Source organism: Alosa alosa, chromosome 11 (genome assembly GCF_017589495.1).
Source record: "Alosa alosa isolate M-15738 ecotype Scorff River chromosome 11, AALO_Geno_1.1, whole genome shotgun sequence".
Lineage (NCBI taxonomy): Eukaryota > Metazoa > Chordata > Actinopteri > Clupeiformes > Clupeidae > Alosa > Alosa alosa.
In genome coordinates, this window is record NC_063199.1 from 1,738,323 (window position 1) to 1,882,501 (window position 144,179).

Consider the following 144,179-nt stretch of genomic DNA (forward strand, 5'->3'; position numbering starts at 1 on the left):
CATAGGAATACATAGACACTGGACCTCCCGCTAGACTCCTAAATGGGCGTGACAGCTTCGAACCCCACGTCACAACGTGCCAGAATTTACCCTCTTATGAATAGTCTCGCTTTATCAACCGTCTCTGGTTCTATGGAATTGAAGCCGCCGAGGCGATGCCATCTTGGAAAATTTGGAGCCAATTTGAAGTGCGGCTGCGCAGCAAAAGTTGAAGCATGCGCAGTGAAGAGGAGTCGCGGTCAGGCACGCCCACTCAGTTGCCCCCTTCTCCTTTCCACAACGCAGGTCGACTCGGCGCCGAAGGCTAGCTGGCTGGATGAATTTTGCAGCTGTGAGTTAGCTAAACAGTACAAACAACAATCGGTTTGTTTTTGTCTGGTAAGTGTTGCGTATCAACTGAAAAGTTTTTTTTTGTCTGTTGGTGTTCTTAAATATGTCTAAGAGAGCTTATTATGTTGATTTATAGACTGTGACAATTTAGTATGGTGAATACTAATGAGCTAACAACAGAAATACGGACAGCGAATTACATGCTAACGTTAGCAGCTACATTAACGTTACCGTTAACGGGAGGCTAAGTTAGTCGTTGACGTAAAGATTAGCACACAGCTCCCTTAACAGTCGATGCATGATATACTTGGTTTTATTAGTTGTTGCCGTTTTCAAATATCTCAATGTATGCCATCTCAACATGGAGTAACCATTGACTGTACATGGGGATTAATAACACTAGACAGTCAGTACAGTATATGATGTGATAAAGCAACGGTATGATGTGATAAAGCAACGCAAGTTAACGTAATATGAAGCATGGACCTCATCAACCTCATGTTAATGTAACTAATAGCCAGTTTGCCAGCGTTGCATTTTTTCTAACGTTAACGACAGACACCTCTGTTAGAGCTACTTCTGTGATGGTAGGTCGGTAGCATAGACTGTAAAAAATAGATCGGTAGGTCGGTAGTTGTAGACCGCATAAGTGAAGGATCGATAAATGAAACGCCTGCATTAAACACTATGCAAAGAACCAGTCACTTCCCAGGGATATCGGTGAACATTTGAGAAAGACCTCAGTTTGTCATCTAACGTCCATGATCAGTCATACTGATAACGTTATTTTTCAAGCTGACGCAAGTTAATAACATTCACACCGCATTTTTAAATGTGTAGTTAACATTAGGTAGGCTGTGAAGTTTATTGCACACATATTTAATTACTTGGTATTACTAGTGGTGTTGAGTGCCTGATTAGATGCTTTGTAATGTTGTAAAATTGTTGACTAACTTTATTGTAACTTTCCTTTTTGCAAGTAAGATATGGGTGATGGCTGAATGTACTGGAGGTGGCGGCAAGGTGGTCTCCATAGTCTACATCAGTCTGCAAGCAAGGGAATGCCTACGTGAAGTGGTTTGGCTGGGGTGGTCTGAGGTGGCATGTCCCCTGACATCCATCTCCCTGACATCCATCACCCACCGTCACTGGATCAACCTGAAGCCCCTTATACATGGGACATGGCACAGCACCACTACGTTCTGAAAACACAAGACTTTCGATAACTTGCGTGGCACCAAGAAAGGTCTGCCGCTGCTGTGAACTTTCTGTTAATGTGACATCATTCATACTTGAGGCTGTACACATCCCTTTGTTTCTATTTTCTTTATTGATGTCACCCAAACTTCAACTTTCTGTATGCCCCTGAACTCACACAAATTGTAAATTGCAATGCGCCATTTAACCAGTGGTGTAGTCTAGTTAGTTAGTTGTAGTAGTGGGTATACTGTGAGCAACCCCAAATGTTATTAAATACGTATCCTTGCCTATTTTAAATGGGTATACGGAGATGATGATGCTTTTTAAATGGGTTTACTGTGTAGTCCTGTGTAGACTATACCATACCAAGGTCATTTAACTGCCTTGGTATTTAAGTCAGAGGCCATTGCTTAGTATTTTAACTGTAGCCTACACAAAGATGTAGACGTTACAAGAATATTAATATCAGAATAATTATTGGTTGATACTAAATCAATATTGAATGTTTTTTTTTATTTCTTTTGTGTGTGATATCATTCAGAATGCTGCAACATGACTGGTCTTCAATCAGCCAAAGAGGACACATTGTAACTCCTCTCCTAGTTACTCTCCATTGGACTGCCCACTGCGGTCTTCTGATGAGCGTCTGTTGTGTCGACCAGTCTTAAACGCTAGGTCAAATTAAAGACTCTTTTCATCAGTGGTTCCATGTTGGAATGAGTTGCCCAGTGCTCTTCGTTCTTGTGATAGTTTTTGGTCTTTTAAGCACTTCTTATACATTATGGTTTGTATGCAGTAGTACTGTTTTATTTTCATTATAGGCTGTTGATTAATTTGACATTGTTTATTATTGATATTCTCCTTAATGTAGTCTTACCATGTTTTTGTTATTATATTATTGATTGAATGGGCATTATTATTTAGTATTGCTTTCCCCCCTCATTTTCATTGTTTATTTCATTAGGCTATTGATTGACCCCCTTTTTTAAGTATTATATTGTTTTGTATTTGTTAAGGGTAACCTAACCATCATCATCATAATGTGGTATTTTCTTATGCACTTGAAACAAAGAATAAAAATGTTTCTTTAAACGTAGTACCACTTTAAACACATCACACACTGAACAGCAAATTAGCTTCCTGATTATGTGTAAAATGTGCTGACATGAAGGCTGCAGTATTACATTTTTGATTTATAATGGAGCACCCTCTCTGGTGAAAGACTAGCAAGCCTGTGATAGAGGCATACGATTACAGACATATTGAGAGAGCCTATCAATCAGTTGTCACAGTTTTCAATTTAGACGTATTATTTTGAAATGATGTACGTCTACGGGAGGATTTACACATCACTGGCAAGACCTGATCAAATCATACCAATGCAAAATGCTTCTCCAGCAGTGCAATCGCAGGTAACAACGATGCCTTAACACATTTTCAGATACCGCTGTTCTAAGCATGCTAAGCAAATTGGCCATTTGTAACTTTGAATCCCTCCTCACGTTAAGCTATGGTCCAATAATGTGTTCACTAAAACACAAGTAACGTTATTTGTCGGGCTGATTCATAAATAGGCATACCAAGGTTGTCGACCTAGCAGGCTAGGTGGCGTTTATTGCCATTTGCAAAACTAAGCAAGAGTTAACGTTAATGAAACTTAACATTGCCTTCTCCAGTGACAAAGTGTATTCAAATGAAGTTGCAACGATGATGGCGGCAATCACTGGTTACGTTAAACAATTTGAAACAAGTAGGTCTGTAAATGATGGTGACTATGGCTAACGTCACTTGGGATCAATATAGCAGAGCCCTTTTACTTTACCTATCAACTGGCTAATGCTAGCATGATGTAGCATGCTATGAGCTAATATACTTAGCATCAACTTAGTTCTTTCTATGAAAGAACAGCACATATCTTTTTTCACAAAGAATCTGTCACAACTAACAACTTACAAACAACTACACAATGTATGACTATCAATTTTGTATTTAGTCAGACTGTGATAAGATATAGCCTAATGATAATAACCGCAACACTTATTTAGGTTAGATTATGTGTCGAAATCAGGTGTCGTTAAAATAAGTGAGCGATGACGTGGTAGTGTCTGCAGCCTAGACGGTAAAACATAATGGACAAAGCGTTGTGTCTGCAGCCAGCCAGCTGTCAATCATAGGTGTAAACACACCCTTTTTAGATTTGTTAATATAACATTAAAAAAAATAATTTCAGCGAGAAAAGAAAAATTGTGTGTATTGAAGCATCTTGAAAACAATTTTTTCGAATAAAAAGTTGTTGATACAAAAATAGTTTTAGGTGAGAAAAGTGACACGGAAAGTTGGCTACTTGGCCATTGAAATACATGGGGATGGGCGGAGTTTCACATTGTACTGCAGCCAGCCACCAGGGGGCTCTGGACTAACGCTCGCATCACTCTTAACAGACGGCACACTGTCCAGTTCTATATATACAGTCTATGTTGCCTACCATTCTTGCCTACCACTCTAGTTGTAAACAAACGGTCACATGACATTATGACGTAGGTGCAAAACCTTAATAGACCGGTTTCACCCTCCCTGACAACCGTCGTCACGGCGAACTCGGAGGACAAGCAACCGCTCTGAACCCATTGCCTGTTCTGAACTTCCGACTGAATGTAACATTGTTACTGTACGGCAAAATGGTTAATTTTTGTGCTGTATATGGTTGTTCGAACCGTTCAACCCGTGATAAACGGAACTATTACCGTTTGCCTTAAATCCCGGCTGAACGTTATCATCAGGCAAGACGGGAGATGTATAGAAAACGTCGGGAAACATGGTTGAGAAAAATAAGGAGAGAAGATCTCTTAAGAGAGGACTCCACTAAAAGCCTTGACCACTTACGAGTCTTTAGTGACCATTCAGGTAATAGGCTATGTTAGGCTAAGAAACACGATGCATTGTATGCTTATTAACGGTAAATAAATATAAACAAAAGACGTCTATGAAATGTTGGATTATTGAATGGGGGTAAAACTCATAGATATCATGTTTTGGTTAGCAAGCACCTCGTATGACGACTTGCCAGCACTAACTGATAGGCTACTCAGAGCAAAAGAGTTAAGCAATGTTTAGCCTCACTTCTCACTTATTCTCTATTATCTGTTACCAGCCCAAGTTTGACATAATATGAGTAGCATGACTTAAACTATATCACTTTTATGTATGGGTATTAAGTAGCACTAGCTAGAAGGCTAACGTTAGCGGATAGCTACTAGCTATTGAGAGATCACATACAAACTAACCCTAGCATTAGACTTCTAGAAAAAGAAACATATTAATGTATCACAAAACATAGTATCATTGTGTTACATTGAGACATACCTGAGATTCAGAGGAGCGACATACACTAGCAATTATAGGGAGATCGAGCATCACTTGTCAACTGGGGAGTAGTCAACTTTCACACAGCTATAATTTCTTTTACCACAAGGGGGTGGCATTATACTGCACATACTAGGCCTAACAATTAGCTTTTTAATCATGTTTTGAATATCTTGTATGATTGCCTCAAACCCTTAATTATCTGGCCTGAAAGAGAAGAACTGAAAAAAACAATGCCTATGGACTTTAGGAAGCATTCCCCAAATTGTATCGTAATCATTGACTGTTTTAAAATTTTCTTGGAGCCACCCACCAATCCACTGGCTAGAGTCCAAACATACTCGTCATATAAACACCACAGTAAAGTATTTGATTGGAATAACTCCACAGGGCACAGTAAGCTTCATCTCAGATGGATGGGGTGGCCGGGTTTCAGACAAGCATCTGACTGAGCAGAGTGGGTTGCTAGAAAACCTTTTGCCAGGTGATCTGATTCTGGCAGTCTGAGGTTTTGACATCCGCGAGTCAGTAGGGTTATACTGTGCCACAGTTAAAATGCCAGCATTCACAAAAGGCAAGGCACAGTTGACTGGGATTGAGGTGGAGCAAACCAGAAGGATAGCCAACTTAAGAATTCATGTGGAGAGAGTCATCGGAAACATCAGGAAGAAGTTCTCCATAATGAGTTCAACCATTCCAATTGATTTCACCAGGGTGCGCAGTTCAAATTTGCCAACACTCGATAAAATTGTGACTGTGTGCTGCGCTTTAACAAATATGTGCAACTCTGTTGTCCCATTTGAATGACTCACAACTTTGTTACAGTGCAAGAATGAATTTAATTTAATTCTATGAAAATGTATTGTTTTTATTGTTTCATATTTCAATTTCACAATCCACTCTCCGTTTTTTTGTTTCTGTTGAAGGTCGGGGATTAACAGTTGGCTTTGGTGCTCTTGAATAAAATTTAGCTGCCAACTCTGGAAGTAGTGCTTCTTCAAAAAATTATATGGCCTTTGGTAGCTTATCCGTCATGAAAGGTTCATCTGGATAAATTCTCTCAACGAACATGAAGTTGGCGGCCCAAACCACAAAGTCACAATATTTATGCTCTGTGACTAGGAGTTGAGCTTGGACCTGTAAATAATTTCCAGTATTCAATTGAATAACATACACTGTTTGTATACATTTAGGGGCCAGATTCAACAACGGTAAAGGTTCTCCTCATGTAGATCTCTAAACATTTGTTGGATTCTGATTGGCTGTCAACTTTTTTTTTTTTTTAGCATTCTTAACCTTTTTGAGGAGTGAATTATTTTCCTGGTTCCTTCTAGAATTCTACGCAAACGATCTATAGTTCCAGTGTTCTTTATACAGTCTATGGGGAAAATCTCTGAGGGTAATTGTCGCATCATAATGCGGAATTCTCGGTTCGCAAAACATTCTAATCACATAATTTGTGACCGTCCTCAACAGGTTAAAATCGTTCTGAAAGTTGTTATCGTTATAGTAGCCTATGCGGTGTGGCGGCTATGCGTTGAACTAGAACAATATTAAAGAAACTGAAGAAATAGGGCTGTTGTTTTGGCCATTAATGTTATGCTATATCGTTCCAGGTGTGTTCTAGGCCACGGCCCTTTAAAGGTGTATGTCCAGGTGTTGCCAGGCTTTGTTAACGATCATGATTTACAAACCTGAATTGGGCGTAACGTTAACTGTAACTTAATAGAATTCTAGAAATAATGATAGACACAGTAGCCTAGGCAAGACATCGGTGGGGTTTCCCGATACTGCATTTTCAAGACTTACTTTTCTTTCTTTTCCGGACATGTCCATTTCTCTCTTCAAAGACGGAATAGACACCTCTACCATCGGATAAAAGTATTCCCATTCCCACATGGCAAAAAATCGAACTCAAACTAGATTCTAACTTTCGTTACGCGTAGCCTAGCGTTAGTTTATGTCTGACGGCCAACTTTATGTTGCGTCGGTCTGTGAGGACCTTTCCAAATCAAATCTCAGCATTTCCTCGTAAAGTCTAACCCTTCCCATCACGCCGACACCACAAGGTTCGTGTCAGGCTCCTCCCCGACAGTACGAATGGGATTCATTCATTTTGATCCAAAAAATAGGGTTTAGGCTATCGAAGGGTCGATTTCAAGCATGTGATAAAACATATGGATACGGTCAAATATAGCCAATATTTTTTTAGCCTTTGCACTTGGTGTATTTATTTTGGATGACATAACATGGATATCTTGGGATTTCTTTGGACATTTTGAGTTATCTACATTGAGTTTTTATATATAGTTATCTACATTAAGTTTATATATATATATATGTGAGTTGTGACTATTTCTCTTTTATATTGCTGATTTCTGTGTCTTCAGATTAAAACAATCAAAAACACCTTCAGGGAAAAAAAACGACTTAAGGAAAGATGTCAAAAAAACAAGACAATAAATCTAATAATCGCACTTAGTGTTAGGTGCCACCTAATATGGCCTAATAGTCCTAGGAAAGCATCTGTCATTTTACATTGCAGTCATTTAAATGTAAGTAGTATTTATTATAGCTGTGTGTCATAATACAGTAGTGAAATATGGTACTGTTGTGTATAGGGGAAAAGGTAGAGGAATTACTATGATCAAAATACATTTTCGACCCTTTAGCAAGCTAAACATTTTATGACCATATATTTTGTCATACATTTTACATTACATGTTATAAATGTAAATATATTTCACACTTAACATCATATATTTTTGTTATATTTCAGAATATATTTCAAAATGATAAATATAAGTGAACAATGCAAATATATTTCAATGTATTTGGAATATATGCCACATATATTTTTGACACTTTAAAATATATTTCAATATTTTTTTTTCGTATGGGGCTTCATCTCTGACTGCAGACAGAGGGGTCAGAGTGGGCCACCACACATCCACGGCCCAAGCCTCAGTAGGCTACCGGTATTCGGGGGCAGCCGTGGCCTACTGGTTAGCACTTCGGACCTGTAACCGGTTCGAACACCGACCAGTAGGCACGGCTGAAGTGCCCTTGAGCAAGGCACCTAACCCCTCACTGCTCCACCAAATTTCCCTCACAGGATCAAAAGAGTATATGTACTTATACTACTTATTCCCCAGGGATGGGAGTACACAGGCACACCTACAAACACATGCACGCACACACACAAACACGTACACGCACACATTTCAAGAATGTCTCACAATTATGAACAAGCAAGATGGGGGTGGGGTTGTATAAAATGTATTTTACATGTGAAATCTATGAACTAATCATGTTTTGATACTTGTTGTCTAGCAGATACCAGTGAGAATTGAGTGTGCATAATGCAATTCAGTGAGACAGTTAGAATCATATATGCCTTTCACCTTTTGTTTTTAGCCAGCAGCCAGACCAGCAGATACCCTGACTTTGTTGAATTACTGAAGCTAAGCAGGCTTAGTTAATACTTGGATAAGAAACCTCCTTGGAAGAGTATAGGTTCCTGCTGGAAGTGGTGTTGGTGGTTGGCCAGTAGGTGGCACTCTTTCCTGTGGCCAAAAGCCACCAAACAAATATCAATCCCAATGTCCTATTGCAGTGACAGGGACACTGTACTGCAGGAGATGTTTTCCTTTGCATGAATGTTAAATTGAGGTCCTGACTCACCATTGTTGTTAAAGATCCCATGGCACTTATCGCAAAGAGTTGGTGGTTCCCTGATTTGCTTTATTTATGTACACATACATAAAGACACACACACACATGCACACACACACACATAAAAACACACACACACAAAGACACGTAATCACACACACACTACACATGCACACACACGACACGCACAAACACGCACATGCACACAAACACCCTCACACACATGCACCCACACACACAAAGACACGTAATCACACACACACTACACATGCACACACACACACACGACACGCACAAACACGCACATGCACACAAACACACATACACCCTCACACACATGCACCCACACATACAAACACACCTACATACAAAAAACACACACACACAAAACACATATACACAAAAACAACCACACACTCTGCACACACTCAATTACAAACACACAAAAAAGGAACAAAGTAGGAAATTAACACAATTTGACAAGCGTGACTTATTTTTGTGGAAAAAAATTGCTGGACTGGGCGGCGGTCGTATTTTGTACCGCTCTGCGGTACATCTAGTTCTTATATTCTATAGTTTATATTTATTCTTATAAGTAACACTAGCACTTTCGTTGTACCTGTGATAATGACAATAAAGACCTTTTCTATTCTATTCAACTCATGCTGCTGATTCTAACTTGTTCCTTACATAGACAGAAGGCTAAATAGTGATATGTAGGCCTTGTCCCATTTACAGGCATTGGTACCTAATCCAAATTTCATAATCCTGATTTTAAAAAAATCTAGATCAGGTTGATCCAATCCCACATTCCTTCCAAAAAATCATCATAAAAGTCAGATGAATTACCTGATCCTGGATAGTAAAACATGAGATTTTTGAACAACTGGGCCCTGGTACTCCCAGCTAATCCAGCTCTTCCCCAACATATCAACATCCATCTTGATTCATCTTCATTGACCCCCAGCCACTGCACATAATTTGGACGCCATGATTGATGATCGACTATGGGTGCATCCCAAGCTCTATTTGCATGCGGCTTGTCTCCTCGGTCCTCGAGCTTGTGCCCCGGAAATCATTCACAGCTCGACGTCATCAGGGATGTCTCATTTGTCTAATAGCAACCAAAGGAGGGGAGAACGGGGAGAGGTCCAAGCTGCCAAGGTGAACAATTCCCTCCCACGTCAGTCGACTTTCAGTTTCAAACAAGTTTGTAGCGATTATTTGCAACAATTTGCTTTATTCACCCGGCGGCCAGAACGAGGCTACATTGTACACTTGCCTTCACACAGTCCAGCAAATGGTGGTAAAGCACTCCATTTGCAAACTGCAAAAAAAAAAAAACTCACTGAAAAAGAAGGTGGTTACTCTGCCCATAGATATTAGAAAGCTAGATACCGCATTGGGCTCCAGAACGTTCATAAATAGCGCCGCCATATTTGTGGGGGCAACGATCACTGGAGGCCAATGGAGAAACAGGTGTCCCTGATTGGAAATCAGACAGGTGTCTCTGATTGCCGGCAAGTTTTGCCCATAGAACTACTGAATTAGTATATTTTATTTGTTTTGAAAAGTGCTATATAAATAAAGATTATTATATATTATTATTATAGACAGTAAGGTGTTTGCCCCCAGCAATATGACGGCTGTGTTCATGTATGCCACCTAATAGAACTCGACGGACAATGCACTATCTAGCTTTCTAATATCTATGACTCTGGCAGGCCAGCGAACCCTTCTTCTTTTTCTGTGAGCTTTTGTTTTGGCAGGTTGCAAACAGAGTGCATTACTACCATCTGGTGGACTGAGGTATGATGGCAAGTGTGGCCTCGTTCTGGCTTACAATGGTCGCCAGGTAAATAAGGCAAATTAATGAGTAGATAGACCCAGTAAAGACCTTTATATAAGCTCGAATTATCATGAACTACCATGCAAAAAAAGTTGTTGCCTGTTTTGTTCACGTATTGTATTTAAGTATGAATTCAAACATTACCTCATTATCAGGGTCAACAAGTGGGAATGCTCCATGTTCATATGATATTTTTAGGCTGTGGTTTAAGTACAATTTGTGTGTAAAATGGTCTGTTTATTCTAGCCGAAGAGGTGATGCGCTGCATCATCAGTATTTGACGTCTCTAAAAAGTGATGCGTGAGTGAGCATGACATCTCATTTCTCATATCTGCCTCTCCATTCCTCCATCCTCCTATTGTTCCTTCATCATTTCCTTCACAAAATTAATTAGGAGAGGCTAGAACAGAAGGAAGGAAGGAAGGAGGGAGGGAGGATGGACAATTAGAGAAATGATCTGCACACTATTTCTCTGAGCATGTGGAATCAGTCATGTCATGTAAATTTACACTGTTTGATATTCGGAAAATCAGACCTTACCCTCATGCAGTACAATTCCGGTTCTTACCTACTTGTCTTTAATCAGCCGAAATGACACATGTGACAATTACTCTTCATTAGCTTCTTATACTTATTTTTCTTTAGTTTCATGGTTTATACATGTTTATGTTTCCTGATATTATGAAGATTTGATATTATTATTATTATTATTAGTAGTAGTAGTATCATCATCGTTATTACAGTGCATGAAAATGCACTATTCTGTTATCCGAATTCGTCGCCTTCTTCTTTTTATTATTATTCTTCTAACCAAAATTTTTGCGTCCAATTCAGCTTCAACCGTTTAACGTAGAAACTTCGTTCAAAATTAACGTAACGTAGGTCTTGAAAAAAGGACACTTAGGCAATGTATTTTTCATTTTTGTAAACATAATACTTTTTGAGAAATTACCAAAACCAAGCTTTTTTTCCCTATCAACATCCATTAAACAATCTGCCTATCAACATCCATTACACTATATACATTACACTTTTAAACTATCTAATCTGTCTCAGGCTTTATGCATACAATCTGGCTCTCTTAAGACTACAGATCCTTTTCAACTGTTTCCTCTGCCCACAACTGTTTCAAAATAAAAGTCTTCACTACTATAATTCACTATTAAATAATTTAACTATTTAAACTATCCAACTATTTAACTGTTCAGCCATTCCAACTGTCAGTTATCATCAACTATGCCTCTAGCCAACTATATTAAACTAGCCTGGCTAGCGCCACCACTTCTCAATGAGACGTGGTCTGGGAACCAAACGTTCATTTTCTCGTATTTGAAAAAAAATGCCCAGATCCGTTTATTGGGTGCCACGGATGTCTATCAAATGTGTCTGTGCATAGCTCATCATCGTCTTGCTTTCCCCCCTGTTATGTGATTGGTTCCCTCTCAGGCGAAAATTTGCTCCATGGTCTCCAGGCTGCCTTAGCAGCGTGAATCAAATCGCACGCAAGGCAGCATGGGAACACCCAGGCTAATATTAAACCACCACCTACCTAGCAACCAACATAGCAACCATTGAAATAAAGCATCTATGTCAGTTTCCATAGCAGCCAACATGATTACCCTAGCAACCATCATATAAACAGCTTTATTTAGCATTGCAACAACCATGTCAATCTAAGCAAAACCATTGTAACTATCTCTACGTTATCTGTTTTAACCATAGACTGTATACATGGATTTCTATGGAACGTCATGAAAACATGCGTGCGCAACCAAGGGGCAGAAAGCACCATAAAACAGCATAGAGCAATGCAAAAGAATAAAATTAGTGTTTGTGCTGAAAACTGCACCAATTCGAAATCACGATGGTTAGAGAATGTTAAATATGTTCAATATCCCTAACGGAATGCATGTCTTCGCCAAAAATGACAAAATACGATGTTATATTAATCATTCAAATGAACGTCAAACTTTGAAATATAGTCTGAAATGAGATGTTATTATCATTGAGACAACAGGGGTATACAAAAAAATCCGATTGTAGCTTACAGCAGCCGACTATTTAGGTTAAGTTTATAACGTTGTAGACGGCCAACAAGCGTATTCTGCCTCATGGCTGCGCGCGCATCTAGTTTTGTTGGTAAACGGGAAACCCGTGTATAGAACTGGACAGTGTGCCGTCTGTTAAGAGTGATGCGAGCGCTAGTCCAGAGCCCCCTGGTGGCTGGTTGCAGTACAAAGCGTAACTCCGCCCATCTCCATGTATTTCAATGGGCAAGTAGCCAACTTTCCGTGTCACTTTTCTCACCTAAAACTATTTTTGCATCTACAACTTTTTATTCGAAAAAATTGTTTTCAAGATGCTTCAATACACACTATTTTTCTTTTCTCGCTGAAATAATTTTTTTAAATGTTATTTTAACAAATCTAAAAAGGGCGTGTTTACACCTATGATTGACAGCTGGCTGGCAGCAGACTCAACGCTTTGTCGCTACCTTATTTTAACGACACCTGATATCGACACGTAATCTAACCTAAATAAGTGTTGCTGTTATTATCATTAGGCTATATCTTATCACAGTCTGATTAAATACATATTGATAGTCATACATTGTGTGATTGTTTGTAAGAGACATCGTTGTTAGTTGTGACAGATTCTTAGTGAAAACATGTGCTGTTCTTTCGTAGATGCTAAGTATATTAGCTTATAGCATGCTAAATCATGCTAGCATTAGCCAGTTGATAGGTAAAGTAAAAGGGCTCTGCTATATTGATCCGAAGTAACGTTAGCCATAGTCACAATCATTTACAGTCCTACTTGTTTCAAATGGTTTAATGTAACCAGTGATTGCCGCCACCACCGTTGCAACTTCATTTGAATACACTTAAGTCACTGGGAGAAGGCGATGTTAAGTTTCATTAACGTTAACTCTTGCTTAGTTTTGCACAAATGGCAATAAACGTCACCTAGCCTGCTAGGTCGACAACCTCGGTATGACCATTTATTAATAAGCCAGACAAATAACGTTACTTGTTTTTTAGTGAACACATATTGGACCATAGCTTAACGTGAGGAGGGATTCAAAGTTACAAATGGACAATTTGCTTAGTATGCTCATAACAGCGGCATCTGAAAATGCTGAGTTAAGGTATCGTTGTTACCTGCGATTGCACTGCTGGAGAAACATTTTGCATTGGTATGATTTGATCAGGTCTTGCCAGTGATGTGTAAATCCTCCCGTAGACGTACCCCATTTCAATACGTCTAAATGGAAAACTGTGACAACTCATCATAGGCTCTCTCAATATGTCTGTAATCGTATGACTCTACCACAGGGTTGCTAGTACTAGTCTTTCACCAGAGAGGGTGCTCCATTATAAATCAAAAATGTAATATTGCAGCCTTCATGTCAGCTGTAAAAATATGAGAACATAGACCTACTACATCAGGATACTCTGTAGACATTGTACACATAATCAGGAAGCTACTTTGCTGTTCAGTGAGTCATGTGTTTAAAGTGGTACTACATTTAAAGAAACATATTTTTATTTTTTGCTTCAAGTGCATAAGAAAATACCACATTATGATGGCTAGGTTACACTTTTGTCCAAAGCCACATACAAATACAAAACAATATAATACTTACATTTAACAGGGATCAATCAATAGCCTAATGAAATAAACAATGAAAATGAGGGGGGAATAATAAATAACAATGCCAACAATAACATGGTAACACTACATTAAGGAGAATATCAATAAAAAAACTAATGTCAAATTAATCAACAGCCTAATGAAAATAACACAGTACTATACAAACCATAACACTTAAGAAGCGCTTAATGAACTAAGTGCATGTTGAACAGATATGCCTTTAGACCACTCTTAAAAGACCAAAAACTATTACAGGAATGAAGAGCGCTGGGCAACTCATTCCACCAACATGGAACCACTGAGGGAAAGAGTCTTGAATTTGACCTAGCGTTTAAGACTGGTCGACATAACAGACGCTCAACAGAAGACTGCAGTGGGCGGTTGGGGATGTACATCTTGATCGTTGAATCAAAATAACAAGAAGCAGATCCAGTCGGTGTCCTATAGACCAAAGTGAGAGATTTAAATTTAATTCTGGCTACTATAGGGAGCCAACGGAGAGTAACTAGGAGAGGAGTTACATGTGTCCTCTTAGGCTGATTGAAGACCAGGCGGCATTCTGAATGATACTTCAAACAAAATAAATAAAAACATTCAAAATTGATTTAGTATCAACCAATAATTATTCTGATATTAATGTTCTTCTAACTTCTACATCTGTGTGTAGGCTACTGTTAAATACCAAGGCAGTTAAATGCAGTGGTATAGTCTATGTGATACACAGGACTACACAGTAAACCCACTTAAAAAGCATCACCATCTCAGTATACCCATTTAAAATAGGCAAGGATTGCTCACAGTATATCCACCACTACAGCTAACTAGACTACACCACTGGTTAAATGGCGCATTGCAATTTACAATTTGTGTGAGTTCAGGGGCATACAGAAAGTTGAAGTTTGGGTGGCATCAATAAAGAAAATAGAAACAAAGTGATGTGTACAGCCTCAAGTATGAATGATGTCAAGTTAACAGAAGGTTCAGAGCAGCGGCAGACCTATCTTGGTGCCACGCAAATTATTGAAAGTCATGTGTTTCGTAGTGGTGCTGTGCCCTGTCCCATGTATAAGGGGCTTCAGGTTGATCCAGTGACAGTGGGTGGTGTCAGGGAGATGAATGTCTGGGAACTTGGAGAAAGGGGGAGGACATGCCACCTCAGACCACCCCAGCCAAACCACTTCACGTAGGCATTCCCTTGCAGACTAATGGAGACCTCCTTGCCGCCACCTCCAGTACATTCAGCCATCACCCATACCTTATCTGCAAAAAGGAAAGTTACAATAAAGTTAGTCAGACAATTTTACAATATTACAAAGCATATAATGAGGCACTCAACACCACTAGTAATACCAATTAATTAAATATATGTGTGCAATAAATGTCACTGCCTACCTAATGTTAACTACACGTTTAAACATGCGATTTTAATATTAAATTCTATATTTAAATATGTGAATGTTATCAACTTGCGTCAGCTTGAAAAATAACGTTATCAGTATGACTGATCATGGACGTTAGATGACAAATTGAGGTGTTACTTTCTTAATATTCACCGATATCCCTGGGAATTTGTGACTGGTTCTTGGCGTAGTGTTTAATGCAGGCGTTGCATTTATCGATCATTCACTTATGCGGTCTACAACTACCGACCTACCGTCACAGATGTAGCTCTAATGGAGGTGTCTTTGTTGTTAACGTTAGAAAAAATGCAACGTTAGCAAACTGGCTAGTAGTTACATTAATATGACATTCATATAACATTAACTTACGTTGCTTTATCACATCATAAACTGTACTGACTGTGTAATCTCCATGTACAGTCAATGGTTACTCCATGTTGAGATGGCATACATTCAGATTGAGATATTTGAAAACAGCAAAAACTAATAAAACCGACTAAACATGCATCGACTCTTACGGGAGCTGTTTGCTAATCTTCACCTCAATAACTAACTTAGCCTACAGTTTACAGTAACGTTAATGTAGCTGCTAACGTTAGCATGTAATTCACTGTCCGTATTTCTGTTGTTAACTGATTAGTATTCACCATACTAATTTCTCACAGTCTGTAATCAACATAATAAGCTCTCTTAGACGTATTTAAGAACAACAATAGACAAAAAAACGTTTCAGTTGATACACAACACTTACCAGCAAAGAACAAACCGAAGACTGTTGTTTGTGCTGTTTAGCTAACTCACAGCCGCTAAATTCATCCAGCCAGCTAGCCTTCGGCCGAAGCGACCTCATTATCGACCTGTGTTGTGGAAAGGACAAGGGGGCGGGTTTCTATCGACAAGGGGCGTGTTTAACTCGCTGAGTGGGCGTGCCTGACCACGACTCCTCTTCACTGCGCATGCTTCAACTTCTGCTGCGCAGCCGCACTTCAAATTGGTTGCAAATTTTCCAAGATGGCGTTGCCTCGGCGGCTTCAATTCCATAGAACACTGCTGAATGCAACCACACTGTCCAGTTCTATATATAGTCTATGGTTTTAACACTGTATGTTTTTGTAAACTCCTTGGAATTACATTTTCTAGTTATTATTACTAATGTAGGCTACTTAAACTTCACTTTAAACTATTAATTCTAATGCTAATATAATGTTTATTGAAGACAAAAGTATCTATTAAGAAACATCAACATAAACAATTTGTGCCCAAGTCAGGCTAAGCTTGGTAGTAGAGGTAGTCACTTCCCTGTTGTATAAGCCACACACTGAAAGTCAAGTCCACCAAGACAATATATATCAGCTAAGCGGACAAATGACTGGCCTTTTCCTGAACCCCTAAACTTGGAACACTTCAAACTGCTTGTTTAACCATCTTAAAAAATCTAGTTGGTATTGTTTTTAGATTTTACAAGAACATAGTCTCTTTATACTAAAAACAATACCAATTAGATTTTTGATCTTAACAGAAGATAAACAACACTTGGTTAGAGAAACAGTTTTTGCAGTGAGGTGAATTAGCAGTTGTATGTGCAAAAACACAACTGATTCACATCATGTCTGCAATGAATATCTTGCAGTGATGCACTCAACAGGAAATCTTAGGCCCAATCAAACTGCAATAGTGCATTTACAGAAGCAAAACGTACAAATAAGAGGAACATTTTCACTCTCGCTGTGACTTTCCTGACACACTGAAAGAAATTATTCAAGGAAAAGAGAAACAGAGAACAGACATGGGGATGTGAAACTCAACTGGTTTTAAACACACTTTTATTCTCAGTGGCAGTTCCAACTGTTGCAGCATCAAAAATCTTACAAAAACTCAGACTAAACCATCACCGAGATATATTTAGCTATATGCTAGAAAACAATTAAAAACAATATACATCATTAAGAGTGAAATGAACTAGAATTAACTAAACATTTTTTTGGTTTCCATAAATTAATCAACTAGAAGAGTAATCAGTAGCGTGCAGTGACCATACATTTTGGTAGGGCAGATAGTCTGACTTTTTTTTAATAGCCTATCATTTTGGGCTACATTAAAATTACATATTTTACAGGACTTTGCTGTATGCTTAAATCATGTCACAGTCAGAATTGTAGATCAGTAACCCATCAGTTAAGTTTGCACCGTTCTCATCACGTTAAACCAGCGAAGCATAGCAACGTTGCTATGGGTAAACAAAACTATTTTTTTTGTGTTCTGTCTGGCCTGCTAACTATCTAATACTTTAAGTAGTTGGGTTTTATAACTGCAACTCAAGACAGTTGGGTGTTATGGATAATTGTCTGACCACTCGCTGTAGAAACTAGGCTATATAGCTCATTCTGAATGCAGCAGCCTATGCCATACCTTTGAACACTGTTGCCTTCTCGTTTTTGCGCTGTCAAAAGATGCTATTAAATCCACTAGAAGCTAGCTACTAAACCAAGGAAGAACACCAGGGTTAGCTAACGAATCTTCTAATTTCAACCTCTCAAATTGTTTTTTTTTTTTAACAGAAACTCAACACGGTTAACAGGTGCAATACTCGCCATTTCTGCATCTTGAAATGAAACGATAGGCCTAATTTATAACTGGCGGAATAATTTGAGCAGTTCTAGAATATGACCATGGGGCAGACTACTTTATGACCATACAGGCGTCTTTTAGCGCGGATTGCAATCCTTATTGAAGCCGCCAGGGTTATGCGATAAATTATTGAGGAATGCGATCGTCGAGGTGCCCTGCCCCAACATTGCATGACACATTAAACTCAACGAGAATCGCCACCATGCATCCAAAAGTTGATGTCAATAGACCAAAAATAGTTGGAAAGCCTACAGAAACTACAGATAATTAATGTGACAATCACATTATTAAAAGTAGACTTGGAGCAATGATTTACTGAGGAACTATTTTTTGTGGAGGATGCTTCAGGTAGTTCGCTGCCCCACCTGCCGCTCCTGAGAGTAATTATGCTAGGTCTCTAGGTGATAGATTACAGGTAAATTCAAACTGCCCAATTGTGATTATGAATGGCAGGTGATTAAAGCACAGAGTAGTTGGCATTGTGTTTGATATTGTGAAGTTGATATTTGTATTTACATACTGTATAATTCCCTGTCAATTAGTCACCATAAATTGCTGTATTTTCTTCTTAAATCAACTGATTCAATTTGTTTCCATTCATATACTTGGAGGGTTATTCAGCACAAGTGTGGAAAGGACTCCGAACCATCACTAGCTTTGAAAGAAAGTCCCCTTCTATGATGAATGTGAGTAAAGCCCTCCCTGATGAACTAAATGCTTTTTATGCTCGCTTTGACATGAAAAACACAGACTATCTTGCACTAACTGCAGCATGTGAAGCAAATGAGGATGCACCTTTCTGTGTCTCTGAGGTCGATGTGAGCAATGCCTTTAGGAGGGTAAATTGTAGAAAAGCTGCTGGACCGGATGGAATTTCTAACAGGGTTTTGAAATCCTGCGCTGCTCAGTTAGCTCCTGTGTTCACTTATATCTTTAACACATCATTGGCTCAAGATACAGTTCCTACTTGCCTCAAGCAGTCTGTTATTGTTCCAGTACCGAAAAACAAGTCCATCATGTCTGAATGACTACCGCCTAGTAGCCCTGACGTCTACAGTGATGAAGTGTTTCGAGAAGCTTGTGAAAAACATTATCTGCTTATCCCTCCCTGCCTTCTTCTACCCCCTCCAATTTGCTTACAGAGCCAACAGGTCTACAGAAAATGCCATCTCAAACCTCATGCACACCACCTTAACTCACCTGGAGGAGGGGAATGGGAATTATGTGAGGATGCTGTTCATTGACTTTAGTTCAGCATTCAACACGATAGTACCTCTCACCTTGGTCACAAAGATGAAGGCCTTAGGACTGAACACCACCCTGTGTCACTGGATATTTGACTTCCTCACCAACCGTTCACAAGTGGTTAGAGTGGGGGGTCTGACATCTGACTCATTAACCATCAGCACTGGTGATCCCCAAGGCTGTGTTTTGAGTCCACTGCTGTACAACATCTACACACATGACTGCAAAGCCAACAGTAGTCATACCTCCATCATCAAGTTTGCAGATGACACAGTGATCTTGGGCCTGATTAGTAACAACAATGAACAGCTCTACTTGGATCAGGTTGATGAGGTGGCACAGTGGTGTCAATCTAACAGCTTGACACTGAATATAATAAATCACTGTACAACAATGTTGTAGCCAAATTCTTGGTACACATAGAAGTTAGAAGAGGAACCTTACAACAGAAACCTAAATCCATTTTTATTATTGAACAACACATCAAATACATGTAATATCTAATATTAGTGTGGGTACCTGATCTGCACGGGTTACCAGATCTGCATGATTACGTCACAAAATAAATAAAATACATTCTGATTGGTCTATTAGCCGTTGCACTTCCAGAATTTCATTGGTCAGAATGTTGTTTGCTGTTCGATAATTCGCCTGAGTTTATTGTTTTCTGTCGAAGGACCCAATGTACAGGAAGGAACGCAAGTGTCTTTGAAATATTGAACTAGCCGGCAAGCGTTTTTTTTTTTTTTTTGTAGGGTGGTAGGGGAAGAGTCCCGCCCTACGCGCCCTGTGATTGGCCAGCTGAGGCTAGAAGGCTACTACCTCGTCCATTTCTATGGAGATGGGTGGTAATCAAATCATCATTCTGGTCGTGGACGTTGAACAATTTTAAGATAGTTGAAGTTGTCAACCTAAGACTGTAAAATAGGTTGTTTGTATTAGGGGGGGTTGGGGGGTTTCCCCCCAACTAATTTGATTTATATCAACTTATTTTTTTAAATTCCCTACTGATAGGTGTTCTATATATATCTATGGGTAGTATCTAAACTTCGTGAGCCAGAATCTAACTGACAACTAGCATAACAACCTGCTAACAAGGATTGCATTGATTAGGGTTAGGGTTGAAGTTGTCAACCAAATACTGTAAAATAGCTTGTTTACCATCTATGTTGTCAACATGATGAATAAGTGTTACGGTATTTAAGGGGGTTTGGGGGGTTTCCCCCCAACTTATTTTTTATAAATTCCCTACTGATAGGTAGCGCTAGCTATTAGCTAGTGGATCCTTCGTGAGCCCAGAGGTGAGCCACAACCAAACTGACAACTAGCATAGCAACCTGTAGTGTTAGCTAGATAACAGGGATAGCATTAAGGTAACTAGGTTATCAGGGTAATATAAAATTGAACTGCCATAATTTATTAACAGGAGTTTAGGACTGTATATTTGCTGCAGGCTTAAAACATGTCATAGTCAGACATTTAGGTGGGATATTTTATAATTTCTGGCTGATACTAGTGATAGAAGCCTATCAGTTTTGTCTTTAGATTTTTTAACGTTCTCGTTCGATTTAGCCAGAGAGGCAGCAACTGTCAATCAGGCATAACCCCAGCCAATCACAGACAGAGTAGGGCGTATTCTCATGCATATCCCAGCCAATCACAGACAGAGTAGGGCGGTATTGGCCAATCACAGACAGTCTTCAGCTACCACCCTACAAAAAAAAAAAAAACGCAGCCGGCAAGCCGCCCAATCACCCAAACACCGATAGGCCTACCTACCGTTTTTGTAATATAAACAAATAAAACATTAGTTACAGTATTAAATTGCAAACTTCTAGCCTGTCAATCCTTGAAATACAGAACTACCAGCTAGCCACCAAACATCGATGTACTGTCTTACTTATAGGAACTTATTTCCAACCTCTTAGTGTAGACCAGTGTTTCTCAAAGTGTGGTCCGGGGACCACTGGTGGTCCGCAAGCTATCCCAAGTGGTCCGCGAGCAGATGTGGTAAAATATAATATAGATGAGTTGTTTGCAGTATTGAACCAACTTGTATGTAAATCCAAAAAGTTCTGCAACCCTGCCTATGTAAGATATGCCAGTTTAAATCATATGAATCCTAGTCTGACACATTAAGTAAGGTCCTAGTCTGAGACAATAAGCAAGGTGGTTCAGTGAGTAGGCCTATTGTATAATGTACTGTTGAAGTAGGTCTACTCTTTTTTTTAGCTAGGTGTACTGGTCCGTGAGTTTTTCTTTTATTGGTTAAGTGGTCCTTGGTCTGAAATAGTTTGAGAAACTGGTGTAGACTATGTCACTTAATAGCTAGCCATCAAACATCGATGCATGTATGTATTTCCAACATCTTACGTGTGTCACTTAATATTCATTTCTATACAAACCAAGACGGCGGATTCCTAAAGAAACACAAGCACCCACACGTGTATCTAAATTAGCTATGTACCAAAAAATACATGTTACCGTGACTCAAAGAGCTGTAAACAGTGTTGAAGGCTACGTGTAGAAATCCGCTTGGAGCTCCAGTGGAAATTTGAATTGCGAACTTCTAGCCTGTCAAACCTTGAAATACAGAACTACCCAGCTAGCCACCAAAACATGTAGTCTTACCTACTGTTTGTAATTTAAAGAAAACATTGGTTGCAGTAGGCTCCTAAATTGCAAACTTCTAGCCTGTTAATATACGGCTCTTCTATTTCTTATCCTGCACTGCCACCTATATATATATATATATAAATATATATATATATTATATTATCGCTTACAGCCCGACAACATTCGTCAGTGAATCTTCATGGGCACAACCCTCCTACCTGACATGAGGTTAAAACGACGTTGTTTTGACGTTGTTAACCCAACCCTTGACAAAACCAAATCAGACTAAAGAAATTGACGAGCTATACATGTGTGAATAAAATGGGCAGCAAATTAAATTCATCTCTGTGAATCTTATTTTAAGTACCTTTAGTTTAAATCAATGTTTTCTTAAGTTTAAACACGCCACTCTTGTAATATGATGTCTAGGCTACCTTTGCTTCTAATTAAATATACATTTCTAAAATACATAATTTCTAATATCAGCTGATTACACACATAAACAGTAAAATGAAGCTTGTCCATACATTTGGAAATCCATTACCACAAATGACAAACAAAACAATTCCAGAGAAAACAGTGGACATGTTTATTAGTGTCTAAAGTGTTCCACAATGTGTGTTGCATCTTGTAAAGATATTCATGAGAAATTAAGTTTCAGTGTCCATGTCTGGTCGGTGCCAGTCCAAAGGTAGATCACCGTCTCACTGTCCATTGAGGCCTGTCAACCTGTGAAAATAAAACCAACAAACAATCAGTGTTTTAAACCGGTTTTAAAAACTGTGGAAGAACTTTAGCTTAAAGGTCTATAAATACCGAGTCTGAAATAAGGTTTTTGTCTCTTTAGTAGTTTATTAATCTCTGTGCAAAGAGGTCTCATAACAGTGTTTCCTCTACGTTTATTTCAGCATGGCGGCCCACCACGGTTTAATTAATACCGCCATGGTATCAGAATCAGGGCAGACGCACAATGTAGCTGCAGTTGCTTTTTAAACTAGATGTACCGCATAGCGGTACAAAATATGACCGCCGCTCAGTCCTGTACATCCGTTCCGCGAAACTAAATCACACTGATCAATTCCATCCCCCACTCTTGAAACTTTTGTGTATGCTTGTTTGGCGTGCCTGTGTGCGGCTGCACAGAAAGTAGCCTACTGGCGCTGCAAAGGTGAATAGATTGTAGAAAATCCAAAGAAGTTGTAGTATTGTTATAAAACCTTTAAAATCTCTAAACAATCACAAGTAGGGCAGTTCATCACAGTTCATCCATTGCAACTGAATTGATGAAAGGTCACTTACACCTGTAGGCTACATTGTATTTGGGAAAAGCAGAAGGTATCAGCATAATGTTATTTTTATTTATTTATTTATTAATAAACAAAAACATCTCTGTCAGTTCCATGCAGTTTTCAACAGCTATCAAAAACTAGTGTTAATTTCGTCAGACGAGACGATGACGAGACGGTTGAAAGCCCACTCACCACATCAAGGTGCAGGCCACGAGTGGGGTGTTAGTAGGACAAGACACCTGACTCTGCAGTGTGCTAATGCAGACTAATGCGGAGTGAATGCTGAAGGTGGTCTTTTTCGTTGAGGCCTGACGGACAACAAAGAACAAACAAAGAACAACAAAGGACAAACAAAGTTAGGACAATCATTGACAAGGACATACAAACTTCACAAGGACATACATAGAAAAGCATGACCACTGCTGTGTATAACATACATCGAACTAGAACAGGAAGTTTTCATGTGTTATCATGTTTACGATTAAAATGTATTCGCTGACGCTTTTAGTCCTTGGTTAAAACATAATTCTCATAAATCTCTGTTTCAGTTGGTTTCACCTAGCTCGAGTTACCAGGCAGCCACAGCGCTACAGTCTTGGGGCATGAACATGGGCAGTAAGTGTAACGGCTGTAGCTGCCTGGTAAAGAGGTCTATGCGAAAATTGCAGGAATTCCCCTTTACTATTTCGGAAAATCATAGTGTTAATAATAGGGAAAAAATAAAAACAATATGCAGGTTACAAGGCAGCCACAGCACTAGAGTCTTGGGGGCATGAACATGGGGGCTCATGAGCATGCCCCCCAAAAGTGTGGTGCTGTGGCTGCCTGGTACAGAGGTCTATGCGAAAATCGAGTGGACAATGGAGAAAACACTTAGCTTACTCCGTTTATGACAGAAATTAACTTTGGTGCCAACATGTTGTAGAAACACAACCCACAACACTGCCTTTATTTGGTGCAAATCTCCTTTACTTTTGTTGGTTAGGCTATAGTCCGCTATTCACTAGGCTCACCGCAAGTGCATACACAATGTTTTTGGCCAAGTTTTGCTTTAATCCAATTCGTTATTCGTTTCTACCAGTCGTTGCCTATTTTCTTGCGTCGAATTGCGATTGAGTGCGCATCTAATGTAACAGTGGTGTCTCTGCGGAGACATCCACTCTCCATGTTTCATTTTTGCTGTTGTTGCGAGCGAACTAGTAAGCTACGATATGGGAAATGCTTTCAATACGATCTGTATTTCCTCTCTCGATACACGGAAAAAAAACCCAACGATTTCATAGGTCTACAACTGTAAGATCGATCGAGTGATGGCCACAGGAAAACCCATTCATAAGTCCTAATAGCTCGTCGCTTTACGCGCAAATGGTTGACCACAAACCAGAGGCTACTAATGAACGTGGCGCTTAGCTATAAACTGAGGAAAAGGTTAATAAACACACATGTATTTACTCTACCGATACACGTAAAAAAACAACGGTTCCATAGGTCTACAACTGTAAGATTGACTGACCGAGAGTTGGAAAACCCATTCACAAACTAGAAAAGCATTTCCTGAAGGAAATACAGTGCATGAAAATGCAAATAATATGATGTAAAATATCATACAGAGTAAAAACAAACTATATTGGTTGCTAGGTAGATGAGGTTTAATATAGTTGGAATGACTGAACAGTTAAATAAGTGGATAGTTTATATAATTAAATGATTTGCTTGGTAGATAAGGTTTAATATAGTTGGAATGATTGTACGGTTAAATAGGTGGATAATTTAAATGGTTAAATTATTTAGGTACATAATTGACGATAACTGACAGTTGGAATGGCTCTGTTTGCTAGCAGTTATGCTAACTATGTAATCAAAGATGTTAATGTTAACCAAGTTACTTAACTTAATTAACTTAGCTAATGTTTTCATATTTAGTAGTTACGCTAACTAGCATGTTAGCAATGCTAACTAGCATGCTAACTATGCTAACCATGTTACTTAGCTAACTTAGCTAATCATTTTTAGTAGTTTTGCTAAAAATGCTAACTAGCATGCTAACATACTAACCATGTTACTTAGCTAACTTAGCTAATCATTTTTAACAGTTATGCTAACTAGCATGCTAACTATGCTAACCATGTTACTTAGCTAACTTAGCTAATCATCTTTAGCAGTTTTGCTAAAAATGCTAGCTAGCATGCTAACCATGTTACTTAGCTAACTTAACTAACTAGCTACAGTGGGTAGGAGTCATAGTTGATGACAAGTAACAGTTACAATGGCTGAACAGTTAAAAAGTTCAGTAGTTTAAAGGCTTAACCCTCTAGGCGCCACAGTCGACTTTAGTCGACAAGATGCGGTACTGAATAAAACGGCCGATTTAGTCAAATAGGGTGTCATATTTCATTCGACCTCCACTCCACTAGATGGCAGACATGTCATACGTCATCCCTGAGTCGAAAAAAAGTCATGCTTTAAACAAAACTTTCGCGCTACAGCTGCAGTGAATCAGTGCGTGCAATACGAGACTAGTGTGCGTGTGAGCTACTTTATCAGAGCGATATTGTCAACGTCAGCGAGTATTTGCATTAAATTATCGTCTAATGGCATCAAAAAAGTTTACCTGAAATGAAGTGTTGGGTCTTCTATTCGCGGACTCTGATTCTGAAGGGGAATATCTGCCTTCAGAAAATGACGGTGATTCGTTTAGTGAGGCTTTCCAATTCCAGGGAATTACTAGTGCATGAAAATGCAAAACATATGGTGTGAAATATATTGTTAAAATAGATGATGTTCTAATTGGCAACCAACATGATGAGGTTTAATATAGTTGGAATGACTGAACTAGGTAGATGAGGTTTAATATAGTTGGGATGACTGAACAGTTAAATAGGTGGATAGTTTAAAAGGTTTAATTATTTGCTAGGTAGATGAGGTTTAATATAGTTGGAATGACTGGACAGTTAAATAGGTGGATAGTTAAAAAGGTTAAATTATTTACTAGGTAGATGAGGTTTAATGTAGTTGGAATGACTGAACTAGGTAGATGAGGTTTAATATAGTTGGAATGACTGAACTAGGTAGATGAGGTTTAATATAGTTGGAATGACTGAACAGTTAAATAGGTGGATGGTTTAAAAGGTTAAATTATTTACTAGGTAGATGAGGTTTAATGTAGTTGGAATGACTGAACTAGGTAGACGAGGTTTAATATAGTTTGAATGACTGAACAGTTAAATAGGTGGATGGTTTAAAAGGTTAAATTATTTGCTAGGTAGATGATGTTTAAAGGGGAACTTGGCAACTATTTCAACGTAATAAACCCGTTTAGAAATCATTTGGATGGTTAAATGACCTGTTCCGGTGAAAATGGTGACTTTCACCGCTGCGCCTAGCGTCCCCAGGCGGAAAACCAACCTTGCAACATTGAGACTACCGTCCCGGAAAGAGAAGTGAGAAACAATAAACTCGTTTTAAATCGTGTTTCTTACCTTGTAACATCCACATAGTTATGCCAAACGTATGCTAGCCGTTCGCTAGCTTGTAAACAAATCCATGTGCTTTATCGTTACCTTTTCCCACAGTTTAAAATAGCATAATGCACAATTTCTCCAGCAGAGGGGGAAATCCTGCCAAGTTTCTCTTTAATATAGTTGGAATGACTGAACTAGGTAGATGAGGTTTAATATAGTTGGAATGACTGAACAGTTAAATAGGCGGATAGTTTATATAGTTAAATGATTTGCTTGGTAGATAAGGTTTAATATAGTTGGAATGATTGAACGGTTAAATAGGTGGATAATTTAAATGGTTAAATTATTTAGGTAGATAATTGACGATAACTGACAGTTGGAATGGCTCTAATGTTTGCTAGCAGTTATGCTAACTATGTTATCAAAGATAATAACGTTAACCAAGTTACTTAACTTAGCTAATGTTTTCATTTTTAGTAGTTATGCTAACTAGCACATAGATACACACAGTTACGGTTCTTCACCCACCACCCTGTTACCACATACCCCACCCACATAGATGTTAACAGCACATATACAGCACATATATCACTACAGCACATATACATCACATTACACCATGTGACGGGTGCATACCCACCGTCACGGTAGCGAGGCGCTACCTTTAGTATGCAAACAGACTGAGTGTAATTGTTACCTGTGTGTGTTTGTCTGACATGTCTATGTATTCAGTTCACCTCCATACTGTTGTAAAATCTTTTGTTAACATTGTCATTCATCATACACCTCTGCCGTGATCCCGTAGCTGTTTAACTAGTCGACATACCATCAAACACTACGGTGATTTATTGCATGCTACCAACCACTATCATTACATCGCTTACCGTTTACAATCATTTACTATTCATGTCACATATTCTGTTAAAATAACCACGCAACACAAATGTCTTTGTCTTAACTGTTCCGTTTATTTTTAGCTCAATAGATACATGTGTTATCACAGCGTTATGTTTGTCTTACTGGTGTTTCGTCTTGTTTGTATAAAAGAATGTGTGCCGCGAATGGCCAGTTTAAATATCGTTGAAACCTCCGGTTCAACCGGAAGTGAATCATAGTTTAGTGAATTTATATTTTTAGCTGTTTCACAAACGTTTTGACTATGTCAAATGGAGCATGATGACTAATGATATTTGATATGTATTTCTAGTGTAATAGATTGATTGGGTGATGGCTGTATTAGCTTTTTCATGATGGATTACCTGGAACACCCCTGTCTTTTGGTTTAGAGTTGGTATGTGCCAATCTTAGTGGTGATTCACAGGCCTATTTATACTGTGTCAGTCAGTTTATAGAGAGAGCAGTAAGTGACAGGACATGCGTCCTATTTGCTCTCAGTGCTGTGGTGACTTGACAAGGTCAGACATTAGTGCCGGCTACAAATTATTGTATTGTTTTTTGACTATCATGTCAAATTTTTGTTTCATTTATTGAAAGTATTTTTTTCTATTTTTTTTTTCTTTTGTTTATTTTTTATTATCTTAATTGCCAAAATATTGGCCTTATTTGGGAAAAGTAAAAATCCCATCCTCAAACTTACTCCTCTGCGTCCTCCTGAGTGTGATCACCTAGCTCAAGACTGCACTTCCACACTTTACCCTTCAACACACCGATACAACAGGAAAACCATCACCAGTTGGCATTACAGAGGAATGAGGGCGGCACAGTGATCCATCACCGCTGTGTGTTGTTGAGTGCTGCTATTGCAGAGGGCACAAAGCTTTTCCCAAAGCGTACTCGCTTCCACCCCATAGCCCTGTATCTGCGTCTTGATGGAAGCCGAATGAAGAAGGGATTGAGGGGGTGGGTGGGTGGGGTCATGAGCGATGGTCTGTGCTCTGTTCTTGGTGAATTTACTGTTGAGATCTGATAGATTAGGGGTGGGGAGGCCTATTGCTTTGGCTGCGGTATGAGTGATGCGTGTGAGTCTGTTTCTGTTGGCAGCAGTTAGCATGTTGAAAAAGCAGGGAAGGCAGTAGAGGAGGATGGGCTGGACTATGCTTTTGTACAGAAGGAGCAGGTGACAGGGGGCAACAGAAAGGTTGACCAATGCCTACCCTGCAACGTGGTTCGTTTGTACACATCACTTGAATTCATGACTTCACATGTTAATAGAAAGAATTGTCAGTGTGATTTATTAATGTGTTCCCTACATGCATTTAAAATAAATGATTCATCAATTCAGTATCTGAATATATTTGATTGCTATTTTTCAACTGGGTCAGAGTTTGTGGAAATTAGAAAATTGTAGTTCTGGATGGTCAACATTAATCTCAGTTTAGCATTATTTTTGTGGGGATGAGTCATCAGGTAGTAAATAAACAGTACAAACCAGTGGTCCATTTTTCTGGCTGGAAGATAGTTTGACTTAAATAAATAAATAAATAATATCTCTGATTATTATTGCATTTGATATAACCTCAGCTAACAATTGGTGTTGGGAAACGGCAACATTGCTAAATGACCATAGGGCCACGTTATGGCCACATTGCTCAAGTCACCAAATGGCAACGTTACCAAATGACCATAGCGTCACGTTGCGGCCATGTTATTTAGACCACTGAATGGCAACGTTGCCAAATGACCATAGGGCCACGTTATGGCCACGTTGCTCAAGTCACCAAATGGCAACGTTACCAAATGACCATAGCGCCACGTTGCGGCCACGTTATTTACACCACCAAATGGCAACGTTACCAAATTACTATAGGGCCACGTTGCTCAAGTCACCAAATGGCAACGTTACCAAATGACCATAGGGCCACGTTATGGCCACGTTATTTACACCACCAAACGGCAACATTACCAAATGACCTTAGCGCCACGTTCTGGCAACGTTGCTCAAGTCACCAAATGGCCACTTCATAGTGGCAACGCTGTGGCCACGTTGCAGGAAGGTTGCCAGAAGGTTAGTTGGCCACCAAATGGCAACGTTACCAAATGACCATAGGGCCACGTTATGGCCATGTTATTTACACCACCAAACGGCAACATTACCAAATGACCTTAGCGCCACGTTGTGGCAACGTTGCTCAAGTCACCAAATGGCCACTTCATAGTGGCAACGTTGTGGCCACGTTGCAGGAAGGTTGCCAGAAGGTTAGTTGGCCGTGACCAACTGGCAACTTATAGGCAACGTGGCTGTTTAGTTGTGTGTTAGCTGGGATTACATTTCTTCTCCCGAAATAACTATGCTAGTGTAACATTACTTATAGCTAAGACCAAAGGACTGATTAACGTTGTTTTCATGAGAGGAAGTGATAGTTGTGTAACTTCAAAAAAGTTATGGTAAATTCAAGTAATTCATGTACTTACCTTGATCGGTGGAGAGTTAGCTGGAGGGTGGTGATCTGCCGTTTCCCACGACAAGGTGATATCCAAGAGTCGTTTTTCAGAAAATATAGCTTTTGGCTGAGGATTGCTTTTGACAATGGAAGTGCTACTCTGAGAGCGGCAGGAAGAATAAACTTCTGCTGCAGTTATACTTATATGATGTTTCCACTAGCATATGAGCTAGTTTACAGTTGATTTCACTACTGTCAAACAGCAATACAATAGCATTAGCTAAATAACTCGCAAATATGAGCTAGTTTACAGTTGATTTCACTACTGTCAAACAGCAATACAATAGCATTAGCTAAATAACTCGCAAATATGAGCTAGTTTACGGTTGATTTCACTACTGTCAAACAGCAATGCAATAGCGTTACACTTAAGAAACATAAAAATAGATCAAAGTTAGCTTATTTTCCCGCGATTACAGCAGGGTTAATCAGACAGCGTTGTTTGCAGTCGTAGGTGACGTCACACAAACCAGCCAATCGCACCACTGTTGCTGTGAAAGGGTCCACTTTAAATATTAAAACTTTTACCTCAGGCATCGCTTGAGCAGCTACGCTTCAAACCCCGCCGAATTCTACTCTCGACTTTGGACGAATGAGGTGGCGACACATCTATTATGACGTAATCATGCAGATCTGGTAACCCGTGCAGTCCCGCCCTCCTTAGTTACTGTTGCTATGCCTGACAAGCTTTAGCACCCTGCACGTCTATTACATAGGGGGAGAACCGGGACTTTTCAATGAAATGTAATTTACAAAGACATCGTACCACACTGAAAGCTAATATTTTGTCACTAGCAACCTACATCTATCCTCTGTCAAATACAGTTGGAATTTCATCTCTGAACAAAACCGTTCATGAGTTATTTAAGCAGAAGTCGAATGTGTGTTTTGTTTCATTCGACTCTCCTGGCCAGAATGAATGGAACAGGCATGGGGGAAGAAAGAAACATACCATTTAAGCTATGTACTTCCCACAACTTCAATATTTGACAACATATCATGAATGGTACTTCAAATACATGTAGGTGTTATTTTTAATAGATTGCTGATGGGCTATACATCTTGGTGAACGTCTGTTAACAACTTCTTGCCGTTATCGTGAAGCGTGTATCTCGCGGTTATGGAAATATCATGCAATATGCCATTTTTTATAGTTAGAACAATATGTGTTCCCAATTATATTATGTTTCTATAGTGTAACATGTTATTTTACTGTGTCTTTATGTGGGTTAGGGCACCACACATCCAAATAAGTGCCCTTCATGACCCACAGGCCTTCAGTCTCCACAGGTTAACATGCCAAAACTCGAAAAGCTTGTCAGACCTCCCGTGCCTAGTGACGGGTTGTGTGGTGATTTTATTAAGGCATCATGCTTGTATGTATTGGTTTATCAGAAATGATTCCATTTATCATAAGAATGTTGTTTGTGCAACTGTCATGCGACATTTACTGGAAGTCATGGGACTGGACTGTCAGAGACTAAGAGTGAAAGTAAACAAGACAGGGCCTGGGAGAGAAAGGTACTCACCAGAAGGGCATAAATAGAAGGAGCTAGCAGAAGAGGAGATGCAGGGACTTTCCAGAAAGAGGAAGCGAAACCAAAGTTGAAGTGACACAGAACCAAACGAAACATACCCTGCCTGGCAACAGCTTACACATAGAACCTGGCTACATGTATTCTGCCTAGCAACACACATTTTTTAATGTTTAGATGAGAGGGGTTTTCCACCAATATCTCAAGTCCAAAAACGGTCTGATTGGCTAAAAGGGGCCTGGTGATGTTCCTGGTGATAGGAACGCCTCCCAGGCCCCTGAGAGCATAAAAGAAAGAGCTCAGGCACATTCAGATCAGATCTCATCGGGGTAGCAGCTGCAACTCATCACTCTATTGCCTGACGGTCCAGTCCTGACGCTGTTTGGATTGTATTCTCACTGCAATACGGTGAATAAAGGATCAACAGTCTTCAACGTTTCTCGTCTTGGTGTTCTCCTGCGGGTCTTTGACATCAGAGTGCTAGTTGGATTGGAGGTTCGGGAAGTGGATAATTTCCACGACAGTTGCTAAGCCACGATTGGCCTGTGGTGGTTTTCGGGTGTGACTTAGCGAAGGGTAATTAACATAAGTACAAGTGTGAAATTTTTCTGCAACACTACTGCAGTGAGCAAATTATCTGCATCTTTAGGATGCAGATAAGGGCCAGGGGAAAGGGGGTTGATATGGATGGCGGTTTAATGAAATCATAGTCATAGACACATAGTCATCCATGAATACGACTACATAAGGAACTAGATGTACCGCATAGCGGTACAAAATATGACCGCCGCTCAGTCCTGTACATACATTCCGCGAAAATAAATCACACTTCAATTTGTCTCCATATTTTACTCCATCCCCCACTCTTGAAACTTTTGTGTATGCTTGTTTGGCATGCCTGAGTGTGTGTGTCGCGGCTGCACAGAAAAGTAGCCTACTGGTGCTGAAAAGATGAATAGATTGTAGAATAGCCAAAGAAGATGTAGCATTGTTATAAAACCTTTAAAATCTCTAAACAATCACAAGTAGGGCAGTTCATCACAGTTCATCCATTGCAACTGGATTGATGAATGGTCACTTACACCTGTAGGCTACATTGTATTTGGGAAAAGCAAAAGGTATCAGCATAATGTTATTTATTTATTTATTTTTTCTGTATTTATAAACAAAAACATCTCTGTCAGTTCCATGCCGTTTTCAACAGCTATCAAAAACAAAGGTCATTTTTGGATGGATGGATTTTTTGTGAATGTTTCTTCTTCTACATAAGATTTTAGTCATATTTAGTTCATGTAATACTTTATTGTCAATGCACAAATTAAGTAACAGTAATCTGAAACGTAATGCTGTTTTACATCTAACCAGTGGTGCAAATAACTGACATGTCCAAATGGGCCTTAATGAAATGCGTCGCTAGACTGTTCATACACATTTTAACGGGCCAAAGTTGAAGAGCTGTTGTCCATTATGTTTCGTGCAAATATAGGCTGATTCATGTTCCCTTGCATTGTGTAACTGAGGTCCATGACTAGTCTGGGTTTCATCAGACCAAGCTCAATCTTTTAAGAAATCAAAAAATAAATAGCGGGCAGATCAGGCTGGGTTCACCCAGTCCATATGGCACCCGATATTGTTTAATTTTCCGATTGAGATATCCACGCTCTGGCTATTCTAAATGCAAAAATGCATCAGGGAGTTATGACAAAACTGTAACTAACAAACTAGATCCTAATAGAAAGCTGTTAGCTTCCCTAAGCTACAGGTAGGCTTATAAGGTAGGCCTATTTACAACATAAATTGTCAATAGGCTATGCTGGCGACACAAATAAAATCTCCTTTGGAAACCAATGGTTTACGCCTTACAGTATCAAGCGGACTTAAACTGCCATATCGTGGCGAAAAGTTGTAATAACATTCACGCAGCTCCATGAGTCAAGGAAAGCGCGAATGAAGCCACTTCTAAATGGGATCCACTACACAGTAGCTTAAGGTGTGTTGCTAAAGCAGCCATAATGAAATGAAGGTGTCATTGTTTGGATACTTCACACACACATGCTTTTTAATTTCACAGACTACAACTACCACATCGATTCCCCTCTCACACCCTGCACGCACTTAAAACAAAATAAACAGGCTCAGTCTCAGTCTCACGCATGTATAGGCAAAACTGTATCAAACCGGTGTAACGTTGGTAAATCTTCCATTGCACAGAATGATTTTGTAGCACGTGCAATAAATGACAGTCGAAAGATACAATTATAGTGCTGCTATCAATTTGCTTGGTATAACCACATTTATAGTTTTCTACAAATGCAATCAATCAAATTGGCCTCCATCACTCAACCAACGCTAACGGTAACATTACCTAGGTCCTTATTGATATTATAAGATTAACGTACCTGCAGTAAAAACTAGGGCTGAACGATTTATTGCATTTGCGATAATATCGCGATATGATGAAACACGATTTTCAAACCGCAAAGGCTGCTATTTGTAATATGTGACGTCACCAAAACGCATTTATACTTGCGCTTGCTGACGCGCCACCGACTCTTCTCACTATGGCAAGCCGTTCAAGACAAAACGTCTGTCAAAATAACGCCTCCACGTGTAGATTTTTTAGTTCTTCAGCAGTAAAAAATAGACGTCTGAGCATCAGACGTCAAATTTTTACGTGTGCCACACGCAAAAACTTTGCGTCTGACGTCAGAGGTAAAAAAATGACGTCTGGGTGATTTGCTGCAATGCCAGAGCCTTTGTGCCAGAGTAGACACAGCATTGGCTGCTGAAAACAGGGAATGCAGCCGCTATAGTTGCAGCAGAAGAAACAAGATGCCAGAGCAATGTGCAGCATATTCCTGGTCAAATCGGCGCACCATCGCAAACAGGGCTCGGGGGATTACTTTTCACAAGTAAGATTTAACATTATCGTACTATTGGTTGTATTTTGTGAATGAAATATTACCAGAGAGTTGAAAAGGAGCAAGGATCTTTGTTATTGTATGTAAATCGTAGCCAGCTAGCTAGGCTACTTGCTAGGTGTTCAGGTGTTCACCCGGCTATGAACTGAGACTTGATGAGTCATATTCCATAACACTGACTTACATTACAACTGACACAAGAATGCTATTGTAGAAATGAATCAAATATTACTAATATAACATTGGCCGGCGAATTTTACACAAGTGGCACAGACTGTAGCCTATTACCGGGCAGTTGCTACTTGTAGCTTAGCTAGTAATAAGTGTGTTGGTGGTAGCTTCACTATTTCCTGAATAAAGTAACTTTTCAATAGCTTGACTTCTTTATATGAAGTAGCTTGGCCAAACAAGCTACACTTTTGTCATGTGAAATTAGCACAATTTAAAGAAGGTTCCTATGTAGTGAACTAGCCTACTGCTGTGTTTGTGTTACTAAGCTTGCTACATTTGACTGGGGTGGTAGTTTTGTGTAGTGAAGTTTTATTCATGGCAGAGTAACTGATAGTTTTGCTCACTACAATTCCCAAGTAGCTTGCCCAACACTGTATTATTCACATGTAATTCACTCTAACAAAAATAAAATGCATCTCAAATCCCTTTTTATTCATTTATTTATTTTATATCTCCCCAGAACAACTGCCTTGCTCAAGGACTACCACGAATGACCTGAACGGTCTCCTCACACCCCTGGAACTGAGGAAGGTGTAGCTCTACATTGCATTACTGCAGGGCATCTGCTAGACTGTGACTGAATATTTGATTTATGAGCTCCACCTTCATCACCTTTTTGGTAAGGCAACTGCTCTGCCCATGACCTGAAAGCACTGCAGAGGGTGTGAAAACTGCCCAACGCATCACCGGTTCCTCACTCCCCTCCATCGAGGTCATCCAGGGCAAGCGATGCTTGCGTAAGGCGCGCAGCATCATCAAAGACTGTTCTCACCCCAACCACAGACTGTTCACCCCACTCCCCTCAGGGAGGCGTTACAGGTCTCTCTGCACCCGTAACCACATAGCCTACTTGGAATAGCCTACCCCTCAGGTGTCTGAATGGCTGATCTCATGTAAATGTTTATGGAACCTTTCTGTATAAGTATGTATACACTCTTTTGATCCCGTGAGGAAAATTTGGTCTCTGCATTTATCCAAATCTGTGAATCAGTGAAGCACACAGTGAACACACAGTGAGGTGAAGCACACACTAACCCCGAGCAGTGAGCTACCTGCTACAGCAGCGCTCGGAGAGCAGTAAGGGGGTTAGGTGCCTTGCTCAAGGGCACTTCAGCCATGGATGTGGGCATGGAAGAGCAGTGCTCAACCACTTCCCCTGCCCACATTTTTCCTACTGATCGAGTGTGAGATCAGCCATTCAGACACCTGAGGGGTTGGCTATTCCAAGTAGGCTACGTGGTTGAGTGACAAACCTGAGTAAATTGACTCAGAGTAGAAGAGTTGATACAGGAAACATGGTTGTGTGTATTTTAATATTCATAGTGGCTTAACAGTAATAGAATATTCTGATACTGTATATCATATAAAGTGATGACATCCCAGATCAAAACTGGGAACATAATCCATAATGTTTGACAGCATAGACAAAAACTGGTTTGATACAAGTTTTAATGAGTTAAATGTAGTTGTAATTCCATACACATTTTCAAGTGTTTTCATATTTAAGTGCCATCAAAAATAAAGTTGGATAAACAGACATTGGTTTGGAATAAGTAAAGGAAATGGTGTAACTGGGTTCAATATCTTTTAGAAAAGTTCCATAAACATTGAAAAGTGCAAGTTTGTAGGTTTGTTGCTGATCGTTAAAAAACAGACGTTGGTTTTTGGCATAAGTAAGTGTAACAGTTCATTAATACAAGACAAAAAGGCCAGCATGTGTTATTCACAGTTCACAGGTTCCAGCCCCAATGAAGAGATCAAATAAAGAGGAATTAAGAAACATTTTAAAAATGGCTGAGATCAGCCCTGTTCAATGCAATCAGTAAAGAATCTGGGAGTGTCTTCACAGGCTCAGTGAGACAGAGGTTACTGTCATGCTGGTGACAGTACATGCACAACTGGTTCATGTAATTTTGTATGTTCCCAGTCCACCTTGCTAAAATTGGTTAGATACACTTAGACTGAGAACAAAAGTGCTACAGACAGCAGGTGGCAGTACATAATGAAACTGGGTAAACTCCATAAAAGAGGACCGAGTCATCCAAACAGTGGGAAAATGGCAGACAGAGTGGCGAATGCAGGTGATTAGATTAGATTAGATTCAACTTTATTGTCATTGTGCAGAGTCCAAGTACAGAGACAACAAAATGCAGTTTGTGTCTAACCAGAAGTGCAAAAAAGCAGAAAAGTGCAATGTGATATACAAAGTAGTTGGTGCATAGACAGACAAAATATATAGTACAGTGTACAGTTGTTTTCAGAAGGTGGTTTAGAGTAGTATGAATTAAATAAGTATGTGCAGTGTATTAGCAGTAACCTTAGAAGAGCAGAATAAATATGGCCATGTAATACAAACAACATGTACAGATATGTGCAATGTAGTGGCAGTACCATTATAGTAGTAGTAAGAAAAATATTAGATATATGCAGTGTATTATACAGTGAATATATTACAGACAAACTGAATAAATATGGATATTTAGTATAAACCATATAAACAGATATGTGCAGTGTGGTAACAGCACCATTGTAGTGCAGAAACAGTAACATTATAATAGTATTAAGAATAAGTGTATGTGCAGGATGACGAGCAGTAGAATATGGCTATGGATAAGTTTGTAAATAAATAGACACTATGGATGGGATAGGGTAGTCCAGTTGTGAGGGGGTGGGGTGGGGGATGTCCGTCTCCTTGTTGTCCCTGTCAAGGCTGCCATGGTCGTATAGTATATAGTATAAGTATATTGTGATAATGTAGCCTCGTGGTCCAGGAGAAGCAGACAGGTTTTGGTGTAAAAAGGTTTATTGCATCAGCGGATATACTCCGAAAACACCCGTGAAAAGTAACCTATATTAATTACAAAAAGAAACAATGACTTTTAGACTAGACAAAATACAAAGAAACGCGGAGTCAAACATTTGACTGTAAATAACCGCATCTTCCTAAACACTCACAGCAGTGTCAGGTACGCACAACATGTGCAATCCAGAGGACTCACCTTCTCCCTCCACAGGGATTTAAAGTGATCAGGTGACCTCCCCTAATTGAAAAAACAGGCCTGCTCCTTATTAGGCTAATCAGCCAATTTGGGTACCCAGGGGCACACGCCCCTTCTTGCGCCTCCAGCACAACTACACAAACTAAATCAAAGAACCTGCAGTTGAATTAATAACACCATCACTGGCAGAAAAATAACAGTAACAGAATCTATGCACTTTGCCAAAGGAACATACCACCTACAATGAAAAAACATGCCAAAAAACATAATTAACTATAAACATAGTGACAGTGTGGGTCACTCTGTCACATATATACTCTACGACCATGGCAGCCTTGAGACCCCTGGTCATGGTCACCTCAACAAGCACAGACAAGGAGGCATCAGGCGGGGGCGGGGGGTGATGGGGGCTTAAGTTCGTTGGATGTCACCGGGATTCAGAGCTAGAGTTTAGTAGGGTGACAGTCGCAGGAAAGAAGCTTCCTCTGAACCTGCTGGTTCAGGTCTTGGAGACCTGTAAAGCCTCCCTGAGGAGAGTGGGGTGAACAGTCTGTGGTTGGGGTGAGAACAGTCTTTGATGATGCTGCGCGCCTTACGCAAGCATCGCTTGCCCTGGATGGCCTCAATGGAGGGGAGTGAGGAACCGGTGATGCGTTGGGCAGTTTTCACACCCTCTGCAGTGCTTTCAGGTCATGGGCAGAGCAGTTGCCTTACCAAAAAGGTGATGAAGGTGGAGCTCATAAATCAAATATTCAGTCACAGTCTAGCAGATGCCCTGCAGTAATGCAATGTAGAGCTACACCTTCCTCAGTTCCAGGGGTGTGAGGAGACCGTTCAGGTCATTCGTGGTAGTCCTTGAGCAAGGCAGTTGTTCTGGGGAGATATAAAATAAATAAATGAATAAAAAGGGATTTGAGATGCATTTTATTTTTGTTAGAGTGAATTACATGTGAATAATACAGTGTTGGGCAAGCTACTTGGGAATTGTAGTGAGCAAAACTATCAGTTACTCTGCCATGAATAAAACTTCACTACACAAAACTACCACCCCAGTCAAATGTAGCAAGCTTAGTAACACAAACACAGCAGTAGGCTAGTTCACTACATAGGAACCTTCTTTAAATTGTGCTAATTTCACATGACAAAAGTGTAGCTTGTTTGGCCAAGCTACTTCATATAAAGAAGTCAAGCTATTGAAAAGTTACTTTATTCAGGAAATAGTGAAGCTACCACCAACACACTTATTACTAGCTAAGCTACAAGTAGCAACTGCCCGGTAATAGGCTACAGTCTGTGCCACTTGTGTAAAATTCGCCGGCCAATGTTATATTAGTAATATTTGATTCATTTCTACAATAGCATTCTTGTGTCAGTTGTAATGTAAGTCAGTGTTATGGAATATGACTCATCAAGTCTCAGTTCATAGCCGGGTGAACACCTGAACACCTAGCAAGTAGCCTAGCTAGCTGGCTACGATTTACATACAATAACAAAGATCCTTGCTCCTTTTCAACTCTCTGGTAATATTTCATTCACAAAATACAACCAATAGTACGATAATGTTAAATCTTACTTGTGAAAAGTAATCCCCCGAGCCCTGTTTGCGATGGTGCGCCGATTTGACCAGGAATATGCTGCACATTGCTCTGGCATCTTGTTTCTTCTGCTGCAACTATAGCGGCTGCATTCCCTGTTTTCAGCAGCCAATGCTGTGTCTACTCTGGCACAAAGGCTCTGGCATTGCAGCAAATCACCCAGACGTCATTTTTTTACCTCTGACGTCAGACGCAAAGTTTTTGCGCGTGGCACACGTAAAAATTTACTCCTGGGGGATATTCCATCAACCTCGCTAATGAAGGCGGCGCTTAACAGAAATAGCCTGGGTTGAACTAGTGTAGACTTCCACTTGGGGCTAAAGCCGTTCCATTAACTCAAGTTAGCGGCATCTTGGCCTCGTTTATTCAAGCGAGGTTAAAGTCAGCTTCATCTCTGCTCGTGCACGAGGTAGAACAGTAGACCAAAACAGTAGACTGACGAAAAGAGGATATATGTCGTAAAATTAAGACAATACTAGACAATTTCTGTTCGATTTGGCAAGCGCCATCTACAGGATTTTCATCAAAAGTCATCAAATTTAACATCGAGAAAAAAAAATAGATTGCCTACAGAAATGGGAGAGTAATGAAAGCATACATTTAAAACAACAATGCTAATGGTTTTGAAATCAATTTGTTTGATTGGCTTCACTCTTGAACACATAGGTCTATACAGTCTATGCTTCAACAAAACGAGTGAATGAATAAATAGTATTAACTCAAAAACAACTTATGGATATGCATATGGATATTCAAAACTATCTATAGCCTAGCTTACGTTCTTAGATTAAAAGAGTTCACTCCAAATTATTGTCTAGGTGGTCATAAAATAAATTAGTATCAACATAATAGCCTATAGTCCCAAAGTGTTTTGAAATAAAATTATCTGAAATGCAATGGCTTTCAATTCAATTTATGCCTAATATTTCATCTGTGTAGCACACAGTTGATTTGACATTCATGAACAATCGTCGACACATGAAGCAGTTTTAATTATTAGCTGGCTGCAGAATTATCCTTTGGCTTGCATCAGATAGGCTATAGCTATAGCCCACTGGCAAAGCTGTCACTGAACAGCCTACCAAAATGTGCATGACCCTTTATCAGCAGTAGACATATGTCTTTCATCAAAGATTATAACTAAAAATGCCATTATCAAGGTGATAAACTATGGAGCCTTAATACTTTGAATGGGAAGCGAACCTGCGAACACGCAAGAATGTAATTCCTTTCCTATGCCGTCTCGCTGCACGTTACACCACCACGTAAGTGACGCAGAGTAGCAAGATTGCTAGAACAACACGTATGTGAAGTTAAAACATTTTTAATCGTATAATCTTCATACATTCCTTGGAGCTAGTGAATGTGTAAATCCATGCTTGGTGTACTGTCGGAAAAAAAACATTTCTATAGGCCTACTTCTATTTTTTAAGTTGTAGGCTACAGGTGACGAGAGCACAGGTTGACGGAACCATCTTTTTGGACTCGTTTTCCGACTGATTGTTTTTTTTTGCAACAGCTTAATTTAGCTTGAAAGTTAACCTGCCACGGAGCAGGTTAGTTCTGTGGCATAAATTCCCATGGTTACCAAGCTGGGATTCACATTAACCTCATTAATGGAACGGAATTCTCACTAAAATTAGCGAGACTTATCGAAATAAGCCAGGTTTGGCCTTTAGCGAGGTTGATGGAATACCCCCCTGAAGAAGTATAAAATCTACACGTGGAGGCGTTATTTTGACAGACGTTTTGTCTTGAACGGCTTGCCATATCTCACCGACCACTGAAGAAGCAAAAAACGTAAACTATAGGACCAGCTAACAGTGTCAAGAAAGGTCTGATCAGTAGAGCTACTTTGGTTAGAAATAAACCTCTTCATTACCTTTTGCCCGAACCTGCCATGTCCCTGGTTCTAGTTCATAATTCCCCTGTGCTGCTACTCTGGCTGGTAACTTCGTTCAGTTGTCCAGCTGACGATTAAAACTCCACAACTGTTTAGGCTGCACAGCAGCCATTCACCTGTGCACTGGGGACTTTGTTTACTGGAGTACAGTGACAGTGGGGGCATTTGCGATATCCAAGGGGGTTGGCGGCACAAACATTTAATCTCACAGGTAATGATGAATTGATGCATAATGTTATCCGCAAGTAGTTGACACAGCTAACCACCAAAAACCCAGCTGTTCTAACATTAGCTTACCAGCTAAGGCTCTAGGCTACATACATGCTGCTAACTGCTGATAACTTTGCCTGTTTAAAGAGTTTTGTCTCCGCAATGGGCTTTGTTGTGATATGAACAAACTAGTTAATTTGCTTGCATGCATGCGAATTGCGCTGCGGTGTTGATGATGCTAACCTTTAGTTAACACCGAGCCGAACGGTCATTCGGCCGCATTTATTTGCGCTACAACAATCTACAGTAGTTTCTTCCGATTCACGTGCAAGTAGCCTACAGAGGAGAGGAGCGGATCTGTGTGTGTGTGTGGGCGGGGGCGCGCGCGTGTATGGAGCGCACAGGACAATGAGAAGCCGTGTCTTCTTCTTCTATTAGGTTTTACGGCAGCTGGCATCCACAATGTTGCATTGCTGCCTCCTGCTGGACTAATGCTCTACAAAATTAAATTCTCCCATACAGCCCAGTATCAGATAAAAACTTAAAGAAGTGGCGCTTTCCCTTTACACTTGTGCCCCCATCAAGCACACTTTTTAGTGACACTTCCTTCAGCCCACACCGCTTTAGGCACCTGAACAAGTCTTGCCTATGTGATTCATACTTCCTGCAAAATAGCAATACATATTCAACAGTCTCCCTCTGCTGGCAAGAACACAGTCCGTCCTGATGCTTTCCTAAAATACACAGTGTGCTATTCAGACATGTATGGCCTATTCTCAGTCTTATAATGATAACATCCTCCTTACGCTTACCACTAGTGCAGGCCGTAACTGAGTCAGAAACACTACCAATAATGGAATAGAGATGTCTGCCCTTTGTGTCTTGATCCCAAAGCTGTTGCCATTTAATAAGAGAATTCTGCCACACAATACTCTTTCCTTCTGACTTAGACAGTGCCAGAGGAACATCTATGGCTTCTTTTCGAGTCGCCTCCTTGGCCAACGCATCCACCTTCTCATTCCATCTGATTCCCACATGTGCAGGTACCCATAAAAATGACACCTTCACTCCCTTTTTGCCTACATTATTGAGTGCCAATAGTATCTCATTAACAATATCCTGCCGCCCCTTTGACATTCCCTTTCCAAGGCATTTAACTGCAGACACAGAGTCACTGCATATTAACACCTTCCTATCTCGTAGTTGATCCGCCCACTGCACAGCCATCAAGATGGCATATAACTCAACTGTGAACACATGTAATGAATCAGACGTTCTCTTTGAGCCATGAACCTTCATTTTCGGAACAAAAAAGGCTGCTCCAGTAACCCCTGACTCCTGATCCTTCAGTGAATATTAAAACACAGTCATGGTATCTTTCTTCTATATGACAGTGAAAACTATACACTAACTCCACTTCAGGATCTTTTTCCTTAATTTCAAGTAGTGTCAGGTCAATTTCTGGAACATGTAGCTGCCACACAGGAATCACTGGCCATATTACTGTTGAGCAAAAGGAACAATGTAGAACATTCATTTCTCGCGCCACAGATTTTCCAGTCCACCCAAAACTCGGCAAATCTGCCACCACACTCTCCCAGCTTGGCTCAATAACATTTCTCACAGGATGATCGGGTCGCTGACCCATCAGATTCACCCAATAGTTGGCCTGCAACTGTCTTCTCCTCACCCCCAGAGGCATTTCCCCAGTAATCACTTGCAAGGCGCAAACAGGAGAGGACCGCACAGCTCCAGTACATATTCTCAATGCAGTAGCCTGAACTACATCCAGCTTGGCCAGCACAGATGCTGCCGCAGAGGCATACACCAAACATCCATAGTCGATCCTCATCCTGATCAAGTATATATAGATCAATTTCAAAGAGGCCAAATCAGCACCCCACTCTTTCCCAACAAGACACCTCATTAAATTCAGAACAGTTTTACACTTGTCTACTACCCTGGAGATATGAATTCTCCACGTAAGTCTAGTGTCAAAAAACACACCCAGGAATTTAAAACAAGGCACCCTCTCCACAGGACAGTTGTACAGTTGCAGTTTCAGATTATCGCATACTTTCTTCCTCGTAAAAAAAACATTGCCTTCGTCTTCTCCACTGAAAATCTAAAGCCCCACTTCCTACCCCAGTCCTCCACCGTTGTTAGAGCTTCCTGAACTCTCTTCAAAGTGTGTTTCACATTTCTTCTTCTTTTCCACAAACTGCAAAGTCATCAGCAAAGAGGGACTGTCCAATATCAGGCTGTACTTCAGAAAAATATCATTAATCATTATATTGAATAGGAGGGGACTGACCACACTGCCCTGCAGAGTTCCATTTTCAACTAAGCAACGCCTTGATATATCCTTCCCTATCTTAACCTGGATGCTGCGGTTATTTAAAAAGTCCATTACCCAGTTGAAAAGGTTCCCCCAATACCTAGCATATCGTACGCTTTTTCAACGTCCAAAAATACAACCACAGCAATTTCTTTATGTACTTCAGCTTTTCTAATTTCATTCTCGAGACACAAAACTGAGTCGATTGTATTCCGACCCTTTCTGAACCCACTCTGATATCTAGACAACAACCCCTTTTCTTCAACAAAGTACATTAATCTTTCATTGACCAGTCTTTCCATCAGCTTACCAAACTGTGAGGTTAATGCTATCGGTCGGTAGTTTACAGGGTTAGAAGGATCTTTGCCAGGTTTTCTGATAGGCACAATGACCGCCTCTTTCCATCCTGGAGGAATGCATCCCTCCTCCCACACCCTATTATATAAATTCAAGATTGCCATCAATCCCTCATCGCTCAAATGTGATAACATTTTATAACAAATTTCATCCTGTCCAGGGGCTGAATTCCTGCACCTCTCCAACGCATTCTTAAGTTCCAACAACGTAAAGGGAACATTATATTTGTCCTGCAATTTCTCCTTCATTTGAATAACCTCACCAAAAAGTGCCATTGTCTCCTCTCTACCTCTCCTTTCCTGATCTGAGAGATTATCAGAGCTATGGACCTTGCTCAAAGTCCTCACCATCATTTCTGCCTTCTCAGCATCAGATACAGCCAGCAGGTCACCATCTGAAAAAAATGGATAATCCCACCCCCTCCTATTACCCTCCATTTTCTTAATCATACCCCACACCTCCTTAATATCCACACTATTACCTATTGTACTGCAGTAATCCCTCCAGTAAGACCTCTTACTTCGCCTGATGACCCTCCTAACTACAGCCTGTGCCTGCTTATATTCAATCAGATGTTGATAGTTATGTGTCCCTCTCAGCTGTCTAAAAGCCCTTTTCCTGGCTCCCACAGCATTCTCACATTCCTTATTCCACCAAGGAACTGCATTTCTAGCCATCTTCCCTGAACTTTTTGGGATTGACTCCATGGCAGCCATATAAATCCTTCGGCACAACTCACCCTCATGCCCCTCCACATTATCCGTGCTTGGAACAGACCTAAGAAACAGGTCACTTAAGTCCCTAAATCTTTCCCAATCTGCCTTTTCAAAAACCCACCTCCCAGCCCTCCCACCTGGCCTAAAGCTGACATCAATATCCAAAGTACATACAACAGGATAATGATCACTCCCAGTACTGTCTCCATGAACTTCCCATTCACACCTTGATGCTAACCCACTAGATGTGAGAGTGTGATCCAACACATGCCCCGTTCTAACATCAAACCTTGTGCCCCTACCATCATTTAAACCAATTAAGTTCCTTTCACTCAGCAGCTCCTCAATCACCTGACCATTACTATCAGTGCTACTTCCTCCCCACAAAGTACTATGAGCATTAAAGTCTCCAGTCCAAACCACATTTCCCCTATCCTGTCCTTCAATTTCCACTAGCTCACCAAGAGCTAACCGTTTGCAAGGGTTATAGTAATTTATGATGACCATCTTCCTTGAACCCACCCATATTTCCACCACCACATACTCCTGTCCATCCTATCCCTCCTAACAATTATGTAATCAAACAAAACAAAATCAATTACATTACATTCCATTGTAAAATAATCATGAGAGCAAAGTGTTCACCCTTGGCCTACACTCTCCTGGCTTGGAGGGATCACACAGAGACCATCCCTCACTTCCTCCCACTTTAGTCTCACCATACCCAGATGCTGAACCGCTGCCTTTGTAATAATTTGGATCCTTTCAGTTTTCGACTTTACCTCTGCTGCCGCATTGATCACCCCTGCAATAAACGTTACCAGGTCCATTTTCTCCCCCCAGCCATATTCCTTCACAGGTCGAACCACAGTGCTCCCCGCCCCACCTCTAACCACTGGCAAATCCCTACCAGCAGCTCCGGCTTGGTCAACTCTTCTCACCGCCTCTGCATAGGACACTTTATTTTTCCGCTTCATATTATGAATTTTAGTTTCTCTTTTCATAATCGCGCAGCCCCAGTACTTTGCACTGTGTGCCCCTCCACAATTACAACACTTTGGGCTCGTTCCCTCACCACATTGTCCATACTCATGAGCTCCCCCACATTTTGCACATGTTTGCACTCCTTTACACACCTTAGCAGCATGACCAAATTTCTGACATTTAAAACATCTCAAAGGTTTATGTATGAACTCCCTCACTCGATATCTCATGTAACCCAAGTAGAGCTCAGTGGGAAATTCTCTAGTACTGAAATGAATCAAAATCGACTCTGTCTCCTTTTTCTCAGCTCCCCTAGTCAATCGTGTTGCACTCTCAACAGCCCTACATTTCTCTTTCAGATTCTTAACCAACTCACCCATCTACATTGTCAGAGGAATTCCGTATATCACTCCTTTACTCCCTTCACTACCAACTCTCACCACTTTCACAACTTTCGCCTTCCCAACACATTGCAGCCTTCACAACCTGCTCCTCAGACACACATCCAATCAACAAATTACCGTCCTCCAACACTCTAGCATTTTGTATTATCCCAATCTGACTCTTTAGCACATTCGTCAATTTCATCGGATCCATATTTTTAACGCCACCATTTTCAAACCTAACAACCACAAAGGAACATTTCTCCCTGTCACTTTCACTGCCCTCTTCTCTAGACCTCTTCAATGTCCTCAACCGCCATTCCTGACTATCCACCTCTATGCCCTCCATACCATCACTATCCTCTCTCTGCCTCCCCGCCATGGCGGAGAACTAAGAAGAGTATTGTATACCGGACCTATATAGGCCGTCGGCCGACACCCTCACAAAATTCTCCACTCACAGCCTAACCCTACTCTAATCAAATCAAAGAACAAACAAAATCAAAAGAAAAACAAAAAAAGAAAGGGCCAATGAACGTGATTAAACGCGAACTTTCACAGGACAGTGTGCAAACGCCCAACCCTCCTGACTACCCGAACGTGCTGTCTCCTCAAGAAGCCGTGTCAGTGCCAGTACATGTATTTGTTAACTAACGAAAGAAGGTCATATCTACATGAAATAGAAACAAAATAGAAACGAATCAGAATCATTAAATGTTTACAAGGCTGGAAGTTCAACAAATATAGGTCTACTAATGTGATTAAAATAGTTAAATAAAAAATATTTAATTCATCAATCTTATTCAATGACCTAATGCCATCATAACATAGGCCTGGGCTCCAGGAAAGAACAGTTTATGTTTAACTTATCTAATTTTGTGTTGGTCTTACTATAGAATAATATATTGCTTGTCTTTGTTGAATAAGACAGAAGATAAAGAGCTTAAAAATAATCGCATCGCAATCGCAATATTGGTGAGAAAAATCGCAATTAGATTTTTTTCCAAAATCGTTCACCCCTAGTAAAAACCAAGCATGTCCGATAAACATCCTCAGATTTATTTCGGCTTCAAGAAGAAATGGGAATTACATTTCATGTGAACATCGTCCTATCCTTATTAGATGTTCTCTGCGGTAAATTACAGTTTTTGTAGGAAGCGTCCATTGTTTTTCCAACCCACTTTTAACTTCCAATAAAATTACGTCTCACTGCAACGATGCGCCATCTAGTGGACAAACGACTACTTATCGCCAATACTGGAAATCCAGCCATGATGATGAATATTTATTTTGGCTTTCTTTTAATCCTACTGAATTTGTAATTATGTTTTGGCCGTTCTAATACCGATAGTATGTGGGTGCCTGTGTGTGTGTGTGCATGTGTATATGTGTGCACCGCCATGTACAGTCACTAAATGTACACATAACCTAATTTTTTTAGACCCCCCCATGGATGAAATTCTATGAAACTTGGCATACCCCCAGAGAATGCCAGGTCAATCATACACATAACATTTGGTGCAGTTCTGAACATCTTAACTGAAGATAGGGGCGATTAAAGCAGAATAATATTGCATTTTAATTTTTTACCGGGGGGGTGCGAATCACAAATGAGTGATTATGGGCCAGGTTGATGTGGGCCCTTGAGCCACGGTTCAGGTAGTTATTTAGGAAAAACTGCTTTTTTTGTGGTTCGGGGGCCCAGCACGGGGCCCCGGGGACGAAACGAAATTTTTCCGTAAAAATGTCTAGTGGGGCTACATACCCACCAAATTTCATGTGCTCCGGTGGTTCGGTGTCCCGGGTATCGTTGACCAAAAATTCAGGAAGTAGATGAAAAAAAAACTTCCTTATATGACCGCTTCGCTAGACAGGGTGAAATTGACTGCAATTGACTCGAGTCCAAATGGTTGTCATTAGAACATTCCCTTGAACCTTATTCTTGCTCAAATGGCCAGCAACAGGAGATAGGGTAAGTCTTCCTTCACATAATAATAACAGTAATAGACCTCTGAAGTTCGCCTACAAAAAAGCAGCCATCTTTGACATCCTGTATCTGGCGATTTTTCCAATGGGAAAATAACATATGGATTTTGAATTATCACACCTGTTAAACTCTCGCGGGGATGAAAAAGTCTGAAATGCAGACGTTTTCCTGAACACACTTTTGTCCTCTGCCTTCGAGTGGATACTATGATCTCCGGTACGTGAAGGCGGCACACTTCGATTTTTGCTATTATTAGCTTCAATTAACAACCGGATCTCCTTATATGGGCAAAGATGGCCGTTTCGGTTCTTTTTTATAGGCAAAATTCATAGGTCTATTGTAATCAGTGAAGCAGCCCATCTTGCTGCTGGTGATGTAAACATGACCTGTTGCTAGCTTGACATTTCTGCTTGCTATTAAAAGTGAACTAGGGTGGCCTAGTAGTTATCTGGCCAACTACCACTGAGTAGAATTCATGTTCCAATCACCAAATCATGCATACCATATGCTTCATATATGTGCTTCAAGAGAATTATGGTTTGAAGATTCACCAACTGGATAGATGCAAAGTAAGGTAACGTATTAGGCTTAACAGAGTTGGAACAAGAGACTCCTATACTTCATAAAACCATTCATTATATCCATAGCTAACAAGCTAGCTAGCTGCCAGCTGCCACAAAGTAAGTTAGATCTGCTTTTTGATGACACAAAGAGTTCAAATTTATTTGCAATTTTCATTGACATTATTCTGAAAGGCATACAAAGTTGGAATGACAGATAAATAGATCCATGACTCCCTTTTTCCAAACATTTAACAAATTGACATAAATTGCCTATCCCAATACCAAGCCTTAGGGCTCTATCTTACACCCAGCGCAACGCAAGTCTTATCTTACACCCAAGGCAATGATGGATTGTTCGCCATGCACTCCAGTTAAATTGAACATTGTGCCCATGGGCATGTGAATAAAACAAAATAGGTGTGGTCAGGTGCATGATAAAAAAAAAAATGCTATCTTACACCCACTAAAAACGCCACTGATCAAGAAAAACATGGTGTTAGGCAAAAGGCGCATATAAAGCACAGCTATTTTGAAAGATGAATAACCTTAGGCCGGCTGCAAACTGCCGGTGTGGTGTAAGCATGTCAGCTGCGTGGCGTGTCCGTTTTCATTTCGGTTTCCATGTTAACAGGTTAGAGGTTGCACACTGCCTACATGACATGCACGTCTCAGGTGCGGCTCGAGCCGCGCTGAAAACGTGTGCATGCTAGAAATAGGACTGGCGCATATTTTTTACGCGACACGCAAGTGTGTTTGAAGCGTTTCCATTCAAAAGAGACAGTGAAGATGTTTCAATAGGCAGGAGGGCCGCCGTAGCGCCGCATCAGACACATTTCTGATGTGACATTTGGCACCTGACACACAATAGACATGCCACGCTCACGCCACACCGGCAGTCTGCAGCCGGCCTTAGGATTTTTATTCAGTCATTCTAACATTATGTTGTTTTTTTCAGGCTATGTTTTTGATTGTAACCCCTTGTCAGTCAGTAGTGAAAGTAAATAGCTATGTGTAGAACTGTTTTGTTGTTGCCTATGAGACCACGGTGAAATTAATGAATGTGAGGGAAGAGTAAATGGCTGGCACCACCAAACGTTGATTTCAAATGGAACTAAATGCCCTGTTCAGAACTAAGGGTGTTGGGCACTCCTGGGAATACAATCCTGGAATATATGATGGAATTGACAGCAGATTAATTCTGATTGATTAATTAATTATGATGTCACATCCATGTAAAACCGAGTTGGATGCGTTTCAGTTGTTAACAAGTTGTAAGAACAAAATGCTACCATTTGGTAGCAAAATGTATTATTATTAGTAGTAGTATTTTACACAAACAAATGTTGTAGCAGCATAGCAACAACTTAGCGACATAGAGGTTGAACCAACATAGTTGGACAGTATTGTTTTCTACAACTGATGTAATAAAACGCAAATACGACAGAACAGTGTACGGCTCTCATTAACTGTTAAATGGGTGCAGCTATCTTGGAAATTTGAACTCGGGGGGTACTTGGGGTTTGAATGAGCTGACAAGTAGGATTACAACTTCAGGGGGCGTTCCATTTTCCATCCAAAAAGTTCATATGTGGATCAAGGGTGATCCAATCCAAAATAGCTGAGGTAAAAGAAAAACGGATTACCTGGTCTTGAATAGTAAAACATGGAATTTCCAAATCCGGATTACATTTTTTGAACAACTGGGCCCTGGTACTCCCAGCTAATCAAGCTCTGGGCCCTATTGATTCCTTTTACAGTATGTGTTTTTATACAGCTTTTCTTTATCTAGAATAACTAGAAATAAGTGTGTAAAGCAAATATGTTTTATTTTTTTTTCCCAGAAGAACATGCCCCTGAACCCTCCTAATTGTGGTTGGTTTTATTTTTCTACTACTTTCTTCTTTCTAAAGTACTCGCCTTTTTACCCCTTACCTGTTTGCCAAGTCATTGTGCCAGGGAGACAAATACGTTTTTCTCTAGTTTCCATCTGTCATTTTGACCAAAAATATCACAATTTTGTCATAAAATATTAATATGTATGGGACAAAAAAAAATCAATTCAGTGCTGAGCATTTTCACCTATGTGTGCTAGACATCTCTGGTTGTTTGTGTTAATTTCTTTTATGTTCTGCTTTTAGACAAAACGTAAACAATTGTAAAAGAACCTCTTCTCCTCCGACTTATGCACCATCAAGCAATGGCCTTTGCTTCTGGTAGGAATGACTCCCAGTATTTTGTCAGCTGGAAAATAATAGAAAAATACAATTCAACTATACCACATGTAGTCCTCCTATGCAATGTTATGTATTCCATTGACAAACCAATATACCTGTTCTTGTGAATGTAGTAAGACCTGCAGGTATTTTAGCATCTGTTTCTTAAAATCCTTGGCCTTTTCCTTCTGTTGGAGAAATGCAATAATTTATAGTTTGCCCCTTTCTGAGTGTTTACTTAATACCAGACAGATATATACCATTCATAAAGAAATCAGAGTTATATTAATATTCATAAAGAAATTAGAGGCATGCCTCAAAGTAAATGACTTCTTAAAGAAATCATAGTCACACCTCAAACCAAATGACTTCTTTTCGAACAGTTACTGAAATCCTTTCAAAGTCTCTCTCATACTGAGTCACCCTTGCCTCCCACTGTGAATATAGGACAGACAAAGAAACTGTGTTAGTTTACATGTGTGGTCACATTTTCTCACTTGATAAAATACAGTATCTAAAAATATTTTGAATTCAAAGCAGTTTATTACATTTAGTGTACATTATATGAGCATTTCAAAGCCTGACCTCTGCAGAATAAAATGTAAGAGTACAGAATGTCACCTCTGTAATTTCATCCTTAGCTAGCTGTAGTTTCTCTGGCTTGTTGGCCCATAACAGCTTGGCCTCAGCTTCACGTTTCTTCTGAAGTGTGTTCTGAGCATCCTGCCAGCGCTGCCACATCTTAATGCGCTGGTCAAAACACCCCTGATAGAAAACAGACCAGAAATGCACTAAATAACTACTTTTGTATCATTTCACTAACTGTATGTTTGCATAATAACCAGACAAATCTGAAAATGCATTTGAATTTGTATTCGCAGATCCATCTAAACTCTCTCCCATTGTCTGTGATTTCCAAAATCACCACAACCTTATCCTTTATGAGACACATTTTATACAGTGACAGACAGAGCTGCACCCCTGAAGTAGCCTGGCTAACACCGGACCGATACTCAAATCTCATCTGTGGTTGAGAATGGGTCTGGGGACCTCCCATTCACTTCAGACTTCCAAGGGTCCTAACCAGCAGAGAAATTACACTTAAATTTGTCTAAAACTTAGATTAGTATACAATTTGTATTAAACCCAATCTTTTCGGAAGTACAACAAATAGATATTTCTTGTAAACTGACGTGTTATTTGCGGTGGAAAGTAACGAATTACATTTACTCACGTTACTGTATTGAGTAGTTTTTTTGTGTATTTTGTATTTTTTAAGTAGTTTTTAAAATTGCAAATTTTATTTTTTACTTGATTACATTTTGAGTGAAGTTACTGAGTAAAAAAAAAAAAATTGATCAGCATGTACTGTAGTCTACCATAGGGCACAAATCAAGCTGGTGCCAAATCTTTCTGAAAGATCGAGGCGGATCACAAGATACCTCTTGTGTAACCTAAATTGTATTTTCCGCTCTTTCAATGGGTTGTCTCAGTTCATTTTAAACACTAAACACTAAACACTGTGTGCTCTGTGTGTTCACTAATTCACGGATGGGATAAATGCAGAGACCAAATTCCTTGTATACTGTATGTATACTTGGCCTAAAAACCTGATTTACAGTGGGGTTTCGTGTTTTAACATTTGTGCTCACCTTTCTTTGAAAAGAAGTTTATTAGCAGTTGTTTCCCCTCATTTTGATCTCTCTCTTTTTCCTACTTTTGCCTTTGTTTTTTGGTAACCCGACTTGGCTTTCTTGGTGAAAGACATTGCACCAGCAGCATAACAATTAGCGGTCCACTACTAGCGATGCTCAACTACATAAACAAAATGAGATCGAATATGAATCGTTGTGCAGGCGGACTAAACCATTTTGCGCTTTAGCAAGGGAGAGTGAAAGTGACCTTAGACGAGGGTTGTCAAACTCATATTAGGTAGTGGGCTGGATTTATTGGAATGAGACCTCTTGGGGGGGCGTCATTATCATTTTTCTGCATGGGTATCGGAGTGTTGTTTGATGATATCACTTATGAGCAAACAAGTACAAATAATGCACTGATGTCATATACTGCTCTTTCTCTCTTAAAATACTCTACTTCCATGTTTTTACGCTTTTTCCTTCCTGAGGATGGTTTGTAGTTATAGTAATCAATTTATCCTATCATAGAGATATTGCTTATTACACATTGTTGAAAACAACTGGATGTGAATATCTTTTTTACTAATTTTCCCTTCCTACCCAAAACATCTGGCCCCCGGGCCTTATGTTTGACACCCCTGCCTTAGACAGTCTTCACTATTTTTTGTATACAAAATCCAGTCAAACTTTACATTTCCTCTGACATTGATTTTGACATTTAATTTGGAAATGAAAATATTCAGGTAAAATAAAATATATTCGAGACTTTTCAAGGGCCCTCTCCTCCATTGGCGCCCTAGTAATCAGTTCCACTTTCCCCCCAGTCCGACGCCCTTGGATCTGCTGAACTCCTTTCCAAATAGAGTTTCTCTCTGAAACTCAACATGGGCCTGTGCGTGCTGCCTGTGAGCAGCTTTTCAGTTGTGCTGGATTACTGTTCACTGCAAAGCGAGCAAGGATAAGTGCAAGGATGAGCGCAACTAACTTTGAAAATCAACTGCTGCTCAAACTCTTTCTCTTTCACATAGATCTCCGTTTCTCAAGGTGACCAAGTCCTGTTGGTATGAAAACCCCCCCGAAAACAATCAGTTTTACCTAGCTCGAGTTTCTGCAGCCAGCAGCTAAGGCACCCAGGCAGCTACAGCGCTACACTCTGGGACATGAACATGGGGGCTCACAACCCCCCAAAAAAAAAAAAAATAACTAAGTAACATTTACTTGAGTACATTTTCAGATGGGTAATTTCACTTGTACTTGAGTAATATTTCATCAAAGTATTGGTACTTTTACTTGAGTACAATATTTTAGTACTTTTTCCACCTCTGGTTATTTGAAAATTCTACTAATGGAGAACTGGACGTAAGCACATATGGGTACATATGGTGGTTGATATGCTATGTACATATGGGTACATATGGTGGTTGCTATGCTAAATAACGTGGTTACTATGGTCCGGTATCGGGCGTGTTTGCAGCGCTGTTCAGATCCGGCAGAATCTTTCAATACAAACATGACTTACGTTTAGCCAGATCTGCACAGCGCCGATTCGATCGAACGTCAGATTCTGCTGTTTGGAAATTTGTATCGAAACTTGTAAAAGTGTTCACAGGGTTGTAAATTTGTTTTTGGTAACCTGACTTGGCTTTCTTGGTGAAAGACATTGCACCTACTAGCGATGCTCAACTACATAAACAAAATGAGATCGAATATGAATCGTTGTGCAGGCGGACTAAACCATTTTGCGCTTTAGCAAGGGAGAGTGAGAGTGACCTTAGACCAGGGGTGTCAAACTACAGCCACACAGTTCCAGGTTTGGTGGGTCCAACGAGTTTATTTCACATGAATAGTGTGAGCAGTCAAGTTGTAGCTAACCATTGGACTGTATAGTGTGAGCAAATAAAATGTGACCTTTGGTTTTACGTCGTATGAAATTTACAGTGTGAGTAGGTATTATAACAAAAACATCACTATAATCACACAGTGTATGCCCAGCTTAACTATAATATTTCTAATAATTTTTGAGTTTTCAGTGGCGTCCCATACGTTAGTGTCAATGACGATTATTCATACCCTAACTGCTCCCAGTAGACGAATGTAATCAGCCAGCAACTCAGCAAAAATGAAGAAATCATTTCCAGCCTGCTCCTGATGCAACTGTTCAATCTTGTCTTCCACTTCCGCCAGCTGACAGAGAGCACGTGAAAGAGCTGTATTGTCCTCTGAGCTGCCCAGCATCCCAATACTTTTGGCAAACATCGCTGTATGAGCTGACAAGTCTGATATGTGAAGAAAGCACAAGTTTTATTCAACCAAACAGTCTAGACTAAAATGATTTACTCATTTACTGATTCATTTTGTACTCTGTGTTCTTAACAGCATTTTCGCTACCATTGAAATGGAGAGAATTGGGGTTCTCACCCTTTCTATGATTGGCAAGTGAATCCACCAAGACATGAAGTTTCCTTAGCTGCTGGTCCTCACCCTCCACTTCCTGAAGTTTTTCCTCAAACCACTGGAGCAGCACAAGGAAAAATACTAACAAAGTAGCCCATCAACAGTCCAATATCACAGGTGAACCACAAAAAGCTCAAGATGGAAAATACATGTGTTTAAATGTTCATTTCAAGGAAAACAGTATAAAAACCGAGCTGAATCTTACATACTATATCTGATTCGTTCATCTTTATGGTCATTTTGGTGACAGCATCTGTGGCTCTGTTTATGATCTTTAAGAAGCCAGCGCCGCTGAATGCTTGTGTGTTCACTGCCCTGGGTAACTGGTGAAATAAAAAAATCAGCTTATGAAACTGGCAACTGTCAGAACAACCAACCACAGACAAAAGCCTCCATATATAACATAAGTAAGGGATAATGGACGGTTCACAGAAAGAATTGCATGTTCGAGGTGGTAAAACTGTACATAACCGAACATAATATAAACAGAAAATGCACCTCTTTTTGTATTCATAATATGTTGACATAATGATTACTAGGGGCCCAGCACCGAAGGTGGAGGTGGACTTTCTGTTTATGTCACATTGTCATGACAAAGACATCCTCTGGTAATGTCATCCTGTTTAAGTCAGATCAAGTCAAGTCAGATTTATTTTCGCATTTAACATGCAACCCAAAGCGCTCCACAAACAAGACACATAACAACAAGACAAACGCTGCCGGATGGAGCGGCGTAGTCGCCAGCGTACCCATGACATCAAGACATGACAAATACATTTAAAAAATAACAAATACAAAAAAAATGCGGACGGAGCGCGAGTCGCCAGCGTACCCGTGACACCAACACATACAAGACAGACAACAAAACAAATAAACAAATAAAAAAAGAAAATATATTTAAAAAGGGGGAAAAGTGATTTTAAAATTAGTCCAATTTCCAAACCAGCTGAAAATGTCCAAGGGCAATGATGATCCGTGAAAACTGCGCACAGAGCTGTGTCTTCACAACCGATGCAATGCCAACAAAGTTCTTTAGCAACTGACCAACCCGGTCACTGGCAGTCTAGAGATAACGTTAACGTTAGAAGCTAGGCCTTGTAGACCGCAGTCTGGAGATGACTGGAGCACAGTCCAAAGTACTGGGCGATCGTGTAGATCCGCAATTCGGTGGACTTAACAGCGACCGTTTGTTGCTCCGTGAGATTGCAGCTCTTCACCGTTAACGTTAGTCTGCAGTTGGCAGCAGCTTTCGCAGAGTAGCTAGCCTAGGTCCAGCTGTCCCGAGAGATCCCCTCGACCAGACAGTGAAGTGCACTGTTCACGGATGGATGGAAGGATGTCAGAGTCAGTTGGCATGGCAGCTCGCAGGTCAGCAACAGCTCGGCGGCCACGGCAGATCTTTCGCAGAGTAGCCTAAGACCGTCCAGCTGTCCCGAGAGATCCCCTCGACCAGACAGTGAAGTGCTGCACCGCTCACGGATAGATGGAAGGATGTCCGATGCCAAGCTAGGGCAAAAGCTAGCCATAGCAAGCTCCCAATTGACAAATGTCAACGACATCAGCTGACTTAGAAGAAGTAAAAAGGACTAAGAATAACACGAAAACTATCAAAAATAGCGTAAATAAATAGGGAAAACATTTAACTAGACAAACCAATACAAAAAATAAATATGACATTACATAAAAAAAAATTCAGTTTAATGTCAAGTTGTCTTAATAAGGACACTCCAAACAAATTTTTGGCCCTATCATGACAGTCTAAAGCGCATCGTCACTAGTCAAAAGCTTATTCAAATTTAGTAGGATGTTCAGTCCACATTGGGAGTGTTTTCGTTATCAAACGTCGAGTGCATGGCGCAACAAGGTGTTCCTAGGTTTCTTAATCAGTCATGGGTGTGTTTGGGGCGTAACATCACTTAAACCAATGAGAATGACATCTGTCATTCCCTTTAATGGCGCAAAGTGCGACGTCAAAGAATGCATCGGTATTTTGACAGTCAACGGCGCATTTGAAGGAGTCTGCTTGCGAGACCGTATGGAACAGTCATAAACCATGCTTCACTAAAATCTAGCATAGCCTTTATGCATTTGCACTCGTCTATTATTTGAACTCATTCGCAAAGTGAAACTAACTTCACCATGGTGTCAGTCAACGACAAGGCAGTTCTACGCATTAAGTTACTTTCACTATTGACTGACAATGGGTTACCATCGAAAACATAGGCTGGAAAAAGCAACACTTTTTCGAATGACTGAATAAATTGAATTTATTGAATTGAATTTATTTATTGAATTCTTGAATCTCCCCTTGGGGATCAATAAAGTAACTATCTATCTATCTATCTAAAACGTTTATCCTGCAGAGGAGTTGCTTATATCTCGTGATAGTGAGTCTTCAGCTGCGCCTAATGACTTTTAACAGTCATTACCAACTTCCAAATGCATTGTGAAATGCATTTCGTAATATCTTTATTCTAATTATGTTTCCCATTGTAGCCTAATCGTGTAATTTCTAATGTTTTGCATGGATGTGCGCTGGTGCACGTTCATGGAGGATAGAAGGATGGTGCGCTGTGCACCCGCCAATATGACTGTTGACAATGCACTCTTAAAATAACATAAAACAACTCGCCATATACTTCTGACCAGGTTTCTCTTGGTCAGTGGCATAATGCATTTTAGGTGGTGTACAATAGCGATTTTTAGACAATGCACTAGGCCACTCCCTAGGTTGTTAGTTACCGCACCACTGGGCGCATTGTTTAAAAAATAGACGTGCAAAATAAGAAAATAAACTTTGCGCCGGGTGCAAAATAGGGGCCTTAATGTTAACTTATCATGACCAAGACAACTTCAACACTTTGATTAATGTCAAGTTGTCATAATCAAGACAACCCAAATAATGTCAACTTGTCATGACAAAAACCGAATGACACTTAATGACAAGTCGAACACGTTTATTGTTTATACACGAACACGAACTTGTTTATAATGTTTATGGCACATTCATGACAGTCTAATGTCATAGTTATGACGTCACTCTTATATATGTCTCATGTCACTCTTATGTAGAAACCTTCAAGTAAAGTGTTACCAAAATATGTTGTTCAATATGATGCAAATCCCCAGTGATCAACAATCAACGCAAGTCCAGTTTATTTATATTGCGCATTTCATACACCAAGGCAATGTGCTTTACATAGACAAAAGTAAATAAAAAGTAGAACCATGAGTGAAAGAATAACTGTAAAATGATAAGAGTAAAATAATAAAGAGTAAAATACTTGTTTAAAAAATCTAAGAATAAGAATATGAAAATGAAATTAAAATAGAGTTAAAATGCATTAAAATCATAAAACACTGAGTGCATCTGATAACAAGTAAGATCAGAATAAGCATTAGATCAGATCAGATCGGGAGAATGAACTGAGAACAGTTTTGTCTTCAGTCAAGATTTAAAAATCAAGGAAAGTGAGAAAATTAAAAACCACTCCTACCTCCTCTTTTTCAAGAAATTCTCTTACATCAGGGTCCTGCAACAGTGATGGATGACACAAAACCCTTTGGAGAAACCTGGGAGAGACAGATGGAGCTGATATGACTAGGTATTCATTCACTTTTAAGAAACCTGGGAGAGAAATATGGAGCTGATAAAGGCTCAGGTGAGGAAGGTATGTGTGACCGAAACGTTGTGTGAAGTATTTGCATGCGTAAACGACAGTGTGTGGGATTTCTTCAACAAACATTGGACAATAACCTCCACCATCATCAAATATGTTCTGAATAGCCGCATGACTCAGTCCACCTCACCGTGGTCACAGAATTCTGAATTTAACCACTACATCCCTAAGTTTACAGAAACACCTATTCATTTTCATGAGTATGGAAATGAGGAACCTTAACTCTGGCAACAACTGCTTGTCTATTACATGGCCCAGAATACCTTGCATGTCTTTAGAACAAAACAGCTCACTAATACATACTTTCCCATAAATATATGAATTTGCATACTTGTAACATTTTTAATAATAGTTTTGAGATATTGCCACTGCTCCAACACTGAAAGGCACTGTTAGAATCCTTGGATCAAGCCAAGTTCAACGTAGCGTATTCCACTGACTGCTCACGTTGGTGAAATGCACCAAGCAAGCACACTTCGCAGGTCCATCCGGAAATGCATTCTAGTTTTAAATCCAATTTCAAAAGATGTAGACAGTAGGCCCGAGGCAACATGTCTTCTTCTTCAGAACTAGCTGAATAAACTGAAATAAATGCTACAGCAGAAGTGCATGCACAAAATGTACACGTTATAAAGGGCATAATAAACAAAAAATACTCCATTTATTATCTTTGAGTTCAGTTGAAAATAAGGAACTTTTCATATTGAGAAATATGCAGAAGTGCATGTACAAAATGTAGCCTAGGCCTACAGCACATTTCAATGAAGTGCATAATAAACAGAAATAGCCTATCTCCATTAACTAGGCTATGTTCAGTTCACCTGTAAAGTGTAAACAATGTTTAGCTCGTAGATTAAACTTGAAGTGCTTTGGTGATATTTTAATTCCATGTCGACTGAGCTGACACCGGCGCCGACATGACTGCACTGTCACTTGCCACGCAAATCAGCGCCAACGTTTTTAACTGGCAAACACTGGATGAACAATGGATTGTATGGAGCGACAACGACAAAATAGAAGTGAATCATTATTTACACGGCAGCAGCGACAAGTGCGATACTGGTGTGCGGAGTTGTATTAAGAACAATAGAATCTAATGTAACTGAATGTCAAAAGCGGAGTGTGCTGCACTCATGTCGGCGCTGGTGTCCACAGCACTTTATAGCACCATTCAGACAAGGTCAGAACTGCGTTGGTGTTTATTATCTCCATGACTACTGGCTAGGCAGTATCTTTTACTGTCTATGGGCAGAAGCCTACTAGGAAGTGTCTGTGGCAGTTTGAGGACAAGAAACGGTGCATCAAAGGGTCAAAATAGTAGCAGCAGTGTTGAAAAATAGAGTTTGGTTTTGACATGTGTCTGTGCCCTTTGCACTTTGTCTTGCTCAATACTGCACCAATTAATCAGAATGAGCATAATGATGCTCTCAAACAACTGTTTGAACCTGTTAGCTTCTGGAAATAGACCCTAGGTTGTTTTTGCTCTGGAACATTCCTTTAACTAATTGCATAGACAAGACAATATTTGGGTAACAAACATTGTACTACAATTGGCAGGGTATATTGTTCAGAACCAACCCGGAAACTATTGAGCAATTTATGTGTTCCCAAGAGTTTTTAGTATTCTTATCACCATACTACCCACTGATTAAATTTATCAGGATTTTAACTAGCTGGTTAGTACATTTTCACCTCGTCTTGCAGCTTCACAAGAAGCAGTTTATGGTTTATCTTTTAGTCAGTCACACTGTAGGCCTGGCCTTCTTGTCCAAAAAAATTCACAACATCAGATAACTTAAATACGTGTCAACTATTGTGTGATGTCAACTACTGTAATCACCTCATGCCAGGAACGATAACTATAAAGACTACCTGTAACTATAGGGGAAGATCACAGTTAGAGTTACACTCCCCCTAGATTTTTTGGTGCCACTCAGCAATTATTGAACCAAAATTTAAGAACAATATGTCAGTTTGTATATGCCTACATGTACTTAAATAGTAGCACAAAATGGTCTGGTGAAATTAAATCTTCATATGATTTTAAAGCCAGAAAGTGCTCGGTAATGGAGTTACAGAAAATTAACATCAGTCAACATCATCAACATGCGGTTCTCAAAATATAACATTAAAAAAACTCATATAGAAGTGTTTCTACACTTGTTTCCTATATTATGAACAAAGACTTTTGCGACTGTGACTAGTTTTGATGTAGCCTAGAAATCTATGCGCATGTTTGAATCTGCAAGCACGTTCACTAATGAATATTTCTTGACGAAGCTGGCCTATCTTAGCGATATATTTGGAAAGCTCAATGAGTTAAATCTCCAGTTACAAGGCAAAGACAAGCACCAACCTCACCTAGCAGATAAGATTACTGCATTCACCAAAAAACTTGAGGTATGGGACAGGCGCCTCGATCTTATTATGCCTTTGAGAATCTGAGTGAAATCGCTGAAACGTCTGATTCGGGAGCCACTCTTGTGATCATTAAACAGTAGGCCTACATCACATCCCTGCAAAGTTTATTTCAAAAATATTTCCCAACCAGCAGTGCTCAGTATGACTGGATTATGGATCCATTTAATGCAGCATGTTGGTATTTCATTGAATATATTGTACAATGCTGTAAAATATTGGCCTATGCTTCCTAATATGTTGCTGGAAAACAGATATGTGTGTTTAATTTACAATGGCACATTATGTATTTATTTATTATTATATCTGCAGCACCAGCTTTAACTGAAGAGGATATATTTAGAACTTGTCATTATTTCAATAAATTTGACAATTTTAAGCTTGACCTACCACTTTCTTAGAGCGATGAGGGACAGGTGGGGCTCGAAAATGCCCCCTTGATCAAAGTGGGGAATGAAAGAAAAAGTTTGAGAACCACTGGGTCAGGCCAATCACATCGTATGTGGGTATAAAGAGTCGGTGGACGGGCTTAACATATTGACGGCAGAGTTGTAACGGTTTTTGTTAAGTTTGCCAAAAGTTTGATCAACTAACCAACTAGCTCCGCTGGTGGGAAAACGCATGGGACTCATGAGTTGTAGCGTTATCCTATTACGTGTAGAGGGAATTTGAAAGACAATTGTTCATCCCGCTCCTCTGATTTAGCACTGCCAATGGTGAGTTCCCAGACCCTACATCTTCATGTGGGTCTGGATCGTCAGGCTAGTTTTGATGTGCTTCTAAGACATATATGTTTCATAAGTCATGGTAACGGAGATACTTGGTAACGGAGTAACAAATGTTCCTATTGTTAAAACAATTAAACAATTTGTTTAATTGTGTCATGTATTCATTAATTATAGTATGTTTTATCATAATGAAAGAAAAAAAAAAGCAAAATACGACAGGCGCTCAGTCCAGCACATTCTCTCCGTAGAAATAGATCAAGCCTGTCAATTTGTCTCTATCCTCTACTCTTGCAACTCAAGTCAAGTCAAGTCAGGTTTATTTATATAGCGCATTTCATACACAGAGGTCATTCAATGTGCTTTACATAAACAAAACCAAACAAAAATAACAAATAAAAGCATAGAAAGGCAATATAGTCAAAGAATAGTTAAAAGGTAAATATCATAATAAAAAGAAAACATAAAACACAAGGTAAAATCATTTAAAAATAAAGAATAATTAGTAAGCAAAAAACAAAGGCAAAAGTAGTAAAAAAGTAATAAAAGACAAGGTAGAATAATTATCAAGGCAGATTCAGAATTTGTAACAAGGCACAGTTAGTAGAAAGCATCTGAGAACAGTTTGGTCTTAAGTCTAGATTTAAAACTGGCTACAGTTGGGGCCTTTTTGATGTCATCCGAAAGTTTCACCATGTTTAGTTTTAACAGTAGGTTTTACTAGCAGGTTTTTCACCTGGGACCTAAGAGGACGAGAAGGTGTGTACTGCTGAAGCATGTCTGACAGGTATTTAGGTCCTGCTCCATTTACTGATTTATAAACAAGCAATAGTGCTTTAAAGTCAATTCTGTGACTTACTGGAAGCCAGTGCAAGGACTTAAAAATTGGAGTAATGTGGTCAGTTCTTTTAGTTTTTGTTAGAATCCTAGCTGCTGCATTTTGTATCACCTGAAGCTGTTTAATAGTCTTTTTAGGAAGGCCTGTGAACAGTCCATTGCAGTAATCAACCCAGCTGGAGATAAATGCATGAATGAGTTTTTCTAAGTCATATTTTGACATCAGCCCTCTGAGTTTGGCAATATTTTTGAGGTGGTAAAAAGCTGATTTAGTTATCGCTTTCATGTGGCTGTTGAAATTTAGATCACTGTCAATTAATACACCAAGATTTTTTAACTGTATCCTTTGCCTTCAACCCTTTTGTGTCAAGGAGAGTGGCAACCCTAAGTCTTTCTTCCTTTTTACCAAATATAATTACTTCAGTTTTTTCTTTGTTCAGCTGAAGAAAAATTTGAGACATCCAGGTGTTGATTTGTTCTATACACTGACACATATATTCAAGAGGACCGTAGTCGTTTGGTAACAGAGCTAAGTAAATTTGTGTGTCATCTGCATAGCTATGATATGAAATCAAATTCTTTTGGATGATTTGTCCAAGTGGGAGTGTATAGAGGTTGAATAATAGTGGCCCCAAGATCGACCCCTGGGGAACACCACAGGTCAAGGACGTTGGTGTTGAGGTACAGTTTCCGATGGCAACAAAGAAGCTCCTTTCTTGTAGATATGATTTTAGCCAGCTGATAACTATGCCTGTAAATCCAACCCAGTGTTCTAGTCTGTGTAGTAAAATATTGTGATCAACAGTGTCAAATGCTGCACTAAGGTCCAGTAGCACTAGGACTGATGTTTTACCTGAATCTGTGTTGAGGCATATGTCATTGGAAACTTTAATGAGAGCTGTTTCAGTGCTGTGATTTGCCTGAAAACCAGACTGAAAGTAATCAAAATACCCATTTGATGTTAGGAAGGTGGTTAATTGATTAAAGACTACTTTTTCAATAATTTTGCCAATAAAAGGTAGATTGGATATGGGCCTGTAATTGTTTAGCTTGGAGGCATCCAGGTTATTCTTCTTGAGAAGTGGCTTTACAACAGCTGTTTTCAGTGACTTAGGAAAAGTGCCAGACAGCAGTGATACATTTAGAATTTGAAGGACATCCGCCGCAATGAGGTGAAAAACAGTTTTGAAGAAATTGGTAGGCAGAGTGTCTAAGACACATGTGGAAGAGCTGAGATTCTGTACCGTTTTTTCAAGTGTTTCGTAGTCTATCAAGCTGAACTCTTAGTTTCCCTCTGTTTGTTGCTGGAAGTTCAGGTTGTTGAATTTGTAATTGAGCAGATATGCTGAGTCTGATTTTGTCAATTTTACCTTTAAAAAAAGATGAAAACTCATTGTATTTATTAGTTGAGAGAAGTTCAGGCGCTAATTGTGAGGGGGGGGTTGTTAACTTTTCAACAATTGAAAATAGAATACGAGTGTTATTTGAACTTCTATTGATAATGTTAGAAAAAAAGGACTGTCGTATACCGGAGCAAGCTTTTTAGTGGTTGATCAACGAAAAATACGGTTTATGTGATGTGTTTTAATGCAGAAAAACTGACTTGATCAATTTTCGCTGGAATTACACTTTAAGGTTGACTCACTCAGCTTCAGCTGCTTCCTGTATTTTAAGATAACAGAATGCTTCAGTATGATTCCCACATCAACGTCAGGCATGACTGATTGATAGAGCTATACAAGAGCACAGAACATGTTTGTTACTTTTATTGTTTTAAATAACACAAAATACACCTGAGCCACCATGTTATGTATATTGGACCTGAGGTTAGGTTACAACATGAGTCACGTGATAACCTATGAAGCAATCATAGGGCAGAAAAGTTGAGACCGTTTTCGCCAAACTTTTTCTATCTATAAGTGTTATTAATAATGAATGAAGTCAAATGATTTTACGAGAAAGTGCTAGATAAGTCTCTTTATTTTAAAAACAATACCAACTACATTGTTTACTGTTAATATAAGATTAATAACATTTAGTTAGATAAGCCATTTTTGCAGTGTACAGGCACTGAAGATTTCTAGGAGACTCATTACATGATTTTACTACTCTGCTGGTTATCCAGGGGATCAAGGTAAACTGAATGCAGAATGTGTAGCCAGTTCACAGTTGATGGGTTTTTTCCATCAGCCTGACACACACATTCACTTACAACTATAGCATTACATAACAGTTGCAGTCCAAATAATTAGAAAAGCAAAAAAGATTTTTGCCATGTTGAAATTCCAAAGAAGGGGTTGACTAAAGTTGACCAGTTAAATTGATCTATTCAAAAGACCTTGGCATTGCAATGTTTTATGTGTGTGCCTTTTGTATGTTATGGGGGCAGCCGTGGCCTACTGGTTAGCGTTTCAGACTTGAAACCGGAGGGTTGCCAGTTCGAACCCCGACCAGTAGGCACGGCTGAAGTGCCCTTGAGCAAGGCACCTAACACCTCAGTGCTCCCCGAGCACCGCTGTTGTTGCAGGCAGCTCACTGCGCCGGGATTAGTGTGTGCTTCACCTCACTGTGTGTTCACTGTGTGCTGAGTGTGTTTCACTAATTCACGGATTGGGATAAATGCAGAGACCAAATTTCCCTCACAGGTCAAAAGAGTACCTATACTTATACTTATGTGACATGTGCTCAGTTAAATATTTCAAGATGATACCTCTCCAGAGCAGCTCTCCTCTTCTCAACAAATTCTGCAGACGAGGGGTCTTCTTTCCCTACTTTCAGTTTTGTCATCCCTGTTGTAAAACAAGACACACTTATATTAAACACAAAAGTAATGAAACAAACAGTAGATGCAGATTTTTGTATTAGAGAAAACTTTTACCCAAAATGCTTTTCTCTGGTGGTGGAGGGACGATGTAACCATTCTGAGAGAGTTTCTCCGAGAGTTTCTCATACAGCCCAAGGAAATCACTGAAACGCCTTCTTACTACAAAGGTCTTGCTCTTAAACATTGGTAGTGTAGTCTGAGGAAAAGGCCTTGTGGTTAATTATTTGAGACAACAAGCAGATGTTGCATTATCCAATCATTTTCATAGGGCTAAAATAGTAGGGATATCTAGTAGGAACATGGAAATGTATACAGAAGTACCTCAATTTATGGGTATTTAGTGTACAAAGGGCTAATGTACATAGATAAATACATATACGTGTTACAAATTAAAGTATTTTCACGTCACTGGTGATACACAATTTTTCTGATGTTTTGCCCCACATGCTGGTCATCTGACTTTGAGTTATCTGGAGGTAATTGCTCAGCACATACTTCACACGTCAGTTTGCTTTGAGCAAATGAGGGGGTTCGTCATTGCCTAGCTACAGTATCATAGCAAATGCAGGTAGTGACAAAGCACGTTTTACATTAATTTACATTTACATTTTTTTAAGTTGCCAAAAGTTTGACCAACTAACCAACTAGCTCCACCGGTGGGAAAACGCATGGGACTCATGAGTTGTAGCGTTATCCTATTGCGTGCAGAGGGAATTTGAAAGACAATCGTTCATCCCACCCCTCGGATTGAGCACTGCCAATGGTAAGTTCCCAGACCCAACATCTTCATGTGGGTCTGGCTCGTCAGGCTAAAATTTACAGTGGTGGTTGAATTTGCTGGTACCCACTGAGAGAATAATAATAATAAAAAAATAATAATAAGCTTTATTTGTATAGCACCTTTTAATACACAGAATGCAGCTCAAAGTGCTTTACATTTGGAGCATTTAACACAATAATAGAGAGCAACGATGTTATAATTCAAACAAACAAAACAATAAATCAAACATCCAAGATTTAGAATTAAGTAAAAATGAGAATTCACAAGATGGTAAGGAGATATAACTAATGCAAAATAGGAAGACAGTGTAAATAGCAGCAGCAGAATGTAAAATAATGTGAAGAAATAGGCTACAAGATAAAAGTGAGTTAACTAAAAGCTCCCATATACAGGTATGTTTTCAGGTCTTTTTTAAAGATGTTTACAGAATTTGTCTGTTTGATGTACAGAGGCAGGGTGTTTCATAGCTTTGGTGCATAATGCACCAAAAGCAGCTTCTCCTCTTTGTATGTGGAGCACTTTGGGCACAATTAAAAGATTAGCATGGGGAGATCTAAGGTTACTTTGTGGTTGATAAGCTATTAAAGGCTCTATATGAAGGTGCTATGCCATTTAGAGCTTTGTAAGTAATTAACAGAACCCTAAAATCAATTCTATAGACAACAGGGAGCCAGTGCAGTTCAGCTAACACAGGGGTGATGTGCCCTCTCTTCTTGGTCTTAGTTAAAAGTCTAGCAGCAGAATTTTGTATGAGTTCCAATTTCTTTATATGATTTTTTTGGAGACCAGTAAAAAGGTCGCAGTTTGGCAATGTTTCTCAGGTGGGAATAGGCTGTCTGGGTAACTTTACTAATATGGGGCTTAATTAAGTGATGAAATTTAAAGCTATTTTCTCAGGTATAGTTGCATATTATTTCTGAGAAAATGTTTTTCTCTTCCTGTGGAAGGGTACCAAAAATTTTAGCCACAACTGTAACAAAATATTAAAGGTGCTATAAGCGATGTTGGGTAACGTCACTTCTGTTTGCGTTTAAACAAAACAAAGAGCTACAGTAGCTAGCTTGCTCCTCCCTCCTCCTCCCTCGCAATTGAAACTCTCCTGAACGTGTTTTCCTGAATTTTTTTATATTTCATGGTCTCATGGTGTTTTTGTTGCCATTTTTGGAGCCTGGGCTGTCTACAGAGACCACATTTTTTTACAGTGTATTGAGGGGATAGGCAGCTAGCGGATGGTGAGGAGATGATTGCTGTATGTGACAAAAAATGTTTTAGCTTAGAAACTGCATATCATTAAACCCAACAGTAAATTAACTAAATTCCATAGCCTAGGTAGGGTAGTAACACAAACTTGAGAGGTGCAAGTCAGCAAATCAACTTAATATTCTACTATTATTTGTTGCTATGTGGCCATAGCATCACACTTGCAGCCATGTCTCCTTGTAGGCTACTTATCACATGACAGCTGCAGGTTGAAAGCTGTGTGTGTGTGTGTGTGTGTGTGTGTGTGTGTGTGTGTGTAAGGAGAAAAAACACATAGGCTACGGGAAGCACTATACTTTGCGCAAGGGGTGAACGATTTTGGAAAAATCGTGCTAAAGAGTCAGATTGGGATAATACAAAATGCTAGAGTGTTGGAGGACGGTAATTTGTTGATTGGATGTGTGTCTGAGGAGCAGGTTGTGAAGGCTGGCCGGTTGCAATGTGTTGGGAAGGCGAAAGTTGTGAAAGTGGTGAAAGTTGGTAGTGAAGGGAGTAAAGGAGTGATATACAGAATTCCTCTGACAATGCAGATGGGTGAGTTGGTTAAGAATCTGAAAGAGAAATGTAGGGCCGTTGAGAGTGCAACACGATTGACTAGGGGAGCTGAGAAAAAGGAGACAGAGTCGATTTTGATTCATTTCAGTATTAGAGAATTTCCCACTGAGCTCTACTTGGGTTACATGAGATATCGAGTGAGGGAGTTCATACATAAACCTTTGAGATGTTTTAAATGTCAGAAATTTGGTCATGCTGCTAAGGTGTGTAAAGGAGTGCAAACATGTGCAAAATGTGGGGGAGCTCATGAGTATGGACAATGTGGTGAGGGAACGAGCCCAAAGTGTTGTAATTGTGGAGGGGCACACAGTGCAAAGTACTGGGGCTGCGCGATTATGAAAAGAGAAACTAAAATTCATAATATGAAGCGGAAAAATAAAGTGTCCTATGCAGAGGCGAGTTGAAGAAGAGTTGACCAAGCCGGACCTGCTGGTAGGGATTTGCCAGTGGTTAGAGGTGGGGCGGGGAGCACTGTGGCTCGACCTGTGAAGGAATATGGCTGGGGGGAGAAAATGGACCTGGTAACGTTTATTGCAGGGGTGATCAATGCGACAGCAGAGGTAAAGTCGAAAACTGAAAGGATCCAAATTATTACAAAGGCAGCGGTTCAGCATCTGGGTATGGTGAGACTAAAGTGGGAGGAAGTGAGGGATGGTCTCTGTGTGATCCCTCCAAGCCAGGAGAGTGTAGGCCAAGGGTGAACACTTTGCTCTCATGATTATTTTACAATGGAATGTAATGTAATTGATTTTGTTTTGTTTGATTACATAATTGTTAGGAGGGATAGGATGGACAGGAGTATGTGGTGGTGGAAATATGGGTGGGTTCAAGGAAGATGGTCATCATAAATTACTATAACCCTTGCAAACGGTTAGCTCTTGGTGAGCTAGTGGAAATGTGGTTTGGACTGGAGACTTTAATGCTCATAGTACTTTGTGGGGAGGAAGTAGCACTGATAGTAATGGTCAGGTGATTGAGGAGCTGCTGAGTGAAAGGAACTTAATTGGTTTAAATGATGGTAGGGGCACAAGGTTTGATGTTAGAACGGGGCATGTGTTGGATCACACTCTCTCATCTAGTGGGTTAGCATCAAGGTGTGAATGGGAAGTTCATGGAGACAGTACTGGGAGTGATCATTATCCTGTTGTATGTACTTTGGATATTGATGTCAGCTTTAGGCCAGGTGGGAGGGCTGGGAGGTGGGTTTTTGAAAAGGCAGATTGGGAAAGATTTAGGGACTTAAGTGACCTGTTTCTTAGGTCTGTTCCAAGCACGGATAATGTGGAGGGGCATGAGGGTGAGTTGTGCCGAAGGATTTATATGGCTGCCATGGAGTCAATCCCAAAAAGTTCAGGGAAGATGGCTAGAAATGCAGTTCCTTGGTGGAATAAGGAATGTGAGAATGCTGTGGGAGCCAGGAAAAGGGCTTTTAGACAGCTGAGAGGGACACATAACTTTCAACATCTGATTGAATATAAGCAGGCACAGGCTGTAGTTAGGAGGGTCATCAGGCGAAGTAAGAGGTCTTACTGGAGGGATTACTGCAGTACAATAGGTAATAGTGTGGATATTAAGGAGGTGTGGGGTATGATTAAGAAAATGGAGGGTAATAGGAGGGGGTGGGATTATCCATTTTTTCAGATGGTGACCTGCTGGCTGTATCTGATGCTGAGAAGGCAGAAATGATGGTGAGGACTTTGAGCAAGGTCCATAGCTCTGATAATCTCTCAGATCAGGAAAGGAGAGGTAGAGAGGGAGACAATGGCACTTTTGGTGAGGTTATTCAAACGAAGGAGAAATTGCAGGACAAATATAATGTTCCCTTTACGTTGTTGGAACTTAAGAATGCGTTGGAGAGGTGCAGGAATTCAGCCCCTGGACAGGATGAAATTTGTTATAAAATGTTATCACATTTGAGCGATGAGGGATTGATGGCAATCTTGAATTTATATAATAGGGTGTGGGAGGAGGATGCATTCCTCCAGGATGGAAAAGAGGCGGTCATTGTGCCTATCAGAAAACCTGGCAAAGATCCTTCTAACCCTGTAAACTACCGACCCGATAGCATTAACCTCACAGTTTGGTAAGCTGATGGAAAGACTGGTCAATGAAAGATTAATGTACTTTGTTGAAGAAAAAAGGGTTGTTGTCTAGATATCAGAGTGGGTTCAGAAAGGGTCGGAATACAATCGACTCAGTTTTGTGTCTCGAGAATGAAATTAGAAAAGCTCAAGTACATAAAGAAATTGCTGTGGCTGTATTTTTGGACGTTGAAAAAGCGTACGATATGCTAGGTATTGGGGGAACCTTTTCAACTGGGTAATGGACTTTTTAAATAACCGCAGCATCCAGGTTAAGATAGGGAAGGATATATCAAGGCGTTGCTTAGTTGAAAATGGAACTCTGCAGGGCAGTGTGGTCAGTCCCCTCCTATTCAATATAATGATTAATGATATTTTTTCTGAAGTACAGCCTGATATTGGACAGTCCCTCTTTGCTGATGACGGTAGTTTGTGGAAAAGAGGAAGAAATGTGAAACACACTTTGAAGAGAGTTCAGGAAGCTCTAACAACGGTGGAGGACTGGGGTAGGAAGTGGGGCTTTAGATTTTCAGTGGAGAAGACGAAGGCAATGTTTTTTTTACGAGGAAGAAAGTATGCGATAGTCTGAAACTGCAACTGTACAACTGTCCTGTGGAGAGGGTGCCTTGTTTTAAATTCCTGGGTGTGTTTTTTGACACTAGACTTACGTGGAGAATTCATATCTCCAGGGTAGTAGACAAGTGTAAAACTGTTCTGAATTTAATGAGGTGTCTTGTTGGGAAAGAGTGGGGTGCTGATTTGGCCTCTTTGAAATTGATCTATATATACTTGATCAGGATGAGGATCGACTATGGATGTTTGGTGTATGCCTCTGTGGCAGCATCTGTGCTGGCCAAGCTGGATGTAGTTCAGGCTACTGCATTGAGAATATGTACTGGAGCTGTGCGGTCCTCTCCTGTTTGCGCCTTGCAAGTGATTACTGGGGAAATGCCTCTGGGGGTGAGGAGAAGACAGTTGCAGGCCAACTATTGGGTAAATCTGATGGGTCAGCGACCCGATCATCCTGTGAGAAATGTTATTGAGCCAAGCTGGGAGAGTGTGGTGGCAGATTTGCCGAGTTTTGGGTGGACTGGAGAATCTGTGGCGCGAGAAATGAATGTTCTACATTGTTCCTTTTGCTCAACAGTAATATGGCCTGTGATTCCTGTGTGGCAGCTACATGTTCCAGAAATTGACCTGACACTACTTGAAATTAAGGAAAAAGATCCTGAAGTGGAGTTAGTGTATAGTTTTCACTGTCATATAGAAGAAAGATACCATGACTGTGTTTTAATATTCACTGATGGGTCGAAGGATCAGGAGTCAGGGGTTACTGGAGCAGCCTTTTTTGTTCCGAAAATGAAGGTTCATGGCTCAAAGATGTTCCTCTGGCACTGTCTAAGTCTGAAGGAAAGAGTATTGTGTGGCAGAATTCTCTTATTAAATGGCAACAGCTTTGGGATCAAGACACAAAGGGCAGACATCTCTATTCCATTATTGGTAGTGGTAATGTTAGAACAGCTGGGTTTTTGGTGGTTAGCTGTGTCAACTACTTGCGGATAACATTATGCATCAATTCATCATTACCTGTGAGATTAAATGTTTGTGCCGCCAACCCCTTGGATATCGCAAAATGCCCCCCACTGTCACTGTACTCCAGTAAACAAAGTCCCCAGTGCACAGGTGAATGGCTGCTGTGCAGCCTAAACAGTCGTGGAGTTTTAATCGTCAGCTGGACAAGTGAACAAAGTTACCAGCCAGAGTAGCAGCACAGGGGAATTATGAACTAGAACCAGGGACATGGCAGGTTCGGGCAAAGGTAATGAAGAGGTTTATTTTTAACCAAAGTAGCTCTACTGATCAGACCTTTCTTGACACTGTTAGCTGGTCCTCTTGTTTACGTTTTTTGCTTCTTCAGTGGTCGGTGAGAAGAGTCGGTGGCGCGTCGGCAAGCACAAGTATAAATGCGTTTTGGTGACGTCACATATTACAACTCGCAGCCTTTGCGGTTTGAAAATCGTGTTTCATCATATCGCGATATTATCGCAAATGCAATAAATCGTTCAGCCCTACTTTGCGCACACTAACATGAAATACGTGTCTTATTTCAAAACAACACAGACATTCTTAATGGATTTAACTGCCAGACTTTCACAGAAACCCGCTTCATCCCTCTCTGGTGCAACACTAGACCACAGACTGTAAAAGAAAACATTGGCAGCGAAGCATGGGAGTTCGGAGTTCGTACGGGTTTCAGCAAAAGTCTGTGAAATCCTTCCGACAAGTCTGTTTGCTGCACTGCCACATAGATATTGTAGTTGTCGAACAAAACTACAAAAGTGGAATGAATGAATGAATGTCACCGCCAGCAAATTTCTCGGGGGGAAAAAGCAATGGTAGAACCAATGAATGAACGAGCGTATAAAGCATATATTAAGACGTGACTAAATGTAATTTATAGATAGATAGATAGATAGATAGATAGATAGATAGATAGATACTTTATTGATCCCCAAGGGAAATTTCAAGACTTTATGACCTTATATGGAAAATCCGGATGTTTTTTATGACTTTTTAAGGCCAAAACTTCTTATTAAATTGAAGCCCTTTTATGACCCCGCAGAAATTGAAGGCCTTTTATGACCCCGCAGAAACCCTGACTACAGCTGGAGAAGGAATTGTTTCGTCTGTTGTTCACCTCTTGATCTCTGATGACTCTCAGAGAACATTCTCTACATCTCTACATACTCTGTGAGGGTGAATGATTCAGTTGATTGACTAAAGTAGGCTACTGTAGGCTGTTAATTGGGGAACAAGCAGCGAAGCTGCGAAGGCACCCATTGTGTTTGTACGTTTTCTTATTTTTACGCATCATCTTTCTTCTGCCATGGAAGTCTATGGCAGCCCATAGAACCGTCTGGTCTATGGCAGCCCATAGAACCGTCCACACTAATTAGGCAGAGTCCCATGATTCATTTCACCAAGTTTCATGCCTGCACCTCAAGCGCTCTAGCGCCACCAACAGGCCAAATTTGGATGTGCGTTGACGCACGTAACTTTTGACCCGTTGACCCGATTTTCAAAAATCAGGTATCGTTGGAATCCTTGGACCAAGCCGAGTTCAACGCACGGTATCCCTTTTCGTCTTCGGAACTAAAACTGCTCCACCGTAACAGCCAATCAAAATTTGTGGCGAAGCCGCCAAACAGGAAGTGAGCTCATATCTCCGCAACCATTTCATGTTTCATAACCAAACTTAGTACGTGGACTCAAGACCTCATCAGGAGGATGTTCAAAAACGGTGGTGACCTTTGACCTCTAGGGGGCGCTGCAATTAGGAAAAATGTGTTTTGGCTTGTAGCTGCTGTTGTGTTTGGAATTAAAATGTACTAGTGGGGTCTGTTAATGCTGTTTGAGGTCCATAGGCTGACCTTACCCAAATTGTGATGTCATCGTAATTGATTAGGCCGCCATATTGGATTTAATCAAAAATACAAGTTTGTCCGATTTTCATGATACTTGGTGTAGATGATCTTTAGACTAAGCCTCATAAAAGTTCTCTTTTCGTCTTCAAATCTAAAACCGTTCGCCCGAAACAGCCAATTAAAATTGTCAGCAAAGCCACCAAACAGGAAGTGAAGTGATATCTCAGCAAGGTTTTCTCGTATCAAGACTAAACTTACCACATGTGCTCAGGACCCAATAAGGAGGAGGTTCAAGAAACTTGGTACATTTTGACCACTGTGTGGCGCTATAATCACAGGAAGTAGGCTCATATCTCAGCAATGCTTACACATATTGAAACCAAACTTGGTACATGGACTTGAGACCCCATCCTGAAGACGCACAATATATTTGGAGTCTTTTGACCACTAGGGGGCGCTATAATCACAGGACGTGGGTCATATCTCAGCAATGCTTTCACATATAGAAACCAAACTTGGTATATGGACTTAGGATCCCATCCTGAGGACACACAATACATTTGGTGACCTTCGACCACTAGGGGGGCGCTAGAGATACAGGAAATTTGCTCATATCTCAGCAACGTCTTTACTTATCGAAACCAAACTTGGTATATGGACTCGGGACCCAATCCTGAGAACACACAATACATTTGGTGTACTTTGACCACTAGGGGCGCTATAATTAGGAAGACTTTTTCGCATTGACACCAAACTTGGTACGTTGAGTCGTAAACACATCCTAAGGATCCACAATAAATTTGGTGACATTTGACCAGTAGGGGCTCTATGATTAGCAACACTTTCACCTATCGCAACCTAACTTGGTATGTGGACTTGGGACTACATCCTGAGGATGCACAATTAATTTGGTGTGCTTTCACCAATAGGGGTGCTATAATTATCAACACTTTCACCACTTTAAACCAAACTTGGTATGTGGACTTAGGAGTACATCTTGAGGACACACAATAAATTCGGTGACCTTCGAATCCAGTCCAGTCCAATTCAAACAAGTCCAATCCAATCCAATCTAACACAACACAGTCAAGTCCAGTCCAGTCCAATCCAATCCAATCCAATCCCAACTCTTACTGCTTACTGCTTGGCCCCCTCATTGCTGCTTGCAGCTATATTTATTCAGGATTATTACTTAACCTTTTCACTGTGCACTTCATCTAAATCAGTGGTCCCCAAACTACGGCCCGCGGGCCGGATATGGCCCGCCACTTCATTTTGGGTGGCCCCCCAAAACATGTCCGTGGTTTATAGCATCTGGCCCGCATGGGAGCAATGACATCGCCAAACTATAACCTCCTCAAATTTCCCCATTCATTCTCTATGGCGAAGTCTTAACAGTACACATGTAATACTATTTTTGTCCACTGGTGGTTGTTTTGGCGCTGTTTCAAGTTTTACATCGAAAAAACGGAATGAAATGTAGACCTACCTGCAAACAATGTAAGAGGCCTATGCTGACTGCATCAGTGCTCAAAGTATTCTACAAGTTTATCAATTAATTGTTAATAACTAACTAACTTCTATTCAAGTCATATTTCTGGGACTTGCTGGGATATTTTTTTCTATATTTTATTCACTCGTTCAAATGTTCATACAAGTTCTCATCAGGTGAGTGAAAGTGGTCATTTCAGATGTTTTTGCCAGCACTTCATAAAACTCTCATATTTTGAGAACTTCAAATTATTTGTATGATATTGCTTGTTCACAACTTGAGCTGTGTATGCAAAGTTCACACATTTTGAATAAAATACACTTTTGGGACTCCCTGCTAATACTTTTGGGAATGCTATTTTTTATTAGTAATATTTCATTTGAGCTACATTTTACACTGATATGGCATGATTGCAATATAAACACAGCTAACAATGGTATTAAATTGCAGTAGCCTATGATTAAATGTAATGGAATATTCAACTAAGGTAGACTGCTGTTGTTCACAGCACTAAGCTATTTATGGTTACTAATATACTCCGAGTCTCTGGCCCTCTCTTAGAGCCAGGCATAGTGAGCTGGCCCTCGGAAGAAAAAGTTTGGGGACCACTGATCTAAATGAATGAAACTGATGTTTCCAAACTAAAAATGTTATTTTCTTCAGACACTATGACCGAGAGAGAGAGACATATTTAAATTTTTGGACTTCTACAGATTTTTCCGGTCAAAGTCCAGTAATTACCGAATAATGGGAACTCTTTTGATGTTAAGTGGCCAAGAGAAGTCTGTGCATACCGAGGAACTTGAAGCCATTTTTCCTTTTCTTTAAACAATAAGGCAAAACATATGTAAATGATTAAAGTTCTGTAATACCTGTGTGGATACTCTGTAGGCCAAATAGGCGTTGATTCCGTCACCTATAAAAAATAAATAAATAAATAAATAAACAAACAAAGCCATGCTTAATGTAAAAATTACAGCATTTGTTTACATTTGGTAAATCTTTAAAATACCACATATAATTTATTTTTTTTATATGCAAATTCTGTATTGTAGCAGCAAATAACATAATTACTGCCAATAATGTAATAACTTGTCAATAGCATAAAAACAATTCTGAACCAATAACGTAATAACTTCTTGATAATAATCTAACTACATTACTGACTGGTTATTATATAATTGGCTGGGTTACAAAACCCTTCAATAATGTGATAACTGGAGTCAATAATGTAATTATTACATAGGGTGCCTTTAAAGTTTTATTTATAAAAAGCTTTATTACATGGAACATTGTCTAGGTTTAGATCAGGGATGGGCAACTAGCAGCCTGCGGGCTGAATGTGGCCGTCCTCCTCACTCAGTGTGGCCCGCGGATCAATTATCGAATATCATTAAAATGCTGGTTTCACATTTTCACCCTAGCGGCAGCAAATTACATTTGCTTCCAGGGCTAGTCTAGCAACTCTCCGTTGGCTTGTGAGCTTGAAAAATTAAACTTCTATCAGGCCAATCAAATCGTGTATAGAGTCGTTAGGTGGCCTTAGCATAATGATTGATGGCAGAGTTGCAACGGTTTGGCTTGAATTCCCTGCTATTTGAAAACAAAGAAGATGGATGTTGCTGTTGGCCAACAGTGTGACACGAGTTAAGCTTTTTTTTAAGTTGGCAAAACTAGCCAACTAGCTCCGCTGGTGGGAAAACGCATAGGACTCAGCGCTGTCCTATTGCGTGCAGAGGGAATTTAAAAGACAACCGATTATCCCGCCCCTCGGACTGAGCACTGCGAACGGTGAGTGCCCAGACCCTACATTTTAATAATTAATTAATGAATTTGCCATATTTCTTAAGAAATTAACATTTAAAAACAAAATTACATGTCATTATTATAATTTAAATGATATAAAACAGTGTTTTTTTTTGGACCATTTTGGACCATTTTCAAAAACCATGTGGCCCTTGAGCCAAAGAGTTTATCCACTCCTGCTTCAAAGTGTCTCCATGGATTGGACTTGTTTGTCCAGCCCATCCTATAGATGCTTGATTGGAGGCCAAGTCAACACCTTAAACTATTCCTGAATTTTTGTTTTCTGACAGGGCACATTATCCTGCTGAACAAGGCCACTGCCATCAGGGAATACCATTTCCATGAAAGGGTGTATGGTATGGTGGTACATGCATCAGTGAGACTTGGCCACCCATGACCCTGTCACCAGTTTTTCCTTCCTTGGAACACTTTTGATAGCCATTCACCCAGACACCCATTTTTCCTACTTCTAACACATCAACTTTGAGGACAAAATGTTCAATTGCTGCCATATATATATCAGCCACTGATGAGTACCATGATAACACATAATAATCAGGTGTTTTTCACTTCACCAGTCAGTGGTTATAATGTTATGGCTGATCGGTGTCCAATTAATATCCATGGCTCACCACACACATTGTTTTCGTTTCCTTCCTACTTTTACAGCGTATTTTATTCTGTTGTAGTGTTATCCAGTTAAATCCAAATCTTTATTTTTCAGTACTGACTAATTTAAAGATTGGATATTCACCTCAATCAGTTCCAGTAAGCTGTGGCTTACCATTTTGTGACACTTACCGACTTTCTCTGGGTTAGTCACAGAGACATTAAGCTCAAACTTGTCTTCTTCTTCAACCTGCTGAAGAGAATGCACACACCGACTTAAATTAATTACAGTTAACATAAATCCCACCATACAATGCAGCACTTCTGAATGAATAGTTAACTAATAATATATCTGATGTGTATACTTTAACTGGGCTACCTCTTCCAGTATTTTTTGCCGTTGTTCGGACATGCTTGAGGTGGAAGAAGCAGATGGCAAGAGCCTGGAAGGTTCAGCTCTCTTTCTTTCAATTGCCGGACTGTCCAGTGATAATTCAACAGTGGCCTCTTTAAGGGGAAAAGAGTAGATGAAGGTCAAAATTCCAAAAAATGCTACAACATACAAATCTTGTTGCATGAAAGAACATCTGAGGTAAACAACTAATGCTGGCACAATTAGCACAATACCAATACAACCACATGGGTCTGTACCAGGCATGCCTGTAAACACTATCATCATCCCCATAACAGGTGCAGGAAAACCGCCATATTTTCTCTGCTGATAAAAGCTTACAGGGAAATGGGTTATAGTAATACCCAGATGACAGAGACCATGCACAGACATTAACCTGTCCAAAATAGCATTTTTCGAGCTCTGAACCTACAATAATAATCAATAGCAAATATTAAAATATTTGTTCATGTATATATATATATATATGTAATATACAATACATAAAGTATATAAATATATATAAATATACTGTGTATATATATATATAGATAGATAGATAGATAGATAGTTAGAGTGAGAGACAAATATAGAATTACAATCCAGATGTTCAGTGACCTTGAGGAAATGTTCTTATGAGGCCATGAACATACTACAGTGCCTTCAAAAAGTCTTCACTCACAAAAACATTAATGAATCAATCAGGTGGCTAAGCCTGTCAGTATCACATTTTGGTAGGCCAGTTTTTTTTTTATTATTGTTAAGCTCATTGTTCTTGCTTGGTGTATATAAATATGACTATCAATCATTCTGCTTACACTGTAAAGACCTGTCTGACAGTGCAGCAAAACACATTTTAATATTGGTCACTGTACTGACCAATAGGTCACTGCCTTCAGGTCATAACTTCTCATACAACTGACATGGGACCTAAGTCAATACTTCAGTTGTGGCAGCAATGAGCCTAAACAATACATGTACGAGAACAGAATAATGGATTCCCATCCTTTTAGTGTTGCTAATCCGCAAAATACACATATGTTCATATACTTTATACATAACCTTGAGAGAATGTGCAGAGATACGCATGTTTTCCTTAAATCTGTCGATTATATTTTCGAAAAATCACACTGCAAAAACTGCTTATTTAATCAAATATAACCAAGTCTTATTAATCTTATATCAAGATTAATATAAAGATAATATTTAATTATTAATATAAAGAGACTTACTGTACCTAGCGCTTTCTCGTAAAATCATTTGACTTAATTTAAGAAGAGTTTGATTTATTTTAAGATGTCTCATCCTGAAAACAAGCCAATTTGTCCTAAAAACAAGTAAATTTGTCTGGATAAGGCTCCTTAAAATAAGTCAAAGTGTTTTTTCGAGAGAGCGCTAGGTAAGTCTCTTCATACTTTTTTTGACACTTTGTTAGATTTTGTATTTATTGAATTTTCTAACCAGTGACAACAAACAAATCAATGTTATATGCTTAACCTTTGGGTGTGTGAGTAGGATGACCCAAGTGGTGGTGGAATAAAAAGAAAATGTGCCAGTCAGGATGTTAATGAGGATTCACGCTCTTTTACTGGCAGCTCAGCCAAGAACAAAAAAGACAACTAACTTCAATAATTCAAAAAGGAAAACGAAAGAATAAGACAAAGATCATGAATCAATCAAATTAATTCAGAGTTTATTAACTCAAAATACACAAATCAAAATGTGCTCAAACAGGGCCAATTAAAGTCTGAGCCTTAAGTGCCCTCAAAAGCTCACCCTGCTATGCACTACATTTTTATGCAGCTAATAAACAGTTTTGAATCAGTTTATTGGGAATAAACCAAATATGCGTGTGTCTTGTAAACACCTTATTCTGATTGAAATAAACTGAAAAAGGCCATATTTGGTTTACACTGCGTTCCAAATTATTATGCAAATTACATTTTTCTCAGATTTTCCTAAATAGTTGATGCAAATGAGAGTCAGTATAATTTTCAAGTCATCAACCGTTAAGAGTGTAATTTGAATTTTATTGAACAAACCTCCCAATGATAACAGTATTTAAAAAAAAAAAAAAAAAAAACTCAAAATGCACTGTTCCAAATTATTACAGTATGCACAACAGAGTTTCAAGACATTTTATAGGTTGTAAATAACTAAAAATGGTCATTTGTTGAATTTTCAGCATTATGAAATCAAAAGTTATTTCAATCAAAAAACATCTTAACAGGCCAAGTTATATGTTAACATAGGACCCCTTCATTGATATCACCTTCGCAATTCTTGCATCCATTGAATTTGTGAGTTCTTGGAGAGTGTCTTTGCAGGATGTCAGAATAGCCTCCCAGAGCTGCTGCTTGGATGTGAACTGCCTCTCACTCAACCTCATAGATCTTTTGCTTGATGATGCTCCAAAGGTTCTCAATAGGGTTGAGGTCAGGGGAAGATGGGGGTTACACCATGAGTTTCTCTCCTTTTATGCCCATAGCAGCCAATGACCCAGAGGTATTCTTTGCAGCATGAGATGGTGCATTGTCATGCATAAAGATGATTTTGCTATGGAAGGCATGGTTCTTCTTTTTGTACCACGGAAGAAAGTGGTCAGTCAGAAACTCTACATACTTTGTCGAGGTCATTTTCACACCATCAGGGACCCTAAAGGGGCCTACCAGCTCTCTCCCCATGATTCCGGCCCAAAACACGACTCCGCCACCTCCTTGCTGACGTCTCCGTCTTGTTGGGACATGGTGGCTATTTGCCAACCACCCATTACTCCATCCATCTGGACCATCTAGGGCTGCACGGCACTCATCCGTAAACAAAACTGTTTAAAAATTAGTCTTCATGTATTCCTGAGCCCACTGCAACCGTTTCTGCTTGTGAGCATTGTTTTGGGGTGGCAAACTTCTTGAGTATCCTACACCTTGAGGTTTGCAGGACTCCAGAGGCACCAGAGGCTTCAAATACCTGTTAGCTGCTTTGCAATGGCATTTTAGCAGCTGCTCTTTAAGGTAAGACACTACAGGTGAATAGGGTAAACATTTTAACAAGCAGATATCACGATGAAACTTCCCCAGTTGATTACTTACATTAATATGAGAAAAAAATGTATTACAAGTTTTCTGTCACGAAACCTGAGCATTGGATACAGCCAGGTTCAAAATTATGTTTTTATTGTGTTCAGATATTAGAAAGGGAAACATTTACAGAGGGATTTATGAATATCTACTTTTGTTATCCTGTCAATCAGAATAATGCTGTCAATAGCCCTAAAAAATCGATTTTTGCCATGTTTTTAGGCATAAAATGTAATGTAAGTCAGGCTATGAATAATATATCAACAGACCCCTCTGTAAAAATCTTCTACATATAATAGTTAGGCATAAGTCTAGAAAGTTTGGTGTATGTAAGTGCTTCTGAAGTGGAGTTTTCGTGCTCAGAGTAGGAGAGGAAACTCATTTTGAGAAAACAGCCTTGAAAGACAGCCAATGAGATTCTGTTCTCAGTGATTGGTTGCTGATACAAAGGAAGTGTCCATATATGGATCACGTAGCATGATACAGGAAAAGCAGAGCTTTCCAACGGTACCACACATGATATATTTTGGCTCACGGTCGCAGGAGTGCATGCAAGGTTAGAATGCTAACTTTTGCTGAATTTAGGAGAAATATACAGGCGCGAGTAGACACAATATAATGAAATAAACACCTAAATGTGTAAATCTGACTTTTTTGTTGTAGTAGTGTGATAGAATACATGCTAAGGTAACATACTAGCTCAAAATCTCGAAATTGAAAAAAAAAAAACAACGTTTTCACCTGCCGTGTCTCGCCTTAAATCCTATGATTTTATTCTGGCAGAAACCTTCCTTATTATGCCTTTGTCTGCCTGTGCTCTGAATCAACGACAAATTTCTTCACAGTACAATGATCATGCGTAAGTTTTCGGGAAATATCCAATGTTTTCATATCTTATCCACAATTTCACACTTTTCAGCAGCAGAGAGATCCTTTTTCTTTCCCATATTGCTTGAAACCTGTGGCATGCTTAATAATGTGGAACATCCTTCTTAAGAAGTTTTCCTTTGATTGGGCTCACCTGGCAAACTAATTATCACAGGTGTCTGAGATTGATTGACTGAGATGATCCAAAGAGCCCTGAGACACAATACCATCCATGATTTTAATTGAAAAACAAAAAAATAAATGTTTATGACACTCGAAAATGTAGTCAGATTGTAGTTTCTAAAAAGACTGCAAAACGGACGTTGACTTGGCTTTGTTGCTGTTGAAATTGTAAGTAGCCTACCCTTGGGTGAACTTCGTCTTTGTAATGTGGTTTGATAGTCTCTTGAACTATTCCCCCCTAGGGGGGTCCGGGGCCATGCTCCTCCATAAGAAAATGTTGTATATTTTAACGTTTAAATGCATCAATCTTGTGCACTTTGAAAAGAAATTCAGAGGTTAGACTTAATTATTTTTATATATGGATGTAAATATTTGTGCTGTAGCCTAAACTATTTTGCGCTTCAGAATTTTAACCATGCACACACAGGTGGAATAGTTATGATGACACTGCAATAAGTTCACAACCACAAAGCATATTTGCTGAGTTTCAAATTTCAGAAATTGTCAAAAATACATTTCAGCACTCCATGAAAGCGCAGTAACCTGGTGGTCATCTGTGTTGTTCAGCTAGTTAATCTAAAATGAATTAATCTAAGATAAACTTGGTTATAGAGTTATATTGGTCATTTTAATGGGCATCTACACATGCTATATCTTACTTTTTCAGGACAGTCTGGGCTACCCATATCTGGGAAAGTATGATGTGATAATATTTGTCTTATGCAATATGTCTTATGTCAGCCTTATATCAAGAAAAAATCATTTGCGTCTTTTTTTTCTTCATATTTTTGCATTAATGTCACTAGGAAGCAATATATTATATATTATCTGGCAATAGCATAACCATGATGGTGGGATACTCTGGTTAAGCAATTTACAAAAATGTTTACTTTATGACATACTGTAGGCTAAAGTTTAGATGAGAATACATTATAATAAATTTAAATTTGGCTACATGGTTGGAGACCGTTTAGAAATTTGTTGCAATTTAAAAAACAGATTACTTGGGAACCGCTTGTTGTACAGATGCATACATCATATCCCAGTATTCGGTAAGGTCTGCTGTTTATTGTGATATACGGTTTGCCTTGTGTTGAGTTCGTATGCAGAGATTTGTGATATGAAATATATGTATGATATCAAATATGATATGATGAAGTTCAATGTTAAGTTTCTCGCGAACCATTTATCACAGCAACTTGGCATTAATATCATTGGACAACTTAGATTCCGCCCGTTCACGTGATATCTGTATGATATCTGTGTGACGAGTAGGCCTAAACAGCGAGAAATTTAGTTGAACCTGGACTTGAGAATTTACTGGCGCACAGCAGTTCAATACTAGGCTAGTCTTCCTAATTATTCAGTCTCATATGCCACGTATTTGCCAAGAGATGAAAAATAATTCTAGTGGAATAGCAATATTTGGTGCTGAAGGTGACTGAGCTGAGCTTCGGCAGGGTGTGTTGTGGACCTAAGGAGGCGTAGCTGTGCTCTGGTGCACTCCGGCCCAATTTAACCTCTGATTGTTGGTATGTTTACACTTTCCAAATGAATTTGGTGATTTGAAGAAATTAGTTACACTTCGCATAGTAAGCTGGCCTAAACAGTTGCTTTTTTCCACACAAATTAGAAACTTGAGGTAAGGTAACGCGAAATCGAGTGAAATGGGTGAACTGTAGAGCCCTGAGAAGGGGCGGGTTCATTGCTAGACAGAGAGAAAGAGAGAGAGAGAGCAAGGCAAGGAGAGGTTGCGTAAAGGTGCACATAGCTCTACAATGAAAGAGCTATTAAATTATAAAATTCTTATTTTTTTCTTTTTGCAAAACGTAGTTACAGTGTAAGGCGGGAGGCATGTTTCGCCTAGGTAGCCACCTAAGCTATAAAGCACTGCTGAAACACGGAATTGTTGATGATTAAGCTTTTTTTAATATGAATAAATACATATTTTTGAGCTTTTATCAATCCCTCCAGGAATTTATGATGTTGCGATCGCAACAATTAACACAAATTCAGCAAATCCCAGCAAATTCTGGACGACCTTGCAATTTTGTCCAAACACCGCAACTTTTACGCAAATTTGACCAATCATCGTAGTGTCCCCGTGAAATTTCACCTACCACAACAGTCCCTCGCGTAGAATATTGAACCAGATTCCACACTCACTTTTGCAGACACCAGAGACTGCCATAAGTAAGGGATAATGTATAGAACGCCGGTCATTATTGGGAAAATAAGTCCCGACACGGCGAACCGGACGGTCTTGTTCCGCCCTGAAGGGACTTATTTTCCCAATAATGACCGGCGTTCTATACATTATACCGCTTATTAGCCTACACGGCTACTTGCCAAAACGAAACAATAAACTCCCCACGATGTGACTCTTTAGCCTACATAGCCTAGGCTATAACCTATTTGTTACCGTTTCATAGTGGCTTTTGGTGAGAAACAAATTGTTCGCAACAGCACACGCTGAACTTGAATCAAACATTCTTTAGAACACAGCTGATCAACCGTCTGCTTTCACTTTTGAATGAAGCTCCAGTCCTTGCGCAGTAATAAGAAAGACGTAAATTAGAAGCACAAAGCCCATTTTCCTTGACAGCGATCTGTTACACTTAGCAACGGTCTGTTATTGAGAATTAGCAGACCGCCAAACGTTGGGAAGGCCCATTCAAGTGAATGGAGCATTCTGCAGCACTCTGAAGAGCCGTGTAATAACTTGTGACAATAAATAGAAGGCTAACGTTAATGATCTGCTTACTTGTATCTCTCAACCTGATGTTGCTAACCTTCCTAGGCTATGAAAGTAAGTTCATTTAGGCCTACATGGTTTACTGACATTTGAGTAGGCTATGCAACCCATTGGCAAACGTTTACATCTGGAGATGTCCTTTTAGCTTGTCATGTTTGCTAGCTTGTGGGCTTAGTTTGTGTAGCTACCAAAATCATAGAAATTACATACAAATTTACCTCTTCTATGATCCAAGAATGATTTCATTCGACTTATTTTTTAACATTTATTTTAACTAATGACATAGAAAACATCCCAAATTGCATCCACATATCGTAATGCACTGCAAAAAGTAATTTCCACTCGTAGCCGAACACAGTGAGATGCAAGCCTTCACTCAGAAATGTAATTAGGCTACTCTCACGTCCTTAAAGTGGCAGGCAGTCAATTAGACTTACACCACCAATGTAATGTCATTAAAGAGAAGTGTAGCCTAATAGCTTAAAAATCAATATGAAGTTACTAGATACCCGTCATGTAGACCTAGGCCTAGCCTATAAATGCAGTTGCATCCATTTGGATTGGGGGGTGACTGGTCAATCATTTTGGCCTCTTCATGACAGGTTCAGTGTGTGTTACGATTATACCCCCTGCCCCACCCCTCAAGTGGATTTGTCCAAGCAGCCGCTTGGTTTGTGGGGAAATATAGCCTACGAGTCCATGCATGGTAGCCTAGGCTATACAAGTGCCCTCCGCTGGCTGGTGTTCACATCATCGCAGTTTAACCGTAAACAGCAATCAGAGGTGTCTAGTTTTATTCCATAAATATATTGTTTTTATAGACGTTAGTTGCCGCTACGAAGAGCTTCCATTTACTGCACCATGTAGGCTACTGTAGTGCGGTTTGTCTGTCAACATAAAAAAAAAAACTCCGGGTAGCCTACAATTTTCGCACAACTTGGTGGAAAAGTGTAGCACAGGTTAAAGAAATCCTATTCATGTTTGGACTCAAAAGGAATTTCAAAGTATTTCCCATATAGTAGCCTTTTAGCTCACAACGACAATGAAAGTGAAACTTGGAAAGTGGAAGTCTCTCCACCGAGTGTTACATTAGATGCACAATCAATCGCGAGTCGATGCACGTAAAAAGTATCAACTGGTAGGTTAGTAACGAAGGTAGCCTAATTTTGCAAAATGTGATGACGGCACACAAACTTGGGCAAAAACGTCTAGTGTAGACTTGTGATGATAGCCTACAGTTAATGGGAATCGCTGACTAACCAAAGTAAAGGAGAAGATTTGCACCAAATAGGCCTAAAGGCTGTGGTTGTGTTTCTACAACATGTTGGCACAAATCGTAATTTCTGTCAACTATGACGATCTCCATGCATGTTCAGTAGCCTATATTTTTCATTTAGTCAAGCAGTGACATGTGGTTTAATGCATGGGGTAACATGACGTGAGACAGACAGAAGATGAGCCTGTCTTTAGTAGCCTATCCTTGAATCCTGTCCCTCTCAAAACACTTTAAAGTGGTGTGATTAGAAACAGAATTTAAAAAAATCCCGGAGAGACCCCCCCCCGGACCCCCGTGTTATTGTGATTATAATAACCTATAGGTCCAAATCTAAATGTTTGGGTTCAGTTTATGAAGTGTTGCTACAGCATGATACTGTGTGTTTGTTATTTATGGGGGGTATCGGTGGGCTTGTGTGTGTGTGTGTGTGTGTGTGTGTGTGGGGGGTCGTCGATCCAGCAGTGGGCCGGTCCAGGAGAAAATTGCCAGGGCCGAATTTTGTTCCCAGTCCGACCCTGCATGATGCCATCTCTTTAGGGGGTGGCTGTCTTTTCTGGTCAGTTCTACAAAAGGTTATACTGCTTTCTTTGTGAATAACCCCAGTCAAAGCATTTACACAAATAAAGTAGGCCTACTTTGATTTTCTGTAATCCTTACTACTAACCTTTAAGCTTACTTATCCTTTTTAATAAGCATCAAGATGATCAGAGTGGTTTTGGTCTTACTAACCTTAGTTGCAATTTTAATTTTTTAATTTTTGCAATTTTCACTTTATTAACGCAATTTATTTGCAACAAACGGCTAAAAACACTGCAACTTCCATCACAATTTTTTAGAAAAGTTGTCGCGAAATCACTCATTTTATGTCGCAACAATCTCAAAAAATCCTCGCGAAATCCTATAGGTAGGGCTGTAGCTATCGATTCTTTTTGGAATCGAGTATTCTAGCGAATATTTCATCAATTAATCGAGTAGTCGGATAAAAAACTAGATGTACTGCATAGCGGTACAAAATATATGCAGCGTTGGTTTGTGTACATGACGTTAATATTTTGCAGTCACTTCGTCTGTTTTTATAAGCCAGGAAAATCGCGGTCACGGGTTCACGAGTAATTCAAACGAGAGTAATGGGTGTGCAGGTGAACGCAGAGAAGATTTTTTTTAATTTTCATACTTGATCGTACAGACAAGTGCGTAGTCTCTTTGGAAAGCCCCACTTCTTCTCTGTCATGCAATAAAGGTTTTATCTCGTTGCGATGAACAGTCGCGGAGCAATGTAACAAGGAAGAGAGGGTGTGTTTTTTGACGCACTTTGCGTCAATCGGGTTCTAAGGGTTAAAGCTTATTGTTTTGTGACACAGCTAAACACTGGTACCTCATAGAACGTCTATAACATAGCCTATTAATGTGATGAGGTGGTCGCAACTCGCAAAAGTAAAGCAGATAGAAAGAACTCACGCAAATCTAGCCTACAACACGCAGACAGCTTCTTGCGCAGGGGAGAGAGAGCGCGCGCACAGGTGTTTTATGATTGTTGGCTTCTGATGGGATCTTGCTAATTCACTGAAGAAAGACTTATGATTATGGATAGAAAGAACATTCTGAAAAGGAAAGGAGTAAGGCAATGAGGAGCAATGCTATAGTGGAATACTCATGTTGCTGATTCAGCAGATGAGAAGGACCTGAGAGTGCCACTGACGACGTGACTGCCTCACAGGCTCACAGGTTGGTGAAGGAGAAAGCTACATCTAGCTGAGCCCAGTGACTATGCTTTTGTGAGAAGGCACACCATTCATAGGCCTAAGAATATCCCTGGCAGATCTTTACAAAAAATATTATAGGCTTACCATACGCGCCTTTTACACCAGTGTAGAATATGGCAAAGTTTGAGAACCACTGCCTCCACTACTGTCGGCTAATGCGCGCTTCTGGATGGATAGGCTATATCTCGTTTTTTTAACGGTGTGATGTCAACACGAAATATAATTTCTGTTTATAAAAACAAAGCAAAGTGTTTTTCCTTTTAGTTTGGGTTAACGCAATTAACCTTCTGAGTTACGTAAACTGTTCAGGGGTCAAACGACGGATCATGCGTGATTTAGGCGTAGTGTTGGTGACTGAAAGTGCACAAAAATTGTGCCTTTGCTTAACAGCATTTAAGAAATGTCCTCGGGGGTGACGCCCATGGACTCCCGCAAACTGTATTGGCATTTTGTGTGTTGGCTGCTGTTGATTTCCTAAAGTGTTGAAGTGCATACATTACTTTTCAAAAACCGTATGGCAACATACACATGGCCGTTGGTATCGGGCATTTAATTGTTTGAGCACCCACCGACGGAAACATAAATCGGCGCCTATGAGGTAGGCCCTATGCTAGGCCTATTACACAACATAAATGGTCACTAGGCTATGCTGGCGACCCAAATAAAATATCCTTTGGGAACCAATGGCTTACAGTATCAAGCGAACTTAAGCTGCCACCTCTTGGCGAAAAGTTAATAGTTTTGCATACCAGTAGTAATGCATTTCACACAGCTGTGTTAATCACGGAAAGCGCGAATGAAATGGACACTTCTAAATGGAACCCAACCCACTGTAGGCTACAGTAGCTCAAGGTCTGTGGTTAAAGCAGTCATACTGAAAGCGTTATCATTGTTTGGATACTTCATACACACGTTTTTTAATCGCATAGACTACAACTACCAAGCTGGAATCAAAGCACATCGACTCTCCTCTCACACCCTAAACACGCACTTCGAACAAACAAAAAGCATCTCAGTCTCACGGTATAGCCATAGGCAAAACTGTATCGGACCGGTGTAACGTTGGTACTAAATCATCCATCGCAAAAGAATGATTTTTTGTAGCACGTGCAACAAATATGTGTAGGTACAGCCCTGCCCTGGATATATCTCTCAACGTCTTTGCTCTAAAACATTTGGTTTAAATGGAGATGTAGATCACGGGTGCGTTAATAAATCTACATTGCGGCGAGTTGACACAAATTATTCACTTTGACGAATTTATGTAGTTTCAGTCCTAGTTACTTTACTTTGGGCCATGCTCTTCCTTACTTGAATCACCTTTGAAAATAAGAGGATTGAAGTAGCCTATATGGGTGTTTGGGAATGAACGTTGACTTAGGCGCTTTTTGAGACTTTGAGCAGAAATGTTCCCAGCCCGGTGTTTAGGATGCATCATAGACAGGTTATCTTTCAGGTAGCCTATATATTTTCCATTAAAAAACCATCACGTAGCGAACGTGTTGTGGCTAACTCACTTAGCTCCTGTTAGTAGCCTAGGTTATGGTCATAAGCAAATGAGATGACAGTCGAAAGATACAATTAGTGCTGCTATCAATTTGCTTTGTATAACCGCATTTATAGTTTTCTACAAATGCAAATCAAATTAGCCTCCATCACTCAACCAATGCTAACGGTAACATTATTGTACCTAGGTCCTATAGCTATTGATATAATAAGATTAACGTACCTGCAGTAAAAACCAAGCATGTCCGATAAACATTCTCAGATTTTTTTCGGCTTCAAGAAGAAATGGGAATTACATTTCATGTGAAAATCGTCCTATCCTTATTAGACGTTCTCTGCGGTAAACTACAGTCCTTGTAGGAAGCGTCCATTGTTTTTCCAACCCACTTTAGATTAACTTCCAACAAAATTACGTCTCACTGCAACGATGCGCCATCTGGTGGACAAACGACTACGTATCACCAATACTGGAAATGCAGCCATGATGATGATGATGATGAATATTTGGTTTTCCTTTAATCCTACTGAATTTGTAATTATGTATCGGCCGATACCGATAGTATGTGCGTGCCTGTATGTGTGTGCGTGTGTATATGTGTGCACCACCATCTAAAGGCCAATGAGTGTACAGTCACTAAATGTACACATAACTTAATTTTTTTAGACACCACCATGGATGAAATTCTACGAAACTTGGCATACCCCCGGAGAATGCCCGGTTAATCATACACATAAAATTTGGTGCAGTTCTGAACATCTTAACTGAAGAGAGGGGTGATTAAAGCAGAATAATATTGCATTTTCATTTCTTACCGGGGGGGTGCAAATCACAAATGAGTGATTATGGGCTAGGTTGATGTGGCCCCTTGAGACCAACATGCCATAAAAGTTTCTTCATCCTCGGTGCCACAGTTCAGGTAGTTATTTAGGAAAAACTGCATTTTTTGGGTTTCGGTGGGCCCAGCGCGGAGGGGGTGTGGCCCCCGGGGACCAAACGAAATTTTTCCGTAAAAGTCTAGTGGGGCTACATACCCACCAAATTTCATGTGCCCCGGTGTTTCAGTGTCCTGGGTATCGTTGACCAAAAATTCAGGAAGTAGATGACGGGGGTAAAAAAAAAAAAAAAAAAACTTTGACAATCATTCATTATATGACCGCTTCGCTAGCGGCGGTCATAATAATTTCGCGTTACTTAAGTGCAATTTATTATTATGCTCAAGAATCATGCTGCAAATATTTCCTCCAAAACTACAGTTTTGAAACTTAAAGTAATGCAGTTATTTTTTGGTAAAGGCTTTAATAATTATGTCTGGCTTAGGCGTTAGGTGAGGTAGCCTAACCCAACACCGGGAGTGTGTGTGTGTCGGCGCGCGTGTGCGAGCGAGAGACAAGATGAGTGTGTGTGATGAGTTTTTAGTGTATTGCTCACTTGCAATGGTCACTTACATGCATTCGTTTACTACTTAAAATGTACTATTTAAATTAGCCAACATCAGTGTTTATGTTGCCTTGTCGACGGCTACGCTTAATGAGCTGGTGTTAACAACTGGATGCTTTCGGTTTAGATGTTGAATCATCGTTGCGGTACGCTAGTTCTGCTAAGCAGTGGACATATTGCACCTTGTCTTCTTTTCTAAGTTTGAAATGATCCCAATTTGGACATTCTCTGCCTTTTACGGACGGTTTCAGTCATTTCGCCCACTTAATTCTGGGGGTGTGCGTCAGTAATAACAGTCCGTGTGAAACAATAATCCCTGAGCTGAGCAGACCACGTAACGAAGTGATAGAAATTAAACAAAGCTTCGAGGCAGAGAATTTTCCTCGATCATTTTTTGAAATCGACTTATTCGAATTACTCCAGTAATCGTTTCAGCCCTACCTGGAGGGCCTGTTTTATTAAACAGGCAGTGAAGACTATACAGGAAATGAGTGGAAGATAGAGATGTGGGGTGGGTTAAGGACCTCATGTCAGACTCGGACCTGGGTACAAGATGCAGATGTTACAATAATTATTTTCTGTATAAAAACATATAATATATTAGAATATTACCTGCAAATATATCTTGTTCCTCATCTCTGGTACGACTGTCAGAAGAAGAGTCAGAGTTTGGACTTGTAACTTTCATCACACAGTCCTCAGATAAAACATCAGATGGAGGATTGTCCAGGTCATCACTCAGAGGTCCAGTGATTAGGGTGTTTTTAGCTTCTCGGCAGATATCCGTTGAGTCGGAGCTCTGTAGCTCATCTTTACCATTGAGCAACTCACTAAAAAGATCGTCAGAAGGGTCACCAAAGAGGTCTCTCTGTTGTTTGCTGGCAGGTTCACTTAACAACTCTGAAAAGTTGTCACAAGGAGGTTCTTCTCTGATATCTGACAGTGGTTCCTTGACACACACAGCTGAGTTTTCACCAACAGCACTCCCTTGCTCAAGGAGGACTTCTACCACTGGTATGTCTTGGCCATCACGGACAGGTTCACTAGTTGGGTTGGTCTCTGTCTCTTGAAACAGGTCGTTAGTTGGACCATTGTCTGTCTCAAGTTCACATTCATCCAATATCTTACCAGGGCAGTCAGACTCCGCACTCCCTTGCTCACGGAGGACATCTACCACTGGTATGTCTTGGCCATCAAAGACAGGTTCAACAGTTGGTTTGGTCTCTGTCTCTTGAAACAGGTCATTAGTTGGACCATTGTCTGTCTCGAGTTCACATTCATCCAATATCTTACCAGGGCAGTCAGACTCCGCACTCCCTTGCTCAAGAAGGACATCTACCACTGGTATGTCTTGGCTGTCACTGACAGGTTCACCAGTTGGTTTGGTCTCGGTCTCTTGAGACAGATCATTAGTTGGACCATTGTCTGTCTCAAGTTCACATTCATTCAATATCTTACCAGGGCAGTCAGAATTAGCACTCCCTTGCTCAAGGAGGACATCTACCACTGGTATATTTTGACTATCACTGACAGGTTCACCAATTGGGTTCTCCGTCTCTCGAGACAGATCATAAGTTGTACTACTGTCTGTCTCAAGTTCACATTCATCCAATATTTTACCAGGTGAATCAGAAGAAAATTCATTGATGAGGTCAGCAGATAACATATGCATGACAGATTCACTCTGGACAATAAGGGGAGTTCTGACATTGTCTTCTGGTTTGCTCACAGTACTCTGTGGTGTCCACAAAATGCTATCAGGTGCCTTGATTGGTTCTTCCTTTGGTTCGATGTCAACAGGTTGTTCACCTTGTTTGTCAATTGCATCCATGTCTAACTTGATTATGGAATCAGTTAAAGGATTAATGACATTGTCAGTTGGTAATTCAGAAAAGATGTCATCTGGAGCATTGTTGGCCTCTGCTCCAATCACATCCTCCTGCAAATAGCAAAGAAAAGTCATCATTCTCCCAACCCCTGATACTTAAAAGATATCTTAAAGGTACATCACAAGAAATGTCTTGAAGACTTTTCCACAGGGTATTTCTGGAAGGTTGGTTAGAGTATAAAAGTATATCTGGAGGCACTGTCTCTGGTCTTTCTGCTAGTGATAATTTTTTAATTAGGTTTTGAATTTAAAGGGATACTTCACCGATTTGCATTAAGCTTTGTTTCACAGAAACCCGGTAGTATTTTCAAAAAATCGTGCTTCTCTCCCTCATTTTCTCTTGAGATGAGAATTTCTTGCCTGGAAAAAAATCCCCCTACAGTATAATGCAAAAATCATCATTTTAGGAAAAATAGAACAGTAGAAAAAGCCCGGGCCGACTCAAGCTGGGGCGGACTGGTGGTGTCAGTGCTCACGCTGTGCACCGATGGACTAATTTTATACAGTCTATGCTATAGACACACAGGCTGTGAATATCAGCGATGCCAGTTTCTTCTTGAAGAAATCGCGAAATCAGCCGAGGAAATGGCAGCATGTGTAACAGAGCACCATAGCTTCGCGCCACACATGGACAGGGGGGTCCCGGAGATCTATTTCAGGAGGATTCCGAAGGCAAGAGACTGGGAAAAGGCAATCGTCTTGTTTTTCCTGCCTGTGTTTGGAACATCAGCCGATACCTGGCTCCCGACGGACAGTAGGTCATCCATAAGATGCTCAGGATGAGCTACAATAAGTTTGACATTGTTCAAGTATAAGTATAAGTATATATACTCTTTTGATCCCATGAGGGAAATTTGATCTCTGCATTTATCCCAATCCGTGAATTAGTAAAACACACCTCACAGTGAACACACAGTGAGGTGAAGCACTAATCCCGGCGCAGTGAGCTGCCTGCTACAACAGAGGCGCTCGGGGAGCAGTGAGGGGTTAGAATATTACAAGCTGTTTTATTGGCCAAGTAGGGGTGCCAATAATTGTGAGCGACGTGGTTTTGTTAAAAATATTTATTTCTTTATGAGATTTTCCTTTTTCGCTAAATAAATTTGTTTCCCTTCAAGGTTGGATTTTCTCACTGTTTTCATTGTGAGATTACAATAATTCACCAAAAAATACATTTTTTATACCAGTTTTTAGTCAACTTTAGCAGAGGTGGCAATAATTCTGGAGGGTACTGCATGTCAGAGACTTTGTCTCAAATTTCCTTTTGGTGCGACTGTCTGAACTCCCGTACCAGATAGTAGGGGTGTCACAATTCTCCAAATCCTCGATTCGATTAAATTTTTGATTTTATAGGTCACGATTCGATTCGATTTTCGATCTTTTTTTATATATGTGACCCTGCAAGGCAAAACCAGTCATTTTACGCACGGTGCTATTTTGAGAAAATCCACGATAAACAAACGTACGGGTTAAAATGTCGAATTTCACGTTTTACTATAATTTGATGGTATACAGTCTACACTTTCATATTGTGAACAAATTTCACGGATAAACGTTTTGACAGTTAAACCCTGACTTTATTTAGGTGAAGATTCAACACATTAGCAGTCATTCCCTTTGTCCACGCCGCTATAAGGTTTTACGGTAGAGCTAAAATTTACTCATTAGGCTACTCATTACTCAATGTGTCAGCGTTCTTGGCAGATGTAACCACATATGAATGTGAAAGACTTGCCTTTCAGGGCACGGACGGTCAAAAGCACAAACATTTAGAAACATCATTGTGTCATTTTAGTGACCAGGAGAAGTTTTTCATTGACGTAGGCTAGGCTAGCGCATTTTAAAAAGTATACACAATCTGTGTACACATAACTTCCTCTCCCCTTACTTCCCCCGAAATACATTAATTATATTCTATGATGACACCTTATGACGTCCCAGGTACTACTATGGGGCAGAAAAAGACACTTACTGCACGGTTGAAACTGCACATATTCAGTCATCCGCTTCAAAGTCACGCTATAAGGCTAATAATAGCTGTGCCCTCACACTATCGCACGTGACAATGGCGTATCTGGCGTATTGTGACAGGAGAACCATGCCAACTTTGGATGCGATTATCTTAGCGATACTTTTTGCAATACCCTCAATATACATATCGTTGGAAAGCTTCGTTTTTGACCGTTCATGTGAGCACAATAACTTAATGTTGTAAATTTTGCCAAAACGACTGGTTTCGCCTTGCAGGGTCACATATTACTATTAATGCATTCCTTATATGTTGTTTACTTTTTTTTGCCCTTTTCCTTTTCTCTTTGGGGGGGGGCTTTTATTTTGAAACCGCTTTTTATTTTAAGTAAGTATAAGTATATATACTTTTTTGATCCCATGAGGGAAATTTGGTCTCTGCATTTAACCCAATCGGTGAATTAGTGTAACACAAACAGCACACAGTGAGCGCAGTGAGCTGCCTGCTACAACGGCGGCGCTCGGGGAGCAGTGAGGGGTTAGGTGCCTTGCTCAAGGGCACTTCAGCCGCAGCCCACTGGTCAGGGCTCGAACCAGCAACCCTCCGGTTACAAGTCCAGAGTGCTAACCAGTGGGCCACGGCTGCCCACTTTTTGAAACCGTTCCAACCGCGAGGTTGTAATGTAAACAGAACAAACATTAGGCTAAACAGAGACGTGAACATAGTGAAATGAAACAACAAAGAATGATAATTTGATTGTTTCAGCACACTACGAAGAGACCCAAGGTTAGTGTTCATGAAATATGTACCTATCAATGTGCATTTTAAGCCTTAAAGTAATTTTGGACTGTAACTAGCCTAGATCATCTTTTCACTTGCTAAGTTGAGTAGGCTAAGTTAGTGTTAATTGACGTGAATGAACGACAAAATACTTCCACACGGGTGATTTCAAAGTAGCAAGAGGGGCTTCGATTTCGGTAGGTTGATGTGTATTTTAATTGGCTGCAGCCTAAAATTAGAGGAGTGTTGGCTGGGGCACCTGCACCGTACGCCGGCGACCCGGGTTCGATTCCCGCCCCGTGGTCCCACCCCTGCTCTCTCTCCCATTCGCTTCCTGTCTCTCTCCACTGTCCTATCATTAAAGGCATAAAAAGCCCCCCCCCCCAAAAAATATACTAAAATTATAGGAGTGTTGACGCCGCAGTTCAGCACGTGCGTGCGCGTTTGTGTATCTTGGCATACATGCTGGACGTGACATTGGGGGTGTGGCTGCATCATCGATTCTACTTTTGAGTTCGAAGTTCGAGATTGAGATGCATTGACACCCCTACCAGATAGTGATGGATGAAGTGATGATGGCTTTATAAAAATGCACCAACAGGAATTGCTCACACGGAACCTTTTCAGTTGCCTTCAGTTACACTTATGAGGCCGATGATAGTGGTGTTATCTGCATATTTGTGACTAAATGATGGTGCAATATCAATATAACTGTTCACACAAAATGTAACTTCTGTCTACAAACACCTTGTAAATATTTTGTCACTCATCATGAGTCACTTATGACAGGTTTTGGACTTTGTACATCAAAGCGTTGCTGAGATATGAGCTCACTTCCTGTATTGCAGCGCCCCCCTATAGAGGCCAAATGATGCCAATTTCCTAGTGCGTCCTCACAATCAGATACCAAGTCCCTGTACCAAGTTTGGACTTCATACATTAAAGCATAGCCGAGATGTTAGCCTACTTCCTGTTCCTCTCGGAGGTCCAATATGGCGGAAAGTGACGTAATAGGGGTCATTGAACTTAGGTCGGCCCAGGGATTCCAACGGTGCCTGTTATGTGAAAATCGGACGCACCGTTCAATGGTCACATGTGTGAATGCAATCCAGGTTCGACCCATTGGTGGCGCTAGAGTGTTGGGCATAGAGTTCTGGAAATTGGTGAGAGTGATCATGGGACAGTGCTGAATCAGTGTGCCAAATTTCATAAAAATATCATTCTTTAAACCCAGCGGTTCAATTTTTGGCCAGATTTTGACCTGTTGGTGGCGCTAGATGGCTGGATTTAGAGGTCCGTAAATGAGTGTGAATGGTCAGTGGAGTGTCCCGAAACTTTCTGCCAAAAAATCTGCACTTTTTAGCCAGGCGTTCTATGGGCTGCCATAGACTCCAATGGCGGAAGTATAATAATAGGAAAAGCTAGTACCTCAATGGGTGCCTTCGCAGCTTCGCTGCTTGGCCCCCAATAAATATAGCTGCAAGCAGCAATGTGGGGGCCTAGCTGTACACTAGCAGGAATGGCGTTGCCATGGCATGAGCAAGCACTTACAGCAACTTTCATAGCAATTGGATAAAGAATGGCTGAGATATCAGCTCATTTACTTTGTGAGAACCCACAAGGACATTGGTGTAATTTGGCCTATAGGGGCGCTGTAACAATCAGCTACCATGTCCTGTACCAAGTTTGGACTTCATACATCAAAGCAGAGCCCATCTACGGAGAGCCTGGCCACTCCGTATTAAGTCCCATTGTACCGAATTTTGGTTGCAGTTCCACCAGATTTCCACTGGGGGCGATCGCCATGAGTGCAGAATGAATAGGAGTCAATGGAGTTAGACGGCTAAATTTGTCTCTTTCACCTGATTGTCGTTGACAAATCTCAGATTTGATTGTAGTTTGTATAACTTCAACATGGGTTATAGGTCAAAAGTTGAATGAGCGAGTACTTATGTCCTTTTGATTTCTTACAGGTTGGGTCGTTGTTGCCCATAACACGCTAGCATTGTGCTAATGAATGACGTCATTGACATGTTTGAAAGGCTTTTTAGGACAATTAAGTGACTTTAAAAAATATAATACTCAACCAAGTGTATTTTCTTTGCCTCCCCTTTCGAATACAATATTCAAACTAGAAAATGTAATTTCGAGGAAATTACCAGTGCATGAAAATATAAACATACTGTTTATTAACATAAAATGCCAAACAAACTTTTATTTGGAAACAGTTGGCAGGAGTCATAGTTGATAACAATGGACAGTTGAAATGGCTGAACAGTTAAATAGCTGAGTAGTTTAAATAGTTAAATTATTTAATAGTGAACTAGAAATGCAATTCCAAGGAATTACCAGTGCATGAAAATGCTTAAGTTGTGATGTAAAATATCATGTATCGTTAAAACAGATAATACAGAGATGGTTACTACGGTGATGCTAGGATAGACATGGTGGTTGCATAGCTTAATAAAAGTTGATAGTTTAAAAGTAGACTGTTTAAAAGCTGAATGTAGATAGTTTAAAAGTTGTTGATAGACAGTAGATAGTTTAAAAGTTGTTGATAGACAGCTAGTTTAATGATAGTTTAAAAGTAGACCGTTTAAAAGTTGAAGGTAAATAGTTTAAAAGTTGTTGACAGACTGGAAGTTTAATGAATGTTGATATTCAAATAGTTTAATGGCTGTGTATAGGTAGATATTTAACAATAACTGAAAGTTGGAATGGCTCTGATGTTTGCTAGCAGTTATGCTAAGATTTTTAACTATGCTAAACATGCTACTTAGCTAATGTTTTATAGCAGTGCTAGAAATGCTAACATGCTAACCATGCAACTTAGCTAACGTTTTCTAGCAGTTTTGATAAACATGCTAACTATGTTAGCAATGCTAACTATGCTAACCATGCTACTTAGCTAACTTAACTAACGTTTTCTAGCAGTTTTGCTAAACATGCTAACTATGCTAGCAATGCTAACATGCTAACTATGTTAACCATGTGACTTAGCTAACCTAGCTTATCATTTTTAGTAGTTATGCTAATTAACATGCTAACTATGCTAACCATGTGACTTAGCTAACCTAGCTAATAATTTTAGCAGTTATGCTAACTAACATGCTAACAATGCTAGCTATGTGACAGCTAACCTAGTTAATCATTTTTAGTAGTTATGCTAACTATACTAACTAGCATGCTAACAATGCTAACTATGGTAACCATGTGACTTAGCTAACCTAGCTAATCATTTTTAGCAGTTTTGTTAAAAATGCTAACATGCTAACTAGCTACAGTGGTTAGGAGTCATAGTTGATGACAAGTTAAAAGTTGTTGATAGACAGCTAGTTTAATAGATAGTTTAATCATAGTTTAAAAGTAGACTGTTTAAAAGTTGAATGTATATAGTTTAAAAGTTGAATGTAGATAGTTTAAAAGTTGTTGATAGACAGCTAGTTTAATAGATAGATAGTATAATGATGGTTTAAAAGTAGACCGTTTAAAAGTTGCATGTAAAAAGTTCAGTAGTTTAATGGGTTACATTGTTTAACAGTGGATTATTGTAGTGAGGACTTTTATTTTGAAACAGTTTTGGGCAGAGGAAACAGTTGAATAGGATGTGTAGTCTTAATTGACCCAGATTGTATGCTTAAAGCCTGAGGCTGCAGGTGGCCTGAACAGCTGCCATAGGATTCTAATTGCTTAACGGCCAGATATGATGTCTGTCGGCAATGTTAAGTCTATGGGGATTCTTAAAAAGTTTTTCTTTCATAGTTTAAAAGTATAAAAGTTGAAAAGACATAGCAGCTTGGTCCGTTTGAATACCTACGTTACAAAGTTTGAATGAAGTTTCTAAGTTAAACTGTTCAAGAGAAATAGCGTACGGAAAAAGTGGTAAGCGGTAAGTGGTAAGTTGCCTAGGAAGAACAGTACATTGCATTTTCATGCACTGTAATTATTGTAGTGAGGACATTTATTTTGAAACAGCCTGAGACAGAGTATATAGTTTAAAAGTTGAATGTAGATAGTGTAATGGATGTTGATAGACAGAAAGTTGAATGGATGTTGATAGGCAGATTGTTTAATGGATGTTGATGTATAGTTTAATGGGTGGATGAGTGAATGGTTTGAAGAGGATGAATGGATAGAAAGTTGGATGGAATGTGCCTTATATCCTTGTAGAATTAAGAGACACAGAGAGAGTTGGCCTAGTTAAGCAGAAAGCAGTTGATACAGGTGCAATCAGTTTAACTGGCCCTTTGATGGGTCCTAGTAGTGAGCAGCTGGAAGTTGATACAGGTGCAAATCAAGTTAATTAGTCCATTGTGATGTCATAGTGCTAATGCAAAGTCTATGTGGAAAAATAAGCTTGTTTTTTGTTAATATCTCAAAAAGTATAAAGTTTACAAAAGTGAAAAATACATTCCTCAAGTGTCCTTTTCAAGACCTACGTTACAAAGTTTGAACGAAGTTTCTATGTTAAACGGTTGAAGCGGAATTAGACGCAGAAATTTGGTGGGAAGAATAAGAAGAAGAAGAAGAAGAAGAAGAAGAAGACTTCAGATAACAGAACAGTGCATTTTCATGCACTGTAATTACTTGAAAAAAAATTATAACCCGAGAAAAGTGGATTTTGAGGGTACAGCTCCATAGACCTCCAGGCATTCTGCACTCGTGGACGAGTGCCCTCATGTGGAACCACAGAAGGAACTGCAACCAGTTCAGAAACCGGAAGTTTTCTGAGAGTGGCAGTTCTCCCCTTATTAGACATTTTCTGATCAAAGCATTGCTGAGATATGAGCTCACTTTCTTTATTACAGCGCCCCTAGTGGCCAAATGAGACCACTTTCCTTGCATGTCCTCACAATCAGCTAACATGTCCCTTTATCAAGTTTGGACTTCATACAAAGCGTCGCTGAGATACGAGCTCACTTCCCGTATCGCAGCGCCGCCTATAGAGGCCAAATGATCAATGCCAATTTCCCAGTGCGTCCTCTAGGGTGGTCCTTATTTTGAGAGAAAAAAATAATACCTGATTTTATTATGCTCTGACCCCCTGAATATGTTACATTTGTTGAAAAAACATTATTTGCAAAGTTTTATGAGTTTTGGAGAATATTTAGAGGTAGCTCAATTGACTTAAAGTTAGTTAATACAAGTCAATAACATTTGCATAGGCAACATCAAAAATGTCATTATAGTCTGAGGTAAACATGTTCTTTCTTCTTCTGTGTTTCTGACCTTCTTTTGGCGTTCTTTTTCAAAGCCGTCCATTCTGTGAACAGTTTTTCAACCTTCTTTATTATATCTTGCTTGTAGCGCAGAGGAATTCTAGCCCTATCCCGGAATTTCTCCACTTTCTCCACGTTTCTAGTAGCAGCTAACTTAACCATCTCCTTCTGTTGCAAATGACAATGAAGAAAGTAGCTGGACGTGCTGTTTAGAAGGCAGCTTTGCTCCTGTAATATTATCCTGAGTGGTTAACAAATACAACTTTCTTCTATTTGATGCCATCTCATACAGGAATGACCACTGAACACTTGGTGAACAGTTGTCTGAGTCAGTGCGCAATACTGTTCAATGTGCTCAACTTCTGCAGTATGCTTCTTCTTTCTTGAGAAAGCTTAACAGTTTTGTAAATGTAAATCAGGTTTATAGGCCAAGTATACTTGCATATACAAGGAATTTGGTCACTGCTTTTATCCCATCCGTGAATTAGTGAACACACAGAGCACACAGTGAACACACAGTGAGGTGAAGCACACACTAATCCAGAGCAGTGAGCTGCCATAGCAGCGCACGGGGAACAGTGAGGGGTTAGGTGCCTTGCTCAAGGGGCACTTGGTCGGGGATCAAACCGACAACCCTTCGGTTCCAAGCCCAAAGTCCTAACCAGTAGGCCACGGCTGCCCCTATTTGCTGTATGATATGAGACAAACATTAAGACATTTTAAATGAAAGTTTTAACATAAGTACTATTATAACCAGGCAACATTCAGAAATTACCTGGCTTCATTCTTAGTTTTTATTGATAGCTTTTTATCAACAATGGAACAAGTCCCTAGACCAAGTTTGGACTTCATACATCAAAGTGTTGCTGAGATATGAGCTCACTTCCTGTATTGTAGCACCCTCTATAGAGGCCAAATGATGCCAATTTCCTGGTGCGTCCTCACAATCAGATACCAAGTCCCTGTACCAAGTTTGGACTTCATACATTAAAGCGTAGCCGAGATGTTAGTCTACTTCCTGTTAGGCGGCATCATAGCCATGTGTGATTGGCTGTCACGGGCAAATAAACTTGAAATTAAAAAAAAGTATCGTTTGTACGGCTCGGTCAGAAAATCATCTCAGCCAAGTTCCTTGAAAATCGGATGCGATTTGTAACCGCTGAAACTTTTAATAGAGTTTGTATTAAATCCAATATGGCAGAAAGTGACGGGATAGGGGTCGATGAACTCGGGATGGTCCAAGGATTCAGACGCTACCTGAAATGTGAAAATCAGACGAAAAGAGTCAAGGATCACGCGCATGAACGCATGTCCAGCATTGAACTGGTGGTGGCACTAGAGCGTTCAATGTATATGCATGAAACTTGCTGTGAGTGATTGGGACAGTGTCCTGACTAACGGTATCGAGTTTTGTTATGTTAACTCAAAGCGTCACGGAGATGTTAGTCCACTTCCTGTTTGGTGGCTTCGTCGCCGTATTTGATTGGCTGTTACAGGCAAACAAAAATGAAATTCAAAAATCTGGCAAGTATCGTTTGTGCGGCTCGGGCAGAAGATCATCTCCGCCAAGTTCCGTGAAAATCGGATAAATCCAATATGGCGGAGGTCCAATATTGCGGAAAGTGATGGGATAGGAGTTGATGAACTCGGGATGGTCCAAGGATTTAGACGCTACCTCAATTGTGAAAATCAGACAAAAGAGTCAAGGATCACGCGCATGAACGCATGTCCAGCATTGAACTGGTGGTGGCGCTAGAGTGTTCAATGTATATGCATAAAAATTGCTGTGAGTGATTGGGACAGTGTCCTGACTAATGGTATCGAGTTTTGTTATGTTAGCTCAAAATGCCACAGAGATGTTAGTCCACTTCCTGTTTGGCGGCTTCATCGCCATATTTGATTGGCTGTCACGGGCAAACAAAAATGAAGTGGAAAAATCTGACAAGTATCTTTTGTGCGGCTCGGGAAGAAGATCATCTCCGCCAAGTTCCATGAAAATCTGAGGAAATTTCTGACCGCTGAAACTTTTCGTAGAGTTTGGACTAAATCCAATATGGCAGAGGTCCAATATGGCGGAAAGTGACGTAATAGGGGTCGTAATACTGCTTCATCATAGTACAGCAGCCATGGGGTCAGACCCGGTTTTGTCGGTTAAAGTTATTTTTTTTTTGCAGAATCTTGTAGACTATGTATCTCTAAGATTTAGGAGGGTGCCCAGTGACATCCCTTGGGCAATTTTGTATATTAACCCTTTCTTGTTCAATGTGTTGAATACAAGGCGAGACACTACAGGTGAATAGGGTAAAAAAAATGTGCCGAAATCATAAAAAAATAGGAAAAGCATATCAAATAAAAAGCAAATCAACTCGAATAGAATTGACTAAAATACAGTTTGCAGTGTGATAGTTGTTCAGACAATACTTCATGCATTCAAATTGGGACAAAGTAACCCTTTTCTATGTCAAATAATGAATTAATAATTTCAGATATCGCCTGTAATAATTCTAAATATGTACACTTTTCCTCTATAGTTCTTACTATAGATAATTGTCCGTGTCCAGTTCTGGCTCATCCTACCCTAAAACATGCACAGAACATTGTGCAAGGCACAACATTAACCTACACAACTGCATCTGTTAGGGCTACAAGGATTTTCACTGTGATCCATCTCCAAAATGTAGACTGGTGGCCCTCAGTAACGAATCAATGAATCTTTCTTCAAATGGCAGTTGAATTTCCAACTGAAGTATTCTTCAGTTTCCGGTTCCAAATACTTCAATACTTAAAAATGAATATTCTCTTTTTTATTGACGATTTTAGGCTCTGCGCATAGACTGCTACTGAAATAAAGAATAAAAATAAAAGTATATTTTATATAAATTACAACAGTAAAACAGACACTGTAGAAATCAGCTAAAAGAGGGCAGTGTAGGCTATAACAGTAGTCATTTACATAGCTTTGTACCTCCACTCAGCGGCCATATTATAACACTTTTTGGGCACTTATCAGGCATCTACTGTATTTCGGCGTGCACAAGACTTCACGACACCAACCTTGCTCCAGCAGCGAGATCACACCACATGATTGGCATGATGTATTCACAACACACCACATGATTGGCACAATGTATATGTACATTTTTGCTGCAGAAGGGGCGGGATATGTGTAGACAACTGCGTTACAAACTAACCCCATGTATTTATATGGAGGATTTCTTGAGTGCTCTGTCTTCTCATTAGAAAGTCTCTGGTAAACCTCCCTCCACACCTAAGAGACGTGCTAGTCAGAGATGCACCCATGGGTGGACTAGTTTCCTCTCCCACTCTGAGAATGAAATCTGCACTTCAGAAGCACCTACATACACCAAACATCCCAGTCATATACCTAACTATATTTAGAAGGCTTACACAGAGGGGTTTGTTGATATATTATTCCTAGCCTGTTTTATATAGCATTTTATTCCTACAAACATGGTAAAAATTGGCAGGGCTATTTGCAGTATTTCCTGACTTACAGAATAACTAAAAGAGATATCCAAAATTCCCTGTGTAAAAGACTTTTAATCTAATATGTTAACACAATGAAAAAGTAATTTTGAACCTGGCTTCATCCAATGTTTTTTATTACTTCAAGTGTCAAAACTGTAGTTTTCTGAGTATGAAAACTGAGCACCTTACCATGCACACAGAACTACAGGACTACTGTTGGACTACTTTTGCACCTTCACCATGACACTCACTCTCTTGAGCACCTCACCATGCACACAGAACTACAGGCCCTGTCACAAGCATCTCATGCTTGATCACCCTGAAGCACACTGGATTTTTTTACATTTAATTTATATAGTATATTTAGTATTTAGTTTTAGTTTATACTTATACTTATATTTACCATTTCTGCTGTAAGTCCATGTGGTGTGTGATGTCTGTATGCTACTGAGACTCCCTGAATTTCCCCTTGGGGATCAATAAAGTATCTATCTATCTATCTAAAACAGTTTTGCCGTTTTTGAGGAAATATTTGCTGTTCTCATGCAGGAAATACAGCATTTTGGACACTGAAAACTGGACACTGGAAACTGCATTGTACAGCATAGTAGCCTACTGTACTTTACTGCAGAAATGCAGTATTTCGGACATGAAAATACTAAAGTACTGCACTGTATTGCACTGTAAAAACTGCAGTTATTTTTTGCAAAGGAGGTTATTTGGTAGTATTGATAAATGCTGCAGATGCACAAATCTACATAAAACAGATATATTAACTGACTAAGTTAACTTATCTTATCTTATAACTGATAAATTAACTTACTAACTTACTTAAGTAACTAGGGCTAGTTTACAGCATGACATTTGTTGTGCATATTAATAAATTGCATTAAAAATTATTTTTTTATCCGATTACTCGATGAAATAATCGCTAGAATATTCGATTCCAAGAAGAATCGATAGCTGCAGCCCTACCCCAGACCCGTTACCGGATGAGAGTAGATTTAGTGAGATTTTATGAATCAGTGTCTCCCCTGTATAATAGGGTAGACCTACTAGTTGATAAAAAAGGATTTTCATATCCAACACTATATATCTGCCTTTTCCAAGTACCGGTATGTATCCTAAATTACTGATGTGTGAAATAACATAGGCTACCAGAGACACTAGGAAAATATCTATAGGCCTATCATGCAGTTGATAGCACCATACACAGTGTTTATTATTATGCAAATATTTTTAAGTGTCATAAACATTTATTTTTTATTAAACTCATGGATGGTATTGTGTGTCAGGGCTCTTTGGATCATTGAAATCAATCTTAGACACCTGTGATAATTAGTTTGCCAGGTGAGCCCAATCAAAGGAAAACTACTTAAGAAGGATGTTCCACATTATTAAGCATTCCACAGGTTTCAAGCAATATGGAAAAGAAAAAGGATCTCTCTGCTGCTGAAAAGTGTGAAATTGTACACTACTTTGGACAAGGTATGAAAACATTGGATATTTCCCAAAAAGTTATGTGTGATCATCCTACTATGAAGAAATTTGTCGCTGATTCAGAGCACAGGCGGGTTCGTGCAGACGAAGGCATAATAAGGAAGGTTTCTGCCAGACAAATTCATAGGATTAAGAGAGCAGCTGCTAAAATGCCATTGCAAAGCAGCAAACAGGTATTTGAAGCCGCTGGTGCCTCTGGAGTCCCGCAAACCTCAAGGTGTAGGATCCTAAAGAAGTTTGCAAGTGTGCATAAACCTACCATTCGGCCACCCCTAAACAATGCTCACAAGCAGAAACGGTTGCAGTGGGCTCAGGAATACATGAAGACTAATTTAAAATAACAGTTTTGTTTACGGATGAGTGCCGTGAAACCCTAGATGGTCCAGATGAATGGAGTAATGGATGGTTGGTGAATGACCACCATGTCCCAACAAGGCTGAGACGTCAGCAAGGAGATGGCGGAGTCATGTTTTGGGCCGGAATCATGGGGAGAGCTGGTTGGCCCCTTTAGGGTCCCTGACGGTGTGAAAATGACCTCGACTAAGTATGTAGAGTTTCTGACTGACCACTTTCTTCCACGGTACAAAAAGAAGAACCATGCCTTCCGTAGCAAAATCATCTTTATGCATGACAATGCACCATCTCATGCTGCAAAGAATACCTCTGGGTCATTGGCTGCTATGGGCATAAAATGAGAAACTCATGGTGTGGCCCCCACCTTCCCCTGACCTCAACCCTTGGTTGGCTAATTTCACTCCACGACTCCGCGGACCAGCAGTCTCCACGTTGCGGACCCACATCAAAACAAAACTATTTCCTGATTGGTTGAGAAATCCTACTTTCTGATTGGCCGATAGGTTAGTAACTGAACAGCAGCTCTCTGAGCTGAATGAGCGCACAGACAACAACGTTGTGTGACACGTTTGTCAAATATAGCCCTTAGAATTTCTGTGCGGCAAGTTAATAATTTCTCGGAGTGAGAAATGCCATGTGTGGCGTGTGAGCGTGTGAAGTCATTGAAATGCGTATGTCTCACGCTCAATGCGTGAGACTTGAGAGGTCTGCGTAGTGTTAACCAAAGATTCTAGAAAAGATTCATTTTTAAAAGATGCATTTAATCCAAAGTCATGTCTAGTAAGACAGCTCTCTATGTAGGGAGGGAGGCAGTAGGCAGCTGTCTTCCGTTTCAAACAGACCCACTGTGTATAAGTATAAGTATATATACTTTTTTGATCCCATGAGGGAAATTTGGTCTCTGCATTTAACCCAATCGGTGAATTAGTGAAACACAAACAGCACACAGTGAACACACAGTGAGGTGAAGCACACACAAATCCCGGCGCAGTGAGCTGCCTGCTACGGCGGCGCTCGGGGAGCAGTGAGGGGTTAGGTGCCTTGCTCAAGGGCACTTCAGCCGCAGCCCACTGGTCGGGGCTCGAACCGGCAACCCTCCGGTTACAAGTCCAGAGTGCTAACCAGTGGGCCACGGCTGCCCTGTGTGTATTCTAATGATAATCTACACTGGGTTAGGCTATTACAGGGCTTAAAGCAAGGACATTTTCTGTGCTTGAAGTTAGGCTATCAGGCATTTTTGAAGATCTAATATTATGTAGGCTAATTGCCTACTTTCAAATCTCGGCCCACGTCTGAATTCAGGCACAGTGTTTTTAACAGTTAGCCTTGATATCTAATGTGCTTTGATTTAAGCTTTAAGGCTGTTAGGCAAAGTATTGTGCCACCGGCCATAAATCAATTTGTAAAGGCAATGTCATTTTTAAAGCAACATTATTAATTGTTCTTCTCTATAACATTCTAACCGGTAACCATTTAGAGGAGAGGCCTTGGAACACTTTCCCTCTGCCACCTACTGTATGCCTGGATTAAAGACTTCTTAACAAAGCCGCCCACAGACCATCAAGATCGGCACCCACAGCTCCTTCTCAACCATGCTCAGCACCGGCTCCGCACAAGGTTGTGTGCTTAGCCCACTCCTGTATACCATATACACCCATGACTGTACCACCCATCCCACCAACATAATAATCAAGTATGCAGATGACACCACCTTGGTGGGCCTCATAACTGGGGGCGATGAGTCAGCCTACAGGGATGAGGTGCAGCAGCTACCTGAGTGGTTTGCAAGAAACAATCAACATAAGGAAAATAAAAGAAGTGGCTTCAGAAGGCACAGGGCTGACCCCGCTCCCCTCCATACATGGGGACTGCATGGAGAGGGTCCACTCCTTTAAATTCCTGGGGATTTGTTTTATCTGTGGACCTCTCCTGGGTAGGAAACACCACCACACTGGTAAGGAAGGCCCAGCAGCATGCACTTCCTGAGAGTCCTCAGAAGAAGCAACCTAGAGGAGAGGCTGCTGGTGAGGCTGCTGGTATCATTCTACTGTGCCACCATTGAGAGCATGATGGCGCACCCAATCACCATGTGGTATGCTGGCTGCTCAGCGGGCGATAAGAAAAAGCTGCAGAGGGTGATCAGGTCAGCCGAAAAATCAATAATTTGCCCCCAGCCCTCCCTGGATGACATTGCCAGCTCCCGATGTCTTTCTAGGACAAAAAGGATTATTACAGACCACCTCCACCCCTCACACCACTTTCTCACCCTGCTGTCCTCCAGAAGGAGTATAAAAACCAGAACAAACAGCTTCTATCCACAGGCCATTAAAACACTTAACATACACATGAACAAGTGAACCTCTGGTAGTATGTAAAGTTGTTTGTTGGTGCGCATATCCAAGGCAGGTGCTGGAAAAAAGTGCTAGGCTATCAAATGGAAAAAAGGGTGGAATGTCCGGACACTTGCTCCCATCAGGAATTTTTAATGACTTTCACCAGTGTTTAACGTTTCGAGCTTACGTTCTTCATCAGACTTGAATATCAGACTGACTGTCGCCATATTTATTTAAACAAGTACAAAAGGTCACATGACCCATCAGAGTGATAGGCTTAAGCCATAATTACATAGATTTACAAAACACTTATACATCAACGTCATAATATCTACAAAATGCATACTTATAGAAAAAAAATTTTTATAAATAAGTACAAGCTTCCATGACCCTATCAGAATACTTGGCTGTGCATCAGGCCGCATTAGGCAGTCATAATAAGTAAACATGATATTGGCGTCTATTCAGTCTACAGGTTACTAACCAATGCCTAGGGTTGGGCACCGAAACAATGTTCTAATATGGCACCGGTGCCGACGCAAACGGTAGTAACTGCATCGAATAACAACGTGGATTTCGGTGCCTCATTTCGGTGCTTAATAAATAGCGTTTTTTTTGTATTTTTTATACGAGGCATCACTGCATGTCATGCGCCATCTCTAATGTCTTGCTCTGATAGCAACACATTCATATACAGTTAGCTAACATAAACACTGTATAAACCAGAGGGGTGCACCACATAGGCGAGTGGACAGTGTTTGACAGCTTGCGTGAGCCCAAGTAGCTTACTTTAAAACGATATCGCGAGCTCCTTTCAAAATCTAGCAGTGGGCCTAACTACACACAAGCAAAAGGCTATGAAACAACATCAACAGTAGCCTATATGTTACAAAATATCCTTGCTAATGCGCTAACTGGCATTTATTTTAAATGTTATCAGCAAAGTTGTAAGGTGAAAACTGTATTTCACGGTGTGTTCTAAACAACATAATGGCATGATATTAATCTTTTATGTGCATGAGGCCCATATAGTATCACAATGAATTTGAAGATCATGTTAAAAGTTAGCTGGCAAAAACATAAATATGTAGGTTACATACCTGATGTCACTGAGCTGTCAAAGAGGCTAAGAAACCATCTCTGTACGTTATCCCTAATTAAACTCAGCTGACAGGTGTTAGCGCATAGCCATAGTTGCTGTTAAAATGCCTAGGCTAGCGCTGGGAATCTAAACACTTCAACACCGACATGTAGCCTAACATGTTCAAAACTATTGCGTGTTATGGGTTAAGACATGAAATTTCTTGAAGCATCTGGGAACACACTGAATTAACTGGAAAGTAGAGTCCCTGTTAGATTAGCTTGCTTGCAAATGCCGTTGTCCATGACCTGGCAGTTTTATGGAAAGCGGTTTTAACATACCTTATGGCAAACCGCCTACACTGGATAAACTAGAAAGCAGAGCTTTAGCCTACCATTGTGTGTGCATGCATGGCAAGCTGTTTTAACATTTAATTATTCGTAGGAGCAATGAGATATTGATAGTAAATTGAATATAGGCTAACAGTTCAATTTCATGTTCAAATTTGTCTTATCAATAATAAAAAAAAGCAATTCATGCTTTAGACCATTTTAATTTAAAACATTTTAAAAACAAAGTACCGGTACAGGCACCGTTTCGGCACCGGCACCGTTTTAAAAGTATCGATTTAGCACCGGTATCGGATAAAACCCAAACGATACCCAACCCTACCGATGCCTCACGTTTTTTAGGCTAGAAACATTTTATGTCACTAACTGCAAACATCACCTAACCATCCGCTAGCTCTCTGTGCCCTGAATACACCTTAAAAACATGCGATCTCTGTGGACAGCCCAGGCTCCAAAAACGGCAACAAAGATAACCTGGGCAAACCTAGCCCATAAAAACATAACAAACTGTTCCAGCAAATCACAGACGAGATGCGCGTTTAGGAGTTTCAATTGCACGGGAGCAGCACGGGAGGGAGGGGAAGGAAGTAGCGAGCTGAGATGAGTTACAAGATTCAGTTCGATGCCTAACTTCACAAAGTTAAGTGTGAGTCTGCGCAGTACTGGGGGGACCAACTGAAAAAACGTTCAATTTGTGTCAATGCCCTCCCTTTGAAAACAATGGAGTATGTTCGTCCATTTCTTTTACTGTCTATGGTAACTGAACTGCACGCACAGAGATGAGAAGGGTATGCATCATCTAACTTTTGGGGAGACGGCGAATAAGCATATTTCCCAATATGTTGGCGTGTTCCTTTAAGGTCTAGTGTGGCAACCTTGGTCAACATGTAGAATGAAAGTTAGGCCAAAGTAGGCTAATTGTGTAGCCTATTTGTACCTATTTATTGAACTACTCTTTACTGACACAATAATTGACTGGTTTTGACCATAGAAGATCATATTTGTGTAATTAGTCAATGGGCCAGATGAGATGTCGGTACCACTCAAGGTGGCAAAGGTTGCTTATAATTTTTGAAAAGATACATGTCTGTAGTTAACATTTTTGTATGATAACCCTTCTGGAGTCACAGCTAAATTAGTGTGGTTAAAGTTACCCTCCCCCATTGAAAAAACACATTTTTGACGCAGGTGCCTATCTTGCTATTGGCCTTTGTTAAAGAAATTTGCATATTTGATTTCATTATGTTTGGTATCATATTAAAGAGGACAATCTAAGCTTTCATTCAAGTCCTTTTGTGAACACTTTGGACAAATACAGCAGACCCTGGAGCTCTTCAAACTTTTAATAACACACATTTTTCTGCCATTTCCGCCTAAGTCATATTTTTTCTTTTAATCCTGTGGCATCAGGGAGCATTAGAGATACAAAATGCAAACACTGCCATACTGGCATGACTAAGGATTCAGAAAATGTATTATTTACCCATATATTATCTCATTCTGTGGTGGTGATTTTCAGCTTTATATCAGGCATGGAGTTTTTTCGAAGAAAGGTAGTTTTGCCAACCTCTGAGGTTTCCTGTGCTATTGGACTTTAATTTATACTCAACCATCTTCTGGGCTTTGTGATTTTGTAGTTTATTTTGCTATTGCTGGTCCTGTCAGTACTGTCTGACCACTTCTGATCTGCATCTGTTGCCTGAGCTTCAGAGAGTGACAAATGTATGCTTGTTTGTGTGAGGCCAAAACTGGTGCTTCAACATAACTTCTTGACCATGAGGGGTTGAGACCAGACCAGGGTCAAACCTGAAACCTAAAAAGCCTCAGGGCAGGGCCACAAACACTGACCCTGGTGCTTCACATGAAAATTAATGGTTCTCTATCAGTCAAACTACTCAGCGTTAATTAATGAGAATACACTCCTCGATCACGTGTTCACCACTGAGGTCTTCTAATAGGTCCTGTTAAGTTTCTATTGGTTCTATTATTCATTCTTTAGCGATGTCTATTACCACTGGTCTGAGAACGGAAGAATAGGATCTGAAACAACTGACGGAAGACGGAAGAATAAACATTTTCTATGAAAAAAATCACAAAAAAGCAAGTATGTCCTAGGCCACCTAAATGAAGCGGTGTGTCCAAGGGTGTGGGGAGTCCATCCCCGCCCTGGACGCACAACCCATTTGCATAAGCTGTCTGGGTATATCTCATGCCCGGACAGAGTTGGCGGTCCCACAATTCTGCTGCGAGAGGCTGGGGCTGAAGGCTGTCCTCTTCTGGGCTCGCTTGCTTGAGGAGATGGAAGCCAACGCCCCCCCTCCCAGCCCGCCTCTCTCGGGGAGGCGTTCGTGCTTCCTGAGCGGCTGCTGGTCGAGCAGGGGGAGGCGAATTTGCCGGTCGGGCTGGCTGCTGAGACCCTCGCTGGAGATTTTGCTGCGGCCTATCCAGGCAGCTCTCTGGGGTCTCACAATGATGACCCTCGCTGGAGCAGAACCTGGAGGAGAGTGTAGGGAACGATGCGCTCTTGGGGGAAACCCTATTCAGCGCGATCACCCGTCCAGGGCTTCAAGCCTTTCTCTGCCCTGCACAGGGCCCCGGCAGGAAGCGATCTCCCGTCCCACTCCCTCCACTAGCTCCGATGCCGGTACATCAGCAGAGACAGAGGTGCAGGCAGCACCCGCAGCAGCAGCCAAGATCGGCCGGTCAGCCCCAGAGGAAAAGTTTCCCGCAGCAGGGCGGGCAGCCGATGCGTGGCTGGAAGAGGAGCAGGGAGTGCTCTGCGTTTCACCTTGGTCCCGCTGGTCAGCCCCAGGCCAGTTGATGGTTGTGGCCGTCTTGGGAGGAAGGCGAGCCCCCCGCTGAATGTGCTAGGGGCCCTTCCTTGTGCAGTATTTTTTGGTCCCCAAAAAAGATGGCAGTCTTCGGCCCATCCTGAACCTCCGGCCTCTGAACGCATATTTATTACAAATTGTGTTCAAAATGCTGACGCTGCAGTGCATTGTAGAGCGTGCAGCAGGGGGATTGGATGGCCACAATAGACCTAAAGGATGCATATTTCCATGTTCCGATTCACTCTCGGCATAGGAAGTATATGCGCTTTGCGTTCGAGGGCAGAGTTTGGGAGTTCTCTGTCTTATGCTTCGGGCTTATGCGGGCTATCACCCCGCACTCTCACCAATTTGTTCAGGAAGCGTTAGCCCCTCTCAGGAGACGGGGTATTCGCATATTAAATTACCTCCATGACTGGGGTCTGCTGGCAGGCTCCAGGACCCTCCTGGAGCTGCATGCAGCCAAGATGCTGGACCATCTACGGCATTTAGGTTTCCAGAACTCAACAATTAGACTGTTGCAGTCAGTTTTGGCAGTTATTTTGAATTTAGGACAGGGTATGCGCCATCCTAAGTTAGGATTCCTAAGTTAGGACATTCTTGAGTTTGGATGGTTCTGTAATGGCCAAATTCCTATCTTAAGTTAAGATAGGCCTTTTTCCTAAATGCAGTTAGGAAACATGCTTCTGTAATACCAAAAATCCTAAACGCCATCCTAAACTGAGATAAGATTAGGGTTAGGAGGTTTCTGTAATGAGGCCCCAGGTGAACTGGGCAAAGAGCCAGTTCACGCCCACGCAGACGATCCTTTATCTGGGGCTGGAACTCAATTCAGAGAGCATGATGGTTTATCTCCAATGCGTCAGGCAGGCCTCCGAAGCTGCATCAACAGTTGCTGCTGCTGGCAGCGGCCTCTCATGCAGTTCCCCTTAGCCTTTTGCACATGCGAGATCTCCAAGCATGGTTTGCAGCGTTCTATGCACACCCTATCAGGGAAGGAACAAACGTGTTCGAGTGGGTGGGCTCTCGCCTATTGGTGTGCCCCCGAGAACCTCTCCGTTGGGGAGGGTAGCTCGCAGGCATGTAGTGAGAACGGATGCCTCCCTCCTTGGTTGGGGAGCGGTGTGCGAGGGGTGAGCAGTCCGAGGGACATTATTATTATTATTATTATTATTATTAATAATAATAATAATAATGTTTATTTCATATGGACATAGCAATTACATTGGACAAACCGGATGCATTGTTTGAGTGTTTTAGCACAGGTGCTAATTCACAACACTTGTCCATAGGTGGCTTTTGAAAAAATAGAACAATTAAAATATCAAGAAAGGAAAGAGGAAGAACCAGACAAATATAGAAAAAAAAACAACAACAAATCAAAGGCAAAAAGAAATCAAAGAAATACAAGCAATTTTCAATGTAAGGAACATAAATAGGATACAGAGCTGAGGCAATCTGAGCAAGCAATCAACCAGTTAAGGACTATTCATGTGAGCACTGTTGTTTAGACTTTAGCCACTGTTTGAGTCCTTTACAGAGAGAGCAGACTGGCAGAAAGAAATCTTGCATCTAGGGACCAGACAATCACCACAGGTGGAGGCTCGTGTGATCACTCTGTGAGAGCTCTGACGCCTGATGCAGAAAACAGTCTTGACACGTGATTATTTAGACATTTAAAAAAGAATCTTAGTGTACTAAAATTGATAAAATTTTCAAAAGTGAGAAGGTTGTGTTTCCTTTCCTTGCGGCAGTGATGTCATTTCAGTGGTTTCTGGTCCATGACATGGAGCGAGCAGCTGCAGCGGCCTCACATAAATGCGCTGGAACTTAACGGTGCATGTAGCGCTCAAGCATTTTCCCCAGCTAATCGCAGGGCGTGATGTATTGGTGAGGTCAGACAATACGGCGACGGTAGCCTATATCAATCGCCAAGGTGACATTCGCTCCCCACAGCTATGCGGTCTGACAAAAAGGTTGCTGTTATGGGCGAGGTGTCATCTCCTCTCAGTCCACACAGTTCAAGTCCTGGGAGAACAGAACAAGGTGGCAGATATGCTCACGAGGGGCCCCCAATCACTAGCCTGGCTCCGCCCTCCTATGTACTTCCGCTCAATTTTCATTTCCCTTCAGTAAGTCATTTGAGTCTACGGTAGGGAGTAGGAGGGAGTAGCTGAGAATGATGACGTTGAGGTTGTGCACTAGTTTGAGCATGACGTTATGACCAAACGTTAGCGATTATGGCAGAGTGGCTCTGGGCAGATCCAATAGTTTTAAACTTCAACAAAGTACCCACATTCAAGGATGTTAACGCTTGGCAATGGAAAGTGGCCAGACTCTATGTACATTATGAAATATGTACGAGAGTTTGTAGGACCAGGCTACCCTATCACACTGGGAGTGGCGTCTTCACCCACAGGTGGTGGAGGGGGTATGGCAGTGCTTCGGGAAAACTCATGTCAATACACTGTTTGAAGTGGTTTTCCCTGACCGAGGGCGATGCTCTGCTGGGAGTGGATGCTCTGGCACACGAATGGCTGAAGGCCTTGCTGTATGCTTTCCCCCCGAAGGCGGGCACGAAGTGATTCTGATAGCCCCTCATTGGCCTGATCAGATTTGGTTTCTGGTTTGACCCTGGTCTGGTCTCAACCCCTCCACCAATCAGAGGCATCACTGTGGGATTGTTCAGGATTGTGGGTAATTAAGTACTTATCAAAGAGATCACGAATAAAAGGCATTTATCTCAAAACAATGTTAGTGCTCCATGAACTCTTGGTGTCTATAGGAGCATATACAATCGCTTAGTACATCCGTAGCTGGTTTTAAGTCTACCACGTGCGGTTATGTTTTTATGGCTTATACCGCAATTGTCAATGGAGAAATTGCATTGAATTTTTACATCCGGCATCGGCTGTGGGCGGGACTGTGCAGCTATATTAAATTCAGTGAGGCGCGGTGGTTTATGGGATGAGTAGTTCCTTCGCTCAGAAATGAAAATATGTACACAGTCTTGTACCTTTGACTTTTTTTGGATTTTCTTCGTTTTTTCACTCGAAATTATATGTTGTATGCTTATGAGTTATGCCGTAGCTGGTTAGCCTAAGACATGCTGTAAAACTCTTTAGATACGGATTTTTCCAAACGTCAATGGGACAAATTAATGGGAATCTTACATCCGGCACCTAACCACATTTTGGCTGTGGGCGGGACTGTGCAGCTCTATAGCCGATAGAGGGTCGCAAAGAGAATGCAGAAAGAGAAGTGCCGTTCACCCTGTTACGAGTTGATGAACCACGATTGATGAAACGATTTTGGAAACAATATTTTAAGGTACAAAAAACTCTTTGGTGTTGCTTTAAAAGGGTAACATAATAAAATCAAATATGCTATATGTCTTTAACAAAGGCCAATAGTAAGATAGGCACCTGCGTCAAAAATGTGTTTTTTCAACAGGGGAGGGTAACCGTTGATAACACTAATTTAGCTGTGACTCCAGAAGGGTTATCATACAAAAATGTTAACTACAGACATGTATCTTTTCAAAAACTATTAGCAACCTTTTCCACCTTGAGTGGTACCGACATCTCATCTGGCCCATGGACTAAATAGCCTACTATGGACTTCTAGTGTAATACTTTGGACTTCTAGTCTAGTTTGCAAAATACCTCCTGTGTGTGTGAATACTTAGATTTCCATTGAAGCTTTTTTTCAGTCTTGGACTGGGACATTAGCCTAAGTCTTTTAATTAATTTGCTTCTGTAAGTGCGGGACTAAACCGCACAGCCAACACATAATCATAAAATCCAAGCTGATAGAACAGAGAGTATCCAGCCTAATCTTGGCACCTTTATTATTTATTTATTTATTTTTGTCATTGTCAAAGGAAGTCATTAAACATTTGGCAACTGTTCCGTACACCATTAGACTAAGATGTGCGCATTTATCGGCTCTGAAAACAACTCTGAAAACAACCTAAACAACTAGCAACTTTTGTATTGGTGGCTTGTTAGTTTCCATTATCACTAGAAAAGTTTGTTTGTTTACTCAACTTTCTTCTCAGGCCAATAGTGATATTTTCTGTTGGTCTCAAAGTATTTTAAATAATTGTCAACTGCGGACTTGACAATAAATGTTGCGATGTGGCCATAAATCGTTGTTGTGGCACAAAAAAACAACATTCGTTTCATAGGCGTAGGAGTTAGTGGACTGGCCTGCCAGGCAGTTTTTAGGCTACCAATCACTTCCTATCTCGCAAGTAGCCAAGGCTGAGATATTTGAGCTATTGTGTCGCCTCACAATAAAGTTTCTGAGGAACGAAATTTCTGAAGTTACTCACACTTGCCACAACACATTCGTTTTCGTTGCTCTCCTCGTCTCTCATTTCTGTATCTAAATCCATGTCCTCTGATTCAGGAAAAGGCGGAGGTGTGCGTTCAGAACTGGTCGCCATCTTGAGGATTGATTCATCATTGGCTCGAGGGCAGCGCAAACGTGGAACCGAGTATCATTTTACACCAGGGGGCAGGCTTTGTTGTGATACATTCAACAGGTCTGGGGCTGCTCGATTATGACTAAAATCATGCTTCTCTCTCTCTCTCTCTCTCTCTCTCTCTCTCTCTCCCTCTCTGAGCAAGTAAAAGTATTCATGGGTTTCATCAGATTCCTTGCCACATATGTACAATCAAGCACCTACAGTAGGGGAGAGAAAAATCAAACAGTAGTCTACAGTAAGGAAGAGACAACACGTAGCCTAAACATACATGGCTTGTAATATGGCCTAAAGTTTATAATGCAATTCTTTCACACAAGCTTATGTCACAGACCACTGGAGGTGCAAACAATTTTTTCACACAGACCATTGGAGGTACAAACAATATCGGAGTTTTGGTTGATTTGACCATCAGTTAACTTCGAAACAGTCTTTTTACTTTGGATAGACAACAGCAAAGATTAACGTCAAAAAGTCTAGACTGGAGTAACTCAACAATTGACACCTCCGATATGTTTAGTGTTCTAAAGACGTCAAATAGCCTGATAGTTACCAAATTCATAGCCAAGGAGCCAGAAGTGAACACGCATGGGTGGCTATACAAACTGTGCTTTCATTATACAACTAAACATGACAAAATACTTTTATAACCCTTGAGCCAACTCCTTATAGTAGTATAGAGTCTATATGGATATAGACTAAGGATATTCTTTTTCACACACATCATTTACATTCAACGCAGGATATACACAGCCTCACACATATCACATAATGCCTAACATATTACATATAACATAACACACACACACCATACCACACACCATCCACCCCTAATCCACACCTAATTGTTGCAATTTCTTTGTATATTTCTAAAATTAAAACAATATGTTGATTGAACAATCACATGTTTTTCATCATTTATGCCCTGTATGTTTGTGTGAAAGAATATTGGAGTTTTGGTTGATTTGACCATCAGTTAACCGAAACAGTCTTTTTACTTTGGATAGACAACAGCAAAGATTAACGTCAAAAAGTCTAGACTGGAGTAACTCAACAATTGACACCTCCGATATGTTTAGTGTTCTAAAGACGTCAAATAGCCTGATAGTTACCAAATTCATAGCCAAGGAGCCAGAAGTGAACACGCATGGGTGGCTATACAAACTGTGCTTTCATTATACAACTAAACATGACAAAATACTTTTATAACCCTTGAGCCAACTCCTTATAGTAGTATAGAGTCTATATGGATATAGACTAAGGATATTCTTTTTCACACACATCATTTACATTCAACGCAGGATATACACAGCCTCACACATATCACATAATGCCTAACATATTACATATAACATAACACACACACACCATACCACACACCATCCACCCCTAATCCACACCTAATTGTTGCAATTTCTTTGTATTTCTAAGTAAAACAATATGTTGATTGAACAATCACATGTTTTTTCATCATTTATGCCCGTATGTTTGTGTGAAAGAATATTGGAGTTTTGGTTGATTTGACCATCAGTTTATTTCAAAACAGGCACTTTACTTTAGATAGACAATAGAGTAACTCAACATTTGACACCTCCGATATCTTCTTTATGAATGGACCTTTATTTTGGCCTATAATCAAATGCTTGACCTCTTTTGAAATCTGAGACCTTGTAGTTTCTTAGGAAACAATCAGAATAGCTGTGTGAAGTACTGGCACAGTTACGGAGGCTAGAATATTGTTTTTTCTTTCTGCTGGATAACCAGCATCTCTGAATTGACCACATTTCAGCCCTCTAGGCCACACTTTAGAAACACAACTGAGCCCTAGCACCAGGTCTTGTGAAGCTGTGTGCAAAAGTAGATCAATATAGAATTAAAAATGAGTACTTTAGACCATTATTTGCCAAGGTATGGAAACTCCCCATAGGACTTTTGGTTACCCAAAATGTATACTGACAATAAAAGCATTACTGTGTGGCAACTTCTTGGAGTAGAAGCATAATCGACTATTTTAATTGTATATCAGAGGTTCTGATATAGAATGACTACACAAAATATGGGATAATTACACAAAAGTCTCTATTTTTGCATTTTCTTTGTTGGTTCAATGGGTGTGTGTAAGATGGACTATACATCTGCACAACTAATATTGAATAAAACAACATAAACACAACACAACAATTTCTATGGATTCCTGTGAATATTTCAGTACCCAATATGCTGCATCTACTTATTGCTAAGGATACACACTGCAGCTAGATGGTAGGGAAGCACCAAAGGCGGAGGAGGGGGAGGAGGGCACTTTTGATACAAATTAATTGAGACATAGTAAGATTAATCTGACAATGTAAAGCACTATACATATTGTACATGAAAAAGGTTGTCGTAGGCTGGGATTCCTCTCAGCAACAATTATGTTTAAAGGTAGCCTCCTGCTTTTTCAGAAGGGGCAGCAGGCAGGCTACTGACAGAGCGATGTACAGTGGCTGAAAGTGGTACTAAAGTTTCACACAGCTTCACGCCGCGTAATGCGCGACTGAAGTAGCCATTTGAAAGCAACGCCCACTGTATGGATTCTCAAGAGTCCAAGCATTTAAATGGTGTATAGCATTACTATGCTACAAAGCAATATGGAGCATACAATTGATTTAGAATGTTGGGGGGAGGTGTTCTAAAGACATCAAATAGCCCGTTATAGTTACCAAATTGATAGCCAAAGAGCCAGAAGTTAACACACATGGATGGCTATAAAAGCTCGATGGTGTTTTAAGCCCCCACCGTTGACTTCAAGGCAGCGCTGCGACCGTCAACTTCAAGGCACCGAACCTTAACCTTAACCCTAACCCTTGCTTAACCCTAGTGCGTTCCATGCAGTGCTGCCTGGTAGACAACGTTGGGGGCTTAAAACAGCAAACGCTCGATGGTGTTTTAAGCCCCCAACGCCGTCTTCCAGGCAGCGCTGCCACCGTCGACTTAAAAGCGCCTAATCATAACCATAACCTTAACCCATGTCTGACGGCTCCTACACACAGTTGTGTGCGTTGCAGTGCTGGAGACGCATCCCATTCACTTTACATGGGCTCACGTCATCCGTTGCCGAACTGAATTGTGGGTCCGTTGTGTCGCGTTTCTCCCGTTGCTCGCGTTGAGAAGTTCAGCTGTTGCTGCACCGACAGACGGCACCGGCCAATCAAGCCAATCGACGGATGGCACCAACCAATCAAATTACGGTTATACTTCAAGTCATTCAGCTACTATCAGGAACACCCACTGGCAGTGTATCCGTATTCTTATTAGTGCTGCCAGATTTATATTTGAGCTCAAAGTAGAATGCGGGTGTTCTGTGGCCCCCAGTTTGGCAGGTTAGAGGATAACTCAACGGGTTGTTGTCCGTAAACACCAAGCACTTCTGCTCAGAACTCTCTAGACTTCTCAGTCATGGCCCACTTGAGCGCAAGAAATTCCAGTTCTGGAACTGTAGTTGGTCATGTTGTGCTCAGTGGGCCGGAGACCTCTGCTGGCATAGGCTATGGGCACATCCTCTTACTCCTCAGAGAGGACTGCTCCCAGGCTGTTATGGCTTTCTGCCAACCAGTTCAGCCACAAGCTTGTGCAAAGGACTGGCCAATTTGGCAATCCCTTCCACAGTGTCTATAGTAGCTGGTAAATCCCAAGGACTTTAGCCTGAATCGCCAGGTTGCTAGCAGTGGAACGTAGCAGACGGGGCGACAATGTAATACAGATAAAATCTGAATCTCACCATGTCACCGAATCAGGGGAGCCCTGAGCTTGTTTCCCCGCAATAAGGCGGTCTAACACAAGCTGATATAAGACAGCGACACCCGCAGTGCGTTCCTAATGTCACGTTTAAATGCACACCCAACAGACAGCATCATATTTAATAGGTAGTCCGATTTCTGTATAATAGCCTGTAATAATAATGGGTCTCATTCAACCGTTCTAACGAACAAAATTTGTTCTTAAAACCCATTTACGTAGTTTTTACAAAGATTATGGTATGTGTGTTTTCTTGTTCAGAAGAAATAACAGAATAGTAAGAACAGAATCTACAGTACAAACACTCAAGAGCACTCTTACGCACATTTGAGAACTGATTTGTTTGTGAAAAATTTAAATGGTTGTTGCATTTTCATCATATCTGCAGGTGTAAAATATAATTGAATTTAAATGACAACTATATATTTTAATATGAAGAAAAATAGGTTACACTTTGACAGTATCGACATAAGAGTAACATGACACTGTCATGAATGTGTCATAAACAAGTCATAAACGTTTAACGCTTCTGTTATTAAGTGACATTCGGTTTTTGAGGTTAGGGTTCATGTGTCATGACAGTGTCATGTCACTCTTATGTCGATACTGTCAAGTAAAGTGTTTCCGAAAAATATCAATTATTTTTTTAATAAAATAAATTCCACTACTTTACTAAGCATTAAGGTATTTTAAAACACAACAAATAACAAAATCACTTTTTATACTAATCACTAAATATAAAGACTCATTTACTGTTCAATTCCTGCAGCAGTGCTTTATTATGTTAATCAAATTGTCTTGCTCATGTATTGTATAATATACGGTAGAAATGAAAGCTGGTGCCTCAGCCTCAATCTGTGTGCACACGGCCCTGCAGTATAATGCACTTTTACAGGGATTGACAGGACGTAAACCTATGCTAATTAAGAACAATTGGCAAGCCCTGTCAATTTAAGAAGAAATGGGATTCAGCATAAGAAAGAAACTGCGAACAATTCTGAGGTTTAAGAACACCTTTGTGAATCTGCTTAAGAGTTTTCATATAGGACCTTCTTAAGAACACAGTTAAGAAAATTCCTAGGAAGATATTGATGAATGAGGCCCAATATGTTTATGTTACCAGAAAGCCTAATTGTTTAATTGTAGGCTATACCGTTTTTTCCGTGAGGCCCGGTCACAATTGTCCTGCAAAATGTTATTATTTTTCCATGCGGTCCAGCGCTGGAAAGTAGCCATGTTGAGCTCCCCCACACATTGAGCCCAGAACCGATCTGCAGGGTGGCTTCTGTGAAGGTACACAGTCTGTGAACATGGGGGCATCATATTCCTATTTCGCCCAGGGCGCAGGATTGCCTTCCGGTGGCCCCGCTCATGGCCCAACCGTTGGCGAAAGTAATTCTAATTTAATCACTCAATTTAAAAGTAATTTAGACACCGTACTGTACAATATGTCTGATCATTATTGTGTATCTTTTAATGCCATACTAAATGCCTTAAAAATTAATCCCGAAACTACAATTAAATAATAGTTCCTGGACACTAGAGCAGAGCAGCAGTTCATACCTCTAGTAGACTCCATAAATCAGATATTTTCAATCATTCTATTGACCAAATGGTAGAGGCCTGCAATAGTGAACTAGGTCCCCTGCTTGACAGAGTGGCTCCTTTAAAGACTAAAAAAGGCCCTGTAGCAAATTGATGCCTTGGATGAACGAGAATGTCCATGACCTAAAAATATCCTGTAGGAAAGCTGAGAGAACATGGAGGAAAGCTAAGCTACAGGTTTAACGTGCTATTATAAAAGAAATGCAAACTATAATAATGCTGTCCGGAGTGAGAGATGGATCCACTTCTCAAAGGTAATTGCTGAAAACAGTGGAAACGCTTCTTCAAAAACAAAGTAACTTCTACAAGGATGGCCATTGGTAACACAGATAATACGTTATACGATTTTTTAACACTATTACGCAATCTGAGCTCAGTAAAATTGTAACTTAGACCAGCTCCCCAACATGGCTCCCTTTATTCTAAAGATAATAAATACCTCATTAGAAACAGATATATTTCCGACTGCTTTTAAAATTGCTGTTGTGAAACCTTTACTTAAAAAGTAAAATCTTGAACATACTATCTAGTAAATACAGGCCTATACCAAACCTACTTTTCCTGAGAAAAGTACTTGAAAAAGTTGTTTGTAATCAATTTATTCTTTTAGATTTGAGTGCAGCAATCAACACCATTGATCATAACGTTTTAATTCACCGCCTTGTGAAGTGGGTTGGTCTTTCTGATAATGTTTTAAACTGGTTTCAAACCTACATGTACATTACTGGCAGAGATCTTTATGTCTGTCTGTGTCTGTGGTGTGGCCCAGGGGAGCTGTCTTGGTCCTCTGTTTTTTTCCCTACATATGTTTTCGTTAGGCAAATTCCCAAGTTCACATTCAAACTGAAAGGCCACATGGGCTACAAACGAACTACAACGTGACGACTAAGGTGACGACGAGCCCCCAACTGGGCAACTCAGGTAGCAAAATCTTTCCCCAGTTTCCCACCTCTTATTCCCACATGGTATGCTACATGCATGCTATTATTCCCATGCTTCCTGATTTTGGAATGTGTGAAAATGTACAAAAATATAAGGGATAGGCTACCTTCTTATATGTGTATTCCCATGCTTCCTGATGTTGGAATGTGTGAAAATGTACAAAAATATAAGGGATAGGCTACCTTTTTATATGTGATTTCTGCAACAGTGGTACTGAATATTGATATTTAGATTTTCTGTTATTTTACGCTGCAGGGTAGACCGATTATAGCCTGATGCTGCAATACTCAAATTCTAGTCAGAATATGAGTCTGATACTGCTCCATTGTAGACAGGGCAAAACCCAGAACGATCTGATTAAGATCACTACCAAACATTTCTTTGATTCTATCAATTGATTCTATAGTACTTTTTCGCGTAGAATCCATTTCTGCTTGGGACATTTTTATATTGTGCATAGTTAATGATAATTTGCATATTTGAATACATTAGCGAAATTGTGGTAACACTTTATTTTAATGTGTCGCTGTTACAGTGTACCTACCTAATTAGGTACAGTGGTACAACCTGTGTAACAACATGTACTATCAGGTACTATCATTGTACTTGCATTATGTATGTGTGGGTACCTACATATAGTTGTTACATTGTAATACTGAGTGCTTTTACAAAACTTTGCCAATTTGCCTAAATTTTCATCAGAGGCAAAGAGCTGACCTGAGACCTGCTGGATGGGGTAAATCTGGTCATGATAGATTTGATATACAAAGCATTCTTAGCTCCAGTCAAATCCTCATTGTCTTCAGTGTACATGTAACAGCTGTGCTGCTACAACCTTGTTACTCTTTGATACAGTGGAATAAACCTATTAAGTGTACCAGTTAATTACTTACATGTACATATGACATGTATGTTGTGTCTTCGATGTCTTAGAACAGGTCTACTAATTCACTACATAGTACATATATCAACTGTGTTGGTACACACATATTGCTCTTTGATACAGTGGCATAAACCCATTAAAATGAAGTGTACCAGTTAAGTACTTACATGTATGTTGTGTCATTGGTGTCTTGGAACACGTCTGCCATTACCCTAAGTAGCACATGTATCAACTGTGTTGGTACACACTTATTACTCTTTGATAAACCCATTAAAATGAAGTGTACCAGTTAAGTACTTACATGTACATATTACATGAGTTGTGTCATTGGTGTCTTGGAACATGTCTGCCATTACCCTACATACTGTAGTACATGTATCAACTGTGTTGGTACACATTTATTACTCTTTGATACAGTGGAATAAACCCATTGAAATAAAGTGTACCAGTTAAGTACTTACATGTACATATTATATACTGTATATCCTGTCAATGATGTCATGCATCCCCTGTAGTTGATGTGTTGAAACATGTCTGCTGTTACACCACATAGTACATGTATCAACTGTGTTGGTACACACCTAATACTCTTTAATATTCAAAACAAACCCATTAAAATAAACCATACAAGTGAAGCATTTTCATGTATTACTTGAATGTCATGTTTTTAATGTCTTGGACCATCAGTGCTTTTACACCACAATCTAGTACCAGTACATGTGATAGAGACAGGAAATAAAACAGTAAGTTGTGTACTGGAAACTGGAAGAGTGCTGTAAATTCCAAGCTTTTCTATAAACATAAAGTATACCACGTTATTGAAAATGGTTTCATTTAAATCAAATAAAAAGCAAGTAAGTAAAAGCAAAACTCCAGGTCCTCCTAAACCAGGTCAGGTTGTATATATTTAAAGAACACTGCCCTAGAAACTTAAGTTCCTCATTCAAGAACAATTCACAAACATTTGTTTATACACAGTAAGTAAACACTAATGGGCAGAGGAAAACAAAAAGACAGAATGCACAAAATGCATTTATGAACGGAATTTAGGTGTGATGGGAAGTAATTTCCCTCCTGATTTCCATTGTTCAATTTTTTCCTTCATTTCCGGTGTTGCTGCTAGTGAGCATCTTTTAATGTAATCCATTAGCTTCTCTTTGCCCATGTCAAAGGCCGGGAGGGTTTTGAGGAATTTAGGTTTAATCAACATTATTTCTGCAAGAGGTGCAGATAGCGCCATCGTGTTCCGGTCAATTCGTGTTTTTTGAAATGCTTTGGTCATGCTGCGGCAGCTTTTATAGGCCTTCAAGACGTTTATGTATCTTTGCAAGACATCATCTGGTGTCTGTGCTGTGAAAGACAGAAAGAAGAGGAAATTAGACAAAATTATTCTTGGGCGTTGCAACAACACATTTATAAGTGGACTTGTCATCACCCAATCCCCATGAAATGTAAAGCCGTAGGTTCTGCAGGTTAAATGCCTCATTAGGTCAGCTTCCCTGTCTATACCAAAATCTTGTGCCAAATTGACTTCTTTATTTTCTTTTCTTCAACTTGGTGAGCTCAAACAATAGGGCTTTAAGTTGAAACACCAGAATTCCCTGAATCATGATGCCTTGAAGTGTCAGTCTGTCTACTGATGTTAACTGTACTGAACACAAACTAAAATACTTTCTGACAAATTATTATAGTTGTATTTGGACTGTCACATATACAAAATGATTAATGATACAGTATCTTGCATGGAATTTCTGCATGTCTTCTGCACATGTTTGTTTAAACCTTTTCAGCACACAAGAAACAATTATAAAGATCCAACCCCCAATTATGAAGATCCAACCTTTCAAAACCTTCTGAAACCAAATTACAATATCTCACAAAAGTGAGTACATCCCTCCCATTTCTGCAAATAATTTAATTTTGGATAGATTTTGCCTAGACATGACACCTTAATAACACATAATCTCGTCACTGTAGTGTACAGTTTGTACTATTTATGACATATGATTCAAAACACAATCAAGAACTGGCAACATAAGTGAGTACACCCCATAATGAATTTCTCCAAATTACGGTTTTCAGTGTTAAATAATTTGTGTCAGCCATGATCATCTAGCACTGCCTTAACCCCTTTGCTGTTGTGGATTCACCAGAGCTCACAGGTTCCCTCCATTATTACATCACTAAATAGATGGGTGCTAGCTCAACCTTCTGCTTGAGGAGGCTCCAGAGTAGCAAGAGGCGTATTTGGCCAGTCTATCATGGCTAAGCTTAATTGATCATCTGTGGAGCATCCTCAAGCAGATGGCTGAGCAGCACAAGGTGAATGGGAGTAACCTGGTTATCACGAGCATAGTCTAGGCATAGCATAGCATAGCATAGCATAGGCAGATGCCCAATGGGACTATTGTACTTGCCTGTATAGAACTTTGACTATATGTACCTAGGTTTTTAGATCTTTACCCTATGTGCTGCACATGGTTAGCTTTAGCACCAGGGTTACTAGTCGATTTAGTGTACACTGGATTACCCCTTTAAAGTGTCATGTATACAGAGTTATCCATTTCACTTTTGTGAAATGCTGTATAAGTTCTTCTATTTACTTATCACAACTGTTGGTACTAGCCTAATTAACAACCAGAAAACCTCTTGTCTTGGCGAGGGGATGATCCTCCTTCTTCTTTGTCTTCCTCTTTTTCTTCTTCTTCGGCTCATCATCGGAAGATGCAGATGATAAAATTGCACATGACGAAGATGATCCAATCTCAGAGTCAGAAGAACCAGATGATATTTCATCTTGCTTCTTCTTTGGTTGGCTTTTACCTTTCCTGTGCAAATGTAACAGAAGAAACTTATTCATCTAATTTTAAACATGATACATTGACTACAGTATGAATATTTAAGGAAGTACTCTTAAATTTAGTACTGGAACAATTTGGCCCAACCTAGACTGAGATATGGACAAAGAAGTTAGGCCAACCCAATTGTTTATAGAAACTGAAGGCTCCTAACATCAGCTGTACAGCTGCAGTTGCCTGCCACACAAGCAGGCTGGGAAATAGCATCTTTCCACAAGCCATCAGGCTTATCAACACACTAAAGAAAATTCAATGAACATTCCATGAATATGCTACTGACAAACTCTATACGATGCTCTCAGCACTCTTGCACTTTATATTTTGCACCTTACATATTGAACCTACACCTTACTGCACCTTACATATTGCACACCTCATTGCACTTTTCATACTACACATTACACTTCACCTTACCTCACCAGCTTCCAAGAAAGAGCTACCACAGTATTTCCTTTCTTGTTGTTTATCTGTATGTTTTATGTCCATTTATTATTGATGTTTGTATTTGATGGTGGTGTGTGTGTGTGTGTCTGTGTGTGTGTGTGTGCGTGCGTTGAATTGAATTGCACATTTGGTGTCTGGTGAAACGCAATTTCAATCCTCTCTGTAATCCTTGTTACATAGTGAATTGACAATAAAGTACACTTTGACTGTCCATATCACAAATTCACTCATCCTTTTTCCTTTGGACAGCACATGGTGACCTCAAATAAGAATACTATGGGTCAAATTGCAATGGAATTGACCAAGAAGAGATAATGTGAAACGTGAACCAACAGAAAGTCAAAAGACAAAGCCGGTGTGAATCAATCAATATCCTGAATTCTAATCTAAGAGTTGCTGTTGAAATGAGTGATAATGTAAAAAAACCTTGATCATAGTCCGAATTAATGAAGCGGCAGCTCAACATTGAATGTAAGAACAGATGACCTACCAGTGGATGCCATGGCCGTGGTAAGGGTTGTCCGCAGAAAATCTCGTTCATTTTCTAACATGGCAACCTTCTCCTGTAGAGTTTTTATTTCTGACAACAGCCTCTTGTTCTGTTGTTTAACATTGCTGGCTGATGACTGGAAGTCTGGAACACAAACAATTAAACATGCACACACATTTACATCAGGCATACATCTGTTACATTTGACTGATGGCTATACATAATCCCATAACATTTGACATAAAAAACATTTTAGCATTGGAAGTGCTCAGCACAATACACCATTCTGGTCAAATACTGTAAAATGGGACATAAGAATAGCAACAACAACAACAAAACCTCACCGTCTGATGAATCACTACATGCCACATCTTTATCTTGCTCCTCCAGTTTTTCTTGTGTTGGTGGAGTGACATCTTCACACCTGGACACTTCACCAGCACTTGTGGATTCAATGGTGATGGTTTCAGGCATGGTACTAGTTTTGACATTTGCTGGTTTGGCTTTTTTTTTACGGCCAGCCATCCTGGAATATACAGTAAATAACTGACATTACAGAAGACTAGGAGGTCTAATGTAACCTAGGTTACTGAAGCTAATCACTATCATACCCAGTGATGGAATGTAGTCCTCTCATAGCCTAATAAATAAAACACTCCCACTGTTGAGATCTTGCAATCACCCTGTCTGAATGACTGTGGCAGTTTATTGGTTTACCTTGTAAACACACTTAATCCTGATTTCTTTAAAGGAGAAGTTCGGTGTGAAATGGACTTTGATTGTATTGAAAGATGTTATTTTTATTCCAATAACAAGGTTCAAAGCAACTCCACACTTCATATGGAGACTTCTGAGGGTCATTTAAATCGAGACACTAAGAAGTTTAAAAATGCACATGTAGTTTATTAAAAAGACCGTTTCTACAGACCAGTGTTGGGAAAGTTACTTTTTAAAAGTAATTAGTTACTTCTCTGAAAAAGTAACTCCGTTAGTAACTCCGTTACTGCATTGTAAAAGTAATGTAGTGAACTAAGCCTAGCTGGTTACGAATGTGAGCTCCCATGGTGCTGTGCAGTGTGTGTGAGTAATGTTGATGTTGGTTTTAGTGAGAGTAATTGCGTTTACCTTGTCATGTATGTGTTAGCTTGTATAGTCTTTCTTTATGTTGTACCTCATGTGTTTACCCCGTGTATTGTATGTGACTACCCTGTTTGTGTATCGTGCTTGTTTAATCGACCTCCCTTGTGTTGCCTGTGTAATGGGGTTCATGTGTTTTGGTATGAGACCAATAAAAACCATTCTGAGACAAATTTGCAGTTTGTTACAGTAATTTGAAATGTAATGTGAAATGGTCACAGACCTACAGCACATTGTTGTCTGGGCTGGCCATAGCCTAAAGTGTTGTATGCACGAGGGACAAGTTTGTATAGTCAGGTCACTGATGGCCTGCCTCTTGGAAGAGATTGGAGACTATTAGAAATGTGTATTTGTTGTAGTTGCAATTTGATTTCAACATCACCTTTGGAATAGCCTATATGGAGCAGGATCTCTGTTTTGATATGCAGTTTGCCATGTTTGAGTCGAGCTCGACAGGCTGTAGGCTACCTGGACACAGAGCTATAAGCCATCATATTTTTTATATTGATTAGGCTATGTCAAAGCGAACCGTTTATCACAGCAACTAGTGAGAAGTGGTGTTGGAAAGCCCTGATCTTGCAGTTTCGTTTGATGTGCGTGATTTCTGTATTTCGTGAATAATGATTACAGAAAAGAATGCATGTAAAACGCACATTTGTGCCTGGTGTGTCGGCTTGTGTCTGGCGCATTATGTTAATTGTAGTAACGCAATGCATTAATTGACGGTAACGGTAACGGCGTTGTAATGATGGAAAGAGTAATTAATTAGATTTACTGAAAAAAAATATGCCGTTTACTTATAACGCCGACAGTACCTTCAGGGGATTTGGAGTCGGCGCCATTTTCAAAATAAGACGAGATAAGTGCTGTCTGTAACATTATGGTCTTTTTTTAATAAACTACCTGTGCACTTTCAAAGTTCTCAGTGTCTTGTTTTAAATGTCAGGGCCCTAGTAAGTCTAACAATGAATTGTGGAATTACTTTGAACGTTGTTAATGGTGTAAAAATAGCGATTTGCCTGCATATCCTATGCTTTGCCCCCAGCACTAGAGGAAGCTATAATGGCTAATAATGTGTAATTCGGAATGCTGCAGATGAACGAAGGTGAGCATTTGACATAAATTTGTACTCGGTAACATCTTTCAATACACTCCAGGTTCATTTCACACCAAACCTCTCCTGATTTCTTTAACCTAACAGTTATTTCTAGATGCTATGTGTTATTTTATGAGAAATCCAAAAATATCTTTGGCCTAGAACTTCTGACTATGTGACTAGCTACAAATGTTAATGGCAACATGCACTCAAAAAGCAGTTTAAAAACTACGACAAATGTTACAAAATATGCCCTGACTCTAGCAGTTGAACGTTTAGAACTCACAGCTCAAAAAAATCTTACCTCTATTCCTTGTTCAACGCGCAAATGATCTTGATATTGACGGTGTAAATTTGCAACCGAAGTCTCTGCGATCGACTGAACTTCCGTTGGCTTTCTTCCTTGCAGTGGAGTTGCCAGGTAATTCTTTTTATCAGCGTAGTTGTGTTTGCCAGGTTAACCTGGACATTTTGCAAAAGAAAATGTAGATGGATTTTGCATTTGAAATGATAAACGAAAAATGATATACACTAATTACTTATTTTGGTGTGCTCTTAAACTTACGATTCTGAAAAAAGAGTAGAATCATGTTGAGATGTTTTTCTAAAAATCTGGCAACCATAATCTAAACGCTGGATGGAGGAAATTGGAGGGAGTTGGATTACATTGGAGGGAATTGAGAAGGCTACATTATCAGAAGTGGAACTGGTAGGCTGTGCAAAAAGATGACATTATTTTTTAGCAAAGGGCATAAAGAGTTTGGAGTCAGAGAAAAATATAAATTAGTAAAATGGATGCAACGGCACAAACTACTGGCACAAACACAAAAGTGCCAGAAATGCAACAAACAAATGACTATGGTCCGACATCTAGGAAAAGATGGATATATATGGTGAGTAAACACTTCTTATGGATTTTGGGACAGAGTGGCCAACATCCCCATAGCAAAATCATTATGGGTCTAATTTGGCCCAAAACTGGCTTTTCTTTGGAAAGTTTTTGGATTGATGTATGGCCCAATTAAGGGGTGGCAAAATAAAAACAAAAGAAAGTCAAACCCCACCCAAAGCTCTCCCCAAAAGAATTCAAAATCCCCACATACCAGCCAAATAGTTGTTAAGCCAAATGTTTAACCTGTGGTAAACCACAACCATGCCATAGTTAAACAAAATATCTACTTTTATGCCAAAATGAAGCCAAAAATGCCAAATGTATGCCATACTATAGACAAAATCTTTGCCATCTGCGTTGTAATACATTCTTCATCTTGGCCCATAATGATGACTGATTAATGACTCTAAAAGTCTATGACAGAGCTATATATTAATGTAGCCTGTTTGACATTGATTGATGTGAACTGATGTTTCAGGCAATGTCGACGAACCAAATACCACCAAAGGGTATGCAAAAAGTCCATAAGATATAGATCCATGTTCTTCAGATCACACAAGGAATTGCATAATTGGATGATGTTTATCTACAGGTAGGCCAATACTATTATTAGGCCTGTATTGTGTCAACAGCCAAATGTTTCTACAAGACTATCAAAGCTGGTTTTATCCTCATTTGTGAACTCATTTATCCATTCACAAGATTTTGCCAGGGTCTTCGACTGCGTCAGATTGATCTGATGGCTGATGGTGTTGCACACAGTTCGGCTACTCTTTCCAAAATGGCAAAGAAGATTAGAAAGGTTTGGCACTATTGCTATTAGTATTGGACAAGTTGCCTCTGAAATAGAATCCATATTATGGTGCACTACATCATGCGGAAGCAATAGCCCATCAAATAGTTGTGAGCTGTTTCACTGTTTATAAATTGGGGCTAACCTAATAGGTGACTTTTAAATTAACATGCTGCAATTTCAGGCAATGTTTATTATAACCTTGCACACTCTGAATTCTGTCTGTGTTTATGTGCCTTTGTTACTTTCAATCAAAATCAAGGTGTGCACAACATCTTTGAAAAGAATGAAGTTGAGAAAGACATTCAAAATTGGTGGACATTCAAACAATCGATTTGTGGTCATTGATTAGTCAAAATTCATCCATAAACGAAAGGTAGGCCTACTAATTTATCAGGTTTAATTATTTTCCACTTCATGCACGCACCATAAATAATCTTTGCATGTTTTACAGTACAACCGTGGAAGATTTGGGGGCACTTGGGCAAGGAAGGGCTGGGTGTTTGGAATGCTGGAAGTGCACCGACAGACCAGAAGACCAATTCTAAAGTTAGTGAAGACCCGCGCTCGAGCAACACTGATCCCCATCATAGAGAAGCATGTACGATGCAACTCAAATATATATAGTGATTCCTGGAGAGCTTATGTGAATGCACTCAATCCAAGAGGTTACCGCCATTTCCCAGTCAACCACCGGCACCATTTTGTTGACCCTTTGACAGGGAGTCACACTCAACACATTGAGCGATTCTGGAGGACTGTTAAGGAACAAATTTGGAGAGTGAGAGGAAACAGGAGTGAAAAGTTGTTAAAGACTCACTTGAAAGTGATTGAGTGGACTTACTGGTTAGGGAAAAGGAATGCAAAGGGTGTTTTTGCACAGATGGTTCACGATATTGCAAAAACGTACAAGGTTTAAGTACACAGGGACTCAGAAATGTGTGTGTTATATTCTCTGTTCTGTATGCTTTGTTAAATTAAATAAACCGTACATGTTGTTTGTTCCTAAATAGACATTTGTTGAAAAGATATCAAATATATTTTGATGAATACATTTTGTTTACTACTTTTTGGAAATTTTCTTGGGTGACCAAAAACAATTATTTTCATATATGAAGGTCGCCTATACAGTTCTTATTTCATGAAGTAACACAGTTAGTCTGTTTATGCCTACCTGTATTAGCACATTTGAAGACTTGAGAATGAGGATATACATGTAATATGGATGTATACTTATCTGGTACACTTTATTTTAATGGATTTGTTCTACTGTATTAAAGAGTATTTAGTGTGTACCAACACAGTTGATACATGTACTGTATGGTGTAACAGCAGACACGTTTCAACACATCAATTACAGGATGCATGACATCATTGACAGGATGTATATTATATGTACATGTAAGTACTTAACTGGTACACTTTACTTTAATGGGTTTATTGCACTGTATCAAAGAGTAATAAATGTGTACCAACACAGTTGATACATGTACTACAGTATGTAGGGTAATGGCAGACATGTTCCAAGACACCAATGACACAACACAATATTGTACATGTAAGTACTTAACTGGTACACTTCATTTTAATGGGTTTGTGCCACTGTATCAAAGAGTAATACATGTGTACCAATACAGTTGATACATGTGCTACGTAGGGTAATGGCAGACATGTTCCAAGACACCAATGACACAACATACATGTAAGTACTTAACTGGTACACTTCATTTTAATGGGTTTATGCCACTGTATCAAAGAGCAATAAGTTTGTACCAACACAGTTGATATATGTACTATGTAGTGAATTAGTAGACCTGTTCCAAGACATCGAAGACACAACATACATGTCGTACATGTAAGTAATTAACTGGTACACTTAATAGGTTTATTCCACTGTATCAAAGAGTAACAAGGTTGTAGCAGCACAGCTGTTACATGTACACTGAAGACAATGAGGCCTTGACTGGAGCTAAGAATGCTTTGTATATCAAATCTATCATGACCAGATTTACCCCATCCAGCAGGTCTCAGGTCAGCTCTTTGCCTCTGATGAAAATTTAGGCAAATTGGCAAAGTTTTGTAAAAGCACTCAGTATTACAATGTAACAACTATATGTAGGTACCCACAAATACATAATGCAAGTACAATGATAGTACCTGATAGTACATGTTGTTACACAGGTTGTACCACTGTACCTAATTAGGTAGGTACACTGTAACAGCGACACATTAAAATAAAGTGTTACCGAAATTGTATACAGCAATATCAAAATAAAAAAGAAAACATTTTACTATTCAATGTGGATTGGTAATCAACATTAATTTCTACGAAATGTACCTTTCAACCAGTATTGCCATCAGCATAATTTGCTACCTATCAAATCAAGACTGGCATGTCCAGCTAACGTAACGTTTGCATAGTAGGAGGCAATGGTTTACATGTCAAAGAAATCTTTTGACAATAAAGGTTTTTGGTCATATTTTCAGTGCACAGTGACTTTGTACACTGGCGCTTGTTTCATTCCTATTTTGCATTCGAGCGGAATACAGCGGAAAGAGGAGGCGTGTTCCAGCGCAATTGTTCCCTGGTGCTATTTTGCAGTTTCAGAAAACAATTCCGCCACAGACCAGGAAAAACCTAGTCTAAAGTCAGTGGCGTGTTTTTCAGATGCTATTGTGTGCACAATTTGGTTAAGATGTGCTTGCTCATAATTTTTCTAGTGAGATGGAGTACATCTTGGGACAGAGAATTAGAGGCGGGAGGGAGAGGGTCTGCCAGCCCGGACAGACCTATCTCTCCCTCAGTGAGGAGGAATGTAGGCGTGAGCTACGCCTGACCCGTCAGGCTGTGATAGATGTCAGCCATCTCCTGGCAATGTTATTTAATCGAAAACACACACAAACACGCAGTGTAATTGAATAAACATTCAGTATACTGAAGATGCACTTCAGGTGTTTGGATAGGTAAGGAGGCACTTTACTAACATGGAAAATCCAGGCCCTGGTAATCTAGAAAGATTAAGGGTCTGGCCACGAATAATGAAAATGGCCCAACTCGAGGGGTGGCACCAAGCATGCATTTGAAAATCTCACTGCACGCATTTGGATAACACTACGACTAATGTTTACTGACTGATTCCGGACTTCAACGCAATTGGATAACACTACGACCAATGTTTACTGACTGATTCATTGCGGCACTGTCGTCATCAACACCAATGTGATTGGTTCCTCACGATGCAAGAGGTAAAAGTAACGTGCGTCATTATTCGTTGCCAGAGTGTCTCGCAGAGACTATTCAGATTGTGCTTTCGCAAGAAATCTGGATTTCCAGGGTAGCACTTTATAGTACAATCCGCAAAAAGTCGTAGCATTCTTTGTGGCATGTTGTGTTTTACACAACATTTCCATTAATCATGGATGTGCTGATGACATAAATGAGGAAATATTAGAGGACTTAAGGAGACGTGATGTTGAACTGCATGTAACCCAAATGCAGCACAGAAGAGGAGAGCTTATCTGACAGAACTGCATCATCTATAGTGAGGTATAGTGAAGCAAATTAATCTCTGTCTAATGTTAGACTACATTGCAAAAATATCACCATGCATTCATTACCTTGTGATTCAGTGAGAGTGAGCTCAAAACACTGGAAAGTATGTCTTTGTGACATTTCTTTATTTACATGTTGTCAGAAAGAAAAATGCTAGCCATGGAAAAAATTGTGGCAATTTCCTCCCATGCCTATTTAACCAAAGCTAATTTGGGTGGGTTTCTCCCATCCAACCACTCCTGGCGTGCACCTGGCAAATCAGCCATTATAATAGCAATCCGCCATGGGACAAGCGCGCCTGCTTTTAAAGGGAATGTGAGATGGCACTCTAATTGGTTTATTGCATGTGACGCCCAAACCACATCTATGAGTAATGTAGCTACAGACCAACCCATTTTAGATTTGCGTCGGGCACAAGAGTCATTTCGCTACCTTAGAATAATAAGGTTCTATCTGACATTTTTGTCAAAATGGAGTTATTTACATATTTTTTTGAAAGTTTCTTAAGTTCAGATGAGGTGTTTCTTAAAGTTGTGTACATATTTGGACTTTATATCAAAAAGAACTTGTTCCATTTACCATGTAACTCTATGGAATTCTAAAACTTTGAAGCTCAATATCTCAGAACTACTCAAAATGCAGATAGAACCTTATTATTCTAAGGTAGTGATTTATCCCGGCGGTGTAATAGCAACAGCCCCCGAGATCTGCCCACGAAGCTTCTTGCGGTTTGCTTGATAGGCTACTTATGTTTCCGATCTTTAAGATAGGGCCCTAAGTCTTCTTTTGAGTGAACAATCATTTGATGTGTTTGCTGTGTATGTATACTACCATGGAAGCTGCTATTGCCTTCCCTTACAGCCGCTCAGAGACTACACTAGACAGAGAAGAAATGGAAAAATTGAAATATTGGGCTTTATTTTGGCGATCTAAAACGCATGGTCACTGGCAAATAGCTTAATCAAATTTCAGGGTTTGTCCAGTCCTTATTGGGGGTGGTTTTGTTATCAAACGTCGGCGCCTAGAGCAGAAAGGTTGGTCTTATGTTTCTTAATCAGTCATGGGTGTGGTTTGGGTGTAACATCCTTTAAACCAATGAAAATGACATTCGTCATTCCCTTTAACAGCAAGCAACTTCAAACAGCGCATCGGTATTTTGATAGTCAGCGGCACAGTTGAAGGAATCTGCTTCAATGGTGCAATGCTTTTTAGATAGTGTACGATAGCGATTTTTAGATCTTGCGCCAGGCCACACCTTAGGTCGTTAATTGCCACACCCCTGAGCGCATCGTTTTTTTTTGTGATTAACTTTTTATTAGGTTTTAGTAAACACAAAGACAAAACAAAAAACAAACAAACAGGGGGTCATCCACCAGTGGGGCAGTAACCAAAGAAAATTGTTCAAGGAGGGGTGCAGATATAACTCAAGAGTCTCTAAGAAGTTCACACACAAAATGTCCCCAAGCATCCACAGTTTCTGGCTTTGCCCGATGGGCTCGAGCTGTGGAGAGTTCCAAGTTAGCCATGTATCTGACATTTATCATCCAGTTGCTGACTAAATTCAAGTTCTTATCATGCCAGTAACTCAAAATTGTTTTTTTAGCTGCTGTAAATGCACAAAAAAGGATCCTCCTGTAAATTATTTTAAAATGCAAGACTGTGTCATCATTTAACAAACATAAACATGGATCTGGGTCTATTGTAAACAAGAGTATCTTACTCATAACTTTACACACATGAGCCCATAACGCTGTAACTTTGTCACATTCCCAGAACATGTGCATTACTGTCCCCACAACAGTGTTCAAACATAAAGTACACTCAGGGCTAGAAAGCAAACCCATTCTATATAATCTATAAGGAGTGGCATAACACCTATGGATTAGTTTAAGATTGATAAATTGGTGGCTCAAGTTCCTGGAGGAGTTGTTAATATTCGTCCATATCCTTTTTTCAGTTTGGCTCAGAGTCTTTAAGTTCCCTGTCCCAGATGCTTGTGATGGGTAGTAGGTTACATTGAGAACGTGTGAGTTCTTTGTATACTCTTGAGACCCATCCTCGGACCCATTGGAAGGTGCCAAACCACTCTGACAGTGGATGAGTCTGTATTTGCGCATTGAACTTCAAGCCACATGCCATCAAAGAAGACCTTAATCTTAAATAAAGAAAAAATGTATAAGCTGGAATGTCAAATTTTTGCCTCAGTTCTTGAAAAGAATGAAGACCATTGTCACCATATATGTTTTCAAAAGTGTGGATACCTTTCGTTGCCCACAGGGGAAATGTGAATGGTTTATTCGCTGTTAAGATAAGAGGGTTATTCCAGAGGGGGGACAGTTTATGAAACAAGGGCATGTTGCCAAGACATTTCTGCACTTTATACCACACCAAAAGGGAGTATGACATTATACTACCTAGCTTAGCACGGATCTTATGTTTCTGTTTAATATACAAAAGGTCCTGCAACCTATGAGGTGCCGCTATAGCTTCCTCAATAATCCGCCAAGGTACTGCAGAGTTCACAGTAGTCCAAGTACGCAATGCTTGTAGTTGAAAGGCCCAGTGATAAAATTTGAAGTTTGGAAGGGATAGGCCTCCATCCAGTTTGGGACGCTGTAAGGTGGTCGATTTGATTCTTGCCCTTTTGCCATTCCACAAAAATCTGGAGGTCATAGATTGGACTAGATCAATAAGTTTTGCAGGAGGGGGGGCAGGTAACATAAAAGATAAAAAATTTAATCGGGGTAGTATATTCATCTTGATAATGGAGTTCCTTCCCTGTAAAGACACAGGCAGGACACTCCATCGTTGTATGTCACTTTTGACCTTCTGGAACACTTTTGCATAATTTTCATTTACAGTTTTAGATACAGATGTGTATATATCCACACCAAGATAGCGCATGGTAGAATTAGAAGGGATACCAGGAGGAAGTGGGATTGTTTTTGCCTGAGAGTTAAGAGGGAGTAAAACCGATTTTGAGCAGTTTATCTTATAACCCGCTATATCTTTGAATTCTTCAAATAATAAAAGCACATGGGGGATTGAACTTCTTATATTAGACAGAAAAAGTAGAATATCATCGGCATTGAGAGAAATTACTTGTTTAGAACCATGTATAGTGATGGGCTGAATATGGTCATGTTCTCTAACTGCCTGTGCCAATGGCTCCACAGACAGTGCGAATAAGAGTGGAGAGAGAGGACAGCCCTGTCTTGTCCCTCTCTGTAATGTGAAGGCTGAGGACTGATGATTACCTGTTATGACAGACGCCAGGGGAGTCTCATAAAGGGTCTGAACCATAGAAATAAACTTAGGGCCAAATCCAAATTGCTTAAGAACTTCCCACAAAAAAGGCCAGGAAATTCTGTCAAAAGCCTTGACCGCATCCAATGAGAGTGCTGCACAATCATCTGGAAGGGTTTGTGTGATATCGACAATGTGAAGAAGTCGACGTAAATTGTCTGCAGCCAGCCTTCTTTTCATAAAACCAGTTTGGTCAAAGTGGATTAATTTATCCATCAGTGTCAACCTTGTTGGCTAATACTTTTGCATACATTTTTAAATCTCCACAAATCAGAGAGATAGGGCGATAACTTGAACAGTTGAGTGGATCTTTACCACTTTTCAAGAGAAGGGTAATTAGAGCAGTTTTTGATCCCTATGAAATGAGTTGTTCTTTATTGCAAAATTGATAGAGTCTAAAGCAAGATGTCCCACATTATCCCAAAGCGCAACATATAATTCGGGAGGTATCCCATCATAGCCAGGAGATTTATCTTTATTAAGTGATTCAGCTGCCTTCTTAAGTTCCTCTAATGTTACAGGTGCTTCAAGGAAATCAGAGTCAGAGGGGTCAAGCCTGGGTAATGACAACCTATTGAGAAAGTCTGTGCATTTCTGGTGATTAAAATTAGTATCTGAAGCATAAAGGTCTTCATAAAAAGAACAAAAAATATTATTCACCCCCACAGGATTAGTAATTATCTTGCCCTCTTTGTCTTTGATGGCATTTATTGACGCTCTTCATTTTGTTTTGAGCGCATTGTTCAATAAAAGAGACGCGCATGGTGAAAAACTTGAGTGTACAATCAGCTTTGCGTTGTGATAACACGCTTTGTGCCACGCTTTTGATCATCATATTAGAGCCCATAATGTTACTGAGGACGTTCTGAAATTGATCGAAAGGAAAGTGAAGGATATAGAAGCTTATCTGATGAAAGATCTGCCGGACGACATTGAACATTTGATCACTGAAAAAATGGGTTGCAAGAGCTTGCTATGTACTTACTATGAGACTGCATTGGCATTTTTGTTAAATGTGCATTATTTATGTAAATTTACTAATATAAACATGACCAGAATTTACACTGCAGATAACTTTACACCTGAAAGAGATTCTTTAACTAATCATAAAATGTCACCAAAACATAAGGACATAAGGACAATCCATTCCCTTTATTTCTGCTAATTAGTAAAAATATGCAAAATAGCTCATTAACTATGCGTGATATAAAAAAATGGATATTTACTTTTACTGTATACTATTTCTATAAGCGTTTTACTATAACTAAATTGAGTGGACAACTGGAGGGGAAGATCAGTTACAACACAGCCTGAAAACAATATTTGTAACAATATGAAAATTTCTTCACAGACCTATTCTTGCATGCAAATTAGTCAACAAAATGATACCCATATGCAAATTAGCTCTAACAAAAATAATGCAAAGAGTGTATATTTGCACTAATGAGGTAAAAACATTCATAAATGCTTTGCCATCCTGTTCTTGTGAAGGTGAAGTGGCACATGAACAAAAACGGTTAAAAAAATCTAATTTGCATAATGTAACTGCAATATCTAAAAACATACTTTTGTATGATCATTTGTTATATTTGATACAATTTGAATATTATTTGGCCATTAACCTATCTACTTACAGGCATATTATCAATAGGCCTACATTTCTTTATTATGCATTTATTCACTAATGTATTCAAATATGCAAATTCTCATTAACTATGCATGATATAAAAATGTCCCAAGCAGAAATGGATTCTACGCGAAAAAGTACTATAGAATCAATTGAGAAAAGTTTGGTAGTGACCTTAATCAGATTGTTTTCAGGTTTTGCCCTGTCTATTGAGACATAATTATGGGTGTTTTTCTACCAATACAGGGGGGAAATGGCTCTGCACTCAATTGGATAGACCTAACCAATCAGAGCAACGAAATAACTTATATGTGAGACGTAGGAAGAACACACAAACCATCCTTCTTCTCCACAAATGCCTTAACATTGTTTTATACAACACTCATTAGCGATACGTAGTAGGGTAGGCTATTAGGAAAAAACTGATAGCCTATATATGTTTTTAAAAATAATTTCGTTGAACTCTGATATGCTACAAACATGTTATAAACACCTGGGAAAGGCTGTTGCAAATCCCTCAAACATGTGGTCAGAGATTTCAAACGAACCAGGTAACAACATGTCACAATGCAACACACTGTTTTCCCTTGATGAAAGTGAAACCATGAGTTTTCCCACATCTCAACTTTGGCCAAAGTTTTCAGAAATAATCATTTTAAGTGATAAAACCTCATTGAACTAATATGCATTTTCCATATGGGGTCTTAGAAGCCATCTGTCTCCTTCTATACACAGCGTTTTTGTTTCAAACATAATCAACCTGTAGTGTGCTCAGATGACGTGATAGAGGAGGCGCTGTTGCTCACCTCACTGCAGAAAATGAAATCTAACCAAGTGTTATTAATCTTATAACAAGATAAAAAAAAATCTATTTGGTATTGTTTTTAGTATGAAAAGACTTACCTAGTGCTCTCTCGAAAGATCATTTTGACATAATTTAAGAAGACTTTGACTTATTTTAAGGAGTCTTATCAAGACAAATTTACTTAACGCACTGGCAGACAAATTTGCTTGTTTTTAGGACAAATTTGCTTAACACACTGGCAGAAAAATGTGCTTGTTTTCAGGTTGTCTTCAAGATGTCTTAAAATAAGTCAAACTTTTCTTAAATTAAGTCAAATGATTTCACGAGAAAGCGCTAAGTAAGTCTCTTTATACTGAAAACAATACAAACTAGTTTTTTTTTATCTTGATATAAGACTAATAATCTTGGTTAGATTTTATTAGATAAGCAGTTTTTTGCAGTGCTGTTAATCATCGTAAAGCCCGATTTGATTGGTCCGCCCAGCTCTGGTCCGAGCATACTGTAGTTGCTCCACAACGGAGCAATGCCAGACCAAACTTCCCGACCTCAAATGCTGTGGGCGGGACTAAGTTCGGCTGGCACCCAGGCTAGACCGATTACACACATACAGAAAACACTTGATACTGAATTGATGTGCTATAATGCTGACTTGTTATGCTAGCAATGGTTTATTAAAACATCACAGTAATGTATTTCGTCAGTCCTCATGTTCATTTGGTTTATTTCAACACTTTACTTGACGGGTGACTTACAACACATTCATAGCAGTGGTCATAAACTGCACATAAAGCATTCATGACTGTTTCATGAGACATGACTAAACATTCGTACCAAACCTTTCAAGAATGTGGAAGACAGAACGACGACAACTTGTCAAAATAAAAGTACAACAATTGCAAGCACCATTGCCATTTTTGTTCCAAACCTCTTACCTGATCACGTCACATCTGAGTCAATGGGCTACTCCAGTGCCAAAAAGACAGAACATGGTCAAGCAAATCATTTTTGTTTCATAAAAATGTATTTGTTTTATGATGTAACCTTTGCAGATGACTTCTCATCTTTTGCTACTGGGAATGTCCCAACCATTGACCTGTCCGGAATAAGTCCCACCTCCGAAACAGCCGTGTCCACCAAACTTCCGGGCGTCGAATGTCTATGGGAAATAACATGCCGTTTCAAAATATCATACCTGTCAAACATCTGTAGGTGGCGAAGTAGAAAAAAATGGTGGGCTGATTGGCCTACACACTTCTGCTATCTAGTTTCCACTGGATTTTTTGATTGTCGGAAAACGAATCAGAAAAGTCGAGACAGGACCAATCTTCAAAATTTCGGTGTCCACCACTCTAATTCATCCAAAACAAACCAGAAAAAGGGACTCAAAGTGCTAAATACCGGAATCTTCCTTTAAGCAAATTTGTCCTAAAAACAAGCAAATTTGTCTTTCGAGGGAGCGCTAGGTCTCTTCATACTAAAAACAATACCAAATTGATTTTTTGATCTTAATATGAGATTGATAACACTTGGTTAGATTTTTTTTTTTTTGCAGAGAATAAAAAGCTGATACCGAGAAGACATGGACAGTTAAAATAAGAGTTTGTCCCGCTATATTCCCTATAGACAGTAAAGGTATGATGAAATTAACACTTCTGGAATCACACTGTATGACACGTTTGACAGACTTCAAAACCTTGTCTCTGAAAGACTCTAAACCGTACTGAGCAGCCCTTCCCCTTTCTGTCAGCCTCTTGCTAGCCCCTGTGAGCCTATGGCCCTGCTCCTTGTTAGTATTAGGCTCCTAGACCTGTAGGGCCTCATGCAATATCTGGGTGCAGTCTGCTGGTCCCATTGTGTACATTGTATGTGAATATTGTGTCCTGTTGTTGGATTCTTGATTGTACTCATTGAAGTGTGGCCCATCTTCTGTCCTTGTCAAGTGTAAATAAAATCTAATATTTATTTTTATAGAACCATGTCTCTGGTCTACTAAGTGTTTTGCGATCCGGAGTGCCTTATTTGGGTTTTAAAAGTTTCTAACTTAGTTCCGGGGAGGGCATAACTCCATAATTCAGATGGCGTAATCGACTATCAAAATTTTAACCTCCACCGTCGTCCTGTCCACAAGCAAAGAATGTTCAACTACCATCTGTTTCTTTTACTTAAAAAAGTTGTTGTAAACTATGCAGTTTAAACATATTTACATTGGTGTAAACATATTTAAAGATATCATCCATCATAAACGCTAATATCGATATATCGGCTAATAGGGCTATAATATCGGCACACCGATTTATCAGTCTGGCTCTACTAAAACCCATCATTAGGGACTCCTGATGAGGGAGAAAATATTTACAAGGTTTTTATACACAGAAAAAACAATCATACTGTTTGAATATAAAAAACACAGTGTAAGTCTCCATGTTTCACGGTCAGTGAATGCAAACTAGCTTAGTGGTTCTCAAAACTGTTTTATCACATGCACTACGGGTTCTCGACTGTTGTAGAAAGAAATGGCTGATCTTTAATGCAATATCTACATTGCCCATTACCAGCAACCATTCATCCAATGTTCCAAAGGCACATTCTGTTTACTAATCTGATATCATTTTAAAAGGCTAACTGAGAAAACATTGGAGAACCCTTTTGCAATTATGTAAGCACATCATGTAATCTGAAAACTGCTGCCCTGCTTAAAAAAACAATGCAACTGATCTCAGCTGGTATTCTGTCTATAATGGAGTGGAATTTCTAAGTGATCCTAAACTTTTGACCGATAGTGTATGAGTGCCTTTACACACAATC

At 39.9% G+C, this 144,179-nt stretch overlaps 3 protein-coding genes and 2 long non-coding RNA genes across 11 annotated transcripts in view; 2 read left to right on the plus strand and 3 right to left on the minus strand.

Moving 5' to 3' along the window:
• The window catches only part of snx22 (sorting nexin 22), a 32,053-nt gene extending 25,086 nt beyond the window's left edge, over positions 1–6,967 (minus strand). Inside the window, exon 1 of one of the 3 annotated variants that reach the window (XM_048257924.1) lies at positions 6,703–6,964. In XM_048257924.1, coding sequence (XP_048113881.1) covers positions 6,703–6,792 — 90 coding nt within the window. In that variant the 5' untranslated portion in view covers positions 6,793–6,964. Of the gene's footprint in view, positions 1–6,702 lie in introns of all 3 variants that reach the window. The other 2 variants (XM_048257923.1, XM_048257925.1) reach the window with 2 other exon arrangements.
• On the plus strand, positions 4,127–5,865 carry LOC125303937. The gene is made up of 3 exons (XR_007195141.1): positions 4,127–4,434; positions 5,494–5,607; positions 5,820–5,865. It is a non-coding gene; the product is annotated as an uncharacterized LOC125303937 (long non-coding RNA).
• A 15,568-nt stretch (positions 6,968–22,535) lies between the features above and the next one.
• Positions 22,536–117,128, minus strand: snx1a (sorting nexin 1a). 4 transcript variants are annotated; one of them, XM_048256496.1, is made up of 16 exons: positions 117,014–117,128; positions 91,499–92,825; positions 78,010–78,137; positions 77,823–77,883; positions 76,088–76,131; positions 65,676–65,817; positions 65,508–65,586; positions 58,635–58,710; positions 55,347–55,460; positions 55,102–55,195; positions 54,754–54,959; positions 51,668–51,811; positions 51,401–51,481; positions 51,163–51,234; positions 50,999–51,074; positions 22,536–22,689 (listed from the first exon to the last, which is right to left on the minus strand). In XM_048256496.1, the coding sequence occupies exons 1-15, from the start codon at positions 117,125–117,127 to the stop codon at positions 51,024–51,026; spliced, it is 2,733 nt and encodes a 910-aa protein (XP_048112453.1). In that variant the 5' UTR covers position 117,128; the 3' UTR covers positions 22,536–22,689; positions 50,999–51,023. The 4 variants fall into 4 exon arrangements, with proteins under 4 accessions (XP_048112453.1, XP_048112454.1, XP_048112455.1 ...); XM_048256497.1 differs by lacking the exon at positions 22,536–22,689 and adding an exon at positions 38,632–38,670; XM_048256498.1 differs by lacking the exon at positions 22,536–22,689 and having other exon boundaries at positions 48,966–51,074; positions 77,823–77,880.
• Positions 117,129–125,011: 7,883 nt separating this feature from the next.
• Positions 125,012–131,586, minus strand: LOC125302895 (coiled-coil domain-containing protein 106-like). Of its 2 annotated transcripts, none has more exons than XM_048256237.1 (5): positions 130,703–131,586; positions 128,510–128,691; positions 128,166–128,309; positions 127,020–127,196; positions 125,012–125,723 (listed from the first exon to the last, which is right to left on the minus strand). In XM_048256237.1, exons 2-5 carry the CDS (start codon positions 128,688–128,690, stop codon positions 125,407–125,409), a joined length of 819 nt encoding a protein of 272 aa, XP_048112194.1. In that variant the 5' UTR covers position 128,691; positions 130,703–131,586; the 3' UTR covers positions 125,012–125,406. The 2 variants fall into 2 exon arrangements, with proteins under 2 accessions (XP_048112194.1, XP_048112195.1); XM_048256238.1 differs by having other exon boundaries at positions 125,577–125,723; positions 127,020–127,201.
• Positions 131,587–131,772: 186 nt separating this feature from the next.
• Positions 131,773–133,214, plus strand: LOC125302897. The gene is made up of 3 exons (XR_007194981.1): positions 131,773–132,092; positions 132,346–132,459; positions 132,538–133,214. It is a non-coding gene; the product is annotated as an uncharacterized LOC125302897 (long non-coding RNA).
• The last annotated feature ends 10,965 nt before the right edge of the window (positions 133,215–144,179 follow it).

Bases quoted from the DNA above. Each gene is read 5' to 3' on its own strand.
- snx1a (XM_048256496.1), bottom strand. From the start codon at position 117,127: ATGGCGACCAGTTCTGAACGCACACCTCCGCCTTTTCCTGAATCAGAG. The intron at 55,196-55,346 runs GTATGTAAGATT...GTGCTGCTCCAG, and splicing joins AGATGAACGAATCAGATATA to TGGTTTGAGGAAAAACTTCA. The intron at 51,812-54,753 runs GTATGAATAATC...GTTTTCTATCAG, and splicing joins GTCTACTGGGAGCAGTTAGG to GGGTGTTTTGACCAGCGCAT.
- LOC125302895 (XM_048256237.1), bottom strand. From the start codon at position 128,690: ATGGCTGGCCGTAAAAAAAAAGCCAAACCAGCAAATGTCAAAACTAGT. The intron at 128,310-128,509 runs GTGAGGTTTTGT...TTTGTGTTCCAG, and splicing joins ATGTAGTGATTCATCAGACG to ACTTCCAGTCATCAGCCAGC. The intron at 125,724-127,019 runs GTTTTCTGGTTG...TGTCTTTCACAG, and splicing joins TCCCCTCGCCAAGACAAGAG to CACAGACACCAGATGATGTC.